We start from the raw sequence: 144,179 nt of genomic DNA on the forward strand, positions 1-144,179 counted from the left end.
TCTCTCTGTTCTATCTAACAACAGCAATGGCAGTAACAAGGGCAACAAAATGCAGAAAAATGGCCTCCAGGAGCAGTGGATTCATAGTGGAGGCAACAAACAAACAAAAGAAGTTCATACCTATTCACCTTCAGTGATGAGCCTGAAATCTTCAAATGTTAATGAGTCACTGTGGGCAGTTATTTTTTTTTAATAGACCTTTTATTAAAAATACTTTTATTTATTATTGGATAGAGACAGAAATTGAGGGCAGGGAGATAGGGAAGAAGACAAGACACTTGCAGCACTGCTTCACCACTCCTGAAGCTTTTCCCCCTGTAATGTGTGCGCTTAGCTATTAGGTAGGTGCATCACTGTCTGGACCCTGGCAGTTACTTTTAAAGTTAGAAATTATGTTTCTGCAAAACAGCAGAGGATGCAAAGGCTGAGGGTTATTACACAAAGCTTTATTTTTCTTTCTTCTTATTGCTTTGAATGGAAAATACATTGCATTATCCAATAATTAGAGGCTTCTTTCACCATTTATTGACTATTAAAGTGCAAGAAAGAGAGGTAAACTTATACAGGGTAAGATCTCTAGCCAAAAGCAGCTTATTCTCGACAAGGGACGTGGCAGATGTGCAAGGATAACAAGCATTCAGTGAGTGCTTACTACATACACTTCATATGTATTAAAGTGACATAATTTCACAACCCCGAGGAAATGGTACTATTACTACCCCTTCACACAGTGGAAATCGAGAGGTTAGTTAACTAACTTGCCTAAACCTGCCCAAATCTGTTAAGTGGCAGATTTAAATCTAGGTACAGAACCTCAATCTGGCTGCAACATTGTCGACAGTTTTTGATTGGACTGAGAATTAAGCCAAGATTTAATGGAGGAGGGGGAGGCGGATGCCTTCGCCGGGCCCCGACGGTCACCAGGTGCAGAGGGGGGGCCGGAGAGAAGGGTGTGTCAGGTCACCAACACGCGGACCAGAGAGGCGGCGGGTACCAGCCAGCTGACGACTAAGACCAGCAAGACCCGGCTAAGGGCGATCGCGGGGGGGGGGGGGGAGAGGAAAGGGTGCCCACCCAGATCCTGAAAGTCCTTGAGAACCAGAGGCGCAACAAAACAAACAAAAAAACAACCCTCAAATTATACAGAGTGGCAGGAGGGAATACCTGTTCCCTCCCCTTTTGCTGATCCCGTCTGAGATCGAGGCGGCACCCACCCACATTTCCCTGCGGGATTAACCACCCTTGCTTTCCAGATGGTCAAGATCGCAGCACCGGCTCGCGTGCAGCACGTCCTGGCCCGGGGCTCAGGTCCCCAGTGCAGACGTCGCCAGGTACCTGGCAGTCAGCCCGGACCAGGAACACACTGGCTTTGACCACCTGCTCCGCGGGTAGCAGGAAGTCCTCCTGAACCCCCGCTGGCCACCTCCCGGCTAGTTCTACAGGCCAGCGAAGGTCACAGAAGCCGACTCGCGCGCCCACTAACCGCGGCTCCGCCCCATAGCATTGGAAGCCCCAAGGAATAACAGCCTCAGCGATAGGAGCACGGCATGCCAATCAGTTATAACTCCCGCCCCCGTTTCCAGGGTCGCGCATTGCATTGGCTGCATCATTACCGGCCTCTGATAAGATTCTCTTACTGAATTGGCTTAAAGCATCCCCGCCCTCCTCTCCCTTCATGCGTCAGAAGCTGTTGATTGGTTAACCGCGTTGCCAAGCTCCCGACGCGGTCCCGGCATTGGAGGGCGCGGGCCCGCCCCCGCTGGTTAGGTGAAGGTGAGTGTCTCCTCCAGCCTACGCTGCCAGACCTGAGCGAGTGGCTGCCGGCAGCTGGTCAGGCTTTTTGCGGTCTCTGCTCTCCCGCCATGTCGTCTTCATCCATCTTTGCCGAGGTTCCGCAGGCTCAGCCGGTCCTCGTCTTTAAGCTCACTGCTGACTTCCGGGAGGATCCGGACCCCCGCAAGGTCAACCTGGGAGTGGGAGGTAAGGATGCAGTGCCCGAGTGTCAGCTGCCTGGGGAGTGGAGCGCACGCGGCCCTGGTCCGGCGCTGCCGGGAGGGGGGGGAGGGGGATGGAGAGAGAGATGGAGGTAGAGGGAGAGGGAGACCCAGCCAGCCCGAGCCCCGAGAGGAGGCAGCATGTAGCCTGTCCATTACAGAAATGGGGAGATGACGTTCCTGCAAAAGGGAGATGTGTCAAGGTTCACACGGAACAGGTGTAGTAGCCAGGACACAAGCCCAGCTAACGTGTCATCTTTACATACCTTGCCCCCCCCATACACACACACACACACACACACACACACACACACAGGGAAAATGATGGTTTTTTTTTTGTTGTTGCTGCTATTGTTTTGTTTTTGTTTTTATTAGAAACAGAGAGGGAGAGTGCAATAGAGACGACAATACCTAAGCTTCCTTTATTGTGGTGGGAACCAGGCTTGAACCTGGGTTGCAGCCCGAAAATGATGTTTTAATAGGCAGCAGAATAGAAGATATATTGAAAGATTGCTTTGGATTGAATTGGAATGGGCGCCAGGCCCCTCAAGCTCTTAAATATAGACTATATATACAGTGGTGAACTAATATTAATGTTACTCTATGCATTTTTCATATTTCAGATTTTATTGGTTCTGTTATCTTCATACTATCTTTCAGAGTTTTTGTGAGGACTTCATACATTTAAAAGGCTTAGAACAGAACCTGACAGAAGTTTTTGTGTGATTAGGTGTTACCAATAGGTTTTACTAATTAGGTGTTATTGATTTGACTTTTCAATATGTTGAATAAATTATTTTTAGTCTAAGAAGTGCAGAATAAAGTAATTTATGACATTGGTTTAGAAATAAACGGTTCATGCAGATACCAGCCCACGCTAGAAGATACTGACTCAGAAACAAAGTATGTGGTTCAGATGGCCACCTCTGTTGTGACAGTGCTCCAACCAGGATCCTTATGCCAATTCTGCGCTACCACCCAGCCCCCTTAAGTGAATCTTTATGTGTGAAATGTGATATATTAAAAGTGTTACATAACTATTATTTTGATGATTGGTGGCACCTGTCTTTTGTGGATGGCTGATAGCTAATTAAAGGAGAATGAAAGTTCTTTTTCGAGTGTTTTTTAAATTACATATGTGTGTGTTTGTGTACATATATATATATTATTGAATAGAGACAGAAATTGAGAGGCAAGAGGGAGAGACACCTGCAGGCCTGCTTCACAAGTGGTGAAGCTTCCCCCCTTCAGGTGGGGACCAGGGGCTTGAACCTCTGTTCTTGCACACTGTAACGTGAATGTTTAACCAGTGCGCCACTGCCTGGCCCTGCTTTTTCCATTTTTTGTATGTCATAGCTCAGCTTATACACATCTTGAAGTATACCTTTTGTGAAAGAAGTGAATCACAGGATTTTGAGGAAGATACTTTTTCCCCCTTTTTTGATCTGCCTTCCTCAGTTTATTTTTCATGTGTCACTTAAATGATCCTTGAGAGTGAAATGTACAGCTGTCCATGACACTCTCTGGCTTAAATGATGCTACTTAGAAGAAACTTCAGGCAGGGACAGAGAGATAGCTTACTGGGTAGATTATGTGCCTTGTCACTTGCACAATCCAGACTCAAGCCCTGCCACCATGTGGAAGGTACTATAGCATTGGGAGAAACTCTGGTGCTGTGATTTTTCTCCCTTTCTATATGAGTGGAAAACATTGGCCTAGGAACAGTGAAATTGTGCATGTGTGGGGCCCCAGCTCCAAAAAAGTGAGAGACAGGGAGAAAGAAACATATACAATTATAGGGAAAGGCAGGGAAAACAAACAAACAAACAAAAAAGCCAGTGAGTGGATAACTCACAGTGGACTAAATAATGCTTTTAGTGTAGAAGAAATTTGCAGTAAGCAAGATCAGCAATTAAGAGATAAAATTAGATCAATAGCAGTATCAAGCGCTTGAAGTGGGAGGCATGGTCACATGTCAAAAAAGAGCACAAAGATGTGTTTAAGTGGGGCTTGGAGGTGATTGTACAAACAGTTGTTGGAATCATCAGTTACAGGATGTTTGTTACCAGTAGTCCCATTTCTGTCCTTATTGTTTTAAAGGAAGAGTTGGCCTGACTGCTACTCACTCCTATACTTAGGTTATAAGGTGCAACATTCATCTGTCTCTCTTTCTGGAAATGTCTTGGGAAGATGTGAGGGAAGGAGATTGCTGGGCCGATGGCTGTAATGATCTCAGTGCACTAGTGATAACGACATAGCATTTGCAAGATCTTTTTTAGTTTGTAGCTTGCAAGTCCAGAGCTTTATCCACTTTGTCACCCACCGCCTTACCAACTGTAAACTGATTTTGTATGCACTTTCTCACTCGGCCATGCTCTGGTGTTCTACTTCTTTTACATTCTTCTTGGCTGTCAGGTAGTAGGCAAAGTGAACTTTAATTTCCCATGCTGCTCTGTTTTGATTGCGAGGCCCTAGAACTCCTTCTGTTCACAGTTGCAGGCTTTCACTTGGATGGAATTTAAGACTCCATCATTCCACCTCTTTCCCATTTCAGCTTACCGCACAGATGATTGCCAGCCCTGGGTGCTTCCTGTAGTGAGGAGAGTGGAGCAGAAGCTTGCCAGTGACAATAACCTAAACCATGAGTACCTGCCGATCCTGGGCCTCTCAGAGTTCCGAACATGTGCTTCTCGCCTTGCTCTTGGGGATGACAGCCCAGCTCTCCAGCAGAAACGGGTAAGTTTTGGGTGAGGGTTTATTTTTCTCATTTAGAAACTGTGAAAGTAAAATAGAAGTTGGAAACTCGATTTCTTTTAAAGTATTAGGTATCTTGTTTATTAAACTGTCAATGAATATGGATTTAAGTCATGTGACCTTAGGAACTCGATGCAAATAGTGTGACCATCCTGTCTATGAGACTTGCTTCTTGGATAAACTTTTTTTTTTATTATTTATTTTTATTTTTTAATTTTTTTAAGAAAGGATTAATTAACAAAACCATAGGGTAGGAGGGGTACAACTCTAAACAATTCCCACCACCCAATTTCCATATCCCACCCCCTCCCCTGATAGCTTTCCCATTCTCTAGCCCTCTGGGAGCATGGACCCAGGGTCATTGAGGGTTGCAGAAGGTAGAAGGTCTGGTTTCTGTAATTGCTTCCCCGCTGAACATGGACGTTGACTGGTCGGTCCATACTCCCAGTCTGCCTCTCTCTTTCCCTAGTAGGGTGTGTCTCTGGGGAAGCTCAGCTTCTTGGATAAACTTTTATTTTGCCTAGTAAATCATCAGATTCCAGCTGCTGGGTTTGGTGCAGCCATTGGAAATGCCAAACCCAGGTAGTCTAATGATCAAGAGGTCAGTTTCTGGACCCAGTTCTGCCAATACTTTGGCTATCGCCTGGGCATTTCCCTCTTTGGCTCTTGCATCTCATCTACATGTTAGAAAGTGACTGCTCTGTAGTTAATTGCTACACAAGGAATTCACGCATAAGGGATGATTAAGGGTTCTCTGAACCCCTGAAGTGCAATGCAGAATTTTTTGTGCTTGTATATTTCTAGGAAGGCAGGTCATAGTTTCTGACAGCATCACTGAAGGACTCTGTGGCCCCCCAAAAGTTAAATCACTACTATCACTTCTGAAGTCTAGTTGAGTCTGAAGTTCCTGCCAATTCTAAAATTCTCTTTATTTTTCTAGCCTTGATCTCAACTTTTTTCATTTAAGTCTTTCCTGATATGTATTCTGTATGTAACTAAAGATAAATGGAAGAAGAATTACATTTGGAAATAGACATAGGCGGGAATTGGGTGGTAGCGCAGCGGGTTAAGCGCATGTGGCGCAAAGCGCAAGGACCTACATAAGGATCCCGGTTCGAGTCCCTGGCTCTCTACCTGCAAGGGAGTCACTTCACAGGTGGTGAAGCAGATATGCAGGTGTCTATCTTTCTCTCCCCCTCTCTGTCTTACCCTCCTCTCTCCATTTCTCTCTGTCCTATCCAACAGTGGTGACATCAACAGCAATAACTACAACAATAATAAAAAACAACAAGGGCAACAAAAGAGAAAATAAATAAATAAAAAAAAAAAAGAAATAGATATAGGCTTTCTGTCTCAGCAAGTGGTGTGGTAGAGATTATCAGAATTGTAGGGATTCAGAAAGGGAGAGAGACTTACTGGTCGGGCCTGGAGTCATCTTGAGCTGAACTTTGGGGTATAAGACTAGGGCACTGGCTGCACATTACTGCCACCTGGGAAGTTAAAAACAACAAAAACAAAAACTGCTGATAGCTAGGCCCCATGCCAGACCAGCTGAATCAGAATTTTGGAGGGTGCCACCTATCCCCACCCTTGCTCCCTCCCACTACTCCAATTCCCTTTCCTCCATGGACATTATTTTATAAGCTCCCCATGTGATTCTGAAGCACAGCTTGAGTTAAGAACAACAAAGTACAGAGAAAGGAAAAGTGAGATAATTGTCCAAACAGTATTAGTCCAGGCACAAAGGCAGGAGGCAAGCAGATCTAGGCTGTAATGAAACGTCCTCGATAAGTTAGCACTGAGGACATTTTGTGCAGATCAGATAGGCTGGCTTTGGCAGCCAGAATCGGGGAAGCCAACTGAAAGTTTGAGCATAGGGGTTACCCAATCAAGTTGTTTGAAGAAGACAAACCTGGCTGGGTGAGTAGGAAGAGCTCAGATTTTTGCAACAGTGCAGCTTGTGCAACTATTGCCCTTCTGGGCCAGTGACCCGAGACAGCCTTCATTCATGGAAGGGACCACATCTTGGAGTCAGCACTTGTTCCCAGATGCCTTCATAAGCAGAAAGTCAATCAAGTGAAGGATGCTCATAGTTACATTCTTTTGTATGTCAGAAAGCAAGGAGGCTCAGTCTTAGGACTTAGGTCAGTGATGTTAGGCAAGTAATTAATTAGAGCTTTGTCTCGGTAGGTATGAGACTATTTCACTTGCCTTAAATTGAAGGAATGCACATAGAAAGGATAGAGTTTAAAGATTATGTGTGGCATTGGACCATTGCTCTGAAGAATCCAGTGTTTCCAACAGGAGAGTCCTGATGACCTTTAAAAATGGGTACTGGGAGTCGAGCCGTAGCACAGCGGGTTAAGGGAACGTGGTGCAAAGCTCAAGGACCGGCCTAAGGATCCCGGTTCGAGCCCCCAGCTCCCCACCTGCAGGGGAGTCGCTTCTCTGTCTTCTCCTCCTCTCTCCATTTCTCTCTGTCTATCCAACAGTGGTGACATCAACAGCAATAACTACAACAACAATAAAAAACAAGGGCAACAAAAGGGGAAATAAATATATATATAAATAAATAAAAATGGGTACTGAGGGGCTTGGGAGGTAGCACACCAGGTTAAGTGCACATAGTGCGACATACAAGGATACCAGTTCGAGCCCCTGGCTCTCCACCTACAGGTGGTGAAGCCTTTTCTCTCTCAATTTCTCTCTGTCCTATCCAGTAACAATAATAACAACAACAATGGAAAAAAAAATGGTGGCCAGAGCAGTGGATTTGTAGTGTAGGCACCGATCCCCAGCAATAACTCTGGAGGTGAGAAAAAAAAAAGTGGGTACTTGGTCAGAGTGATAGATAGCTCAGTGTTAAGAGAACTGGACTGGCATGCCTGAACCCCCAGAGATCCTAGGTTCAGTCACCATATGACAGAGTTGAGAGGTGCTTTGACTTCTCTTTCACACACACATGAAAATAAAATAATATTAAAAAAGAAAGTGGGGAACATTGGGGACAATTGCAGGCTATCTTTTGAGACACAGTTGATAATTAGGATTCTGTTGCTGGCAAATGAAAACAGAAATTCCATGTGGGGAGCTTCTTTCTTTAAGATGGTATATATTTCTTTTTTTTTTAATATTTATTTATTTATTCGCTTTTGTTGCCCTTGTTTTATTGTTGTAGTTATTATTGTTGTTATTGATGTCGTTCATGGTTGGATAGGACAGAGAGAAATGGAGAGAGGAGGGGAAGACAGAGGGGGAGAGAAAGATAGACACCTGCAGACCTGCTTCACCGCCTCGCCTGTGAAGCGACTTCCCTGCTGGTGGGGAGTCGGGGGCTCGAACCGGCATCCTTACGCCATCCTTGCGCATTGCGCCATGTGCGCTTAACCCGCTGTGCTACCACCCGATTCCTGGTATACGTTTCTTATACAATTAACTGTTTGACAGATGCTTGCTCTTCTGCTTGCTGCTCTCTGTTTAGATCACTTAATTCTGTAAGACAGGGTTGCTGCTTGGGGAACATAGCCTTTCCTTTTAGTCTCACTGATTCTGTGCTATGTGTTTGATTATATAACAATGTTAAGTGGCAGTTCATTTAAATAGCAGTGTGTAAATGTCTGAAGAGTCCTTCTTCCTCCCCCCCTTTCTCCCTCCCTCCCTTTATGAATGCTTTACATCATATTAGACATCTATGTCCTAGGTACCAGTTGGTACTGAATTTTGAGTCTTCTTTCTGTAGAGGTCTTTACCATTGCTAGACTACTGTCTTGACTCAGTCCAGTTCTTGCAATATCTTTTGTCTCTATTCTCTTCCTCATTCTAGGGAAACTGCATAGCGCAGCTAGCATGACTACCTTTAGCAACAAAAAGTGCCAACTGCTCCTCACTCCTCCACACACAGTTTGACTGTTATCTACAGGCCAGAAGCCAGGCTTTGAGCTGCATACGCAGCACGTTTTGTAGCCAACCTTCACCCTGTTCTTCCAGTGACTCATGTCTCCTTGACCCCTGTGGTCCTGCCATTCTAAGAAGCTGTTGTTTATTCTAGACACCAGGCACTGTCATGACTCCAAGCCTTTGCTTCACTGTTCGCTCTGCTTGAACCTCCCCTCCCCTACTTCACACATCTGGGTCCTAAAGGTCTGATCAAAGGTCACTTTAGTGCTGAATCTTTAATTCTATCTGGCAGAGTTCCATGACTTCTTTGTTATCATAGGACTTTGTCCACAGCTTGGTAATAATTGTACTTTCTATGTTTACTATATAATTTTTATTTATTTATTTTTTCACCAGAGCACTGCTCATCTCTGGCATATGGTGGTGCAGGATCAAACCTAGGACTTTGGAGACTCAGGCATGAGAATCTGTTTACATAACCATTAAGCTGTTTACCCCCACCCATGTATAATTTTCTAAGTCTTTTTTTCCCTTCTATAAGGTTATAAATTCCCCTGGGCAGGAAGCATGGCTTTTTGGCTTAGCTCCCACATGTTCAGCATTTAACCCCTAGTCTAGTATCTCAGAGATCCTCAAATACTTAGATTTACTCATTCATTCAGTTGGTAGATGAGTGCTCACTATTAGGACTAGGCGTTGTTTAAGGTGGTGGAACTCAGTGATGACCAAAACATGCAAAAATCCTTTGCCTGGTTTACTGTTTTGTGTAGAGAACTAGATGTGGTATATTTAAAGATGATAAATGCTATGCTGGCAAAATAGCTCACTTGGATAGTATGCTGCTTTGCCATGTGTGCAACCCAGGTTCAAGCCCTACCCCTGCTGCATTGGAAGAAGCTTTGGGGCTGTTGGTTTCATTCCCCCTACCCTCCCATCTCTGTCTTTAAAAAAAGATGATAAATGCTATAAAAGTTGAGCAGGATGTAGACAGAGTATATTGGGAATTCTGGGAGAGGGAGAGAGAGTGGATAGTTTTAACTAGGGTAGCCATAATAGAAATGACACTTGAGCCAACACTTGAAAGAGATGAAGTGTGACTTCTTTGTCTTTGTCTTCATCTTCTCTTTTGTGTTTGGTCTTTGGTGTCAGGGACTGATCCCATACTTAGTGTTAAAAATATAAGGCATAGGGAGCCAGGCAGTAGTGGAGCAGATTAAACACAAATGGCACGAAGTGCAAGGACCAGTTCAAGGATCCTGGTTCAAGCCCTCAGCTCCCCACCTGTAGGGGGCATCACTTCACAAGCAGTGAAGCAGGTCTGTAGGTGTCTATCGTTCTCTCCAACCCTGTCTTCCCCTCCTCTCTCCAGTTCTCTCTGTCCTATCTAACAATGACATCAATAGCTACAACAATAAAAAAAGGGCAAAAAAGGGAATAAAAATATTAATATATATATATGGAAATAGGGTGCAACTTGGGTTGTCAGGTGTATTGCAGCAAAGCAAAAGACACTGGACAAAGGAAAGATGGGGGCAAGGGAGAGGGTGCCAGGTACCCAGGACATAGTGGTGAAGAGCGACATGGGTTAGTGACAGGACTGATGTGCAGACACCTATCACGTGGAGGCAAGAAACCGTACTTGGGTATCAACTGTCCTGTAAATAATTATCTCCCCAATAAAATGAAAAATGTTGAGTGTAGGAAGGGTAAGGTATGGTGACACCCATCTTGTTGGAGATATGGAACTGTACAACAACCATGTAAATCAACATTTTGTCAATAAAGTGATTTTTAAAAATTGAGCATAGGAAATAAAAAAAAATCACGCCTTTGAATATATTCACCCATATCTGTATGCACCTGTCATGTTTCTACGATAACTTCAAACTAAGTTCATGGGAATAACATGGTAAATCCATGAAACATAAATGCCTGCTTGGGTTATATCACCTTGATAGGAATATATCTAAAGAATCCATGTAGGGCACAATGTGGGATGAAACCTGTACAACAGTGGAAAGGGGCCGTGCTCAGAGGAGATGCCAGAGCACCAAGTCTGACCTCAGGGTTTATTTTCACCCCAATCTGCTGCTTTTATTTCTCTCTATTTTGTTCAAGTTCTCATTTTCCTGAGTGTCAGCTTTGCTTCTGTTTCACATTTCAGATAGTTTTCTCTCCCTGGTGCTTAGATCTCTAAATACAAATCAACCAGTGGGGAATAATGGTGATGATAATTGGTGTCATTGCCTTCCCACTGACTTAAAAGGGATTTCTGTTACTTATTTATTATTCATCATGAAAGTAAGTTTGGAGTTGAATGAAATTTTTTCCCCAGTTACCTTGTAGAGATCCATTGTTGACTGATCATTTAGATCAGGAATGACTAGGCTTTTCTTATCTGTTTTAACAGTCATTTGATTTTCCTTATCAGCATGAGCAATTAGATTTTTTAAATTATCTTCATTTATTTATTGGGTAGAGACAGCCAGAAATCGAGATGGAAGGGGGAGATAGAGAGGCAAAGAGACAGAGCAGAGACACCTGCAGCAAAGCTTTTCCCCCTGTAGGTGGGGATCAGGAGCTTGAACCTGGGTCTTTGTGCATTGTAACATGTGCGCTCAACCAGGTGTGCCATTAGCATGAACAATTTTATAATGTCTTTATTAATAATCATTTATTGCTTGATGATGTTCCCGGAGCAGGGGCATATTTATTTTTGTTTTTTGGAATTGTAACTATTTCTTAATGTTTATTGAGCACTTCCTTTTAAAATTTTTGTTTATTTTTTGGATGGAGGATAAAAAAGGGAGATAGAGAGGGAAAGACACCTATAGCACTGCTCCACCACCTGTGACACTTTCTCTCTGCAGTTGAGGACCGGGGCTTGAACCCAGGTACACAGACATGATACCATGCACTCTACTTGGTGGAGCCATGGGTGACCCTGATGTTTTAGAAGTTTAGCATCAATTTTTATGGACAAACTAAGGTCTTCCTATTCTTTTGCCTTTGTCATGTCTGAGGAAGCTTCTGAAGCAGTGTTGCAGGTATCCATCTTCCCTGCCCCTCTCAATTTCTGTCTATAAAAAGTCTTCATGTATAATCTCATCAGAGCCTCACACAGCTCCCCATCAGGTGAGCACTGAGATATTGGCTTATGACAAGGATCCTCGGGCATCTGGGGCCTCAAACATGCAAGTCCTGTGCTCTGATACTGAGTTGTCTCCTTGACCCCAGTGCTAATGTCAACAAAGCAAAAATTTCTTGCAAGTATTTCTTCAGGAAATTTTATTTTTATCTTTTTATTATGAGTGTTTTAAAATAAAAGATACACAAGACAGCATAACAAATAGACCCCACATAGCCATTACCTGACTTCAATTATTTATAGATGACCATCTTTTATGCCCCCTGCCAAACTTGAATTATCTTACAGCAATTCCTAGCAGTCATATTTTTAAAGTATTTACAAATAATGTATGAGTATATTCTCCTCATTGGGGAAAAAAAAAACCTCTATAGGGGACTGGCAGGTTGTTCACACATAGAGCCACGTGTTACCATGTGCATGGACTCAGGTTCAAGCCCCAGACCACCTCATGAGAATGCCTCCATGAGACTGCAGCAGTGTCTGCTCTGTCTCTCCCTCTTTTTAACTTTCTACTATAGGAGAGAAAAGATGGCCACTGGGAATGAGAGTCATGCAGGTACTGAGTCTCAGCAGTAACCACAGTGGGGAAAAAAATGGACTTACACAGTAGACCAAGAGTCCCCTTAACCCATTATTCTACAATCCCAGAGGTTGTCACTGTTGTCAGTGGGATGCGTGACCGTCCTTTTATTTGGATAGTTTTCTCGTGATCTTTTCTTTATTTCTCCTTAATCTTTTAGATACGTGAAACAGCATAGAATTTACTACATTTCTCTGCTAAGTTATGCTAAAGCCAAATTAGAAGCAAGGATGGAACAGGTGAGCAGGATAAAGTGATAGAAGCTGAGTGAGAGGGTGAGGATTCAGCCAACTCTGTCACATTCTAGTTGTGCATCTTATGGCAATGCACTTCCTCAACCAATTTCATTAGCACTCGCTCACTAGGTGGTGGGGCGGGGGGTGCAGCACAATAGCGGCGCTGTGTGAGACTGATGAGATTGTACATGAAGGCTTTTTTTGTTTTAATATAGAGAAAGAAGTTGAGAGGGGCAGGGGAGATAGATACCCACAATATTGCTTCAGAAGCTTTCTCCTCTGTAGGTGAAAACCTGGGGCTTGAATTCAGATCCCTATGCACTGTAAAATGTGCATTCTCAATCAGGTAAACCATTGTCCAGGCCATGAAGGCTTTTTGTAAGAGGTAGACATATTATTGCCTGTGTGAGATCATTTTGGAATGAGAGAAGGCCAAGAAGAAATTTAAGCTTTATTTTATTTTACTTAATTTTATTTATAAAAAGGAAACACTGACAAAACCATAGGATAAGAGAGGTACAGTTCCACACAATTCTCACCACCAGAACTCCGTATCCCATCCCCTCTTCTGAAAGCTTTCCTACTCTTTAACCCTTTCGGAGTATGGACCCAAGGTCATTGTGGGATGCAGAAGGTGGAAGGTCTGGCTTCTGTAATTGCTTCCCCACTGAACTTGGGTGTTGACAGGTTGATCCATACTCCCAGCCTGCCTCTCTCTTTCCCTGGTGGGGCGGGGTTCTGGGGAAGCGGAGCTCCAGGACACATTGGTGTGGTTGTCTATCCAAGGAAGTCTGGTTCAGCATCATGCTAGTATCTGGAACCTGGTGGTTGAAAAAAGAGTTAACATACAAAGCTAAACAAATTGTTGACTCATCATGAAACTAAAGGCTGGAGTAGTACAGATGAAGAGTTTTGGGGGGGGTCTTCATTTTGTAGATAGCTAGTAGGCATATTTTAGTTATATTCCAAAAGGCCTGTGGCTATACTAGTTTTTGTCTTTGTTCCCCCCCCCCCCCCAGCCTGAAATCTGATATGTAGGGGGATCCAAGTTATTGTCTGGGGAGATGATGTCATGGCTGGTTAAAGGACCAGAAAGCTGGGTCAGGGAAGAGAGTAGCTCCTAAATATGGGAAAGGTGTATAAATATTGTTGACTGTAAACCCCATCGATTTGATGTCATCTGGGGCTCATATTCAGCTTAGGAGCCTATGTGACCTCTGCATCCCTGTAGATCTGAGCTCACATTCTGTGGTCATGAGTAGGAATGTTCCAAGCTGCCCCAATATCAGGACCCATCTTCCTCAGGTGTAGCATAGAGTATGTTGTCCAACCTCCCTTTGGAGGATGAGACATTCTCTGCCTTTATCAGAAAGTTATATTCTTATGTTGCCTTTTTTGTGTGTGTGAGAACACATTTCTTTTTTTTATTAGTGATTTAATAATGATTAACAAGACCTATAGGATAAGACAGGTACAATTCCATATGATTTCCACCACCTGAGTTCCATATCCCATCTCCTCCTTTGGAAGCTCCCCTATTCTTTATCCCTTTGTGGGTATGGACCAAAATTCCTCATGGGGTGGAGAAGGTAGAAGGAAGGTCAGTGAAAGGTGGCACTGGTTGCATTAATTTGGTTGAGATTGGCAGATGCAGTAGCAGTATGTATCAAGAGAAGCATGAAGAAATATAAGGAAAGCCCCTAAAGGTTCCAGGACTGGGAAAAATATGGATTTTAAAGAGAATGAGGAAGGTTCCTTGCTATCTTAGAGTTTCAGAAGGCAGCAGATAGTTACTATTGTAACCAAGTTATTTGGGAGCTTGGTTTATTTTGAAAATCCCATGATTAGAATTTACTGTACCATAGGAGGTCTCGCCATGATTTATGTCATTTAAAGTTATTTACAAATAGCTTTATCTTAGATACTGACAGGATTGGTTGCTTCTGGTCTCCCTGGTCTATTATAAGTGACTTAATATTTCAAAAAAAGTTATGATTAGGGAGCCGGGGAAGCCGGGGAGTAGTGCAGCAGGCTAAGCGCATGTGGTGCAAAGTTGCAAGGACCTGCATAAGGATCCTGGTTCGAGTGCCTGGCTCCCCACCTGCAGGGGAGTCGCTTTACAGGTGGTGAAGCAGGTCTGCAGGTGTCTTTCTTTCCCCCTCTCAGTCTTCCCCTCCTCTCTCCATTCTGTCCTAACAAACAACGACAACAATAATAATAACTACAACAACAATAAAAAGACAATAAGGGCAACAAAACGGAAGGAAAAAAAGTTATGATTAGAAATGCATTAACTGTGGCCAGGTGGTGGTGCACCTGGTTGAGCACACATTCCAGTGTGCAAGAACCTAGGTTCGAGCCCCTTGTCTCCACCTGCAGAGGGAAAGCTTCAGGAGTGGTGAAGCAGGGCTACAGGTCTCTCTCTGTCTCTCTCCCTCTCTGTCACCCCCTTCCCTCTAAACTTCTGGCTGTGCCTATCCAATAAATAAATACAGATAATTAGAAAAAAGAAATGCCTTAATAATTTAAGTCCTGTGTTAGAATTTAATCAGCTTACAAACTTGAAACATTAAGTACTTAGATTAATGGAATGTATACTCAGAATTGAAATCTATGCCTTTGAAGAGCTCAAGACAATCTATTTTCCCCTCTCATATTGGGTAAAAAGTGATTTATAAAACTATAAGGTAGTAGGATTATATATTAACACCATTCCTGCCACCAAAGATCTGTGTCCCTGCTCCCACCCTCCACTCCCCCCAACAGTGGAGCTGAAAATCTGCTCTTTCATCCCCTCCCCCAAGAGTTTTTTACTTTGGTGCAATACTGCAAACCCAGTCAAATTCAGTTTTATGTTTCCCTTTCTGTTCTTTCTCAACTTCTGTTTATGAGTAGGATCATCCCATATTCACCTTTTTCTTTCTGGCTTGTTTCACTTAACTTGATTCCTTCAAGCGTCATCCAAGATGAGGTGGAAAAGGAATTCATCATACTTGATAGCTGAGTAGTATTCCATTGTGTATACATACCACAACTTTCTTAGCCACTTATCTGTTGTTGGACACCTGGGTTGCTTCCAGGTTTTGGTTATTATAAATTGTGCTACGATGAACATAGGTATATCTTTTTTTATGGATGTGCTTGACTCCTTAGGATATATCCCTAGGAGAGGAATTACTGAGTCACAAGGAAGGTCCATTTCTAGCCTTGTGAGGGTTCTTCAGACTTCTCTCCACAGGGGTTAGACCAATTTACATTCCCACCAGCAGTGCAGGGGAGGGTTCCTCTGTCCCCACAACCTCTCCAACCTTTGCTGTTGTTGTCATTTCTCATGTATGACATTCTCACAGGGATGTAGTGGTATCTCATTTGGTATCTTTATTTGCATTTCTCTGACAGTCAGTCACTTGGAGCATTGTTTCATATGGTTGTTGGCCTTCTGTATCTTTTCTGTAGTGAATGTTCTGTTCATATCTTCTCCCCACTTTCAAATTGGGTCATTTGCTAAGTTTGGTGAGCTCTTTATATATTTTGGTTGTTAGCCTCTTGTCTAATGTATGGCATATAAAGATCTTTTCCCATTCTGTAAGGAGTCTCTTTGCTTGAGTGATGGGTTTTTTGTTTGTTTGTTTTGTTTTTTGCTGTGTAGAAGATTTTCAATGTGATATAGTCCCATTACTTTACTTTTGCTTTTGTATTCCTTACAACTAAGTCTATATCATCAAAGATGCCTATGAAATTTAGATGGAAAAAAGTTCCACCAATATTTTTTCCTCTTAAGTATTTGAGAGTTTCTGGTCTAACATCCAGGTCGTTGATCCATTTGGAGTTTACTTTTGTTTCTGGTGAGATATAGTGATTCAGTTTCATTCTTCTGCATGGAGAACATATTTCTGAAGATTAATAAGCCTGTGTTAAAGCAATGAGGAAGAGTGTTGTGAATTAATATTGATGACAAACTATACACAATTTACAGGCTTCTGCTGGGCAGTTTTCATAGTGGGATGGGTGCCAAAGCAATGTGTTTATTTGTCTTCCTGAGTATATTATAAGATGGCCTTGGGGTGTCTTCTAGCTCTGTGTTCAGAAGGAAGGCTCTTTCTTGAGAGTCAGACTTTCTGGGTTAAAGATCTTCTCAGTAGCTGGTAATTTTGTGCCACGCTTCACTTCTCTTAACCTCAAAGCTAGATATATTTTATAATGGTACCTTTTTCATATGGTGGTTAGGTTTTGGTGAACTGAATGCATTTAAAGGACTTAGCACAGAATGACACAAAATTATTGCTAATTAGTATTTCTCCTAATGTTATCTGACTTCAACATGATCAACCAATGTCCCTGCTTCTTGTCTTTCAGGTAGGAGGTGTGCAGTCTTTGGGGGGAACTGGAGCACTTCGAATTGGAGCTGAGTTCCTAGCGCGGTGGTACAATGGAACCAACAACAAGAACACGCCTGTCTATGTGTCCTCACCCACCTGGGGTGAGTCCTGTAGCTGTAGCATGAGGAGAGACAGAAGTTGGGGGGAATTATGCTTGTGACTCAATCATATTCATTGAAAATGTGACCCAGCTGACATTTGGGTGTGGTTTGAGCAGTGGATGATGGTAGTATATGAGTAACATGATACTCAAGTTCAGATTAAAATACTTTTCCCCAAGACACTTGGTAGACTTGTATTTTAACATATGTTGGAACTTCAGAGGAGGCCTAAAATGTAAATCCAGGAAATCCCATTGTAGTAGGATATACGTTTAGCTTGAATAAAACTGGATAACCTGGTCTTCCTTACAGTCATTCTTCTAAATCTTAATCCCTTTACCTTGGTGTTGCCAGTGAACATTTAACCTGTGAAGGCCCTGGAAACTGATCTGTGTGTCCTTTTCAGCCATGCCTCCCTACACTGGTTAAAGATTTAATGTTTCACCCCTTTGCTTGCAGAGAATCATAATGGCGTATTTGCTGCCGCTGGATTTACAGACATTCGTTCCTATCACTACTGGGATGCAGCGAAGAGAGGACTTGACCTCGAGGGTTTCTTGAATGATCTGGAGGTGGGTAGCAAGAAGAAAAATCAAATGGAATCCCAAAGTGGCAGAAGGAGCAGGGAAGTCTCTAGATCAGTCGACTAGTGGGTCTGAAATATCTTTCCTAAGCCAGATGGTGCTTTTTCTAAAATAGGATGTAAGTGTGTTGCCCCTCACACTGTCTTCCTACTTTCTGGCCAGCATCAGAGCTGCTGTAACTTTCTTTTCCTTAGAATGCTCCGGAGTTCTCCATTTTTGTGCTCCACGCCTGTGCACACAACCCAACAGGGACTGACCCAACTCCTGAGCAGTGGAAGAAGATTGCCTCTGTCATGAAGGTAACTGCCTTTCCAGAACATCTCTTAAAAAACTACGTATCTTATCTAGTGTACTCAGAAGCAATACCTGCTTACTGAAGAATGCAGAACCTCCCAGACTCCCCCCCCAAAAAAATAAAAAAGAATATTAACCATAGATCTTGTTATCCAAAGAAGACCACTGTGGCCATTTTGGTACTTAGAGTATCAGTTGATTGGCCTTAGTTTTTGTTTTTTTTTTAATTAGTATTATTATTTTTCATGTGTATTATATATGTTTGTAGCACTCCTTTTTTAATTTATTAGTGAAAGAAAGATACAGAGAGAGACAGAAATAGACCAGAGCACTGTTCAGCACTTATGGTTGTCCTGGGGATTGAATCTGGAACCTCAGAGCCTCAGGCATGAAAGTCTTTTTGCATAGCCATTATATTATCTCCATAGCCCTGTAGCATTGTTTTTCATGCATGGTTGTATTGCATTAAGGGCTGATTAAATAAATCAATGGACATTTAGATCTCAGGCCTATTGTTTTTATAACATTTATGTAATAAATTTCATTTTTGTTACTTTTTTTTTTAGATATATTTTGTTATAAGAGAGAATGATTAAGTTGGGGGGCACAAAAGCATTGCTTATTAGCTCTGGCATAAGGTGGTACCAGGAAGGAACGAACCTGTAGCCTATGGAGCTATAGGTATTTAAGCTGGTATTCAAACAAACTAAGCTATCTCTCTGGCTTTCCTTTTTGTTATTTCTTTTGTATAACTTTCTAGATAGAAATTTTTACCTCAGAGTGTGTGTGTGTATTCCAGAAACTTATTTTAAAAAGTTTTTATTGGGACCGTGATGGCAAACCTGGTAGAGTATACATGTTACAGTGTGCAAGGACCCAGGTTCCCTGGTCTTCATCTGTAGGGGGAAATCTTTATGAGTGATGAAGCAATACTACAGGTTTCTCTCTTTCTCTGTCCCTCTCTTCTTCTTCCATTTCAGTTTCTCTTTCTGTTCCATCAAATAAAAGAAAGAAAGAAAATACAAAGGAAAAAAAATGGCTATTGGAAGCAATAGACTCATCATGCAGGCACCAAGCCCCAGTAATAACCCTGGTGGAAATAAAAGGGGAAAAAAAAAAAAACAGACTTAATTGCAATTGCTATGTTTGTGTATTGGTATCTAGCTGAGTAGAGAAAAGTATTTAAAATGGTGGCTGGAGGCAGAATGAAGAGAAGTAGGAGAGTTGGACTATGTTAGAAACTCTCCCAGGGCCAGTGGGGGAGGAAGGCTCCAGAAGAATGTCCTGTCCTGACTCACTTTCCTTCCTTGCAGCGCCGTTTCCTGTTCCCCTTCTTTGACTCAGCCTATCAGGGCTTTGCATCTGGAGACCTGGAGAAAGATGCCTGGGCCATTCGCTATTTTGTGTCTGAAGGATTTGAGCTCTTCTGTGCCCAGTCCTTCTCCAAGAACTTCGGACTCTACAGTGAGTGCTCCCTGAGCTACAACCAACTCTCCCCACCTCACTGGGACCCCTGAGGGCTGGTTCTCATCCCATGTTCCTCTCTTTAGATGAGCGAGTGGGGAACCTGACCGTGGTTGCCAAAGAATCTGACAGCATCCTGCGAGTCCTTTCTCAGCTGGAGAAGATCGTGCGAATCACTTGGTCCAACCCCCCAGCTCAGGGGGCACGGATTGTGGCCTCTACCCTTTCTAATCCCGAACTCTTTAAAGAATGGTAGGTAAGGGGCCTAGAGGGGCCTAGTCTGAAGAGCGAGGGTAGAGAGCAGCCATTGTCCTGATATACTTAACGGACTTTGCCTTTCATGCTGGCAGAGGCAGGCAAAGTTCCTTTCACCTCTTTGACTCTCAGCCCTAAAGTAGGGCTGGCAGCTGCTCGAGTGGAACACATCATGTGTGCGATACACCACACTGGAAACAGGACACACCCCACAAGTAGCAATTCCTCCTCCTCTCCTACACCCAGGCTTCTGCTTCTTACAGTGAAAGCACAGGAAGGAATTCTTTTTTTTTTTTTTTCTTCAAGGTTATCACTGGGGCTTGGTGCCTACACTATGAATCCACTGCTCCTGGAGGCCATTTTCCCCATTTTGTTGCCGTTGTTGTTGCAACTGTTATTGTTGCCATTGCTGCTGTTGTTGGATAGGACAGGGAGAAATCGAGAGAGATGGGGAAGACAGAGAAGGGGAGAGAAAGATAGACACCTGGAAGACCTGCTTCACTACCTGTGAAGTGACTCCCCTGTAGGTGGGGAGCTGGGGGCTCAAACTGGGATCCTTACGCCTTATACTGCTCCTTGTGTTTCATGCCATGCACACTTAAACTGCTGTGCTACTGCCCAGTCCCGAAGAAGGAATCTTGACAGAATAGAATAGTCATTCAAGTTCCAGTGACAGATATTTTTACATCATTCTCCATTCTATTTACATATATTTTATTTTGAAACTAAGGTTTTTTTTTTTTTGTTTTTTTTTTTGGTGCCAGAGATGGAACCCAGGGCATCATGCATTCAGTTATTCCAAACAGAATAGTCTTCATATATTTGCTAAGTTTGCTATTGCTGTTTATTTAGGCCAGACAGATATGTTATCTTGTCTTTGTTAGCAGCTCAGTGAAGCTTGAGGTAAAATAGTATGTAGTATTATAGCCAACATACTCAAGGCTGGCACTGAACTCCACCCATCAGTTAAATATAGTCCTTTTTTCATGATTCTTGTCTGTTTTATTTACCCATCCAGTCATCCATATACAGTAATAGGCAGGTTATGGTGTTATTTTTCATTTTACTAATTGCATGACAGTTTTTAAACCTGCACATTCTCTCCTGTCTGGACTGGCACTAACATCACTCTTCATTCAGGACAAAGAATGTGAAGACAATGGCTGACCGGATTCTGACCATGAGGTCTGAACTCAGGGCGCGATTAGAATCCCTTAAGACCCCTGGAACCTGGAACCACATCACTGAGCAGATTGGAATGTTCAGCTTCACTGGACTGAACCGTAAGTCGCCTCCCCACCTGGCCAACATGACCCCCAGTCACTGTTCTTATACTTGGCTTCATAAACTAGTGCCCAAGTGGTCAGCCATGACTGGACCAGGACAAGTTAGGTTTCCCCAATGTGCCCCACCCATCACCTGGACTTCTTGAGTCTCAGAAGGCATTGCTGTGGTCTGCCCTGTTAATCTAAAATGAGGATTTTGATGTTTTTATGGGCTGGGAATGGCTGAGTCCCAGTTGCGATTTGTAGTTTGGAACCTTGATTTGTGAAGTGTCTCAATAAATTCTCAGGTTCCGTTGGACTTTCCTTAGTCCCAAGTATAAATCTTATATATGGTTGCTGAGTGACCTTATTTAAAAAATATTTCTTTCTTTTTTTATCTTTTTAAAAAATATTTATTCCCCTTTGTTGCCCTTGTTGTTTTATTGTAGTTATTGTTGTTATTGATATCTTTGTTGTTGGATGGGACAGAGAGAAATGGAGAGAGGAGGGGAAGACAGAGAGGGGGAAGAGAAAGACAGACACCTGCAGACCTGCTTCACCGCTTGTGAAGTGACTCCCCTGCAGGTGGGGAGCTGGGGGCTCGAACCGGTGATCCTTATACTAGTTATTGCTCTTTGTACCACCTGTGCTTAAGCTGCTGTGCTACCACCACCCGACTCCCGTTTATCTCTTTATTTGATAAGACAGAAGAAATTGAGAGGTTAGTGGGATATAGGGAGAGAGACAGAGAAACACCTGTAGCCCTGCTTCACCACTAGTGAAGCTTCCCCCAGCAGTGTTGGAATAAGGGAGCTGAGAAGTACCAGGCCATAGAGGTCTCAGCAGTTCTTAGCCTGTTGGTTTAAGCACATGTTTATCCAGCACCTGTCGATTATGAGGCCTTGTACAAAGTATTATGAAATTGATATGTCAAGAGAAGGTTCCTGCCTATTGGTCAAGGCTAAGTAAACACAGGTTAAGGAAGAAAGAAAGCGCTTCATAACTTGTTTTTTTTTTTTTTTTTGGTCAATGGGATGATTGATCAAATTGGATTCTTTTCTTTGATAGAGATAAGTATCCTGGTGAATCTAATATGTAAGGTTAGGTTGGGAGGTAAGTGGTCCCTGATTAAAATTTCCATGAAGAAAAAGCATGTTAAACTTTCCTGGCATCAGAATGTTGGCTAATAAGAGTATTTCCCAGAATCTACTTAGCCATATTTTTCTATATGTCAATGGCACAAAATAGCTTCTTTTGTCTGCTTCTGTGGGAATTGTGTGGAATTGTACCCCTCTTATCCTATGGTCTTATCAATATTTCCTTTTTATAAATAAATTAAAAAAAATCAATTTGAAGTTGTTGTGAAGTCTCTTAGCTTGTATTTCTTTTTTTTTATATATATATTTATTTTATTTATTTATTCCCTTTTGTTGCCCTTGTTGTCTTATTGTTGTAGTTATTATTGTTGTTGTCGTCGTTGTTGGATAGGACAGAGAGAAATGGAGAGAGGAGGGGAAGACAGAAAGGTGGAGAGAAAGATAGACACCTACAGACCTGCTTCACCGCCTGTGAAGCGACTCCCCTGCAGGTGGGGAGCCGGGGTTCGAACCGGGATCCTTATGCCGGTCCTTGTGCTTTGCGCCACCTGCGCTTAACCCGCTGCGCTACAGCCCGACTCCCAGCTTGTATTTCTTAAAGGATTCCTGCTATTCTGACTATTACCCTTTTCTGGTTTTCAACAGCCAAGCAAGTTGAATATCTGATCAATGAAAAGCATATCTATCTGCTGCCAAGTGGCCGGATCAACATGTGTGGCTTAACCACCAAAAATTTAGATTACGTGGCCACCTCCATCCATGAAGCTGTCACCAAAGTCCAGTGAAGAAGCACCCCTGCTCTCAAACCAGCACCACCAAAGTCGTTCCTGCCACATGTGTCCCCTGCCTGCACAAAGCTAGTTGTATACATCATGGATTAGCAACTATTGAAGGACTGGGAAGGCTTCCCTGGGTAGGTGGCCTCTGCTGAAATTGGCCCCACATGAAGAGAACACCCCTTCAAAAGAAATGGGGGCCTGGGATTAGAGGAGTGGTTTTGGATCCCAGAGCAAATCAAGGTTTTTATTTAAGAAGAATAAAAAGGTACTTTAATCATGAGATGTAGATATCTTGGACACTCCCCTCCATCCCTACTAGCAGCTGGAATATTGCTTGATTCCATTCAAAGTCTAACCCCCAAAATCAAGTTGCCTGAAGAGCCAAGTGTCACTGTGGGTGTTGGCTGTATCATTAAAAATTGTGATTTCCAGCCAGAGTGTCTAGCCCTCTCTGTACAGTTGTGTCCCTCACCCTACGCTGTAGCTCTTTAGCTTTAGCACGAGTGATGTAAGGAGGATATTTACAACACACACACACACACACCAGCATTTGTCCTTGGAATGTGTACTGCATTTTGATATTTTCAGGTCCATTCTTTTGTGTTCCATGTCACCAAAACAGACAAGAACAAAATAAAGTGTTAGTCAAGACCTGGGGAACTGATTTCGTGATGCACTAATATGTGGTCACCCACAGTTTGGCATGAATGCTATCAGGGGATTTACTAGTTGGTCAATAAGAATCAAGAATGTATTCTTGCAAGATGCCTCCCTTTAGTGAGTGTGCTTCTGCTGTGTTGCTTTTGTGGGTTTGTCCTTCAGTTATATAAGCTGCCTTCCCATATAACAAGAGTCTGGATTCAGAGAAGGGTTGACATCATGCAGGGTGATCCTAGAACACACCAGTCTTTCCCATTGTAGTCTATTAAAAATAATTAGAGCCTCTTTAGATCACATTTTCCAGAACCCCAGGGTCTTTCCACCACTCGTGAAGCTTCCCCCACCTCCCCTCTGGTGGGGACCAAGAGCTGGAATCTGATTCCTCACACATGGTAGTTACCATTTTACCAGTTGCACCACAACCCATCCCCTTCAAATGAGTTTTGTAGAATTTGGTAGGGTTGAATCTTCTTTAAAATATAAAGATCACTACCTAGTTTTGAAATATTAAAAAGTACCTTTGAAAATACCATCTCAAAAGGATCTGGCCCTTTGAGGACTAGAGTCTTGGGGACTGGTTGGGGTCCTAGAAGTCAGCCCGTTCTAGCTTTTCTTCTCCCCCAGCCCAAGTTGTCCTTTCTGTATCGTCTCTGACTGGACATTTCTGCCTGGGGTGGGAGGAGGGGTAGTTTTTTCAGTATGTGGTGAGGTATTCCACTCTACTGATGGAGCACACGCATTTCAAAAGATCACTTTGGGACCAGGAGCCAGCTCATCCTGGGGCCTTGGCACCTTACCCAGATGGACACTGTCATCTCCTTACGTGTGCCAGGGGAGCTCCATGGAGCAGCTCTGTGGTGTCTCTTCCTTTTTTCTCTCATCCATGGCTCTCCTCTCTCTCTTTAAAAATCTTGGGGGGAGGGGCTGGGTGGTGGCTTGCCCAGTAACACATGTTCCAGTGTGCAAGGACCTGGGTTCAAGTCCCAAGTCCCCGCTTGCAGGGGGAGATCGGGGGAGATCGTCACAAGGAGTGAAGCATTGCTGCTCTTTCTCTCTCCCTATCTCCCCTTTCCCTCTCATTTTATGTCTCTATACAAATAAATGAAAAATATTAAGGGGCAGGGGATGGTCTGAAGGCACTTAGAGTTGATATTGTTAAAACCCAAGGCCCCAGTGTTATTCTTTGGAGAAAAAAATCTTTACCCTGGTTCAGCATTTGATCCTCATCTCGCCTGCTCCTCGGTGCCCCTCCTCCCTTGAAACTATAACTAGTGGCGCTTCTGGTTGAGTGCAAGTATTGGTTGAGTGCTCTAGGACCCGGGTTAGAGGGTTAGAGCCTTCCGTTCCCCACCTTAAGGGGGGACACTTCACAAGTGGTGGAGCAGATCTGCAGATGCCTGTCTTTCACTTTCTCTCTTTCTGTCCTATCAAATAAAAATAGAAAGAACCCCTGATGGAAAAAGAAAAAAGAAACTGTAAGTACTAAGCCTACTGATACTTCTGATAAACTTTCACATACTTGAGTAGTTGTTACTCCTTTTGCTTTTCCCTGTGAAACCCCTCCCCCATATCCTTTGTTTTTCCTCACAGGATGTGGTTTCCAGATCTCTTCAGCTGCCCTGCAGAGAGTTCTGTGTGTGAGAGAGATAGTTTGAAATATTAAAATGATTTTGCGGGTCTCCAGGGTGCAATCCTGCCTGACAAAGTCTTTCTCTCATTAAGAAGTATGTAAGTTAAGGATCCCAGTTCGAGCCCTCAGCTCCCTACCTGCAGGGGAGTCGCTTCACAAGCGGAGAAGCAGGTCTGCAGGTGTCTATCTTTCTCTCCCCCTCTCTGTCTTCCCCTCCTCTCTCCATTTCACTGTCCTGACAATGACTATATAAATAACAACAACAATAATAACTACAACAGTAATAATAAAGCAACAAAAGGGAAAATAAATAGATAAATTTTAAAAAAGAATATAAGTTAAGGTAGTCAGGTGGTAGTGCAGTGGGTTAAGTGCACGTGGCACAAAGTGAAAGGACCAGTGTTAAGGATCTCATTTCGAGCTCCCGGCTCCCCACATGCAGGGGAGTCACTTTGCAATCAGTGAAGCCGGTCTGCAGGTGTCTATCTTTCTCTCCCCCTCTGTCTTCCCCTCCTCTCTCCATTTCTCTCTGTCCTACCCACCAATGATGACATCAGTAACAACAACAATAAAAACTACAACAAGGGCAACAAAAGGGAAAACAAGTAAATATTAAAAAAAGAATATATTAAATTGCTTTCTCTAGGGTAGTAGGACTAGTGAAAAGATAGCTAAAATTCTTCCTTAAACCAAAGTATTCTCACTAAATGCTAAAACGTTTCTATTGCTAAAAATCAAACAACCTAAACCTCAATCTTGATGGAATTTGGGCCTCTTAATTCTATTCTTAGAAAAGGGGTGGGAAGTAATACTGTGGTAAAGTGCACATTTTACTATGTGCAAGGACTCGAGTTCAAGCCCTAAGTCCCCAGCTCCCCAGCTGCAGAGGGGAGGTTTCATGAGAGGTGAAGCAGTCTGTAGATCTCTCTCTCTCTCTCTCTCTCTCTCTATATATATATATATATACACACACACACACACACACACATATTCCCCCTTTGCTCTAAATTTCGGCTGTATCAAGTAAAAGGAAAAAATTTACGATGAAAGGTGGCGAACCAGAGCATGCCTCTGGCATATGGTGTGCCAAGGATTGAACTTGGGACTCCATGCCTTAGAGTTCAAAGCTTGGAATTGTAGCTCTTTAGCACCTTTCAAGAAGATTTGCAGAAGTAAGCTAGTGTGGCCAGCACATTGTCTCAGTGATGGACAGTACCTGGGTCTGACCCCAAGACTATGAACTTGGGTACATACCTTGTGTAACACACGGGTCCAACAATGGCTCTTTCCCCTCCCTCCCTCCCTTCTCTTTCTTTTACCAGAGTGCTGCACAGCTCGAGCTGTTGGTGGTGCCAGAGATGAAACAATCAAACATGGAACCTCTCACATGCAAGTCCTTATGCTACTGATGTCCTGTCTGTCTGGTGCCAAGCCTTTCTCACCCCTATCTTAGTGTTTCTGGTCTTCAGGCACACTTCAGCTTCTCATTGGAATTTTATTTTCTATTTCCCCATTCATTTCTACAAAATCTTGCCTATCTGGCCATTCAGAGCAGAGCACCAGCACTTTTCTGTTACCTATTAAAGCCTCTCACTTTTTCAGGCAGCTGGGACTCAGGTAAGATAATTATTAGACCTGCATCATCCAACCTGCATCTCAATGAAACCACTTTAGAACTTGGGAGATCCCAGGAGTGAGGAAAATAGCCACTTTCCAGGAAAAAGCATTTTTTTTTTATTTAAAAATTATTTACAGTTCTCTAAGCTTTCATAAATGCTTTGTTTTAAAATTACTTCTCTATTTTTTTTTTAACCTGAAGAAAATCTTGGGATAAAGGGACTACAAAGACGCATGGTGACAGGCTCTGTGGGGACTTTGCAGAGATGTGGTGCAGCAGCAGTGGCCTGAGCCCCGAGGCCTGCAGGGGAATGAAAAGAAGACAAGCCAGGCAGGCACCCCTAGACCAGAGACTGCATGATGGCAATTCTTGCTAGAAGCTCATGTCTTTAGGTCTGAGGCATCTAGCACACAGGCTGACACTTTGCCAATTCCTTCTGGGCAAAGAGCAGGTGTTGGGGGTGGGTGGTTGCGGTAGAGTTGTCTACGAGAAGTCATGCACTGCTGAGCCTCAGGCAGAGTCAGGTAGGGGTGTGAAGTCAATGAAAGCCTGCTGGAAGACCTCTCCAGCTGGAAAGTGTTCACATGCTGTGGCCCTCCTGCCTGCAGCAGCTGCTCAAATTTGGTGGGGAAGAAGTGGGGGTGAAGCTTTGTGGGGTAGAGGCTGGACAATACTGTGTCAAAAATTTCAGAGGATTTCCAGTTCTTGGTGGGTACCTGTTTTTCCCCACTGGCTTGACAAAACATTTGAGAAAACCACTTGTTTCTAATAGTCTAATAATCTCAAAGGGCCTAGTATTCACTTTACTCTGCATTGTAGAAGCCTTGGGTTGAATGTTCCACTAAAATAGTGGTTTTCAACACTTTGTAGTTCTATGACCTTTGAAAATCCTATGACAGCACTAGCTCTCTGACAAACAAAAGAACATACACTAGATTCTGACTGTTAGGGGCAGAGACCCTCAAGTCCATCCATCAGTGGACTTCCCCTGGGGTTATAGACTCTAAGTTAAAAACTCCTGAGTTAAAGGTGAGCAGTTTCCTTTGAGATGCAAATTACCCAGGGGAATTATTAATCCCCCCAATTCCCATTTGATTATAGGGGCATGGGGATAATGACTTTGGAGGAAGGGGAGGGAGGCCTCGATGGTTGGGAATAATCTGGAGATTCAGCCGGCAGCATTAGATCACTGATTCCACATAAAGAGAATCCAAGGGGTGGGAGATGGACTAGAAGGGAAGATTATTGTCCTGAAGACAACTTTTTCTTCCACATTTTCCCAAAAGCTGGCTGTTAGGTTTTTGAATCAATGATTTTATCGACGTAGGTGCAGTCATGCTACCACCTAGTGGCCATCGTTGGAATTGCACCTGGCCTAGTATCCAGGCGGAAAAAAAAATTCAAAGATCTAATAAATTCTTGGAATAACGTTCATTTAGTTGACTTGCTGGGATGGAGTAATGGATGAATGGGGTGGTGGTGGTGGTGGATGGGGAAGAGTGATTCTTCATTGTTCCCACCTAATGCACATTGAAGTCGCTTGGCAGCTTGCATCCTTCTTGGCTGACCTGGGCACTCTTTGGTTTGTCATGGCTTAAACTTGCTTTAACAGCTTATAATTCTTATACATACATACATATATATATATCTGCTTTAAATAAAACTTAAAACCTGAAGTTCTGTCTCTGGCTCCCAATTAGGTCTCACTGCTCTTTTCCTCTCCCAGAGCAGATTTATTGATCGACCACTGACTGACTGACTGCTGGTCTGGAGCCAAAACAGATGTGTCCCTGGGAAAAACAGTGACTTGAGATTCCATTTCACATTCCTTCCATTCCAGCTGAGATATAATTCCCAGGCTGTTGGAACCCTTATCTAACAGGAAACTGGTCACTGACAGTTTTCTATACTATGATGTCACATGACTTCACGGTGGGGTCCCAGTGTTCTACAGTTCAGGAGTTCTTGGTGCAGTTCCTCAACTAACCTCTCTCTACTTTCTGGTCCATCTTCCTCTGTGCCTGTCTGTCAGTGGCTCCTTCTGAGCTTAAGCTAAGCATGAAATATGGCATCAGGAATCCCAAAGAACAGAAAGGGCACCAGGAGTCCCAGAGTGGTACTGTCAGCTGTGCTATGGGCAAGACCATTTCTAGTATGGTCCACTGGAGACACCTCTTTCCGTTCTGGCCACAGCAAGGCTCTGAGTCCAACTGGAGGCAACGAGGGAAAAATCTGCCAAACTGACAGCAACGGGTGAAGAGGTGGAAAGGAAAGCAGAACACGCTGTCACCTGTGGGAGGCTTTAGGGGAGGCAGATGATGGGATGGTGGGTTCTCCCCCAGAGCTCTGGAATCTCACACCCAGCCAGCACTGCCTGACTGTCATGTGATCAGGGGCGTTAAGTTGGAGTTCTCCTCAGACACTTGCTCTGCATCTGGTGACCTCTTCCTTTTCCGACCACCTGAAAAACACACTTTGTAAGGATCGGTGTGTCAGGATGGGAGAACTTTCATGTTCTCTTGGTGATGCAAACATTTTTTAATACAAAAGCAGAAATGGAGAGAGTAGCTCTCAATAGTGTGTCAGGAAGTAATCTGCACTGTACCCTGGTACTCATACCCCATATTTATATCCTGAAGAACTAGGATTCACCTTTCACCTGAGATGACATCTCCAAGATGCCAAAAAAAAAAAAAAAAAAAAAAAAAAACCCCACAACACAAACAACCACCACCACCAGGGTAGTGCCAAATGTAATGGAAATTTCCTAGGGGATATCAGGAAAGTCAGTACAATCCCCTGGGACCATGCCTTCCCTGCCCCTGCTGGCTCCAGCTCAGGCCAGACAGCCTCTGAGATAGGACAGATTGCATAGGTTTTGATGTCTCCCGAGTCAAAGTTTTAGTGAGTGTGGCTGGAGTCATTCCCAGGGACCTTCATCCTCTACCACTGAAGAAATCTCCTTCTGCAGGTGGAGTGATGACATAATTGTCTTCAATGATGGTATCACACTCTGGTCCTGTCTCTTGTTTTGAGGAAGGAGTTTTTTTTTTCTCACTTTGTTCTTTCTGCCTTCCATGGAGGATACTGCTTTCTCTTCTGGTCAGCAAGGCAGGTCGGACCTGCTCCATTTCCCACCTGAGCCAATCTCCTCTCTAAAACCTAGTGGTTCCCCACTCCCAGGAGTTCATCCAAGTATTGATGTTGAACTTAGGACACCTGAGCAGCACAGCAGAGGTCCTGGGCTCAGGCGAGCCTCTAGCACCAACTTTCCCAGTAACTGGGACTATAGGTTCACGTCCTGCACCCTGCTGCTTTCCTGGCTATTGAGCCGCCTGACACAAGTTCTTGAAAGGACAGATGGCAAATATGATAGGCTTTGCTGGTCATCTGATCCTACTAAAACTCTCAACTCTGCCATCGTATCTATCAGTTTTTTTAAAAACATTTATTTATTTATTCCCTTTTGTTGCCCTTGTTTTTCATTGCTGTAGTGATTATTGTTGTCGTCATTGTTGGATAGGACAGAGAGAAATTGAGAGAGGAGGGGAAGACAGAGGAGGAGAGAAAGACAGATACCTGCAGACCTGCTTCACTGCTTGGGTGGGGAGCTGGGGGCTCAAACTGGGATCCTTATGCAGTTTTTTTTTTTAAGTTTGTATTTGTTAATGAGAAAGATAGAAGGAGAGAGAGAAAGAACCAGACATCACTCTGGTACATGTGCTGCCAGGGAATCGAACTTGGGACCTCATGCTTGAGAGTCCAATGCTTTCTCTACTATTCCCTTTCCCAGACCATGTATTGTAGCTATGGTTAACAATGGGTCTAGCCAGCTTGGGGGGAGGTAGTGGTGCACCATGTATAAGGACCCAGATTCAAGCACTCAGTCCCCACCTGCAGGGGGGAAGCTTCCCAAGTGGTAAAGCAGGGCTATAGGTCTCTCTCTTTCTCCTCATATTTCCTCTCCACATCCTCTATTAATTTCTCTCTATCCTGTCAAATAAAAGGAAAAAAAATACAATCACAGGCAGGGGTGGGGGCAGGGTATCAGTATTTGATCTGTGAACATGACCTGTCAACTGCTATTCTAGACAACCGCCAACTGAGTGGGACAGATCCCCACTATGGAGGGTGCAGCACCAGCCTAAGCCCTGTTGTGGGCTTCTATGATTATTATAGTTCATTAGAATTCTCAAGAGGAGTCAGTAGTTCTTCCTCCAGGTTTAAGATTCAGGTTATCCTACCAGACAGTGGCTTTTGTCTATGTGAAGAGTTACTCTATGCGCAAGGACCTGAATAAGGACCTGGGTTCAAGCCCCTGCTTCCCACCTGCAGCTAGGACGCTTCACAAGTGGTGAAGCAGGTCTGCAGGTGTCTATCTTTCTCTCTCTTTCTCTACCTCCTCCTCCCCTCTCAATTTCTCTCTGTCCTATAAAATAAAAAGGAAAAAATTGGCTGTCAGAAGCAGTGGATTCATAGTGCTGGCATCCAACCCTGGAGGTGGGAAAAAAAAAAGTTACTCACTCAAGGTTCTCAGTAGTTTCTTGCCCATGGTTTCCTCAAGGTCACTGCTGCAGGGGCTGTTCTCTGTATCCAGGTTGATGTTACAACACTCACTGTCTGATGCTGAGAGAATGTAAAAAAGAATGAACTCAGGTCTGTCCAACCTATACACCCACTGATCTAGGGGGCCATATACTCCTCAGCAGGTGAAAGTTCAAGATCAGAGAGAAGGCAGTGGTAGCCACTACCAGGCAGAGAAGCTTATGAAGCCCTTGGCCTTAAAAAGTTAGTCAGGTGGCATTTCACAACCAGAAAAAGAACAGAGAAACAGAGAACTGGAGCAGGAGTCTAACTGTCCAAACACTAGCAGGAGAGATCAAGATGCCATCTCTTCTGTCTCTGCATGATAAAAAGCACACTTGAGAACAGGTGAGGTGCCTCCTTCCTCCATTTGCACAGACTCAGAAAATCACAAGTTCTCACAACAATATAGACTATGTTCTAGTCTTTCTCTAACAAACCCAGTGTGGAGGGATTCAGAATTCGAATTTCAGCTTAAGGATGAGGCCAGGGCCATTACTACCAATAGAGTAAGGAGACAAAGTGGTGTGGTGGGGACTGCACAGGCCCAAAGCCATGAGGCTGAGCCCACTTTGAATACAGTGTGTGCACTTGGGCAAGTCACTGTCTTTCACCAGTCACCTGGGTCCTCCCGTCAGGTGTCAGGTGAGGAGGGATGGATGAGATGCTCCCCAAAGGTTACCTCATCTCTTTCAGTCTTATTCCTTTGACATAGATTCTTGCTACATACTTAGCTACTAGACTCATTGTGTGGGGGAGAAAAAGAACATCAGTTTTAATTTCAGTCCTGAGGATGATGATTATATTTCAGTCTGTCTTAGTCCCAGGTGCGGACATATTGTATCAGTGACTCATAAGTTCAGTGCAAACCTGTCAGGCCACTGCTCTGGACTTCAGGGGTCTCAGACTATAGGGTGGAACAGATTGGGGATGTTTGTGTTGGAGGGGAGGGTAGCCATCAGCCTGAGGGTAAGCATAAGAGATTGTTTAAAGTCTGGAGAAATATATCTTAGTGAGACAAGCACAGAAGGTTCATGGAACTGGTGGGAATCTGGAGCTTGGATTAACAACACCATCAAGTAGGAAGCATGCCATGTCTCAGAGGAAGCCAATATGATCTCAGATCTCAGGACAAGTCCAACAGATTTCTTCTGGTCTCTAGGGCCCACTGGAAGGGAGCCATGGGTTCCTCCTGGACCATCCCAGTGCCTAGTGGTCTTCTGGCTAGTCCCAGCCCCGCCATCCCCTGACCTGCTCTGGTGGGAACAGCTGCAGGAGACAGAGAGAGCTGCTGTGTGTCCTGATCTTCAAAGTCCGTCATCTCCTCCTGAGTGAAGGCCATCTCCTCCATCCTCAAGTAAACGACCTCGCTGGGGCTTCTCAGCCCATCAGAGCGGCTGCCTGGGGGGGTGGGGGCTGGGGGATGGGGAGGCAAGCATGTCACCCCTGCTCTGGAGGAGACCTGGGACTCTGAGAGGCACAAGATGGCAGCTCCAGGCAGTGCAGAGAAAGCAGGCAGGGCCACCCCCTCCCCAAGGCATCCCAGCTCACATGGAAGGCTGTTCCTGGTGTTCAGGAGGGCAACAACAGGGTCATCCTTGGGTGTCTGGGGGGTGCCCCGCGTTGTGGGGGCCTTAGTGGAGTCTCCGTCAGTGAAGGCTTCCATGTCAGGGGACTGGGGGGAGCTGTCCATGTGGCAGGCAGTGAGCGCATTCTGGTACTGTTGGCGAGTGATCTGGAAGGAAGAAATGGAGGGGAAGAGCTCAGGAGGAGCTGGGCAGAGCTCTTCTTGGGTGTGGTCCACCTTCCCCAGTTCAGAAGCAGCAGACAAGGGTGTTTGGAACCCCTACCTCTGCAACACAGCACCTATGAACTGAGAGCCTTACTCAAGCTGTACCCACAGCCTAGCAATTGGAAAACAAGGGCAGGGCCCTTTGTTTGCCACCGGAGTTCCCTCTGCCATTTTTATTGACCCACAAGAGCCAAGCCTTCTGAATCCCAGGGCAGAAGGGAGGGCATCATCAGTTTGCAGCAAGGTTCCCCATGGAGAATGCATGTACTTAGAGGTTTAAAATGCACTTATACTATTACAAAGGTCTTCTTTGTTCAGAGCTGTTCAGTGGAGACTTGGGAAGAAAGGTCCACTGCCCCAAGTCTCCCTGTCACCAAGCTGGAGGCCAAGCATAAGACAGCCTGGACATTTCAGATTTGGAGTTGGCCATTACCAGATGTGGAATCATGGTGCCAGGTGGGCAAAGTCCCCCACAGAGATCTCCCAGCTTCTCTTCCTTAGGAGGAGAGTCAAACCAGTGACTTCCCTGATGCACCAAACTTCCCCCATAAGTGAAAACTCAGCCAGGCCCAATTGGAAACAATTCTAAGCAGGACTAAATGACTTTTTTTTTTTTTAATAGGAAGAAGGGCTCTCTGGCACCTGATCTCTGGAGCTGGGAATCCTGGTTTCCGGTGGTCACTGGCTAACTTTTGCACCACAGAGGATTGTGATGCTATGGAATCAGAGAACAGCTTTGAGGGGGCTGGGTAGTGGCGCACCTGTTTGAGTGAACATGTTACAATGTGCAAGGACCGGGGTTCAAGCCCCCAGTCCCCACCTGCAGGGGGAAAGCTTTGCGAGTGGTGAAGCAAACAAACACACACAAAAAATAAAAAGAGAACAACTTTGAAGGAAAATGAGAACACCATATGGCACAACACCCAGTGCAAGTACCATGGTCTGCTAAAATATTCCTGTGTCTTTATTGCAGGTAGCTAGAAAACTGGTCAAACTACATCTGTGCTCATTTTACCTTCTCTTTGCCTGAGGGGCAGGTACTACATGTTGGGACAGTAAAGAAATAGGAGAGAAGGGAGTCAGGCAGTAGTGCAGCAGGTTAAGCACACGTGGTGCCAAGCACAAGGACCGGCATAAAGACCCCAGTTCGAGCCCCCAGCTCCCCAACTGCAGGGGAGTCGCTTCACAAGAGGTGAAGTAGGTCTGCAGTTGTCTTTCTCTCCCCCTCTCTGTCTTCCCTTCCTCTCTCCATTTCTCTCTGTCCTATCTAACAACGACGACATCAATAACAACAACAATAATAACTATAAAACAATAAAAAACAAGGACAACAAAAGGGAAAATAAATTTAAAAAAAGAAATAGGAGAGGAGATGGCTAAGATTTACATGTGGGAACAGAGAAGCTTGATGTTGGTTTGGTATCTCTTGCAAGGGCCCCTTCTACAGTGACAACTTGTCAACTGTTGACAGTGCGATTGACTCCATTTTTCTAGTGGTAGGTTCCTATGGTCCTTTAGTTTTCCCCCTAAATATCTTAGAATCATCAATGCTAACAGGAGCTTTCTGACATGAACCCTTACTCTGAGAAATATTTAGTGCTTAGCAACCATTCAGGGTCTCCACAAAAAGAAATATATCTTTCCCTCAAGTTGGGAGCCCACTACTCTGTTGAACCTTACCACATTATCCTTTCTTCTTTCCTTAACAAACTTCAGGAGATTTTGCATGAGGACCAAGTCAATTCTAAGAATAACTGATTCATGGGGGCCAGGTAGTAGTGCAGCAGGTTAAGCGCACATGGCATGAAGCGCAAGGACTGGCCTAAGGATCCTGGTTTGAGCCCCCGGCTTCCCACCTGCGGGGGGGGGGGTGTCGCTTTACAGGCAGTGAAGCAGGTGTCTATCTTTCTCTCCCCCCTCTCTCCCCCTCCTCTCTCCATTTCTCTCTGTCCTATCCAACAACAACAATAATAACCACAACAACAATAAAAAAAGGGGGGCAACAAAGGGGAGAAAATAGCCTCCAGGAGCAGTGGATTTGTGGTGCAGGCACCAAGCCCCAGCAACAACCCTGGAGGCAAAAAAAAGAATAACTGATTCACCATAAAGATACCAGTGAAGAATGTAATTTTTTTTTCCCCCTTCAGGACTTATACAGACAACACAAGATTAACACTGGAGCTCAGTGCCTGCATAATGACTTCACCACTCCTGGTGTCCATACTCCCTTTCCTTCTTCCCTTCCTTCCTTCTTTCCTTCCCCTTCCTTCCTTCCTTCCTTCCTTCCTTCCTTCCTTCCTTCCTTCCTTCCTTCCTTCCTAACAGGGACAGAAAAGGGATGGAGGGGATAAGAAGAGAGAGAAGGAGAGACACCTGCAGAACTGCTCCACTACTTATGAAAGTCTCCTACTGAAGGTGGGACCAGTGTCTTGAACTGAGGTCCTCAAGTGTGATAACTGTGTGCTTTCTACTAGGTGCACTGCATTTCAGCCCCTGATAACACAAGTTTCTAATCAGTCAGCTGATCTATAGGTGGGCAAATACAGTACTCTTCTTAGCAGTTCAAATCAGAGGCTCTCCACCTTCAGCACCAGAATTACCTGGAAGGCTTGTTAAAACAAGATCTCTAGGGTCAGTGAAATAGCTTGCTTGGATAATGTGCTGCTTTGCCATGTACACAACACAGATCTGAGCCTAGTCCCCACATAGAAGCTTTGGCACTGTGGTCTCTAACTCTGCCTTTCTGTCTTTGTCTAATAACAACAAAAACAACAACAGAAAAAGAAGACTACAGAGGCCAGGTGGTGGCGTAGCGGGTTAATTAAGCACACATTGTATGAAGCTCAAGGACTGGCACAAGGATCCAGGTTCTACCCCCTGGATCCCCACGTGCAAGGGGTTTGTTTCACAAGCAGTGAAGTAGGTCTGCAGGTGTCTTTCTCTTCCCCTGTCTTCCATTCCTCTCTCAAATTCTCTGTCCTAGCCAATAAAGTGGAAAAATGGCCTCCAGGAGCAGTGGATTTGTAGTGCTGGCACCTAGCCCCAGTGACAACTCTGGAGGCAAGAAAGAAAAAACAAACAAACAAAAAAAGACTGCTAAACACTCTCAGTGTTTCTAATTTGCTAGGTGTGTGAGCCTGGGAATCTTCATTTCTAGCAAGTTCACACATGATGATGCTAGTTTAAGAGGCCACATTTTGAGAACCACTGACTTAAAACCTGATTAGAATCAGACACAGTCCTGCTTAGGCTAGTGTTTTCTCTTTCTTTCCTTTCCCCCTTTTCCTTTCTTTCCATTCCCCTCCCTCCCACCTCCAACCTCCCTCTTTCTCTCCCTTCCTTCCTCCCATATTAAATTATGATAGAGACAGAGAGAAATAGGGTGAATGAGGGACAGAAGAAGAGAGACACCTATAGCCTGCTCCACCACTCATGAAGCTTCTCCTTCCCCTGCAGGCAGAGACCATGGCCTCAAACCTTGCACATGATAACGTGTGTGCTTTACTGGTTGCACCTGGCCTCCTGTATTTTCTGCCTTTAAGGGATTTTAAAGGATAAAGAAGCAAAGTTAACTGGATTTACTATACTTCAGGTCAAAATTGTATGCCCATAGCTGGATGGTTTTACTCATATGTGGAATATAAATGATAAAAGCAAATGAACTTGCCAAACAACCATAGAAATAACCCTTAGGGGCTGTGAAAAATATGGTTGTTGCCAAAGAGAAAAGGGATGAGGAAAATGAGTGGTGGGGTGGGGCAAATGGATTGTGCTATGGCAGTGGACCTTTGGTGATGGGTGCAGGGTCTGATTCACATATATAGGGGTGAAGCTGTACTCTGAAATTTTACAGTATTGTAAATCTGTGATTATAAAGTGAAACTGATTAAAAATGACACATCCTAAACTATGTAGCATGGGATGAAGGCGTCTCAGTTTAGCACAGCTGATCTTTGCAGCCTCCTCTGGTCATCTCCATCAGGAACAACATAATGGACCCCTCTGTGGGCCCCCATAGGACCTTGCCCTCAATATGGATCAACAATGGTAAAGAATGTTTCATTTTCTGAAGGGAGGTTGGATAGCATACTCTACCTATCACCTAAGGATGATGGGTCCTGAAATTAATGCAGCCTGGAAAGCTTTTTTTTTTTTTTTTGCCTCCAGGGTTACTGCTGGGGCTCAGTGTCTGCACCATGAATCCACTGCTCCTGAAGGCCATTTTTCCCCCTTTCGTTGCCCTTGTTGTAGCCTTGTTGTGGCTATTATTATTGTTATTGTTGATGTCATTCATTGTTGGTTAGGACAGAGAGAAATGGAGAGAGGAGGGGAAGATAGAGAGGGGGAGAGAAAGATAGACACCTGCAGACCTCCTTCACCAGCCTGTGAAGTGACTCCCCTGTAGGTGGGGAGCTGGGGGCTCGAACTGGGATTCTTATGCCGGTCCTTGCGCTTGACACCATGTGTACTTAACCTGCTGCACTACCATCCGACCCCGCCTGGAATGTTCTTACCCGTGACTACAGAATGCCAGCTCAGACCTACAGGGATGCAGAGATTACATAGGCTCCTCTGCTAACTATGGGCTCTCGATCAAATCAATGGGGTTTACAGTCAACAATATTTATATACTTTTCCCATATTTGGGAGCTACTCTCATCGCTGGCCCCTGATCCAGCTTTCTAGTCCTTTTTCCAACTATGACACCATCTCCCCAGACAATAACTTAGGTCATATGCACTTTACCTGTCAGGCTTAGGCAAAAACTAGTGAAGTCATGGGCCCCTTGGAATATTCCTAAAATAGACTTACTAGCTTTGTCTAAAACAGGGACCCCAAATCTTCATCTGTAATATTCTTGTCTTTAGGTTCCTGAATACTCAACAACTTGTTCTGCTTTATATCTGTAATATATTTTCAGCCACGGAGTTCCAGATGCTATCATGATGCCAACCTGACTTCACTGGGCCAACGACCTCACCAATGTGTCCTGGAGCCCCACCTCCCCAGATCCCTGCTACATTAGGGAGAGAGACAGACAGGCTGGGAATATGGATCAACCTATCAATGCCCATGTTCAGCATGGAAGCAATTACAGAAGCCAGACCTTCCACTTTCTGCACCCCACAATGATCCTGGGTCCATACTCCCAGAGGGATAAAGAATAGGAAAGCTATCAGGGGAGGGGATGGGATATGGAGTTCTGGTGGTGGGAACTGTACCCCTCTTATCCTATGATCTTGTCAATATTTCCATTTTATAAATAAAAAATTAAAAAATAAAAGAAATTTCCCTAAAACATGTCTACTTTGGGGTCCGCCCTCAGCCTAAAACTTTATTTGTGGTCACACACACACACACACACACACACACACACACACACACACACTCAAAATCAAGCATGCATTATAATCTGGAACCACCAGCTGACTGTGATGACTGTGATGAATCCCATGCTGATGACTCAGGGACAGGATATGCTTTGGATAAAGGATCAAAGTAGCATGCTACTCAGCAGCAAATGCTGGAGAGGTTGTGGGGTTAAAGGAAACTCCCTGCACTGCTTGTGGAAATGTCAATTGGTCCAACCTCTGTGGAGAACAGTCTGGAGAATTCTCAGAAGGCTAGAAATGGACCTACCCTATGATCCTGCAATTCTATCCTAAGGAACCCAACAAACCAATCCAAAAAGATCTTTGTACAAATATGTTCTTAGCAGCACAATTTGTAATAGCCAAAACCTGGAAGCAACCCAGGTGTCCAACAACAGATGAGTGGCTGAACAAGTTGTGGCATATATATATATTACTCAGCTATTAAAAATGGATTGACTTTACTGTTTTCAGCTGATCCTGGATGGAGCTTGAAGAAATCATGTTAAGTGAAATAAGTCAGAAACAGAAGGATGAATATGGGATGATCTCACTGTCAGGCAGAAGTTGAAAAACAAGAAAAGAAAACACAAGTAGAACCTGAACTAGAATTGGCATGTTGCACCAAAGTAAAAGATTCTGGGGTGAGTGTGTGTGTGGGAAAATACAGGTCCAAAGAGGATGACAGACAACCTAGCGGGGTTTGTATTATGTGGAAAACTGGGAAATGTTATGCATGTACAAACTATTGTATTTACTGTCGAATGTAAAACATTAATTCCCCAATAAGTAAATTTGAAAAGAAAGTAGCATGCTACTTACTCATGCCTCCAGGGATAGCTGGTCTTAACACTGGTAGCACATGAGAACCATCTGGGGTTTTTAAAAAAAATCCTTGATGTAATGTTTGGGAAATAGCTCAACTGACAGAGCCCTGGGCTTTAATGCCCAGGGTTCCTGGTTCAATCCCTGGCGCTACATGTGCTGAAGTGCTCTTTTTCTTGCATGCAATAAATAAAAGATATTTACAAAAAAATCTTGACACCAGGGAAATACTCTTGAGCAATTAAACATGGATCTCTGAGATGAGGAGGGAAGCCCAGACATCAGTTTTTTAAAGCCCTCAGGTAATCCCAATGCAAGCCAAGGGTGAGAACCATGGTTCTGGATTCTTGCAAATCCTTCCTTGTGATCAATTGCCATTGTTTTCACTCCTCCTCTTGATAACTGCTTTTGCTGATATAAGGCTTTCACAATGGACTCCCAGCTTACATAAAAGATTGAAATAAGAAACCTCTATAGGGGGTCAGGCGGTGGTGCACCCAGTTGAGTACACACAGAATCATGCAGAAGGATCCAGGTTCAAGCCTCTGCTCCCCACCTGCAGGAGGGGGGGATACTTCATGAGCGGTAACTCAGGTCTGCAGGTGTCTATCTTTCTCCCTCTTTATCTCCTTCTCTCCCCTCAATTTCTTTTGTCAAATAAAGTAGAAAAAAGGAAAAAAGGGCTGCCAGGAGCAGTGGATTCATTGTTCTGGCACTGAGCCTCAGTGATAATCCTGCTGGCAATAAAAAGAAAGAGGAAGAGGAACAGGAGGAGGGGGGAGGGGGAAAAAGAAACCTCTAGAACAAGGATTAAAAAAAACTGTCAAGGGGCTGGGCAGTAGTGCAGTGGGTTAAGTGCACATGGCACAAAGCTCAAGGACCGTCATAAAGATCCCAGTTCAAGCCCCTGGTTCCCCACCTGCAGGGGGGTGGCCTCACAAAGTGATGAAGGAGGTTTGCAGATGTCTATCTTTCTCTCCCCCCTCTCCATTTCTTTCGGTCCTATCTAGTAACAGTAATGGCAACAATAACAACAGCATCACAATGGGAAAAATGGCCTCCAGGAACAGTGGATTCCTAGTGCAGGCACCAAGCCCCAGCAATAACCCTGGAAGCAAAAAAAAAAAAAAAAAGAAAAGAAAAAGAAAAAAGAATTAGAGGTAGTTGTAAAAAAAAAAAACTGTCAAAACTGGGGTCAAGTAGTGGCACACCGGGTTAATCGCACATAGTACAAAGCGCAAGGACCTATGCAAGGATCCCAGTTTGAGCCCTGGCTCTCCACTTGCGGGGGGGGGGGGGGAGTTGCTTCACAAGTGGTCAAACAGGTCTGTAGGTGTCTATCTTCCCCTCCCCTCTCAACTTCTCTATCCAATAAAATGGGAAAAAGATGGCCGCCAGGAGCAGTGGATTTGTAGTGCAGGCACCAAGCCCCAGTGATAACCCTGGAGGTAAAAAAAGAAAAAAAAAGTCAAAACTAAAGATGAAGTCAATATGTAGTCTTTCATTTCCTGATGTCTTCCTGAATCATATAAAAATTCATTTTATGAATCCTTGAAAACATTATTGCTGGGGGTCTTGGAGACAGCTCACCCAGCAGAACATGCACTTTATCATATACAAAGCCCTGCGCATCGGCCCTGACACCATATGAGAGCAACACAACATTAGGAGAAGCTCCACGGAAAATGGAGCAGTGCTGTGGTGCCTCTCTCAGGAGAGAAATTGCTGGGGCATAGGGTAGGTCCATTTCTATTGTACTATAAATCATTATCCCCTCAATAAAATGATTTGAAAAAAACATTAAAGAAACAGTTACACATAGCTACTGGCTATTTTACTACACAGTGAAAACTTAGCAGATCAACCTGAGCCACTCTGCACAGTCTTGGAAATCCAGCTTTGCACAGCCCATCATATTCCCATGACATATCAGTGTAGAACCACTGGGCTAACTTATCTCTTCATGGTGCCTTGAATGCAAGGTGCCAAGCTTCTTTGTTTTCCATACCCCTGTTTAATGGTGTCCATCATTTCCTAACTCTTAAAGGTATGGTCCATTCTCTAGTTAATATAGTCTGGAAAGGAGATGCCACACAATTTTATAATCAACTAGATGCTAGCCTGTACTGGTCACTGTAATTTAGCTTAAGTTTTTTTTTTTTTTCTAATTATGTTTGAATCTACTAAAGAGGCAGAGGATGCATGTTCACACTCAACACATACACATGACTGGCACAGCAAGGGAATCGGATCACTTTGCCATAGTAGACCAAAGTATTTCTTAGCAAAATCTTGAGTTAAAATAGTCTTCTCTCTTACTTTGGCTGGTGAAGAACTCGTGTCCTCTGACTAAAAAAAAAAAAAAAAAAAAAAAAAACAAAAGGAGATCAATTTATCTTGAAGGTAGAAAAGTAGAAAAGGTGTTTGAACAGTAGATAGAGACTGTCCAGAAGTTAGCCTTTCAGCCAGAGTGAAGTATGGTCTCTCCTAAAATGTCACAGTGTTCATCCCTCAAAGCATAATCCTGCAATTTAGGGATTCTGCCACCACACGGTGATGGGCTTCTTGGGAACAGTTACACAATTCATATTAGAAAACCATTCTAAGTTAGAGATATTTACAGGACACATTTCTAAAAAATTCATAAGAATTCTTGGGCTGTTGAAATATTTCACTTGAGTAGTGGGTGCACCACAAGCTTTGCTCTCACTGCATTAAAGGAAACTTCAGTGCTGTGGTCTTTTCTACTCTCTTTGTCTCTCTGCTTTCTCTGTCTCAGTCAGTCAATCAATCAATCACTCAATCACTCAGTCAGTCAACTCTGAGGCTCAGGAGGTGAGGCAGTGGTCAAGGCTTTGGATTTAAGAAACATGAGGTCCAACATCACAGGTGCCAAAGTGATGTTTTGCGTCTCTCTCATTAATAAATCAATCTTAAGAAAGAAAAAAAGAACAGTATAGTCTGATATATCAGCCACCAGCCACATGAAATGTAGCTAGTCCACAGCTGGGAAAATAGCTCACTGGGATAGTGTGTTGCTTTGCCTTGTGCATGACTCAGGTTTGAGTTTGGCCTCTACTAGCCTCTACCCATTGAAGTACTGTGTACATTCAGTACTGTGGTCTCTCTCTGCTTCTCTGTCTCTATCTAAAAAAATTCACAAAGATTAGTATCTTCCTCACTTTTTAACACATTTAATCACAGCTTCACTATCTTTCACAGATAATCATCTGAAATACTTTTCTACCTATGCTTATATCTACTTTGAAATCATTTCGCTCCTGAACTTCAACTGTTCTGGAACTTTGTTTTGTTGGACATGAAAAGTCCTTGAAAACTCTTCTGTAGTCAGTCCCCCCCCCCCACTTTATTTGGGGGGGGGCACAATCTATAGCTTCTTAAAAACCTCTCCCTGGACAAGAACGTGATGACGAAAGACATTCCTTCTTTGCTGGATCTACTGCGAGAATGAAGACCATTCTCAGCAACCAGACCATCGACATTCTGGAGAATGTCAACATCTTTCTGAAGGGGCACCCGGTCATCATGAAGGGCCCCAGAGGCACCCTGCGGAGGGACTTCAACCACATCAATGTAGAGCTCAGTCTCCTTGGAAAGAAAAAGAAGCAGCTCCGAGTTGACAAATGGTGGGGAAATAGAAAGGAACTGGCTACTGTTCGCACTATCTGCAGCCATGTACAGAAAATGATCAAGGCTGTTACACTTGGGTTTCCGATACAAAATGAGGTCTGTGTATGCTCACTTCCCTAGCAACATTATTCAGAAGGATGGGTCTCTTGTTGAAATCAAAAATTTCTTGGGTGAAAAACACATATGCAGGGTTTGAATGAGATCAGGTGTTGTTTGCTCCATATCTCAAGCCCAGAAAGATGAATTAATTCTTGAAGGAAATGGCATCAAACTTGTATCAAATTCAGCTGCATTGATTCACCCAGCTACAACTGTTAAATACAAAGCTATCCGGAAATTTTTGGATGGTATCTATGTTTCTGAAAAAGGAACAGTTCAGCAGGCTGATGAATAATCTCTAAATTGTCCGGTCACACGAGCAGCAAAATAATGGAATGACTCATCAGACCTACTTGTGATCTCTTGAAAGATGCAATAAAACCCACTACCGGTTTGGAACTTTTCCTAAATGAATAAATAAATAAATCACCTCTCCATGTTCGAAGGGAGGTAGATGGGAAAAGAGTCTAAAAGACCAGCCGAATCATTAGTCCTAATCAGTCTATCAAAGCAAGAGAGAATTTCCAATTTTAGCCTAAGATAGCACCTTAATTTTCATTCAAAAGCAAAATAAGAAAGCCAGGGAGTCGGGCGGTAGTGCAGCGGGTTAAGCACAAGTGGTGCAAAGCACAAGGACCAGTGTAAGGATCTCGGTTCAAGCCCTCGGCTCCCCACCTGCAGGGGAGTTACTTCACAAGTGGTGAAGCAGGTCTGCAGATGTCTATCTTTCTCTCTCCCCCTCTGTCTTCCCCTCCTCTCTCCATTTCTTTCTATCCTATCCAACAACAATGACATCAATAACAACAACAATAAAACAACAAGGGCAACAAAAAGGGAATGAATAAATAAATAAATGAATAAATATTAAAAAAAAGAAAACCAAAGCTCAAATAAAACATTTGTATTAAAACAATAGCTTGAACTTAAAGATCTCATAGAACAACCATGATGACTGAGACTAGAGCTGTAAGAGTAAAGAAGGTTTGTTTTTGTTTTTTAAATAAAGTTTTAATAGGTTTCTCTCCTCTATTCATCTTCTACTTTTGGCAGTCTCCTCAATTTCAAAGGCCATGTTTCCCTGTGCTGCTTAGCTGCCTAGGTTGCAGCAGCATCCTCAGGCCTGAGTAAAAGGACAACACCTGTGCTTGGAAACTGAGCTGGAACTTAGGGTTCCCCACACATCCACTATCTCACATCAGGAAAGAGACTCCCTTCCATGTTTTTTTTTTTTTTTAATCCTTGTAACCTGTTCCTTTTCCTGTTTTAGGGCAGCTATGTGAGATTATCTGTATGTTTTAGGAAAACCCTTACAAGCATAATGTTAGGTAGTCACTTTAATACACTGCCCTTTAAGGAGTTGCCAGTCCCTAAGTTGAGAGTGCTCTCCAATTGATACCTCTAGTGATGGTTCAGAAAACTCTGGATTAACCACATTTGTTCATTAAGTATGACTCCTTAAATCCTCATACTGATTTTCTGAACTTATGATACAAATAGTGTTACAGACTGGGCCCCCTTCTATAAAAATATTATTTATATATTTATTATTGGATAGAGACAGATAAATTGAGAGGGGTGGGGAAGATAGAGGGAGAGAGTCACCTGCAGACTTGCTTTACCACTTGTGAAGCTTTCTCCCTTGCAGGTGGGGGCCAGGGACTTGAACCTGGGTCCTTGCACACTGTAGTGTGTGCGTTTAACCAGGTGCCCCACTTCCTGGCCCTCCTACTTCTAAGGACAGTTAGCAGCAAGGTTTCTGAGATGGATGCAGTTGGGAAGATGGGCTGATGTTTTCTGAGGTTTAATCTTACTGTCACATTAGACTTGTCAAGTGTCCACAGTCACACCTGTAAGCACTGCTGCATGAGCGTCTGCCTTCAATTATCCTTGGACCCTTCAACTCTGAATTCCCACAGCTGTCTCCTAAGGGCAGGGACTTCAGGGCAAGGACTTCGAGACAGACTCAGGTGGGTCTGTCACTTGTCATCCTTGTGATACCTCAAGTCCCAACATCTTTATTTGTAAGATGGAAATGACAGCTGTGCTTGCCTCACTGGATGGTGTAAGGCTCAGTGCGTAATTCAGCCTGGCAAAGCACACTGCACAGACAGCCCAGTCGTTGTCCCAGCCACCCACCCACAGATCCTCTCTGGTAACTTTCCATGGTGATGTTTGTCAGCTAGTGTTAGTTATAGCTGAAAGTGTTTGCAAGGTTCTGGAACAGAAAGAGCCACCCAAGCACACACTGCTCTCAATTAATCACGAGTGTGTAGATAGGAGGAAAGCACCACCCCCACACACACTTTTATGATTTCCATGTACCTCTGGGGCCCCAGTCTGTAAATGGGATAGCAGTTATCAGGTGAACTCTTTGGGGTTTGGCTGGATTTGCATAAGAGTGGCTGTCTCTTGATCACAGACCTGAGCGCGCAATGGTTTGCAGCATGCCGGCCAACCAAACAAATCAAACCTATGCAAGCAGGAGGAAGGAGTTTGAAAAACATTTCTCTGCAATACCAGGTTCAGTGGGAGGCATGAGGAAATAGCTCCCCTCCTCCTAGTCACAAGGCACTAAGGAGCACGGCTGCCTCCCCCCACCACTGCAAAGCCCTTCTCTTGAACAACAATGGCAAGGTGGAGTCAGAGGACTGTAGAGGATTTTCACGCAGTATAGGCTGAACTGTTTCAGACTTTGAAATATTAAGATGTGAAGATATGCTGTCATAATTTCTTTTATACATTTGGTTTAATAACTACTTCCAAATTTATCTTGAAAAAAAAAAAGGAAGAACAAAATCAACCAGAGGCTGGTAGAGGATTAAAAAAAAATATCTTCATTTATTTATTGGATAGAAACAGCCAGAAATTGAGAGGGGGCGTGGAGACAGAGAGGGAGGGAAATGGAGAGACACCTGTAGACCTGCTTCACCACTCGCAAAGCTTTTCCCCTGCAGGTGGGGATCGGGGCCTCGAACCCAGGTTCTTGAGCACCGTAACATGTGCACTCAACCAGGTGCGACACCACCCGGCCCCTCTATTTCTTTTTTATTAAATACATAATCTTGCCGTCAGAGAGGTGAGGTGGTGTAGTGGATAAAGAGTTGGACTCTCAAGCATGAGATCCCCCAAGTTTGATCATGTGCCAGAGAGATGCTCTACTTCTCTCTTTCCTCCTCTCCCTCTTTTCCTTCTCTTCCTTCTCCTCCTCCCCTCTCTTTCTCTCCTAATAGAGAAATATTTTAAAAATACATAAGCTTACAAATACATTTTTCAAAATGAAAAAAAAAAGGCTTTTGGCAACTTGTCTCAATCAAACAAATTCCCTATTTCTTTTTTTCCCCTCCAGGGTCGGTGCCTACACCATAAATCCTCTGCTCCTGGAGGCCACTTTTTCCCTTTTGTTACCCTGGTTGTTTTACCATTGTTATGGTTATTATTATCATTGTTGTTGATGTTGTTGTTGTTGGACAGGACAGAGAGAAATGGAGAGAAGAGGGGAAGACAGAGAGGGGGAGAGAAAGATAGACACCTGCAGACCTGCTTCACCAGCCTGTGAAGTGACTCCCCTGCAGGTGGGGAGCCAGGGGCTCGAACTGGGATCCTTCTGTCGGTCCTTGCGCTTGGCACCACGTGCACTTAACCCACTGCACTACTACCCAACCCCCAAATTCCCTATTTCTTAGTGCCTCAATTTCCCCACAGGGAATCTAAAACAAGTTAGCAGATAGCACCCAGTAATATAGCTGACTGAAGATAGGGAAGAATTGCTAGTCAGCATCCTCTTGGGCCATGGGGGAAAAGGGTGCCCATCTTTGAGCTGTGACAACCGAAGCCAATTCTGAAGGCCAAGTGAGAGCTGGCCCTCCAGGGGACTTACCTTCACAAACTGCACATCACTGAGAATGTGGACCGAGTAGTCAGGTGTGTAGAGGTTGTTGTTGCTGCTGCACAGTTGGGTGTTGCTTCCCCCAAAATCACTGCGCTCACGATTTGGAGACTCAGAACGGTTTAACCCGCTGCAGCGAGAAGGGGACCTGTTTACTGCAGGTGGAGAGGGGAAGAAGAAGGAGAGAGGAGAGGGAAAAGGGGGGAGGGGAGAGAGAGAAAGAGAGGTGTTTACTGAGGCCCCACAGGATTCTGAGGCTGTGACAACTCTGGATCAGAGAGACTACAGCCCACACCTCCCCACCCAGACCCCAGAACCTAGATGCTCCCTTAATTCCTATGAGGAGCAAATACCAAAAACAGGAACTCATGGCTCCACTCTGCTCAGGTGCCAGAGAGAAGCTGCAGCAGGGGTGGACCATCATCCTTTTGGGTTTTTGTCTTTGGATTCACTGAACATGATGAAGACGATTGATTCTGTGAGCATGATGTGTCCAAACATGAAACACTTTATTATGGTAACTTAATTTACATAAATCCCAATTCACACATCTTCCAGTAAGGCCAAGCAAGACCTTAGATTTGTTTTCAAAACCACCTGTGATGGCACAATAACCAGTCCTCACTGTGCTCAGGTATTTTTGTAGTGATGCCCCCGACTCAGGCCAGTCCAAGAACTGGCAGGTCCCAGGACAACAGTACAAGAGGGACCCACAAACCAAGTGGGTATATAACTAACTCACGATAATGATGTTAAAGTAAGTTCCTATATCTTTGTCCTTGACAAATACACTTTTATAACAACCTGGAGAGGTCTGTCTGGATCTTTTTTTAGATTTAATTAAAAAATTTTTTTTGGTTCTTTTGTTTATCTGTTTAAGATTTATTTATTTGTGAATAAAAGGGAGGATGAGAGACAGAATCAGAGCATCAGTCTGGCACATGTCTCAGTGCCTGACAATACTATGTGTTTTTTTTTTGTTGTTGTTGTTTTTTGCCTCCAGGGTTATCACTGGGCCTCGGTGCCTGCACTACAAATCCACTGCTCCTGGAGGCCATTTCCCCCTCCCCCATTTTTGTTGCCTTTGTTGTTATTATTGTCATTGCTGTTGTTGTTGCTGGATAGGACAGAGAGAAATCAAGAGAGGAGGGGAAGACAGAGAGGGGGAGAGAAAGACACCTGCAGACCTGCTTCACCGCTTGTGAAGTTACCCCCCTGTAGATGGGGAGCCAGGGGCTCGAAGCAGGATCCTTAAGGCCAGTCTGTGTGCTTTGCACCATGTGCGCTTAACCTGCTGTGTTACCACCTGGCCCCCGACAATACAATATGTTTAATCTACTATGCCATTTCCTGGGCACAGTAGTTTTGTGCCAGAGAGCTGGGTTGCATGGGAAAAGGCAGCCTTTGGATTAGGGCTACTGCCCACACTCTCCCCACCCCTCTACTCCTCGCTGGTTAGGTGGTTGAGAGTTCAAAAGCAACTGTGACCTCCTCACCTCAGAGACAGAGAGAGACAGAGAGAGAGAGAGAGAGAGAGAGAGAGGGCTGAAAAAGACTACAGGACGTTATCTAAAGAACAGGTGTGTTGGAGTGGGCAGGAGTTAGCACACTACGTAGAACACACACAAAGACCTGGGTTCAAGGCCCTGGTACCACATGAGAGCATCACACATGGAAAAATCTTCACTGTTTGTGAAGTGAGGTCATGATAACTGTCTCTCTTCTGCCTGACAGTAAAAAAAAAAAAAAAAAAAAAAGTGTGTCCAGGATTGACAGAATCACCCAGACACAAAAAATCCTGGCAGAGAAAAGAGGAAAACAAAAAAGTAGGGATAGATAGAGTTCACCTGGCTAGTGTGCTTAGTGTGCTTGCTTTGTCATACATATGACACAGGTTCAAGCCCAGATTCCACCACACTGGAGGAAGTTTCAGTGCTGCTGTGTCTTTCCTTCTCTCCCTTTGCCTCTCCCTCTATCTGAAAATGTTGACCCAGAGTAGTAAGACCCTAGCAGTGTAAAAACAAATAAGCAAATAGAGTAGGTGGACAGATGCATGTCTCCCCTGCATTGAAAGAGAGGGCTGGTATAACCCACAGTCATGCTGATAAAGGCCCTTGCACCACACAGGAGTGCCATGGCCCCTAGGGAAGCTGCACAAATGGTGGAGCAGTACAACAGTGTCTCCCACCACACACTGAAAACAAAAGGGATGAAAAATCTGTCCCATGAATAGTGGTATTAGATATGCAATACCCCAGCACCATGTTTAAAAATAAAATAAAGGGGATCGGGCAGCAGCACAGCAGATCTTTTTTTTTTTTTTTTCATTTTTGAGAAGTACTTCTGGAGAAGTTCAATTATGATAAGACCATGTCACTTGGTTTTGCAATGAGCTGTGTGAACTGCCCTTCCCTGGATCAACAGTTCTGAAGGTGTCCCAACATTAGTTCTGCCAGGGAATAAACTCCCAGAGAAAGGCCACAAAGCTCCACTCTGCCCCTTCCTCTTGCCTACTGACCACACTCAGCATTTCACCCCCAAGATGAGATTAAGCAGGACAGTGCCTATCGGTGGCTAATATAAAAGATTCTACTCCTTGCTCTTGGGAAGTGAATTTTGTCTCTTGAAGTAATGGTGCTATCAATCAACATATTTGATTGGCATCTACCAGTGCTTCCTGGAGGGTTGTTCATGTGTTTAGTTGTCAAGCTGTTATCGTTGTCTGGCAATCCAAGTTACAGAAAGATTAAAATAATAATAGGTTGAATTATATTCTCATTACAGCCATAATAATCACTGCTTTGATAGGATTACAGAATGAAAGATTTCATTTCCAGTCTTACCCTTCTATACAAATGTCACACATATACCCTGTTATTTAAACAGAAACCTGGGGAAACAGGTGTTTGTTTACGTGGTAGAGTACACACATTACCATGTCTGAGGACTTGGGTTCAAGCCTCTAGTCCCTTCCTGCATGTGTGTGTGTGGGGGTGGGTGGGGGTGTGGCTTCATTATCCGTACTACAGATGTCTCTCCTTTCTCTCTCGCTCTCTCTCTCTCACCCTCTATACAAAATGGCTGTTAGGAATGGTAGAGTTGTACAGCACTGAGTCTCAGTAATAACCCTGGTGGCAAGAAAAAAAAAAAAAAAAAAAGAAACTTGAAAACACCCTTCCCTCTTGTCACTGTCAATCTCTAAGATCAGGTCTTTTATCACTTTGAACAAAATAGGTCCAACCGCCTATATTTCTTTTCTTTTCTTTCTTTCTTTTTTTTTGTTTGCCTCCAGGGTTTTCGCTAGGGCTCGGTGCCTACACTACACATCCACTGCTCCTGGCAGCCGTTTTTTTCCTTTTGTTGCCCTTGTTGTTTATCGTTGTTATTGTTGTTATTATTATTGTTACTGCTGTCATTGTTGCTGGATAGGACCGAGAGAAATCAAGAGAGGATGGGACGACAGATAAGGGGAGATAAAGACAGACACATACAGACCTGTTTCACTGTTGTGAAGCGATCCCCCGTAGGTGGGGAGCCAGGGGCTCGAACCAGGATCCTCAGACTGGTCCTTCCTTGAGCTTTGTGCCATGTGCACTTAACCCATTGTGCTACTGCCTGGCCCCCTCTGCCTATATTTCTATCATTGTTCAAATCTAACTCACTAGTGTTCTCACCTGATACAAGATTATAAATGGTCACCTCACATAGAATCTTTACGTCAGCTGCCAGGACATATTTTACAAACTCAAATCAGGTCCAAGTAGAACATGTATCTTACCAAACATAAGACCCTGGGTTCAAGCCCTTGCACCACACAGGAGTGCCATGGCCCCTAGGGAAGCTGCACGAATGGTAGAAAATGTCTCCCACTACACACTGAAAACAAAAGGAATGAAAAATCTGTCCCATGAATAGTGATATTAGATATGCAATGCCCCAGCTCCATGTTTAAAAATAAAATAAAGGGGGTCAAGCAGTAGCACAGCAGGTTAAGTGCACATGGCACAAAGTGAAAGGACTGGTGTGAGGATCCCGGTTCGAGCCCCCAGCTCCCCACCTGCAGGAGGGTCTCTTCACAGGCAGTGAAGCAGGTCTGCAGGTGTCTATCTTTCTTCCACCTCTCTGTCTTCCCCTCCTCTTTCCATTTCTCTCTGTCCTATCTAACAACAATAGCAATAACAACAACAATAACAATAACAACAAGGGAAACAAGGGCAACAAAAATGGGAAAAAAATGGCTTCAAGGAGTAGTAGATTCGTAGTGAAAGCACTAAGACCCAGCAATACCCTGGAGGCAAAAAATAAAATAAAATAAAATAAAATAAAAACACAAATCAGTTTCCTACTGAATCTAAATTAAAACCCACACTCCTTATTGTAACTTCTTTTTTACTTTTCCTTTCTATTATATTTGACAGGACAGAGAGTAATTGAGATGGGGTGGGAGAGATAAAGAAGGAGAGAGAAAAAGAGATATCTGCAGACTTGCTTCACCACTTGTTAGGCTTCCCCCTGTAGGTGAGGAGCAGGGGTTTGAACTCATCATGCTGTGACTTCTAAAACCCTCATAACTATGGGGGTAGATAGCATAATGGTTATGTAAAGAGACTTTCATACTTGAGGTTCCAAAGTCCCAGGTTTAATCCCCTGCACCACCATAAGCCAGAGCTGAGCAGTGCTCTTGTAAAAATAAAATAAAATAAAATAAAATAAAATCAGAGATAAACCCCTCACGACCTTACCAGTTTTTTCTGTCTGCTCTCACTTCAAGGACTGCCATCCTCCCCACTGTCTTCTCTACTCTAGCCTGTTGGCAGCTTTGATGATATTCGAACACACAAGTGTCCTGTCTCCCACCTCAGTACATGCCATTTCCTCTGCCCCACCCCATCTGCATACCTCCATCTGCATACTATCAGTAATTAGGTATCAACTGAAATGCTGCCTTCTTGGAAGACCTTGTCAGGCTGCCCTAGGAAGAGTCCTTCTTGCTTTCCTCTATCATTGTCCCCTGTTCATTCCTCTAAGACTCCTTTTACAGGTTTTAATCAATTATAGACTTGTAGCTATTTGTTAACACTTATTCAATTCTAAAATTCAGGAGTGCAGAAATCTTATCTTTCTTGGCCATCACAGTATATGGCACCTACCATATGCCCAACTAGAGTATATGATCAATAAAAACACATAGGATAAACCAGCACTTAAGGCCCCCTTAAGAGAGTTATTTAGGATAGAGACAGAGAGAAGTTGAGAAGGATGGGGGAAGACACCTGGACTACCATTTCAGTGCTTATGAAGCTTGCCCCCTACAGGTGGGGACTGGGAGCTTGAACCCAGGTCACCCAGGCCCTCCTTAAGGAAGTTTTTATTTAAAATCTAAATTTTGTTTTAAAGTTCTTAAATCATCCCATATTTGAATTAGAAAGTTTTTTTTTCCTCCCAGAATTATTGCTGGGCCTCAGTGCATACTCTCAGTGGCCTTTTTTTCAAATTAAAAATAAATTTGATTATGACAGAGACAGAAATATATCGGGGGGAGATGGGTGAGAGAAAAAGAAACACCTGTAGTCTGCTCCACCCCTTGTGAAGCTTCTCCCCTGCAGGTGGGCACCAGGAGCTCAAACCTGGGTCCTTATGCACTAGGTAACTTGCGCACTTTACCAGTTGTGCCACCTCCTGGCCCCAAGCAAGCCTTTCTTCTGCAACCTGAAGCCACTCTGGGGGGGGGGGGGGGAAGCTGACATCTCCAAGAAGTTAGGAATGGGAGGACATACCCTAAATGCATTTGAGCAGAGTTAAATATTGTGCTGTAGGAGACCAAGGGCACCAAGAACGCCCAGGCCTTGGGCCCAGTAACTTGAGGAAGAGACTGCATGGAAGATCATCTAGATTCTGTATGTCTGCCTAATAAAAGTATATGAAACAGGTTGGTGAGGAGTCAAGTCTCTAGGGCTGCGTGATGGAGGACCAACCGTCCTACAGAGTGACCAAGTCAATAGAGACAGGGATGGTGATACTGCCATGGAGAACAGAGTGAAGCAAAGTGATTGTAAATGGGAACAATACCAAGCAGAAAGCTATGCCTTTCAAGCCTGGTCCAGATCCCTTGAAAACTGACTGATGGGTTCCAGCTTGGCTTGACCCACCTGAGGCTGTTTGAAGATGGTGTCAAGTTAAGTCAGCATCGGGTCCTTAAGGAGTCACTGGGGAGGACGACAGCCAGACCTACAGGAGAGTGACTTCTCTGCAGGAAAGCAGCTTCTTTGAGAGTCTAATCTGGAAAGACACACCTTGACCTGAGGGGCTTTGACCTCAATGTAGTCTGGAACACGGGGAGAGTGTGAGCAAGGCCTGTGGGTACAGCCCATCCTTATCACTTATGTCACAGTTCAAGATAGTTTCTGAACAACTGAACAACTTTTGCCTGAATCACTTCCACTCCCATTGGAAGAGGAGCCAATGACTGCATCCCTGTTATTCCCAGAGTTTTATTTACATATATATATATGCTTTGCCCCAGAGATTTTATCTTCACTGACTCCCAGTGCTGGCTTGTCACTCTACTGTCACAGCATGTCAAACACAAGTGACAGGGGCCAGATGTTGGCACACCCGGTTAAGAGCACATGTTATCAAGTTTGAGTCCCTCCTCCCCACCTGCAGGGGGTCTGCTTCCTAAGAGGTGAAGTAGGTCTGCAGGTGTCTATCCTCCTCTCCCTCTATTTCCCTGTCATCTCTCATTTTCTATCTGCCCTATCAAAAACAAAAAAAATCAGCAACAACAAAAACCATAAGTGATATCACTGTGGTGCTAGAATATGAAATGAGGCTTTCTGTCAAGTAAAAATAATGCTATTGAAGTTTATTTATAAAATTCCCAAAGATTCCTAAAACTAAAAGATACAACTATTCTGTCATATAAATCTTAGGCCTGCAAAAAATATATATACATATAAAACAGTAATAGGAATTCTCATTTTATGACAAAGAAAGCCCAGTCATCTGACTGTTGTGCAAGATCAATGTTTTTCTGTCCCAGAGCCTGACATTCCTCAGTAGGTAGAATGCTGATGACTCAGCATTTTGGTAATTATACACATACACTCTGAGATTTCTGAGCAAGGGAAATAAATGCTTTAGAGAGAGAGAGAGAGAGAGAGAAGAAATCAGTAACAGGCGAGTGACCCAGCAACACGGCAAACTAATTCAAGTTGTCTAATTCCCCTTGGCATTTCCTAAAAGCAAAGAGGCACAGTTTGGGGGAATGAATTGGGAAAGGAAATCTTAAGTATAGTGCAAAAAAGGTCTGAGAAGAGTCAGAAGGAACAGTGACACATCAAACAGACCACAGAACCCTTTAACAGGAGACAGGCCAAGCAGCCAACAGACCCCTTGCTTGTCCCTTCATTTTATTTTTCATTGCCATTAGGGTTATCCCTAGGGTTTGATGCCTGCACAATGAATCCACTGCTCCCACTGACCATATTTGCCCCTCCTCTCCTGTCCCCTTCCTTTCTTATTTATTTATTAATTTTTATAGAAAAATTGAGAGGGAAAAGGGGAGAGAGAGAGGGAGAAAGGCAGAGAGACATCTGTAGCACTGTTTCACCACACCACACATGAACTTCCCCCCTTGCAGGTGGGGCCTGGGGGCTTGAACCTGGGTCCCTGCTCATAATATGTGTGCTTGCTCAACACAACCCCTTTGTTCTTGTTCTTAATCTCACAAGCTCTAGCTGGCCCAGGAGAGAACAGCTGGTGGGGAACAGGGTTTTCTGCTCTAGACCCCCAAGTGCCATAAGCAAACTCATTCCTTGCAGCCTTTGCTTGATCAGTCTGCAAAGGACATCTGTCCCAGATGGCAAGTTGGAGTTAGGAGGCTCAAGAAGACACTGGGGTAAAATGGGGCAGTAGCACAGCGGGTTAAGCACATGTGGCGCAAAGCACAAGGACCAGCGTAAGGATCCTGGTCGAGCCCCTGGCTCCCCACCTGCAGGGGAGTCGCTTTACAGGCAGTGAAGCAGGTCTGCAGGTGTCTTATCTTTCTCTCCCCTTCTCTATCTTCCCCTCCTCTCTCCATTTTTCTCTGTCCCATCCAACAATGACAACATCAATAACAACAACAGTAATAACTACAACAATAAAACAACAAGGGTAACAAAAGGGAATAAATAAATTTTAAAAAATTTTAAAAATGGGGCAGGTGGGTGAGAGAAGGATGGGAGACGATTTTACACTACAACTGAGGCTGGATGGAATCTCTTACTCTAAACCTTCAGTGTAGGGAACCTCAATACCTCTACAGAGGCATGAGATTCTTGCATTACTTCCATCACCTAGCTCCTAGTGGGCAGGATCCCAGACATGGAAAAATGCCCCACTCCCCTTGAAGTCTGGGGTTTGAGAGGGAAGTCAGGTTCAGTGGCTGTCAGCCATATGTTTTGTAGCATCTCTGAGGTTCAAGGCAGAAAGCCCACTTTGGTCATGGTCACTGTGCCACAGGTCTTCAATGTCCTTCAAATTGCTCAAGGAGTTAAGCTCCATAGGCTTATGAGGATACAAGCTAGGGTTATTAAAAATTCATTATTTGTGGTCATATTCAACATCAGTCAACCAAATGCCAAAAGCTCTCTCTGAGAAAGCTACAATGTGAATTCTGCAAATCAGCCCAAGTTAGAAGTCCAGATGAACTCGCTCACATTACTTGGTGCTTTAATGACTCCCAAATGTTTATGACACAAGAGCCTGCCTAAAGGAATATTTCCACTTACCACAGTTCAAAAAGGAAAAATGACTATTTTTAGGGGTGCCCCAAACATTGTGAAAGAAGGTTTCCTCCCTCTTGATTCCAGAGCACATTGCAGAGGGACAAGGGGACACTGAAAAGCTCCCTTGCTCCACAGTTCCCTCTGTCTTTCTGCTTCTCAGATTTTGAAGAATTGTCATGGGGAACTCAAAACCATGTCTGTCAGTGGGAGAAGAAAGAAGGAAGGAATCTGGGGAGAGGGAATCATAACTGTAGCAGGGCCGAATACTCTCAGTGGGTAGATCAGAAGTTCCACATTTAAATGAAAACATTTGCAACAGCAAACTCATTACACCACACTCTGGAGATAATCCACAAACCACTCTGCTCACCACTCTGCTCTCCTTGTTTCAACCTGAGGTTCTCAGAAGGAATGTCTATAGATAATGGTGGCAAGCTTTGGCACAGAGACTACTGGCCTCAAGCCAATGTGAACAGACTGCTTCCCAATGCAAACAAGTCACTGGCCTCTAGGGGGTACAAAACATTTACATTCAGAGGGGTAGCAAGGTTAATGGGTAACAGGAGGGCAAGACCTAAGAAACTTGGTTCCTTTAAAGTATAATTTTTCTCCTAACTTATGGAAACATGTGCACATATGCCCTATTTCATGAGCCATGGTCTATATCTAGGTTCTGTAGCTTTGTTTGGAAGTGCACCACCCGAAATGGAATTAAGGAGGCCCATGAGCTAGGAATGGTCTCACCAGAGTATTGGAGCTGAAGGGTTGACATCCCGTCTGGTGTCTCTGGACATAGTCTGAAGTGAAACATGTCGAGGTAGTACTGGTTGCGTTGATTTGGTTGAGCTCAGCAGATGCAGTATCAAATGGTATGGATCAAGAGAAGCATGAAGGAAAATGAGCCTTGTCCCAGAGGTTCCAGGACTGAGAGATATATGGGTTTTAAAGAGAATGAGGAACATTCCTAGCTGTCTTAGCATTTAAGAAGGCAATAGATTATTATTACAACAACCAAGTTATTTTGGAATTTGGTTTACTTTGAAAATCCCACAGATAGGATTTACTGTACTATACAAGACCATTTGCCATTTAATGCCATTCATAAATAACTATATCTTATATACTGACAAGACTGGTTGTTTCTGGTCTCCCTGATATAAGGTGATAGTTTGCAATGTCTCAGTAAGTGCAGCAAGCAAGTAAACAAGACACCATAAGGTACTTAATCAAATAGTTTGTACTTAAACATATATACCCTCCTCACCTACTTCCTATTTCACTTCCCTCAATCACTCTAAGTCCAACCATGTCAGATAAAGTAAGGACTACAAAAGCTGGATAAGGACAAAAGACTGGCACACTTTAATGATGGCCCTTTTGGTCACTACCAGGTCACCCCATCATCTGGGGCCCTAGTCAGAATCCTGGGATTTCCACATGGATATGACAGGCCTAAACCTCTAATAGATCCCTCTCTCCACCATCACTGGTCATCTCCATCAGGGACATCATAAACCCTCTTGTGGGCCTCTACAGGACCTTGCCCTTAGTGTGGAACAACAATGATAGGGACTGCCCCACTCTCCAAAAGGAGGCTGGATCAACATACTCTGCCATCTGAGAAAGATGAGTCCTGCAATGAGTGCAGCCTAGAGTGTTCCTAGCATGGAATGTGAGCTTAGACCAAGATTACACAGGCTCCTGTGCTGAATATGGGCCCCAGATCAGATTGATGGGGTTTACAGTTAAAGGTATTTATATACTTTTCCCATATTTAGAAGCTACTATCTTCCCTGATTCAGCTTTCTAGTCCTATTTACGTTTTGTGCCACGTGCGCTTAACCCACTGCACTACCGCCCAACTCCCTCTAGTCCTACTTACAACTCTGACACTATCTTCCCATTTAGCCCACCTGCATGTTGGCTGTTGGGCTCAGGCAAAAATTAGTAATCATGGGCCCCTTGGAATATACCTAAAATAGACTTCCTAGCTTTCCTAGATTTTTCCAAAATGGATACCCCAAATCTCAACCACTTTATTCTTACCTTTAGGTTCCTGATCATTAAACAATTTGTTCTACTTTGTATCTTAATGCTTTTCAGCAGCCAAGTTGCAGTTGCTATCACAACACCAACCTGACTTCCCTGGGCAAACGATTTCACCATTGTATCCGGGAGCCCCACCTCTCCAGAACCCTGCGCCACTAGGCAAAGATAAAAACAGGCTGGGAGTATGGGTCGACCTGCCAATATCCATGTCCACCAGAGAAGCAATTATAGAAGCCAGGTACTGCACTTCATAATGATCCTGAGTTCATACTCCCAGATGGATAAAGAATAGTAAAGCTGGGGGTAGCACACCAGGTTAAGCACACATAGTACAAAGCACAGAGCCTGGTGCAAGGATGCTGGTTTGAGTCCCTAGCTCCCCACCTGCAGGGGGGTCGCTTCTTTGCCCCTCTCTGTCTTCTCCTCCTCTCTCAATTTCTCTATATCCTATCCAGCAACAACAACAGCAACAACAATGGAAAAAAGATGGCCTCTAGGAGTAGTGGATTCGTAGTGCAGGTACCAAGCCCCAGTGATAACCCTAGAGACAAATAAATAAATAAATAAGGAAAGCTTCCAGTGGAGGGAATGGGATGCAGAAATCTGGTGGTGGGAATTGTGTTGAATTGTACCCCTCTTATTGAATGAACTTGTCAGTTATAATTTAATAATAATAAAAAGTTACAGTCTGGGGGTATGGATCAACTGGTCAATGCCTATATCCAGTAGAGAAGCAATTACAGAAGACAGACCTCCCACCTTCTGAACCCCATAATGATCAAGGGTCCGTGCTCCCTGAGGGATAAAGAATAGGAAAGCTTCCAATGGAGAGGATGGGATACAGAACTCTGGTGGTGGGAATTGTATGGAGTTGTAACACTTTTATCCTATAATATGATTAATAATTATTAAGTCATTAATTACAAAATTAAAATTTTATCTGTCTGGCACTGGGTTATCATGCCATCTTTCATAATAAATGCTGAACTACAATTAACTTTTTTTTTTAACTGGGTACAATTAACTAGATTGTCCAGTTAACAGGAAAATATATCCTGGAGTTGATCCTTTTGGTTGAAAATCTTTTTTAAAATTGTGCCTCTTCCCTCTCTGCTGAGATTTCACAGCATGTTGTTCCATTTCCCAAGATTGCCTGCATGTGAAGGCTTTTGATGATCCATGGCATGGCCGTTTCTAATTTTGCTGGCATGCAAGGCAGACCAGTCAGCTGGTGAGGCCACCAGATCAGCATTTCACATTGATCCTCTTGTCTGGCAGTCACCACAAAGGCGAGAGTCCTCACTAAGCGAGGAACATTTCATTTTTTGGTGGGATATTACCATGCAAGGGAGAGAATTTTGGTGAAATTTGCTTTGTACAGATAAACAGGGGAACCAGATGGATTTTTTTAAATGAAAAAATATGATTTAGAAGAAAGCAGGTGTCAATTTAAATACTTCTAAAGTTGCAAACTTGATCTCAGGACAAAGCCTTTAGTGTTGAGGGTTCGTCATACCAACAGTGAAACACAACTGGATTCTTGATGGCAAAGGATAATTGGGTCCTCAGGGTCCTTACCATATAGCTCTGGAATATGGAAGGCACATGTAAAGGTCACAAGGGGTTGGATTGTGCTCCTACTTCAGGACAATTTGACAAATACCTTCCTGGTTTGGTCATTACTTGCTCCATGAATATGAAACCGACTTTTGTAAGTGGTGAAAAAACAAAAAAAACAAATAGTTAATTGATTCTTTAAATTTACTACATTCTATCCAATATCTATCACTGCATAGTTCAGAGAACTCATTTAACGTGACTGAAAAGAAATCCTGTAACTTTCATGTAATTAAGAAGAGAGGATATTGTCATTAATCGGTGGAAATAATGAATTGAAACCCATGAACTTGCAGAAAAAATATTGATAGAATGATTTAACTGTCCCTAAGATTTTGTGAAAAATATGGTGGCTATGGTGGTATCACAGAACATAGGTGGTGAATACAGTGTGGAACTATAGCCTTACAGTTTTTTAATTAAATTTTTTGATTAATAGTGAGTCACAAGATTGTAAGATTACAGGCTATAGTTCCACACTGCATGCACCCCTAAAGTTCTGTGTACCCACTGTCCCACCTCACAAAGATACCACCATAGTTCTCATGAGTCTTACAAAAAGTTTGCTTGCTTCTGTTTTGTTTGAATCCTTTTTTTGCAAGTTCATGTATACCAATCTCTAGATTCCACAAATGAGTGAAACCATCTGGTAGTTGTCTTTCATCTCTTTACTAATTTCGCTAAGCATAATCACTTCCAGTTGCATCTATTTTGTTCCCAAGGACACACAATCATCTTTTTTTGATTGCAGAGTAGTATTCTATGGAATAAATATTCCATAACTTCTTCAGCCAGTCATCTGTTGGTAGATTTAGGCTGCTTCCACTCCTTGGCTATTGTGAATAATGCAGCTATGAACACGGGGGTGCATATGTCCCTTCAAATTAGTATTTGAGGTGGCACAAAGCACAAGGACCAGTGCAAGGATCCCTGTTTAAGCCCCCGGCTCCCCACCTGCAGGGGAGTCACTTCACAAGTGGTGAAGCAGGTCTGCAGGTGTCTATCTTTCTCTCCCCCTCTGTCTTCCCCTCTCCTCTCCATTTCTCTCTGTCCTATCCAACAACAAAGATATCAATAACAACAATAATAATAACTACAACAATAAAACAACAAGGGCAACAAAATGAGAATAAATAAATAAACAAATTAGTATTTGAGTATCCTTTGGATAAATGCCTAAGAGTGATATTGTATTACTAGTCATAATCATTTTTATTTAAGAACTCTCCATACAGTCTTCCAAATGGGCTGTACCACTCTGCATTCCCACCAGCAGTGTAGCAGAGCTCCTTTTTCTCCACAACCTCTCTAACACTTGTCATTTCCTGATCTGTTGCTGTAAGTCATTTACTCAGGTGTGAGAGATATCTTATTTGTTTGTTTGTTTATTTATTTATTTACCTCCAGCTTGGTGCCAGCACTATGAATCCACTGCTGCTGGAGCCTTTTTTTTTTTTCCTCCAGGGTTATTGCTGGGCTCGGTGCCTGCACTGCTCCTGGAGGCCATTTTTTCCCCCTTTTGTTTCCCTTGTTGTTGTAGCCTCGTTGTGGTTATTATTATTACCATTGTTGATGTTGTTCATTGTTGGATAGGACAGAGAGAAATGGAGAGAGGAGAGGAAGACAGAGAAGGGGAGAGAAAGACAGACACCTGCAGACCTGCTTCACCGCCTGTGAAGCGACTCCCCTGCAGGTGGGGAGCTGGGGGCTCAAACCGGGGTCCTTACTCTGGTCCCTGCGCTTTGCGCCACATGCGCTTAATCCACTGCGCCACTGCCCGACCCCCACTGGAGGCCATTTTTTACATACTATTGGATAGGAGAGAAAGAAAATGAAAGAGGAGGGGTAGATAGGGGGAGAGAAAGATATACACCTGCTGACCTGCTTCATCACTTGACAAGTGACCCCCCCAGTAACTGGCAGGCTCAAACTGGGGTCCTTGCACGGGCCCTTGTGCACTTAACCCAGTGTGCTACTGCCCAGCCCCCTCTTAGAGCAGTTTTAAGTTGTGTTTCTCTAATGATAAATAAGATCATTTTTTCATATGTCTGTGGGCCATGTGTATCTCTTCTTTAGAGAATTTTAAAAATTCTTTGGCCTACTTTTTGTAATCTTATAATTTATAAAGCATTATTAAATCACTAATAAAAATTTTAAAAAGAGGTTAAATCCAATGAAGACATTCTGAAAGATTTACATCTAGCATCCTTGATACGAGCAGAGTCACTGAGTGAGTGTGGATATTACACAGTAATATTACAAGGAAGGTGAGGATGGGTTAGGGGTCTGCTAAAGGGAGAGACTCTCTAGGACCAACAGAGGATACATAGTTAAGTTAAAGGCAGTATTCAATGTTACTGTTTCTTCTTACTTTTTGCCTGCTGCAATTCTCTTTCCTCTGTTCTGCAGTCGGATTGATGATGAGGAAGAACTCATCCCAGCCTTCACCCAACATTTCTCCAAGCACATACATAATTTAGCTTCCTGGGAGCTAAATTCAAAAGTGTTATCACTGAACCAGCAATGACAGTGCTGTGGATGCAGATGAGTGTTATCTGTGCTATGCCATAGTCACAGAGTGTCTGTTGGGAGTGACTAGTTCTCAGGTGGGACACTGACAGAGACCAGAGGCCTCTTGCAAACCCCAAACTCATTCAAGACATGAGACACTCATGCATGTTTACCTGGGGAGCCTGCCAGAGAGTCCCCTCTGCTGATGGCGAAGGTACGGGACACAGAGACGGGCACTAGAGAATCAAGGATTTGGGAGTTGCAAAGGGAAAGATAAACACAAAAGGAGAGAGACAAAGAGCAAAGTGGGTGAGACAGTCTGTTCCTCAAAATCTTCACAGCATCACATATTCTTTGTAAATACGGAAACTGAATCTTTTTACAAAATTACTTTCCGGACAGAGAAAATACGACAGTCTTTGCTGAATGTCTTCTGTACAATGATCTTGGAGGGAATCAGAGCTGCCGGTGAAAAGAGCAGGCAGTGCCCCGCATGTGGTGAGCACAGAAGCCCAGTCTTCCCATGAGACTCTCAGCTGCCACCTGTGCCCTGTTCATTTGTGAGAGGTGCCCACAGGCATGGTCCTGCTAGGGATATCCTTTGAGAAATGGATTTCCTAGTAGCTTTGTCTATGGTCACAATGCTGGGGAGGAACTGTGTATTGCTGAGTGATCTGAATACAGCATGGTGGCTTTTCTACTAACTTAATATGCATCAGCTTGATGAAGTAACTCAGTCACTTCCTATCAAGTACAGTGTTTCACTCTCTTTCAGAATCCTTTTACTTCTCTTCTCCCATAGAGTTGGAAATGGTGCTACCACTTAGGGGTAAATGGAGTGAAGTGTATACTAAACTCCAGCCTTCCTCTTGTCTTTTTTTTTTTTTCCTTTTTGTTACCAGGGATGAATCTATCTTTTTTTTTTTTTCTTTTCCTTTTCTTTTTTATTTGATAGGACAGATAAAAATTGAGAGGGAAGGAGAAGGCAGAGGGAGAGAGAAGGAGAGACACCTGTAGACTTGTTTTACCACTTATGAAGCTTCCCCCTGCAAGTAGGGAACAGAGGACTTAAACCTGGGTTCTTGCACATGGTAATGTATGTGCTCAACAGGGTGCACCGCCACCTGGCTTCCCCTCCTCGTTTGGGCCCTGGCCAAGCAGTGTTTCTACATAGAAACACATCTTAGTCTCTCCTTCACTGGATCACTCTAAGAGTGCCTTCCCAAGAACTACATACGATCAGTCTACAGGTGACAGCACACTGAAGTAGTGTGGTTCTGCAGTCATATCTGTCCCACCATGATTTTTACTTCAACGTGGAGGGAAATGGTGAAGGAGCTTAATACCTATTTGACAATCAGTTACTGTGACACAAGATGTCAAAGAATATTTGAATGGGCTCTTTATGTCACAAGACATACCAGAATATAAGAAACTCTATAGTCTATTAAGATTTTATTGATTTATTAATGAGAAAGATAGGAGAGAGAAAGAGCCAGACATCACTCTGGTACAGGTGCTGCCAGGGATTGAACTCGGGACCGCATGCTTGAGAGTTCAATGCTTTACCCACTGCGCCACCTCCTGGACCACAAGAAACTCTATAGTCTTAAGAAGAATCCTAGTAGCTCCTGGGCTACTTAGATGTGTACCCTGATAAGCATATAGGATGCTTGCTCTCAAACTATCCACAGGCCTCTGTGGGCATCTATTCTGGCTTTCCTGAGCTTGGGCCTGAGATTCCCAGAGAGCTAGTCTCACCAAGGTCCTCCTGGTCTTCCTGGTAATAAGAACCAAGATAAAGCAGACAGTGCTGAGTTTCCTTTGCTCTGAACAGGGAGACTAGAGTGACTAATTTACAACCTCAAGTTCAATTTTGAAGCACATGTTCCAGGGCCAGTGTTTTGGCAAATGCTTCAGCCCATTTACTATGCTCAAAGGTTGATAAAGCTTCAGGTTGATTTCAAGGACAGAAGTTCTTTGCTAGACCAAGATCCTATAGGAATTTAGTGCCCTGTGGTTTAGCTCTAGGCTCTCCTTTGGCTAACAGGCCAAGGTTCCTGGCCTCTGAAAGATGCTGAATGATTTAATCCGAGGCTAGGAGTAAATCTGGGACAGCACTTGAGTGTGGTGGCCTTTACAGTTATTTTACTCTTTACACAACTGGGAGGGGCTAGGGATGCATGAAAAAATGTCTCTAGCCCTAGCCCTACTGGTTAGTTCGCTTTCTTCTTCCTTTTGAAGACTGAGAGAGATTCCTTTAAATTAATCAATTTTGAGGAGAGGTCAGTGTTGCAAATTTCCTCCTGTCTCAGTGATAAAATGGGAGAATTTTAATAGAAAAGAACTAGAGATAGGAAGGAAAGAGAAAAACCACATAGCATCTTGCTATTATTTAATTCTTTTTATAGAAAGGTCATATAAATTTGGTGGGGTTGGGGAGTCCTGTGTATCTCTTCCCTTACCCCCACAAAGTCCCCACATCTTTTGGTACCCTGGAAGAGCCAGAACAGGGTCTACATTTATAAGTAACATTTAGAATCACAGGAGTTTCTCTAGCTTGAGCAACCCCTAATGTGATGGGTAGTGGAAATCTCTTTTTAGAGAATCAAGGTTTATTGGGGTGTGTATTCCATCCCTCACTTCTTATTCCGAGGACTGATGCTGTCTTCATTAACCATGACTGAGATGTTTGACTTATATAAGTATCATAATGTACCTTGATTTTGATTTGTGCTGCCACCCTTTGGGTGTGGGCTGGTATTTCAACCTCACTTCAGCCCTCTGCTGGGATAGGGTGTGAAATGACACCGTAAGTTGATTCACCATTTCTTAACAGAATGCATTCTGGAACATGATGATCTAAAGTCTACATTTCATTATGCCATTTGAACTATCATGTTATCAGGCTATAATTAAGGTAAGTCACTAGCTCCCTGTGTGAACTGAAGAAGTAATTTCGGTAGTTTCTCTGTGCTAAAATGACTTCTACCTTTCATATACCTGCCAGGGATGGAAGCTCAAGCTTTGTGATTGTCTGACAAGTCCAAGAATAAAGCATTATATACAATTATTTGGGTGATGAAAGAAATCCTCCGATAAGGCATTAAAAGGGTCACAGCAAAAAAAACAAAACAAACAAAAAAAATCAGCTAAAAGCAATGCAAAATTCAGACCAGTGAATCAGAGAGAAATTCTTTCTAGATCACACTTATTTCACAGTAAATGCCAACCCTCTAAACACGAATGCAACAGCTCTTCACAGGGTTAAGCAAGAAGGCAAAACACAGAAGGGAGAAAGCAAACCAGCCAGCAGCCCTGTACCAGCCCCACCCACACACATGCATGGCCAGCTGGCAAACCTCTCCATGAGGAGAGGTGAACAAGGGAAGAGAAGCAAGTAAGCAGCTCATTGCACCAGACGGAGACTTACATCTCAAGATCCTGCAGTCACTTGTGACTAATGCAACAGACTTAAGAATCATATATTCAGGTTGTCAAGTAAAGAAAGGTCAGTGGGTGAATTATCATAGCACCGACGATAAGGCTGAACCTCCACCAAAGCACACAGATGGCCTGCCTGAATTCTCTGGCAGGAGACAGTAAATAAATGCTGTCTCCCCATACAGCTTCCCCTCCTACATTCACCACTTGCACAAGAGCAGAGAAGCAGCAGAACACATTTCAGACACACCAAAACATAGCCCCCAGGGTCTGTGGGTACCTGGCAGGAGCAGTGCTCCTGGCAGAGTATTACAAAGAGGATGCCAACATTTGTGTTAGCCCCAGCCAACAAAGTGCTTGGTCCAGATCCCCGGTGTGGGCTGACGCAGGACTATGACAGGGAGGACGAGGATGGGGGTTGAGGAATACATACGAAAGACAGAGGATCCTGCCAGACTTCCAACCTTCCGCACATCGTTATCTAAGGACAGGAAGACACAGTATATTTTTAGAAGCAATTCAGAGAACACACTTTCTTCTGCACTTTTCCATCCAACCAACCCCCTAGTAGCAGTCCTGCGAAACTTAAGCAGTCAAATGAAAGTGTAAAAAGGGAAAAAACAAAAAACAAAAACCAAAAAATAACCTTGTCTTTTCAAGAAGTATTACCACCCAGGGGCAGCAACATAGTTTACCTGGGAGTGTGCCTGCTTGCCAAGCTTGTGACCCTACTTTGAGCCCATGCTCCACTGCATTGGGGGACACTTTGGTGCTTTGGTCTCTTCCCTCTCTATTTCTTCCCATCTGAAAATATCCCAGAGCAGTGGAGAAAGCAAAAGAGAAAGAGAAAAGGGAGGAAGAAAGAGAAAAGAAAGGAGAAGGAAAGACTATTATCCACTTCAAAATTTGATGTTAGTCTACCAAAAAGTACCATAAACAAATTCTCCACATAGTACATTAAGTACATGTACTAATTTTTTGAAGATTTTATTTATTTATTTATGAGAAAGATAGGAGGAGAAAGAGAGAGAGAACAAACCAGACATCACTCTGATACATGTGCTGCCTGGAATTGAACTCAGAACCTCATGCTTGAGAATCCAATGCTTATCTACTATACCATCTCCCGGACCAATGTACTAATTCTTATTATCACTTTTACTGAGGAGGAACTGAAAGTCTAGGAAGTTAAATGGCTTGTTCAGGGTCCTTAACAGGAATTAAGACCTGACCCCAGATTTTCTTTCTTTACATCATTCTATTGTTTCCACAGTAGGCTACGACTTGAGAACTGGAATACCTGAGCAAGCAGTGGTCATGATGGCTGGGACACCATAGTAGGTGAAGGCGCCATTCTCGAACCGAAGGCCTTCCTTCCCGACCTCCACCTCCACTTTACCCTGGAGAAAGAAAGAAGGGTACTATGTTTGTGCACCAGCTCTTCCATTTCTGTCATTCACTACATCTTATTTAAGCATCTCTGCCTGAATGGCAGGGAGACTGAACTTCTTACCACAGGAGAATGCTCATTCTTCCTAGACTTACATTTCAGAAACAGCACTCCTAACTTCAGAAGGCCATTTGCAGTTAAATTGTTGCTTCGTGTGTAAAGCAGCACCAGTGCTATATAACCTGGCTGCATACTGTCATGATCCTCCATGGTGCAGGGCCAGGCACCTGCTAGCCCAGGGCCCTGTGTTTGTCTCACTGATTTAGTAGAAGATTAGAGATGTCCAAACTTGGTTGGAAGAAAACTGGATGCTCCACCAAACGTGTTTAATTAATCACCAATAACAATGATAGTGATCATGCAACAAGTGGTGTGGAGTGTGTACAGGCCTGATTCTGTACTCTGTGCACTGCAAGGGTTTTCATTTGATTAGCCTCATACTCTCAGGGGGAGTCCAAGAGATCCAGTAACTTGGCCAAGGTTAGTAAAAAAATGGCACTGTAGGAATTTAAAGGCCAGGACTTTCAAAATTCTAAACTGACACTCTTGCCACTACATTTTACTGCCTTTTGGTTTTATTTGAAAACAGTTATATTTGTATTAGTTATAAAGCAACAGGTTGTCTGTTTATATTATGACATACTCTCATTATGTTAAATGAACAGTGGAACAAGACCTTTCCTAATTTTCTTTTTTAAATAGTTTATTTAATTTTAATTAGAGAGAGGGAGAGGGAGAGGGAGAGGGAGAGGGAGAGAGAGAGAGAGAGAGAGAGAGAGAGAGATTGAAAGGGAGAGACACCAGAGCACTACGTAGCTCTGGCTTAAGGTGGTACTGGGGACTGAACTTTGGATCTTGAAGTCTGAGGTATGAGTCTGTTATATAAACATTATGCCATCTCTTTTAAAAAAATCTTTTCATTTGTTTATTATTGGATGGAGACAGATAAATTGAGAGACGGTGTGGGATATCGGGAGGGAAAGAGACAGACAGATACTTGAAACCCTGCTTCAACACTTGTGAAGCTCCCCCATAGGTGGGGACCAGGGGCCTGAACCCACGTCTTTGAGCACTGTAATGTGTGTGCTTAACAAGGTGCATGTACCACCACTTGGCTCATAAGTTATGCTATCTCCCCAGCCCCTTTCTTGATTTTCAGCAGTAGAGAATGTCTGGAGAAGAGAGGTCATTTTGAGGCTATTTGTAAGGATGGAGTGAGACATGCTACAGAGTCAGAGCAGAGAGGATACAGGTGGACTGTATCAAAAATAGGCCTTAATTAAGACTTTAAGACAGTCACTGTATTTAAGACTTTTAAGATTTTCTTGAGGAAAGCCCAGGTGGTATTTCACTTGGTAGAGCACGCATGTGGCTATGTATTAAGATCCGGGTTCAAGTCCCTAGTCCTCACCTGCAGGGCAGAGGCTTCATGAGCAGTGGAACAGTGTTGCAAGCATCTCTCCTTTCTGTTTGTATCTCTCTCCCTTTCTCCCCCCACCTCTATTTCAGTCTCTCAACCTCTATCAAAACAAAAAAGAAAGGGAGAGGGAGAAATGGCTGTCGGTACCAAGTCCCCACAAAAACTCTTGTGGCAAAAGAAAAAAAAAAAAGGCAGGGGAGAGAGCATAATGGTTATGCAAAAAGATTTTTATGCCTGAGGTTCCAACATTGCAGTTCAATCCTCCATGCCACCATAAATCAGAACTGAGCAGTGCTTTCGAAAAAAGAAAAGAAGGAGAGAGGGAGGGAGGGAGGGAGGGAGGGAGGGAGGGAGAGAGAGAGAGAGAGAGAGAGAAAGAGAGAGAAAGAGAGAGAAAGAGAGAGAGATAGAGAGACACGCTTTTGGAAAGCAATGCAGAAAGCTGAGTGGTCCCAGGAGGTGGTGCAGTGGATAAAGCACTGGATTCTCAACCATGAAGTCCTAAATTTAATCCCTGGCAGCACATGTACCAGAGTAATGTCTGGTTCTTTCTCTTCTCATAAGTAAATAAATAAATTTTAAAAAGAAAAGAAAAGTTACAGCTGATGGTGGGGCCAGATCAGGCTGCTTGGCAGTGCCATAGCTGGAAGAACAAGCCAAACTCTTATTTACAGATATAATCTAGGCACTAGATTATAATCTAGGCACAAGAGCAGAATGTGATAATAATTGTGACTGTGTTTGTGTAAGTACCAGGATGATGCTTCACCTCTCTCATTCAGTCTTTTTTCCCTTCCTGGCCTTATTAGGAGATGGTTCAAGGGACTGAGAAGGCTGAAACATGACAGAGAGAATGGATGCTTTCCATGCACTTCAGAGAACAGAGCAAGGAGCAGTGGGTGGCAGTCAAGGGTGACAAGATTTCAGTTTGGCAGTGAGGAAGGTGTTAAATGAGGAGTGTATATAAAGTTAGGAGGAGGCTGTAGACAGTTCCATTTCTGGGGATGCCCAAACAGATAACAAGGTGCTGTTAGGGATTCTGCAGGGCAGAAGTTTTGGAAGTTCAGCAGCAGAATCCCTCTGCTGGAGAAGCACCTGCCACACTTCACCACAAACAGCACTCAAGTCAGACTAAATGCTGTCAAGACCCTACCAGCATCAGGACACCAGGCAATCATACCCAGCCTCTTCTGTGAGTTGTGGACAAATGCCCACCCATCTGGTTTCATGCCCAAGGTAGCTAGTCAACAGTTGGGACCCAGCATCAAGGGTGTATGAACATTCCTCTTGCTTAGTAATGCCCACATCCTGCCCTTAGATGGCCCCTGGCTTTCCCACCCACCTGCAGAAGCAGCACAAAGTAGTCCACAGGGCGGCTGCGCTGGTAGAGGTAGTGTTCAGGGGCCTTCTTGTTCTTCTCATCAAACTTTAGCTCCTGGATCACGTTGGGATGTTTCAGGAGCCGAAGCAAGATCTTCTCCGAAAGGTACAGAGACTTAAAGGGCTCCACTTCTAGAGTAGAGTGGGAGGCAGGAGGAATCGGCAGCTGGGAGGAGTCAGGGTGGGTGCAACCAAGATATGTCTCTAGAGTTACCTCTATTCATGCTCCTGGCCACTGGGCTGGCAGGGCTCCCGCAACTCCCTTGGGTGGAGTGGGGATCTTAAAAGCAGTGTGTGTTTCAGGCCTTCCCCATGTCCTCTGGGGATGTGTGTCCCTGCATTGGCACCTCAGGAGAAAGAGGTCGGCATTTTGTGAATATTAATTTTGTTATTAGTGTCTTCTTTTAAAAAAATGGGCATGAAGTTAAACAAGAAAATAAATCTTGGCATTAAGAAAAATATGGTGGGACCTGGAGGTCATTCATCAAATGAAATAAACTAGACACAGAAGGGCAAATACTATATGATAACACTTAAGGACAGATCTAAAGTAGTCAAACTCACAGATATAGAGAGTAGAATGGTGGCTACCTGGGGCTAGTGGCAGGAGGATATGAGAGTAGATTAGTCACAGGGCATAGCATTCCAGCTAGGGAAGATGAGTAAGTCCTAGAGATCCACTGCATAGCTGAATATCTATCACTAACTACATAGGACTGTACACTTAAAAATTGGGTAAGAGGGTAAAATTTATGTCAGATCATCAAATAATTACAATAGGAATAATAATAAATAAAGTAAGGGAAAATTTTGAAGACAATGGGCATATTTATGGTATACACAATAGTGACAGTATCACAGGTATGTTTATATTCATAGTTACTACTCACCCACACTCATAAATTTATACTATATACTGCCTGTTAATCAGACCTTGATAAGTGGTTAAAAAAAATTCAGATATGGAAAATAAGCCAAGTGAACAGCAAAGACACTGATTCCAAAATCAAGTGAAAATATAGAGAATTTCATTTGACCTATTTATATGACTAAATGAAGTGAAATTCATGAAATTCCAGATTACTAGACAGTTAATTTTTTATAAGATTGTAAATTAGTAGGAGTGTATATGAATACCCTTCCTGCCACCAAAGGTCTATGTCCCCACCCCCACCCCCTATAGTGAAGCTAAAAATCTACCCTCCCCCCACCACCCAGAGTTTTTTTTACTTTGGTGAGATACTCCAAACTCAGCCACATTCTACTCTGTTTTTTCCAGTTAATTTTCTAAGTGATAATCTCTGAGTAACATGAGTAACATGAAGCATCATTGTCATGTTCTCATATAAATAGACATTCTATAGTAATGGCCAGTCCGTCTCCACCAAGAGAAGGGAAGAAGGGAAAGTGTGGCAGGGGTTCTTTATCTTTCCTTGAGTTGAGTTGTTAAGAGTTGTATTCACTTCCTCCCTAGAAAAGCAGGGAGGCTGAAAATAACTCTATGTGGCATCCTGATGTCTTACCCGAGGGGACTTTCTCTCCTGGTAGAGTGGTACTCAGTAATAGCTGCATATTGGAGTTAAGTTGCAAGATATTACAGCCAACTGGCTCCTGTATTCCACCAGCCAGACCCCACTTTTCCTACACTGCAGTCTCTAGAGATAAGTCAGGCAGAGTCGTACCTGTAGCCATAAAGCGGTGAGTGGCCAGCAGAAGCTGAGGTGAGATCTTCACCCTCATCTCTGAGTCAGAGAGCTTAAACAAGGAGAAGTCATGCCGCTTCCTCTCACGGTGTGGGACCCTTTGCTTTTTCCGATTGTCAGCTGTGGGATCACAGGCGATAATACATCACACTTATCTCAGAATCAGAATCGCTGCTAATTTGGGAAGCTTTCCCAGAGATAGAGCCTTTGGGATTGCATGAATCTCTGTAAAGCACTAACTTATGGGTGGCATTACATAGCATCTCTTTCCCAGTGGATGGAAGGACATTGGTAGGGAAAGTATAATCACTATAGTGCCTCTGTTATTTACCCTTCAGAGGTATAGAGTTGTAACAGGAAAATGGTGGCCTGGGGTCCCCAAGATCAGGTGTCTCTGGCTCCTACTCAGGAGATGTAAAACTCTAAGTATTAGAGTGTGACTATACATGAGGTTAACGCTAGTCTGTAACATGCATCTCATACAATGACAAGGAGACTGCAATCAGAAACTATTTGGGAAATGCTTACAAAATGGCATTAAAGCACAAGGAACTTGCATTTTCAGTATCAAGCTATCTGGCAGGGTCAGAGTTTCTTGCTTCTATCTCTCTCCTGTCCTCAGAGCGAGGTTCACCTGGTCTCTTCTTGCTTATCTGTAACCATGCTATGGAGGGTTGGGTGGTAGTATACCTGGTTAAATGAACATGCTACCATACACAAGGACCTGAGTTCAAGCTTCTTCTTTCCATGTGCAGGGGGAAAGCTTCATGGATGATGAAGCAGGTCTACAGGTATCTCTCCTTTCTCCCTTCTTATCCCCCCACCAATTTCCCTCTGTCCTATCAAATAAATAAATAAATAAATGGAAAAATTCTTTAAAAATAATAAAATAAAATAAGAAACCATGCCTGAGGGACACCCCAGGCATGATGCTCAGACGAGAAGGGGGTCACTTTGTCTTCCCATTCACCATGCTTCTCCCTCCTTAAACCCTTCATCATGAGAAAATAGGATAAAACAAAGGACAGAAAAATAGGAACAGTCCTATAATTGAGAATGGTGGGATCTCTGGGGATCTAAGAGGTTAAGAAAAGACCTGGAACCTCAGGAAGCCTGTGATTTACTGATTGAGAAAATTTGCTTCATCTAATTTAATTTTTCTTCCGCTTTTTCTTAAGCCCCCCCCCATATGTATGGAAAAGAAGCATGTTTTCTTCTTTTAAAAAATTTTTATTAGTGATTTAATAATGATTAACAAGATTGTAAGATAGTAGGGGTATGATTCCATATAGTCCCCACCCAGAGTACCATGTCCTATCTCCTCCATTGGAAACTTCCCTATTATCCCTCTCTGGAAGTATGGACCAAAAGTCTTCATGGGGTGCACAGTGGCAGGTCTGGCTTCTGTAATTGCTTCTCCACTGCACATGGACATTGGCAGATGGATCCATACCCCCAACTTTGTTTTTATCTTTCCATAGTAGGGTAGGGCTCTGGAGAGGAGAGACTTTGGGACACATTGTTGAGGTCACCTGCCTGGGAAAGTCAGGATGGAATCATAGTAGCATCTGCAACTTGGTGGCTGAAAGGTGGTAAGATATAAAGTAGGACAAACTGTTTAATAAAGAGTAACCCAAAGGTAGGAATAGAGCAGATGAAACTAGGGGTGTTTGTGTGGGATAAAGCTAGAGGTCTTTTTTTAGGTATGTTCCAAGGGGCCCATGACTTTAGTAATTTTAACTAACATGGAGGTGGATTAAAAAGAATGCCTGGGAAGATGTCTCAGAATAGAGAATAGCTGGATTAGGGCAGAGAGTATCTTCCAAACATGAGGAAAGTATATAAATACCATTAACTGTTTACCCCATCTATCTGACCTAGGGCCCATATCTATTCATATTTAGCACAGGAGCCTGTGTAACCCTGTCAGTCTGAGCTCAGAGTCCGTGGTCACAGCTGGGAACATTCTAGGATGTACTCATTTCAGGACCAGTCTTCCTTGGCTGGCAGATCAGGATGACCCAGCTTCCCTTCAGAGAGTGGGAAGTCCCTACCAAAAGGCATGTTTTCTTTGGCCATTTCTCTTTTTCTCTCCTTAGCTTTGAACAAAATTTTGAAACTTCTAGTTTATCTCACTTGTTCCAAGGAAATTAATGTCTTCTTCAAACTTAACCTGGAGAAAAGCAGAGCTGGAAGGAAACTTTTCGTGTAGGCTAAGCAGATATAATGGAAATTAAAATGGAAAGAAGCTCAGGGGAAAAGAACCAGGGCCTGATAATTTGGCTTCCTGGGACTCTCATTTTGAACTTGCTTTTGCCACACTGTTTGGGTTTCCTCTAAAAGAAGTAGTCTTGCCTTCAATTCCGGGCCTTTGCAGTTATCTGGCTCTAACTTAAAAAAATTTTTTTTCCTCTAAGTCACAATTGTGGTGAGATCCAGACCCAGGCACTTTGTGATTCAAGGTCAAGTAAGAAGAAAGGCATTATTATTGGTTCCTCCACCTTCTCAGGGTCATATGGTAACAACTTATTTCTAAGGATAGAAAATCTCTTACTCTCTGGTTTAGACAGAGGGCCACTCATAAAGAGGGCAGGAAATCCATCAATTATTCTGCTCTCACTAGTGAGAAACTTTCTGAAATGTATAATATGTTTGCCTAAATACTCTCTCACTTTTTCTGCATCTGAATGCCACTTAGCATTTTATCAGCAGAGAATCATTCCCCTGATCTTCTCTGTGTCTTTGATTTTAGTAGTGTTTGGAGCACTGAGGCTTTATATAAGGAGATTATTCATTTGGACCATCAGTCACTAGCAAATACCTTATGTTAGTGTTTTTGCCAGTCAACTGAGCCACTCAGGAATTCTATATCAAGACTTACTGGTCTGAGGTGGAGAAGGGAAAAAGGAACAGGACAGGATAAGACCTCTCTGAATTCAACTCCTATTTTTTTTTTCTAACCAGGGATTAAAAGCTTGCACTAGTGGACACTTGACACCCTCCCTCTCCAGCTAGAGGAGAGAGAGCAAAGACAGACACCATAGTAACTGCTTGTGAAGCTTCACCTGTGTATGGAGCACCCACGTGGTACATGGGGGCTTGAAACCAGGTTCTTGCACATAGTAAATGTATTCTGTACTGGGTGAGTGACCTCCGAGCCCCTCCTGCTGTGCTTGGTCCAAGCCTGTCCACTTGGTAGGTCTGATTACTTCTTTTTAAAAAAATTTTTTTTAATATTTATTTATTCCCTTTTGTTGCTCTTGCTTTTTTATTGTTTTAGTTATTATTGTTATTGATGTCATCATTGCTGGATAGGACAGAGAGAAATAGAGAGAGGAGGGGAAGACACAGAGGAGGAGAAAAAGACACCTGCAGACCTGCTTCACCACCTGTGAAGCGACTCCCCTGCAGGTGGGGAGCCAGGGGCTCGAACCGGCATCCTTAGGCAGGTCCTTGCGCTTTGCGCCACATGCGCTTAACCTGCTGCGCCCGACTCCCAGTCTGATCACATCTTAGTTGAAAAAGGAGATTCTCAGGGCCAGGTGGTGGTGCACCTGGTTAAGTGCACATGTTACAATGCACAAGGACCTGGGTTCAAGCCCCGGCCCCCACCTCAGGAGGAAAGCTTTGAGAGTGGTGAAGCAGGGCTGCAAGTGTCTCTCTGTCTTTCTCCCTCTCTATTTCCCCCGTTCTCTCTCAATTTCTGGCTATCTATCCAACAAAAAATAAAGATAATAAAAAAATTTTAAAAAGAGTTGAAAGGGAAACTTTTAAAAAAGGAGATTCTCTCTTTTTTTTTAATATTCACTATTTTATGTTAAGTTTTTTAATTTTTTTTTGCTTTGTTTTAATATGAAGCTTCTTTTTTAAAAGCTGCTTCTAGCAAACCCAGGACAGGTTGCCTGGAAAGAGATATCTGAAGGGAGAAGAAGGGATTTGTGTCTCACAAAATGAAATTTGGAGAAGCAAATGCTTCCTGGCCTAGAGACTCCCACGGATTTAGATAATACTCCCAATCCAGACACATAGCATGCTTTTGTAATATTTGAAAGCAAAGTAACAAAAACTGTCACTATCTATACAGAGGAGTCTATATTGTTCCTGAGGGAGAGTGAAAAGGAGGGTGAGGAGACTAAAAAAAAAAAAAAAAAAAAAAAAACCCAGGAGTCAGGGGTGGGGGAGGGAGAAGAAAGAAGAAAGTGAAACCAGGGCAGCAGGGCCAGAAAGGTATTAAATGAGAAGAAGAGCCATCCAATCGGGACGGTCAAGATTCAAAACTTAGGTCACAGTGGGCAATCTCAAGACAGTCTCCACTGCATTCTGCTATTTTACCATGAGTGGAAATCCGCGAGGTAGATCACTGGTCACACCCATTAGGTAATGTCATCATAAGCCCCTTTGTGGGCTTCTTAGGACCATACCCTCACTGTGAACTAGCAACGGTAGGGATTGCCCCACTATGCAAAAGGCAGGGTCATCCTACCCTGCCACTCTAGGAAGACTGGTTCTGTCGTAAGTGCAGCCTAGAATGTTCCCAGCTGTGACCGTGGACTGTGAGCTCAGTCTGACAAGGACTTGGAGGTTGTACTAAATATGAATAGATATAGGCCCTGGGTTTGATCAATGTAGTAAACAGTTAATTGCATTTATGTATTTTTAATTAATTGTATTTATGTATTTTATGTATGTTTGTGAGCAACTCTCTATCCTAGCCCTGCTTTCTAGTTCTAGTCTCAATTCTGGCACCATCTTCCTAGACAATATTTCTTTATTTTTTTTTCCATTTTTTTTTTGCCTCCAGGGCTATTGCTGGGGCTCAGTGCCTGCACCATGAACCCACTGCTCCTGGAGGCCACTTTCCCCCCTTTTGTTGCCCTTGTTATTGTAGCCTTGTTGTGGTTATTATTGTTATTGTTGATGTCGTTCATTGTTGGATAGGACAGAGAGAAATGGAGAGGGGAGGGGAAGACAGAGGGGGAGAGAAAGACAAACACCTGCAGACCTGCTTCACCACCTGTGAAGCGACTCCCCTGCAGGTGGGGAGCCGGGGTCTCGAACCGGGATCCTTATGCCAGTCCTTGTGCTTGGCGCCATGTACGCTTAACCCACTGCGCTACCACCCGACCCCCCCCAGACAATATTTCTACTCTACCCCCATGTCAGCTGCCAAGCAAAGATTAGTAAGACACAGGCTCCTAGGAACATACCCAAAATAGATTTCCTAGCTTCTTCCTACCCTAAGGGCCCTACTTTCTTTTTTTTTTTTTTTTTTTAATTTTTTTTTTTTTATATTTATTTAATTTATTCCCTTTTGTTGCCCTTGTTGTTTTATTGTTGTAGTTATTATTGTTGTTGTCGTTGGATAGGACAGAGAGAAATGGAGAGAGGAGGGGAAGACAGAGAGGAGGAGAGAAAGACAGACACCTGCAGACCTGCTTCACCGCCTGTGAAGCAACTCCCCTGCAGGTGGGGAGCCGGGGTTCGAACCGGGATCCTTATGCCGGTCCTTGTGCTTTGCGCCACCTGCGCTTAACCCGCTGCGCTACAGCCCGACTCCCAGGGCCCTACTTTCATCCGCTCTATTCCTATTTTATGGTTTCTATTTATTAAACATTTTGTCCTGCCTCATAACTTACTGTATTTCAGCCACCAAGTTCCAGATGATACTATGATTCTATCCTGACTTCCCTCTGCAGATGACCTCATCAATGCTCTCTAGAACCTCACCTCTTCAGAGCCCTACCCACACAGGCTGGGGTGGGGGTGTGTGGAATGACCTGTCAATGTCCAGGTCCAGTGCAGATACAATTACAGAAGCCAGAACTTCCTTCCACCTTCTTCACTCCATAAAGATTTTTGGTCCATACTCCCAGAGAGGTAAATGATGGGAAATAAGCCAGATGGTTCTGCACCCCTATTCTACCATGATCCGAAGTACTTGTCACCAGGAATATTGTTCTTATACCAGCAACAAAAAGGAAGTGAATCTGGAAAACCCCAGAGAAATCCAGGCAATGTTTCTCTTATCTGAGAGAGGAGAGGAAAAAAGGAAAGACACCTGGAATGAGTAATAGGTACAGGGGTGACTTAGAAAGGAAGTGAAGGGGGGTGGGGCTGTAGCGCAGCAGACAGAGGAGTGCACTTGGTGCAAAGCGCAAGGACAGGCATAAGGATCCCGGTTTGAGCCCCGGCTCCCCACCTGTAGGGAAGTCGCTTCACAGGCAGTGAAGCAGGTCTGCAGCTATCTGTCTTTCTCTCCCCCTCTCTGTCTTCCCCTCCTCTCTCCATTTCTCTCTGTCCTACCCAACAACAGACGACGTCAACAATGACAATAATAACCACAACAAGGCTACAACAACAAGGGCAACAAAAGCGGAGGAAAATGGCCTCCAGGAGCAGTGGAGTCATGGTGCAGGCACTGAGTCCCAGCAATAACCTTGGAGGCAAAAAATAAATAAATAAAAAGGAAATGAAGGCAGGACCAATAAAAAATTGGAAAAGGGGGGCCAAGAAGTGGCGCAGCGGGTTAAGCACGCTTGGTGCAAAGTGCAAGGACCAGCGTAAGGATCCCAGTTCGAGCGCCTGGCTCCCCACCTACAGGGGTCGCTTTGCATGCCGTGAGGCAGGTCTTCAGTTGTCTTTCTCTCCCTCTCTCTGTCTTCCTCTCTATCCGTTTCTGTCTGTCCTGTCCAACAACAACGACATCAATAACAACAATAATAATAACAAGAATGACGATAAACAAAGCCACCAAAATGGGGAAAAATGGCCTCTAGGAGCAGTGGATTCGTAGTGCAGACACTGAGCTCCAGAAATAACGGAGGCAAAAAAAAAAAAATAGAGAAAAACTATATATACTTAGATATAAATAGATAATTATAGAATCAGCCTGTATTTGTGACCCTGGGAGAACTACTGTAGTTTACAATGGAAGAGATGGGGACACAGAACTTTGGTGGTGGGAATTGTATGGAATTATGCCCCTGTTATCTTACAATTTTGTAAATCAATATTAAATTACTAATAAAAGTACATTTAAAAAAAGAAATCCATGAGGTAGTGGGGTTTTAGTTTAGATGGAAGAAGGGACAAAAGGAACAGCAGAGGGGGATAAAGGAGGGCGGAGTGGCCTCTAGCCACCACTGGAGGTATACTTTGTTTCCTCTAGTTTCTTTTCCATACAATAGTGTGGAAGTCTCCTTGTCATAATTAAGTTTCAGATCCTGGTGGCTGTCTCCTGATAGACATTTATTGTTAGCATGTTCTCAGGGCTTATTCAAGCCCAAGTGTTTTGCCTGAGCATCCAGGAACAGACACATAGCAGGGCATGGGTCGTAGCCTGCCATTCTTCCACCTGTATATCAAACCAAACCAGTTCTAGACTCTCAGAGAAATAGGATGACTATGAACAATAGTCAAGGCCCCACACTTACTGTAGAGGTCAGTTTCATCCAGGATCTCTGACTTGATGATCTCCTCTATGATGTCCTCTAGAGTGACAATGCCCATCACCTCATAGAAGGGGTCCCCTTCTCCCTCATTATTCACTCGCTGGACAATGGCCAAATGAGATTTCCCTAGAGAACAAACAAAGTCAGAATTGAGTATCTGGGAAGTGTTTCCAGAGTCCTTTCCACATTGGAAAATTACACAAAGCTACTCTCTTACCAATTTTGGAACAGAACCCCATCCTAGGACCTCATTATAACATAAAGTTTGCATTTGCCTGATTTTTTTTTTAAAGGATATATGTAGAACCTAACATGCCCAAAGCAAGTTAACTTTTTTTTTTCACTTCAAACTTTAACCTTAGAGTAAGTATATTTAAGTTGAAGGAGGACAGATAGTCTAAATAAAAAAGAAATAGTCAGACATTAGAAGTTGTTCTCTGCCCAGCTTCCTCTATTCTCTGGGTCCCAACTATTCCTGTTGAGATTTGTGCAAATGACCTTGTATATATCAAAGAACCTCTCTAAATCTTATTCTTTTCATGTAAAAATTAAAGAATAGTCTCAGTATGGTGAGTTTGAAACATAGGCCCCACATGTTTTGGTAAGTTTTACACTTCTTCTTCTTCTAGCGTTTGCCCTTCTTCCGTAGCCAGTCAACAGCGTCAGGTTGAAAGCTGTCAGGAGCTGCTTGTTGCTGGCTTTGAAAGTGACTGGCATCCATGTGGATTCAGTCGGCTAGGAAGGATCGTCAGTTTCCCCAATGAATGGGTACTCACGGGATGCACCACGAAAAGGTCGAACCAATGAGAGGTATATATAAAAGGCAGTAGCCTTGAAATTCCCTTTTTATGCAGTTGTTTGTTAAGTGCTTTTAGTATGAGTTGCTTGTAGTATGAGGTGGAAAATTCCTTGCCCCTTCCCCCTTGAATAAGCAGGACCTAATCAGTGAAGGCCACCCATTGTTCGAAGGACACTGCCTGGGGACAAGCCTTATCAGGACCTTTGAACAGACTTTGTGGTGTGCTGCCTACCGGATGGGTGGTCATAGCCGATGGCAGGAGGATGTGGCGACCCTGCCTGGTTGAATTCTATTGGTTGTGTGATCTTACTATATTTGAAACTAGCCCGCGCTTTGCTTTGAATGGATCATGCTTTTGCTAAGTTTGAAATGATTGGATCTTGTGTTTGCTATAGCCTGTTATTGGATGTAGGTTGATAAGGTGATGTGCTCCCCCTCCCTGAGTGTAGTCTGAATTCCTATAAATTGTATGGTTTGAGCCCTGTTCGGGGTCGAGCTTGGTAGACTAACACCAGTCACCATCTCGGCCCGGATTGCAATTTGTCAATAAACATCTTTGCTTCCTTACAGTGGATGGTGGTTTGATTTATGCTCGCTAACAGTATAGTCTGTGATCTATTCTGTTTCCCCTTCAGCCAACAGAGGGTGGGCAAGTGTCTGCTCTGTAGCAGTCTCCTTCTACCTTGGTTTGTATTTCTGTTCACAGATCTATTTCCTGGTCCTGCTCTGAGAAACAAAGATTTTATGGCTCTTTTTCTTGGTTGAGACATTTAAGGAATAAAAAAATTAGAGTACTGATTTTGATGTCATTCTTGACAAAAAGGGAAAAAAAGGAGGCGGGGTTTCATGTTTTATTGTGCTACCATTTAAACTTTTGCTTGGGGGGTGGCTGATAGAGGCACATCTGGTTGAGTGAACATGTTACCATGCACCAGGACCTGGGTCCAAGTCCCCAATTTTGGTTCCCACCTGCAGGGAGGAAGAGTCATGAGCAGTGAAACAGTGTTACAACTGTCTCTCTTTCCTCTCCTCTCTCCCTCTTTCTCTCCCCCCTTCCATCTCAGTTTCTCTGTCTCTATCCAAATAAATGAATAAATAAATAAATACAGTTTCATGCATCTAAGTAGTCTAGGTGTTAAAATATTGGTGTTTTGCCATTATCTCTATCCCTTTATCCCTTCACCCCCCTCTTCCAAGGCTATTCTTCGCACTAATCAAGACACTCAATTGCTGGAAGTTTTGTTTTGCTCATTTTTTTTTTTTTGCTCTTCACTGGGTTATCGTTGGGGCTCAGTGCCTGCATTACAAGTCTACTGCTTCTGGTAGCCATTTTTTAAATTTTTATTATCTTTATTGTATGGAGACAGCTAGAAATCAAGAGGGAAAGGGGTGATAGAGAGGGGGAGAGAGAGAGAGAGAGAGAGAGACTTGCAGCACTACTTCACCACTTGCAAAACTTCCCACCTGCAGTTGGGGACCGGGGCCTTGAACCTGGGACCCTGCACGTTGTAATATGTGTGCTCAACCAGGTGCACCACTGCCTGGCCCCCCTTTTTTCCATTGTTGTTATTGCTGCTATTATTGTTTCATTTGCTGCTGTTGTTAGATAGGATAGAAATTGAGAGAGGAGGCTAAGAGAGAGGGAGAGAGAAGGACATCTGTAGGTCTGCTTCACTGCTTGCAAAGTGACCCCCCTGCAGGTGGGGAGCTGGGGGTTTGAACTGGGATCCTTGTGCCAGTCCTTATGCTTTGCACTATGTGTGCTTAACCCAGTTCGCTACCACCTGGCCCTGTTTTGCTCATTTTTAATAGTCATTTGCTACTATGACATTCTATTCTACAATGGGGAAAAGAGAAAATAGGTGTTGTTGACTGAATGAATGAATGAATTACTCTGGGTCTATGTGGCCAGGTCAACATGTGTGAAATGAAAAGACAAAGGGGGGGTTAAATTGTTATGTGGAAAACTGAGAAATGTGAACAGGGGGAGATGGCATAATGGTTATGCAAAGAGACTCTTATTCCTGAGGCTCCAAAGTCTCAGGTTCATGGTGAATTCACCTTCTTTATCCCATCTTGGGTGGAGTTCAAAGATACCATGTTAAGATAAGGCAGAAACAAAATGATGAGTATGGGATGATCTCACTCATAAACAGAAGTTGAAAAATAAGATCAGAAGGGAAAACTTTAAGCAGAACTTGGACTGGAGTTGGTGAGGGGGCCACAAGTTAACAGGGAGCAGAGTTAGGCCACAGGGAGTGGAAACGGTGAGCAAGGGTTAAAACTTGTCACAGATGGGAGGGAAAGAATCTGAGAAAAAAGAGCTTTGACCTGTGTGACACAGTAAGTTCACATCTTTAAAAAATTTTGTAACTTTCTTTTTTGCCTCCAGGGTATCGCTGGGACTTGGTGCCTGCACCACAAATCCAGTGTTCCTAGAGGCCATTTTACCATTTTGTTGCCCTTGTTATTGTTGTCATTGCTGTTGTTGTATAGGACAGAGAGAGACGGAAAGAGGAAGGCAAGACAGAGAGGGACAGAGAAAGACAGACATCTGCAGACCTGCTTCACTTCCCATGAAGCGACCCCCCCCCCCACAGGTGGGGAGCTGAGGGCTCGAACCAGAATCCTTACACCCTTCCTTGCGCTTTGCGCCTTGTGCACTTAGCCTGCTGCACTACTGCCCAACCCCCATTAAAAATTTTTTTTATTGCCATCAAGGTTATCATTAGGGCTTGGTGCCAACACAAAAAATACACTACTCCTAACATCCAACCCACCCCCCCATTTTCTTCCTTCCTTCCCTTATTTCTACCTATCTTTCTTTTATTTTGTTAAGACAGAGGGAATTTGAGAACAGAGAGGAGATACAGATGGAGAGAGACAGAAAGACAACTCTAGCTCGACTTCACCACTTACGAAGTTTTCCCTCTGCAAGTAGGAACTGGGGCCTTAAACTTGGATCCTTGTGAATGATATTATGTGTGCTTAATTGGATGTGCCACCACTTGGTCCTGTAAGTTTACATCTTTATTAGAGACATTACCAACTTGGGAATTAAATGTACTCCTATGTTTTCTCCTACTAGTTGTACAGTTTTCACTCTAGCATTTATGTTTTATCCATTTTTGGTTTGTGTTTTGTGTGTAGTGTGAGGTAGACATTTAACTTCATTTGTTTACTTATGATATTCAGTTATCACTCATTAGTTATAGGATTCTCACTCTGTTCCAGGTACTATTTTTTTTTTTTTATAAAAAGGAAACACTGACAAAACTATAGGATAAGAGGGGTACAACTCCACACAATTCCCACCACCAGAACTCTGTATCCCATCCTCTCCCTGGTAGCTTTCCTATTATTTAACCCTCTCAGAGTATGTACCCAAGATCATTGTGGGATGCAGAAGGTGGAAGGTCTGGCTTCTGTAATTGCTTCCCTGCTGAATATGGGCGTTGACAGGTCGATCCATACTCCCAGCCTGTCTCTCTCTTTCCCTAGTAGGGTGGGGCTCTGGGGAAGTGGAACTCCAGGACACATTTGTGGGGTTGTCTGTCCAGGGAATTCTGGTTGACAACATGGTAGCATCTGGAACCTGGTGGCTGAAAAGAGAGTTAACATTCAAAGCGAAACATCCAGGTACTATTCTATATTCTGGGGAAACAGAGATGGGAATATAACTCTGGTCCCTTGAAGAGCTTATTTCCATTATAGCAAAGGGTCACATAAAAACAGAAGAGAACAACATGGTGAAATACTGTGAGTAAGATGCTTATCACTGTGCTTGGTCCCCAGAGCTTTACAGCAAATGGTGGCTACAGTAATAATTACAGGAGCTGCTTTTTTTTTTTTTTTTTTTTTTTTTTTACCTCCAGGGTTATTGCTGGGCTCGGTGCCTGCACCATGAGTCCACCGCTCCTGGAGGCCATTTTTTCCCCTTTTTTGTTGCCCTAGTTGTTGCAGCCTTGTTGCAGTTATTATTGCCATTGTTGACGTTGCTTTGTTGTTGGATAGGACAGAGAGAAATGGAGAGAGGAGGGGAAGACAGAGAGAGGGGAGAGAAGATAGACACCTGAAGACCTGCTTCACCACCCGTGAAGCGACTCCTCTGCAGGTGGGGAGCCGGGGGCTCGAACCGGGATCCTGACGCCGGTCCCTGCGCTTTGCACCACCGCCTGACTCCCAAGGAGCTGCTTTTATTATGATAAATGCCAGTAGAGAAGTCTGTACAAAGTGCTGTGACAAAAAGGAGTGAATAAGTTTTCTGTCTTAAGTTTAGCTTCAGTCAGGGTTATCCCAATATTCCTGTGGCCCAGGAGCAGGGTGGATAATGGGAGATAGGGCTCAAAATTTCTTTTTCTTTTTCTTTTCTTTTTAAAAATTTCTTTATTGGGGGATTAATGTTTTATAGTCGACAGTAAATACAATAGTTTTCCACATAACAATACAACCCCTACTGAGCTCAAAATTCTTTGAGAGAAGAAAAGACCTCTGGTAGGTGTGTCACAGGAACAGTGGTTTTTCTTTTTCTCTCTGAGTTTCAGTTTGAACAGTATTCTGAGATTGCTGCATCCTGTTCTAGTCTGAACTCAAGAAAAACTGATTTCCTTCATTTGTTTGTAGATTTTTGGAGCAGGGAGATAGCATAATGGTTATGCAAAGACACTCTCATGCCTGAGGCTCCACAGACCAGGTTCCCAGATTCAATCCTTGCCCCACACCACCATAATCCAGAGTTGAGCAGTAAAAAAAAAAAAAAAAAAGCCAGGCGGTGGCACACCTGGTTAAGTGCACACATTACAGTGCGCAAGGATCCCAAGTTCAAGCCCCTAGTCCCCACCTGCAGGGAGAAAGCTTCACAAGTGGTGACACAGGGCTGCAGGTGTCTCTCTGTCTTTTTCCCTCTCTACCTTCCTTTTCCCTCTCAATTTCTGACTGTCTCTATCCAATAAATAAATAAAGATAATAAAAATTTAAAACTAAAATCTAGATTCCTACCAACATTTGAAGGACTCTTAAAGGCTGATTGTGAATTATAAGATATTTCTAAATAGGTTGCATAAATATGATGTCCTGAATACTATGCAATTAGGACATAAAACCTTAAGCTGACCTTATAAAGTATAGATCATTGATGAATTTTCACCTGAAAGTTATGTCACTCAGTAAAAAAGAAGTAAAATACTAATCAATTTAATCTTGTCATATGAACTAATCTCTCAGGGGCAGGAAGTGTGCCTGAACTGTACATATTCTAGGCTCCACATTATAAAAATTGCCCAATTGTAGAAAACAATTTTTAAAAAAATCATTTTTCAGGTTTTCCCACTATACCAGTTGTCTTGTCATCTACTAATATGTTAGCAGAAAAGTGAGAACACGTGCCACAAATTTAAGAACAATGTGTCAGGAAAAAAATAATTAAACACCTACTGGCAAATCACATAATCTAATTTAAGCTCCAAATACTTTGGTCCAGTTTGGTAGGATAAAATAGTTTCGAAGGATTATTTTAGAACCACTGATGCAGAGTTTAAATTTAAGCACATTATACTTTTAAAAACAGACTTTGGTGATGACACTTTTAATGTCATCTGCTATATAAACTACAGATTTTTATTCAGTCTTATGTTGATGCTTGCTTCAGGCATTTATTTAGAGGAAGCCCTTTCTTGGTGTATGTTACTTATGACATGAGGAAGAGACAAGCTTTAGTCGTGCATGAGCACATGCATCATTGGCAATAAGAGGAGCAAATTGTTGTGAATGCTATAGTAGAATTATCAAGAACTTCGAAATGCAGGCAAAAAGAGAGACTGATTCAGATCCAGACAAGGACTGATCTGGAAGGACTTGGTGAAGAGTTAGAACTTGAAGGGCCAGTGGAGACAGGTGGGAGTTGAAGCAGTGTCAACAAAGAGCTAGGCAGTAGATGTGGAGGAAACTGAAGAAGTGGAGATACCTTATGCATCTGGAATATAGAATGAAGAGGGGAAGTAGCAGGGCATGCAGTTAGGAAAACAGGAAAGAGCTACATTTTTCATTCTTGTTGGCACCAAACATGAATCTGGATTCTATGCACCCTAGGGAGCTGTGGAGAGTTTCAGTGCAGAGTGATTGGATGATCAAGTCAGTATGGAAGCTAAAAGTACGAAGTGAGATTTATCATTAACATTAGCTTCTATGCAAATGGCTACACAGCTGGGAAACTGGACAACACAATGATCAATCACTTCATTTTAGCTATTTTCATGATTGCCAGTAATTGCTCTCGCTGCACTGATATGGAACAATATTCATTGTAAATTTGGGAAAGAATGAATAGCACAGAAGTCCCTTTGTCTTTTTCTTTTTTTTTTTTTTTTATTTCTTTACTGAGGGATTAATGGTTTACAGTCAACAGTAAAATGCAATAGTTTGTGCATGCATTACATTTCCACATAACAATACAACTCCCACTAGGTCCTCCTCTGCCATCATGTTCCAGGAACTGAACCCTCCCCCTGACCCTGGAGCACAATCAAGTGCCTTCCCCCATTTCTGGTTTCTCAGTGATGTAATGGTTGGCGATCTTGGAGTAGGAGTAGGATCTATCTTTTTTTTTAAGACACTCTAAACACTAGAAACCAAGGAGAAAAACAGAAATTATCAATCTTTTTAAAAAAGCATCACCATTAAAAAACTGAAAGAATTTAAAGAATAATAAAAATATTGCAAATCATGCAGCTGATAGGGAATTTGTATCTAGAATATATATATAAATTTAGGACTTATACAACCTAACTCAGCTAAAAGTGGAAAAAGTATATGAATCATTCACAAAAGAGATACAGCTGGTAATTAGGCACATGGGATATAGCTCAACATCTTCATTACTAGGGGACTGCAAATCAAGTCAAAACTCTAGTGATACCTATAAAACTTTAGACCTAGTAGCATGGCTATACTCAAATGCTGATGAAGATGTAGATAATCAGATCCTTCCAATGTTGGTGGGATTGTAGAATAATTCACTTGCTCTGGAAAACACATTGGTAATTTTTCAAAATATTAAACATAAATTGTCATGTGATTCAGTAATTCTGTCCCTGGGCATATACTCAGAATAAATTAAAACATGTATGTCCACACAAAAACCTATATACAGACACATGGAAAATGTTACTTTGAAAGGGATTAAAAAAGATAGAGTATTGGGTCTGAGCCTTGCTCCTGCCTATGGTGAACTCTAAAATACAAAGAAGAGCCTTTCTTTTCTTGAAAAGAAAAGAAAACAAAACAAAACAAAAAACAAACAAAAAAAGAGAAAGAAAGAAAGGACTTGGAGCCCAGACAAACCTCCACAATAAAGGACAACAAGAACAACAGCTCAGGTAAAGGGGGCCCTCTGTGCCAGCTTGCCCAGTACCTGTGGCCTCACTCTGTTCCCTGTTGCCTTGTGGTCCCCTTGTAACACACCAGCTTCCCATCGACCTGTCCAGGACCCCCATGGCTTCATTAGTTCTCTGACAACCAGCAGTTCTACTCTATGCCACACACTGAGATACAACAAATCACAATTAGAAGAAACCTACAAGACACAGACCTTAAATCAAGAGAGCTGGGACAAGCTGAACCAAAATTCTAACACTCCAATCATATTGTAAATTTGTGCCTAAAACTTTGCAAGAATGGGAATGGCAAAATAAAATCAATAAACCAAATTCAATAGATAGGTATAAACCTCCCAAAGAGAATTTCAAAGCTATGTTCCTAAAGATGCACACTGAAATAAAAAGTATGGAAGGAATTTTCAACAAAGCTAAAGAGAGCTTGAAAAATAAACATAATAGAAATCAGAGGAATACAGAATATATTAACTGACATACAGAACACAGTAGAGGGGTTCACCTGATGAAAAAGAAGCTATAGGTCAAAATGGTGAGCAGGAGGAAAGGGTAGGGGAAGACATTTAAAAACACACACACACACACACACACACACACACACACACACACACACACACGCAGGGTTGGGTAGAAGTGCCCCTGTAGAGCAGACACATTACCATTTGCAACGAACTGGATTCAAGCCCCTTGTCCCCACCCACAGGGGGAAGCTTCATGAGTGGTGAAGCAGTGCTGCAGAACTCTCTTTCTCTCTCCCTCCCTTTCTACCTCCCCCCCCCCCAATTTCTCTCTACCTCTATTTAAAAAAGGCTGGACTCCTCATGCAGTCACCTAGCCCCAGCAATAACCCTGGTGGCTATAAAAATTTTTAAGGAAGGAAAGGGACAGGATGATGGGACGTTGGGATCCTGATGTTTCTCCTAGATGTCAGTCAAAGGGAGATGAGAGGCTGTTCCTATGTGTTAAAGATTATAACTATTAACCCCCACCAGTAAAATAAATGAAATTAGAAAAACACTCAACAACAAGAAAAGATGAGCTAAAACAAATGAAGAGAAAATAGAAAGGTATAAGGCATCATCAAGAGAAACAATATTCACTATTGGGGGGGGCAGAAGGAGAAGAAAGAATGGGACAAAATTCTTTTTTTTTAAAATTTATTTATAAAAAGGAAACATTGATAAAATCATAGGATAAGAGGGGTACAGCAGGAGGCAGAGCTACGAGCAGCAGATTGTTTCCTCTCCTCTCCTCTCCTCTCCTCTCCTCTCCTCTCCCAGATCAACTAGGAATACCAAAGGAGACCACCCAGGACCGAAACAAGACAGGACTAGAATGACCACAGGAACCCAGTAAATCACCCAGTAAATGTGAGTACAAACACATGTGGCTGGTGACAGAGAGGAGAGAGGAGCCTAAGGAGAGATTAAGTGACTGCTAACAGTTCAGCAGTTTATCAGTGGAGACACCACCTCCAGTCTGCTCCACCAACAAGGGGACAGTTTAAGGGAGGAGAGGACTCCCCAGAGACTCACCAAGTACAACTCTGAGTCTCCATTGCTACTACCCTCAGAATCTGGAACAGCAACAGGGAGGGACACCAGGGGACAGAGATCTAACCGGGAAACTCAGGAGAAGACCTATACCTCCATGGCATAGCTAAGGGGCTGTGAAAGTCTCTTTGCATAACCACTGGATTATCTCTGCCACACCCTGCTTTATCTCTTGGTCAGGAGTCAGTGATTAAGCTAAGAAGCCTATTGATAGTTTAAAAGCCCTCAGGCTCCCATAGCCTACAGGGAAGGAAAAAAAAAGAGGCTTTGAAACCACTAAGCTCCAACTCAGGGATTGAAACAACTGTTAACTTCCACCACTGTGAGCCCTTTAATTAACTTACTTAGACACAAGTCAATCCAGGCAATAGTGATCAATAATTTGAAAAGTACTGATAAAGGGAACTAATAACATAATATATAAAATGGTTAAAACAACAAGAAAAAATATTGGAGACTCGAACCAGGACAAGAGTCCAGCTAAAAGTCCTCCAGAGGGCGAAGCACAAAACAACGAGTTCAACATCCAAACATTAGCTAAGGAAATAATAACAGGAGTGAGTAAAGAATTTGAAAAAATTATAATCAGAAATGCAGGAACAACAATGAGAATATGGAAGAAAATACTAATTATCTCATGGTTATTAGAGAACTGAAAGCTGAAATTGCTGAGCTAAGAATGCAACTAGCTGAACAAACTAAAACAGTATCAGAGCAAGGCAACAAAAGAGATGAACTCCAGAAAACAGTAGAGGGAAGAGAGAATAGAATCTATGAGGCTGAAGACAGAATTAGCAAGATTGAGGATGAATTAGAGACAACTAAAAAAGAAGTAAGAGATCTCAAAAAGAGATTAAGAGATGCTGAAAACAACAACAGAGTCTTATGGGATGACTTCAAAAGAAACAATATACGCATTTTTGGCATACCAGAGGAAGAAAGAGAAGGAGAGGAAGAAAGCATTTTCCAGGCCATAATAGCTGAAAATTTCTCTAGTCTAGACAACATCAAAGACATAAAGATTCAAGAAGCCCAGAGGTTCCCAAACAGAATTAACCCAGACCTAAAGACACTAAGACATATCATACTTAGAATGGAAAGGAATAAGGATAAAGAAAGGATCCTCAAGGCTGCAAGAGAAAAACAAAGAGTCACCTACAAAGGAAAACCCATAAGATTAGCAGCAGACTTCTCCATACAAACAGTACAGGCCAGAAGAGAATGGCAAGATATCTATCGAGTGCTCAATGAGAAAGGCTTTCAGCCAAGAATACTATATCCTGTTAGACTGTCATTCAGACTAGAGGGAGGCATCAAAACCTTCTCAGACAAGCAACAGTTGAAGGAAGCAACCATCACCAAGCCTGCCCTGAAAGAAGTTCTGAAAGGTCTCCTATAAACAACTAGACCACCACAAATAGGACATATATCAAAACACTCTAAAACTCTACAAGAATGGCGTTAAAATATCTTCAATCTTTGATATCAATAAATGTCAATGGCCTGAATTCACCTATTAAAAGACACAGAGTAGGAAGATGGATCAGAAAACACAACCCAACAATATGCTGTCTACAGGAAACCCACCTAACTCAACAAGACAAACACAGACTTAAAGTGAAAGGATGGAAAACTATCATACAAGCCAATGGCCCACAAAAAAGGGCAGGAACAGCTATTCTCATATCTGACATGATAGACTTTAAAATAGATAAGATTAAAAAAGATAGGAAAGAAATAACAATAAATGGGTTTTTTTTAGTCAGTTCTAATTAAAATTTTTTATTATCTTTATTTGTTTATTGGACAGAGACATCCAGAAATTGAGAATGGAGGGGCGATAGGCAGAGAGGCAGAGAGATACCTGCAACACTGCTTCACCACTTGCAAAGCTTTCCCCCTGTAGGTGGGGACCAGGGGCTTGAACCTGGGTCCTTGTGTATTGTGACATATGCTCTCAACCAGGTGCACCACCACCCAGTCCCCTATCATTTCTAATTTAATAGGAAAAAAGTTATTGGAAAAAAAATGCTAAATGTTATGTGCAATTTTAGAAACTCCATGGTATAATAAATTGTGCATTGTATCACGAAACAAAAAAAAGAGAGGGGTACAACTTCACACAATTCCCACCACCAGACCTCTGTATTCCAACCCCTCCCCTGATAGCTTTCCTACTCTTTAACTCTCTGGGAGTATGGACCCAAGATCATTGTGGGATGCAGAAGGTGGAAGGTCTGGCTTCTGTAATTGCTTCTCCGATGAACATGGGCGTTGACAGGTCAATCCATACTCCCAGCCTGTCTCTCTCTTTCCCTAGTGGGGAAGGGCTCTGGGGAAGCGGAGCTCCAAGGCACATTGGTGGGGTTGTCTGTGCAGGGGGACAAAATTCTTATTTGAAAAAATATCAGCTGGGAGTCGGGTGGCAGCACAGTAGGTTAAGTGCATGTGGCTCAAAGCACAAGGACCGGTGTAAGGATCCCGGTTCAAGCCCCCGGCTCCCCACCTGCAGGGGAGTTGCTTCACAGGTGGTGAAGCAGGTCTGCAGGTGTCTATCTTTCTCTCCCACTCTCTGTCTTCCCTCCTCTCTCCATTTCTCTCTGTCCTATCCAACAATGACAACATCAATAATAACTACAACAATAAAACAACAAGGACAACAAAAGGGAATAAATAAATAAATATAAAAAAATTAAAAAAAGAAAAAATATCAGCTGAGATTTTTTTCAAAACTGAAAGAGGTAATATCCTCAGATCTCAGAAGTTCTAATAGCACTAAGAAAAATAAATTCAAACCTAAGCTTACCACAGCACATAATTAAAATGGCAAAAATCATAAACATAGATTATCAAAAGCATGTAAAGACAAACTTACCTGTAAGGACTTCCCATAGGACTATTAGCTAATTTCTCAACAGAAGCTATACAGGATAGGAAGGAATGACAGGAAATAGTCAACAATCAGAACGGAAAAGGCCCCCATCTTAGAAGCTAGGTTATTGGTCAGATCTGAAGGAGTAACGAAGGGCTTAGCATGGGATCACCATGCAAATAAGAAGTTTCACAAGTTGTGAAACAGTGCTGTGGGGGTCCCTTCTTCTGTCTTGTACTCCCTCTCCTTCACTCTTTCACCTTCTATCTGGAAAAAAAAAGTTAACCAGAAGCAGTGGAATTGTGGAGGCTGAAAGTCTCAGCAATGCCAAGGAAAAATACTCAAAACACTCATATAAAATGAAAACACTGAATATTTTCATATAATGGAAATACAGAAACAAAGCAAGGAAATAAGCAACATCAAATGAAGACAAGCCTTTGATTTTGAACTGCAGAACTGAGTATTAAACTTTTATTAGTGATTTAATATTGATTTATAAGATAGCAAGCATACAACTCCACACCATTCCCACCACCAGAGTTCTGAATGCCCAGTCCCTCCATAGTAAGCTACAACAGTTCTCCCAAGGTTGCAGATATGGGTTAACTATGATTTCTACAACTATCTGCCTATATTTGTATATATTTGCCTATTTTTGTTCTTTTTTATTCTTTTTATAATATTTATTTACTTTTTTGTTGCCCTTGTTTTTTTTTTTTTATTGTTGTAGTTATTTATGTCATCGTTGTTAGATAGGACAGAGAGAAATGGAGAGAGGAGGGGAAAGAAGAGAGGGGGAGAGAAAGACACCTGTAGACCTGCTTCACCGCTTGTGAAGCAACTCCCCTGTAGGTGGGGAGCCAGGGGCTCGAACCGGGATCCTTATGCTGGTCCTTGCACTTTGCGCCACATGCACTTAACCCGCAGTGCTTCCGCCCGACTCCCAACGATTTTTTCTTTTCTTTCTTTATTCCCTTTTGTTGCCTTATTGTTGTATTGTTGTAGTTATTATTGTTGTTATTGATGTTGTCGTTGTTCAATAGGACAGACAGAAATGGAGAGAGGAGGGGGAAGACAGGGAGGGGCAGAGAAAGACAGACACCTGCAGACCTGCTTCACTGCTTGTGAAGTAGTTGGGAAGCCACGGGCTCCAACCGGGATCCTTACGCCAGTCTTTGAGCTTTGTGCCATACCAGCTTAACCTGCTGCGCTACCGCCCAGCCCCCATGGATCAACATTCTTTATAAGGTGCAGCAGGTGGGAGTCTGGCTTCTGTAATTGCTTCTTTGCTGTACATGAGCATTGGTAGGTTGATCCATACCCCCAGCCTGTCAAAGCATTAAACTTTAAGATCAATAATGTTAAAGGTTCATTGTATCTCATTACGACTTACACTAAAAGTGACAGGTATTAGTAGCAAGGTTTGAAAAAAAGTGACTCTTATTACATTGTTGGTGAGAATGTAAACTGGTACAGTGCTTTTGGGAGACCATATGGAGAATCCTTAAAGAAATAAAAATGGAAACACCTTATGATCCAGTAACATCACTCTTAGGCATTTATTTAAAGGACATAAAAACACTAATTAGAAGGGACATGTGTACCTCTAAATTTATAGTTGCTTTATCCACAATTTCCAAGGAGTGGATACAACCTAAATACCCACTGACTGGGATATATAGTTCATAGAATACTACTCTGTAATAAAAAACGATATTGTGTCTTTAGGGGACAAAACAGATGGAACTGAAGATTACGTTTAGCAAAAGAAGTAGAAATGAAAGACAACTACCAGATGGTTTCACTCATATGTGGAATATAGACAACTGAAATACATGAATTGCAAAATAAAAAAAAAAGATTTTGTGAAAACTATGGTGGTTATACTAGAAGGGTGGGGACACAGAATTTTGGTGGAGAGTGCAGTGCTGAACTATACCCTGTAATCTTATACACCACTATTAGTCGCAAGTTTAAAAATGGCTTCAAAATAAAAACCAATGATTTAAATAAAAAAGGGACATAAATTAAAGGCAAGATATAAGCAGCAATCTCATATTTTCTGCTGCTTTATGAGGTAGTTTTCCATGTCCCATCACCATAGAGTTGTATCACTGAACAACAGATGGACACTCTGGGCTAAGCTGAAAGACAGTGAGTTTCATGCTAAGATACTTTCTATGCCAATGTTTTTTATTACATTTATCCAAGTCCACTGGGTCTTAAAGCTGACTGTATATCAGAGTCATCTGAAAAGCTTTGAATAAATTTAGAGAGTGAGTACCATACTCAAGATTCTGACTTCTTCAGTTTGGGGTGAGGGCAATAGCATCAAATGTTTAAAATGTCCCCCAGATAAGTCTAATGTTCAGCAAAGGCTGAGAATTGCCATTTTGATCTATAGGCATGGTCCACAAAGTGTGGTCTCCAGAGCCAGAGCAATGATATCACTTGAGGATCTATTTGAAATGCAAAATCTCATGAACTACTGCAGGTCTAGTCATCAGAACCTCAGGGAATGTAGCCAGGTGATCTGTGCCTTAGCTGGCTTTACAGTTAGTTCTGCAGCCTAGTTTGAAAACCACTGCTCTGTGGGTAAGTGCTATGGGGTTTGGGAAGATATTTCTTGAAGCTTTGGAATGAGCCACTTCTGAGATAAGCTTGAGGAACTCTAGTATTTATGAAGCTCTTAGTGTGTGTGCGTGTGTATGTGTATGTGTGTGTGTGTGTGTGTCTGAGGTCTATTTTCCAAATACTGAAAAATCAAACTAGCTTTTTCCGTAGTACCAAGAATCTGAAGGGAAGATCTTGGATCAGTTGTTGGTAGAACTACATCTCCTCACCACTAGCATTAAACATACCCAAAGGTAAAAGGGCAAGTAGGTCTTCAGACACTAATTTTAAAGCAGTGGTTCTCAGCTAGGGCTGATTTTGTTCCCAGGGGGCACTTGGCATTTTCTGGAAACAGTTTTGGCTGTCACAACTTGGGGTGAATGTAGCAGGCAGAGGTCAGGGATGTGGTTTACATCTTCTATTAATCACAGGACAGTCCCACACAAGTAGTGCCAAAGCCAGAAACCCTGTGTGAAAAGACAGTGAGGGAAGTAGCAGCAACAATACACTTGTCTTTCGGATTTGAAGACGTTAAAATATTGTCTATGGGGGAGTCGGACGGTAGCGCAGCGGGTTAAGTGCATGTGGCGCAAAGCGCAAGGACTGGCGTAAGGATCCTGGTTCGAGGCCCCAGCCCCCCACCTACAGGGGCGTCACTTCACAGGTGGTGAAGCAGGTCTGCAGGTGTCTTATCTTTCTCTTCCCCTCTTTGTCTTCCCCTCCTCTCTCGATTTCTCTCTATCCTATCCAATGACAGCAACAACAAGCATAACCACAACAATGATAAAAAAAAAAAGGGCAACAAAAAGGGGAAAAAATGGTCTCCAGGAGCAGTGTATTCGTGGTGCAGGCACCGAGCCCTGGCAATAACCCTGGAGGCAAATATATACATATACATATACATATACATATACATATACATATACATATACATATACATATACATATACATATACATATACATATATATATAAGGGCTGGGTGGTAGCACAGCAGGTTAAGTGCACATAATGTAAAGCTCAAGTACTGGCTCAAGGATTCCAGTTGGAGCCCCTGGCTCCCCACCTGCAGGGGGGTCACCTCACAAGTGGTGAAACAGGTCTGCAGGTATATATCTGTCTTCCCCATATCTCTTCATTTCTCTCTGTCCTATTCAACTATAATGACATAAATAATAACAACAACAATAATAATAATCACAACAATGACGATGAAAAAAAAGGAGGAGGGGGAATGGCCTCCAGGAGCAGTGGGATTCATTCAACAGTAACCCTGGAGGTAAAAAAAAAAAAAAAAAAGGCAGCCAGGAGCAGTGGATTTATCATACAGGCATCAAGCCCCAGTGATAACTCTGGAGGGAATATATATATATATATATATATATATATATATATATATATATATATATATATATTGTTTAAGGGTCTCTAATAAATAGGGTTTCATCTCCTCTCGATGCTTGAGGAGAGAAACTCCCAAGAACCTTGTTAGCATACCTGCTATGGCTTTAAAAAAAAGCCAAACAATTGATTGACTCTTCTCTCTCTCAAAAATAGCTACAGCATTAGGTAAGGCAACTGTCTCCAAGATAAAATATAGAAACCAGGAAGAAAATATACTGCTTGGAAAAGAACACTAAGGAAAGAAGATATCATTTCATGGTTTTATGGTTTCTGCCTCATTTATGACCTTCACCTTGTAAAATGCAGATGCATTTCTATGTTCTTCTCCCTGGGGTTTCTGCAGCATCATTTATTCATTTAATAGATAATACTGAATGCTTCTTCATTCTTTTGTTTGTCTTTGTAACTCCATTGTCAGAGAAATAACATTGACTATCATTTGGACACATTCAAAATGCAGGTCAGGTCTTTAGACCCCAATTACTGAATTAATATAAGGTATTATATTAGGTGTGACTGATACAACTGTCTTAATGAGATCTCAGGTAATTTTTTTAATGTAAAAGAGAGATGGGGTAAATAGTGTAATGTTTATGCAAAGAGGCCTTCATGTTTGAAGCTCCAATGTCCTCATCACTTTGACCGCCGTTAGCCAGAATTGAGCAGTGCTCTGGTAAAAAATGAAAATAAATAGTACTATGCTCAAGGACTGGGCTTGAGCCTCATTCCCAACCTACAGAGGGGACACTTCACAAGCGGTGAAGCAGGTCTGCAGGTGTCTAGCTCTGCCCCTCTCCTCTCAATTTCTCTCTGTCCTACCAAATAAAATGGGGGGGATGTGCACCAGAAGTGATGGATTTGTAGTGCTGGTACCTAGCTCACAATAACTCTACCAGCAAAAAAAAAAAAGAAGAAGAAGAAGAAAGAAAGAGAGAAAAAGAAAAGAAAAGAAAAGAAAAAAGAAAAGGAAATGAAAAAGAAAATAATTTATTTAGGCCAGAGTTCATATCCTTAAAGACTCACTGTCCTCACTTTTCCCCCCTCTTCAGTATAGTCACTGGCACTATTAACCCTCTAGTTACCCTGCGTTAATCCAAGAATAAACTTTTTAATATATTTTTTACTTATTTCCCCTTTTGTTGCCATTGTTTTTTATTGTTGTTGTCATCATTATTGTTGTTATTGATGACGTTGTTGTTGGATAGGACAGAGAGAGATGGAGAGAGGAGGGGAAGACAGAAAGAGGGAGAGAAAGACAGACACCTGTAGACCTCTTCACCGCCTGTGAAGCGACGCCCCTGCAGATGGGGAGCCAGGGGCTCGAACCGGGATCCTTATGCTGGTCCTTGAGCTTTGTGTCAGGTGCACTTAACCCGCTGTGCTACCGCCCGACCCCCAGGAATAAACTTTTCTCTTCGTTCTTTTTGTTCCTACTTAAGAGAAAAAGCTCCATATTTTTCCAGTTCATTGTTTCTCCCATCATTCTTTACCAAATACAGTATTTACTGAATGCCTGCTAAGTGCCAAGCTTTCTTCTAAGCACTTGAAAGGCAGTAATGTACAAAACAGATAAAATCATTTTCCTTTTGTAGTTTGCATTTTACTCTCTCTCTCCCTCTCTATTTCCCCCAACCCTCTCAAGTTCTCTCTGCCCTATTAAGAAAAAAAAAAAAAAAGAGGAATAAAAAAGCCTATTGGGAGTGGTGCATGCATTGTGAAGGCACCAGTCTCCATTGATAACCCTGGTGGCAACACACATACACAACAGAGGTCCATTCCTGAACCCTGTGCACTCCAGCATTTATAGGTCACATCAATTTGACATTCATGAAACAAGCATTTCAGTGCCCCATAGAGTCTGGCCCTTATCCAAATGCTGAGCATCTTTCAGTGATTATGATATTGTAGGAAAAAGTAAAGGATACTGACAAGGAGCAACCAGGTCTCATAACAGTGTCTCCCTTACAATGGCAACTGTTTACATCTTACTTTCCCTGCTCACATACTGTGGATAATTACACTACATAAATATCCGAGGCAATCTACCCTTTCAGCTTTTCACCAGTAATCCATCCTACCTACCAAGATCAACTTAACTACCCCCAAATACAGAATTTATGAGGTTATTCTCTATCTCTTAAAAAGTTATCTGTATCTATTTATTGGGTAGAAACAGCCAGAAATCGAGAGGGAAGGGGGAGATAGACAGGGAGGGAGAGAGAGAGAAGCTTTTCCCCTAAAGCTGAGGATGGGGGTTTGAGCCTGGGACCTTACACAGATTCAAACCTGTGCACTCATCCACTCAGACCCTATTCTCCATCTTTTTTTCTTTTTTGCCTCCGGGGTTATTGCTGGGGCTCGGTGCCTGCACTATGAATCCACTGCTCCTAGAGGCTATTTTTTTTCCTGTTGTTGCCCTTGTTGTTTATTGTTATTATTATTGTCTTTGTTGTTGGATAGGACAGAGAGAAATAGAGAGAGGAGGGGAAGACAGAGGGGGAGAGAAAGATAGACACCTGCAGACCTGCTTCACTGCTTGTGAAGTGAACCCCCTGCAGGTGGGGAGCCAGGGGCTTGAACCAGGATCCTTACACAGGGTCCTTGTGCTATGTGCCATGTGCGCTTAACCCGCTGTGCTACTGCCCACCCACCCCCATTCTCCATCAGCTGGTTATATGTGCCAGCTGCCACAAATAATCATTTCTGAACAGTCTAACTACCACTAAAAGCCTCCATAGCTTTTTGGTATATACCTTGCATTCTTTTCCCTATTATGTCAAAATGTATTGTGTTTACTCTCCTTTCAGAAACAAACTGACACAAGACAACTCAGCTAATGTATGGTAGAATCAAAGTCTGAACTTGAAAGATGAAAAAGGACACACACACACACACACACACACACACACACACACACACCTTCCCTCATTAGGGTTTATAGAAAGCTTGAAGACACAAGACTAGAAACTTTAACCACAGGCTTCTTAAACACAGAAGCAGTCTTGGAGGTTGTCTCTAGGACCAGTTTGTTTTTATCCAGGTTCAACATAAACATAACCAGTCTCCTGTGCTTGAGAATCACCCTGGTTGGGCTAGGTGATAGCACAACTGCTTTGAGCGCACAAATTACAATGCACAAGGACCCAGGATCAAGCCCCCAATCCCTACTTGTAGGAGGGAAGCTTTATGAGCAGTGAATTTGTGTTGCAGGTGACTCTCTTTTCCTCTCCCTTTCTCTGTCATCCTTCACCTTCAACTTCTCTCTGTCCTATGAAAATAAATAGAAAATAAATATTTTTCAAAGAAGAAAACAAATATCATCCTGGCTATGGGGAGATAGTATAATGATTATGCAAAAAGGCTTTCATACTTGAGACTCTAAAGTGCCTGCCAGGTCAATCCCCAGCACCACTATAAGCCAAAGCTTAACAATGATCTGAGGAAAAAAAAAATTCCCCTGGCAGGCTGGCAAGATAGCTGGATAACTGGATAGTGAACTTGCTTTGTCAGCAAAGACCAAGGACCCATGCAAGGATCCCAGTTCAAGCACCTGGCTCCCCACCTGCAGGGGGGTGGTTGCTTCACAAAAGGTGAAGCAGATTTGCAGGTGTCTGTTTTCTCTCCCTCTCTATCTTCCCCTCCCCTCTCAAGTTCTCTCTGCCTTCTCCAAAAATAATAAATAATAAATAATGGTCACAGGAGCAGTAAATTCATGCTGTAAACACCGGTCTCTAGTGATAACCCTGGAGGCAATAATAACAACAACAACAACAACAACAACAATAACATCAATGAAAACAAACCTTTGGATTCTTACTGAAGAGGAAGAGGTTGTCAGAGGAGAGGAGATTCAGAAGTGTTGGGCAAGGAGGAGCTCACCTCACTCTGGTGCAGAAAGCATGGTATTTTGGTGCTATGCAGGGCATGGTAGCATACATTTGAAGAATTGTAAAACTATACTCCTCAAACACACAGTTCTGTAAGCCAACCTTACCTCAATAAGAAATAAAGGGCCAAAATATCACCATGGTGACCCTGACTTGGCAAGCATTGGCAGATGGTGTAACTTTCAGGCCACAGATGTGAGGAACACATGCTGAAAGGCAAACAGGGCTAGACTTCATCATCTAGCAGGCCATTTAGTTCTGCACCAACCCAGGCTTATGATTAAAAGCTGGTCCCTGGAAGAAGATTTTAAAACACATCCTTTGATAATCCTTTATGTATGAAGGAGAAATTTAAAATCTTCCTAAATATACAGAAACTGAAGCAATTCACTACCAACAATCCTGCCTCACAAGAATTACTGAAAGTAATTCTGCATGAAAAGCAGCAAAGGAATTCCTACTCTAAATGAAGTCATCAGCGATATAAATAAAATAAAACCAGTAATACAAACAACAGGAAAAGAAGAAAGCAAATACATAGGAAAAGGGAAGGCAAGATGAACAGTGATATGACTAATGTTGGTGAACCAAGGCCAACTAGCAAAGACCTAGGTATTAGACCAGAAACTCTAAAGTCCCAATCTCTGCTTCAGCTTGGTTGGAACCTGAATGAAAAATATTGGGTGGAATGAGCCATGAAGAGAGGAATGAATACTGGATGACCTCACATACAGGTGGAACTCGGGAGACAGAGTCAACAGAGAAGAACACAGGGTAAATCTTGGCCTGGAGGTGGTGTGCAGCACCAAAGCAGAGGACTCTGGGGAAGGCATGGAAGGGCGGGGGGTAAGGGGGATTTGGAGCCTTATGTTGGGAGTGAGAGTATTTTGTAGACACCCATCACGTGGAACTGGGTAACTGTACCTATGTGTAGACAAATTTGCTATAAACCATTAACTCTCCAGTAAAATGGGAAACAACCCTGCCCTTTGGAAGCTTTTATTTATTTATTATTATTATTTTTTTATTGGTGGGATAATCCTAGTGTTCCTCCAGTGTTCTCCATAGGATTTCTTATCTAAACAGGGCAGCCTCCTGACAACACAACATCCATTCCACTTCTAGGTTTTGCTATGGTCATTACCACACCTCCTGGCTCCTAAGTGCAAAGGCAACCTCTGGTCTTTCTAACATCACTGCAAATGGGGGTTGTTAGGACTGATACTTAGATGAGGAAACTGATGCTCAGAAAAGAAAAGGTGATTTTTCCCCAGGCCAAGGATCATATGGTTATATAGGTAAAACGCACACTTTGGCATGCATTAGGTCCTGGGTTCAAGCCCCAAGCACCACATCCACATAGGAGTGTCATGCACATGGGAAGTTTCACAAGTAGTGGAGCAGTGTTGTAGTATTTTTCCTTTCTTTCTGTCTCTCTCCCTCTGCCATTTCCTATTTGGTATTAAGAGAAAAGAAAAAAAGAGTCCACTGGGAGCAGTGAAATTATCATGCAGGTGCAAAAAAGCCCTGAAAGCAAAATAAAATAAAGTAAGAAGTACCTAATTGAGCCAGGGCATAACTCCAGGTCTGTTTATTTCTGCAGCCTATGATCTTCCCATTTGAGGGACTGCACATTTGAGGCTAAATATTAGGTTTCTTGGTGTAATGTGTTCAGGGAAATGGGGACTATTCTGGAAATGCCCAAAGCCTTCAGGAATATATGTACACCATCTCCCTAGTGAGTTCAAGGGAGGAAAAGGACTTTGAATGGGAAAGGGGGAAGGAGGAGTCATGTCCCCATGCTTCTGTGGCCTGGTCCATTCATTCCCACTTTTAGTGGGAATATTTCTGATATTTCATTTTAGTAGATTTCTTGGAGCTTTGAGGAGTATCACTGATTTGGCTGCAGTATTTATGTATGTGGTCTTTTTAAATTTTGTTTGAACTAAGGAAGAATGATGAGGATGGAAACCTACTACTAATTGTTGACAGGGTAAAATAAATGTAAGAAAATTGCCACAACTCAGTCTTGGTCCCCTGGGCCCCATTCAATATAAACAGCTCTCACTGTTATTTTCTTATTAGATATAGTGACTTTTACATGGTGAAAAACACTTGTCATACCAAACTAGATACAACTCAGTTAACTAGATATGTGAGGTCGGAAGTAAATGAAGAAGTGCCTTAAGTAATAAATAAGCACTATCTTTAGGCTTTGTAGTGAACCTACAGAGAGGTAGCATTATGCCCATTTTAAGAAAGGAGATGCACCTCATGCAGAGTGGGAGAGTGACTAGTCACAGGCACACAACTAGTAAAAGTAGTGGGTGGGAACTGAGCCCATACATCTCCACCTCTGCATTCTTGTGACTCAGTAGTCCGAGGTGGCAGGTCTCAGATGGAGCTTCTGTTTTCTTCTCTGTCACTAACACTGAGCAGGACACTCATGTCTCCAGACCCCAGGGGCTGCATATACAAAATGAAGATAAATATCACTGACTTTACATGCCAGGTGAACATACAATGAGAAAGATTTTTGTAAAGGTAAAGGCTTTGCAATTATACGAGGATATATATATATATATATATATATATATATATATATATATTTTTTTTTTTTTTTAAAGAAAAAGCCAGGGTCTGGGCGGTGGTGCACCAGATTAAACGGACATAGTACAAAGCACAAGGACCTGCATAAGGACTTGGGTTTGAGAACCCTAGCTCCCCACCTGCAGGGGGAGGTCACTCCACCAATTGGTAAAGACGAGTCTATTTTTTTATGACTTGTCCATTCTAGACTTTGGTTTTCTCCACCTTAAAATGAAAGAATAGGATTAGGTGATCTCCAGTGTTTCTTTTCTTGCCTCTGAAAGTCTGTGCTTCTATAAGTTGAAACAGCCTAAGTTATAAAAAAGTATGCTTCTTCGTGATAACAGATAACATCCTAGAATTTTAACAGTGCCTACTGTTAACAGACACTTGTGTTTATAGAGAGCTGTGAACTTCTAATGTTACTATCATAATTTTAAAATTTATTTTTATTTATTTTTATTTTGCCTCCAGGGTTATCGCTGGGGCTCAGTGCCTGCACTATGTATGAATCCACTGCTCGTGGAGGCCATGTTTCCCATTTTGTTGCCCTTGTTGTTGTTAGTACTATTGTTGTCAAAGCTGTTGTTGTTGTTGGATAGGACAGAGAGAGAAATCAAGAGAGGATGGGAAGACAGAAAGGGGTAGAGAAAGATAGACACCTAAAGACCTGCTTCAGCACTTGCAAAGCAACCCCCTGCAGGTGGGGAGCTGGGGGCTCGAACTGGAATCCTTGCGCCTGCCCTTGGCTTTGCACCATGTGCGCTTAACCTGCTACGCTACTGCCCAGCCCCTGTTCCTATCTTAATTTTAAAGAACTCGATTAGAGTGAGATAAGAGAAAGCTAGGTTGACATATGTTAGATGGTTTTTATCTATACAGTCGAATCAAATCATTGTCTATCAAATTAGGAAGAAAACCACAGAAATAGTATCTTACCAGAGCTGCAGCAAACACCTTGATTTGGGAGAACAAAAGTGTCCCTTTCTCTAGTTAAACGGAAAAAAAAAAAAAAGATGCGCTTTATAGTCACTGCCCTGACTATATTCATATTTCATCTGAATGAGTAATCACCATTTTATCACAAAAAATTTCCTATGCCACTAAAAGACAATTATAAAAAAGTCAACTATGTCATCCAGAGCACCATGGTAACCAGCATCACCAGGGCATAAAAAAGAGTTGTTAGTCACTAGGATCTAGGCGGGCTGGCAGTTTGGTTTGCTAAGCAACACTGCAAAAATAGCAGAGTAACAACCCATTATCTGGAGGTCTGACTTTGCACAGCTTTGAATCTGGTCCCAAAAGAAATTAGCTCAGGTTTGCACACCAGTCCTACATACTAGGCTCCCAATGAAAACCTCATTCATTACTTAGTTAACAAATATTTATTGGAGCTTATTGTATACTAGGCAAAAGATTCCCATCACATGTATTTACTTGGTTTCTCAAGTCAACAGAAGCTCTGAAATAGACAGAGAAAGAAAGGGTCGTTTTGTGATGAGCACAGTGGGGGAAGGGATTTATTTGAGGCTGATTCAGAGAGTTAGCAGTTGATAGCCAGAGGACAGAGAAAAATAAAAGAGCAGCCTTATACTACAGCATCAAATAACAATATCCTCATGACCATGATCCTGCATCATCAAAGAAAGATTAAGTTCCATTTAGAATCTTTTGTTAAGGAAGAGAAGACTGTATGTATATGAAACATTTTAGAAATAACACCACCCCAAATGGTTAAGATATACAGCTCTGGCATTTGGAGGGAACAATAATTATGTCTGACAAATGCCTTATTCCTCCTAGTTCCTCACTTGGCTGGAAGCAAAGCTGCATTATAAGCATTGTTTCACCAGCATTCAGATGTAGTGTCAGCTCCCTTTCTGCCTTTATTTTTCTAGCTCAAGCTCCAGGCTCAGCTGGGAGACACCTTCCTTTGATAGCTGCTGTCACAGTCCTTCTCCTTTTACACCCTAGAGGAGTTTCCTCAGACCCTTCCTTAGAATTACCTTTCCTTCCCCTCTCCACACAAATATACTGTCTAGACGCCCTTCTGTGGATCCCACAGGACCTTCATGTTCTCTTTCCATGCTCTTGGAGGGGAAGGTCTTCTCCATTTTTATAGCCTTATCTATCTGCTAGGGTTCTAGTAACCTAGCACTCAGAATGTCACTGATTTGAAGTGCCCAGACAGCACTGATAATCACTATGGACAGCGGGAGGTGGTGGTTTCCCTAATGAATGGTACATAACACATGAGCACCTTCATAGAACCCACACAGGCCCAGCCCACTGTCTTCAGAGTCTATGATGCTGGCTCCCTATTCCTAGAAAGTTCTTCCTCTAGGAAAGTCCTTCTCACCACCCTTTAGGATTCAGCTGAAATATCACTTGGGTAAGGGAGATTCTCATTCTTTCTCTCTCTCACACACAACCTTTCTCTTTTTTCTTTCTTTCTTTCTTTCTCTCTTTCTTCTTGTCTTTCTTTCTTTTTTTTTTCTTTCTTTCTTTCATCCTTCTACCTCTCTTTCTCTGTCACTGGGACATCACACATACAAGATTCCAATTTTCTAGAAAGATTTGATTTTATATATATTTATTTTCCCTTTTGTTGCCTTTGTTGTTTTATTGTTGTAGTTATTACTGTTGTCATCGTTGTTGAATAGGACAAAGAGAAATGGAGAGAGGAGGGGAAGACAGAGAGGGGGAGAGAAAGATAGACACCTGCAAACCTGCTTCACCGCCTGTGAAGGGACTCCCCTGCAGGTGGGGAGCCGGGGGCTCGAACCAGGATCCTTATGCCAGTTCTTGCGCTTTGCACCATGTGCACTTAACCTGCTGCGCTACTGCCCGACTCCCTGTTTTTTTGTTTGTTTGTTTGTTTTCCCTGAAAGAGAGACACAGAAGGAGAGACAATCCACTCCTACCCCAACTCTGCCACAGGACTCCCTGTGGTGCTGGAACTCAAGACTGGGCACATGGACTGGGCACATGGAACTCAAGACTGGGCACAGCCCTACCCAGTAAGCTATCTTTCTGCTCCTAGGAGGGAGGATTTTGTCTTTTTCCATAGGAAAAAGACACTCTTACACTTTTTTTTCCCCAATTATCTGTCACTATTTGTAATTATTTATTGACTAGTATCTATCTACATACTCAACTGTAAGGACCAAGAAGGCAGAAAGTCTGGCGCGTGCACACACACACACACACACACACACACACACACACACACACACCCCTTCAATGAGAAAACACAAAGCAGAGCTTGGAGTAGAGTTGGTGTATTGCACCAAAGTAAAAGACTCTATGGTGTGGGGAGGGCTCAGGTCCTGGAACATGATGGCAGAGGAGGACCTGGTGGGGGTTAAACTGTGGAAAACTGAGAAATGCTACACATGTACAAACTATTGTATTTTACAGTAGACTATAAACCATTAACCCCCCACTAAAGAAATTAAAAATTATATCTTCAAAAAAAGAGGAGGGAGGAAGGAATTTAGAAGAATCTCAAATTGCAAAGGACCATACAGCAGAAATTACAAAGAGAATTAAGAGTCATTACTGAAGATTCAAGGTACCTAAATTTGGGCCCAGAGGTCAACCTGGGCACAGAGCACTAGAAAAGGCACAGACCCGGTCCTCTGAGATACTTGAGTGGTTTAAGAGTCAGAACAACAACCACGTTTTGTTTGTTTTACAAATGGAGTTTCAGTGGGCTACCATATCCTTCAAATAAAAAGAGAATTCACAATGAGTAATAAAAAAAAGAAATGAAATTTACCAGTAGCCTGTGGGGTTTAGATTAGATAAAAAGATAGTGACAATGAAAGGAAAACTAAATTTAAAAATATTTTAGTGTCCCTGATTCAAATACTACCTAGTGCATCTTCTGAAAAAAAAATTAAAGAATAACATCACAACAATACACATGAAAATTTCTAAAGACAGACCAACAATTTTAGTACCTTATTTGGTTAGTTTAATTTCTTTTCCTGGTTCTCTTTTGTTCTGATGTTTTGTTCCTCCTCACTGTTCCATGATGAACTGTGTTCTTCACTCACTGCTTATTCTAATTATTGTCAGAAGATAAACATCTAATTCTAAAAATGTACAAATCATTCTCTGCACTGGGTAACACATTTTAAGCAATGAAATGATGACAATCTTATCAAAAACAAATTTGAAAACAACTTTTTCCTGTATGAAAGACATGGGTAGCAGCACTGTCTTAGCAGCTGCTTACAGAAATCAGTAATGGAATGACTGTTCTAAAGTAACCACACCAGCAGTTGGAGTAGTGAGCAAAAACATTCTGTGTAATTACAAGGTCAAGCTGCTCCAGGAGCACTGGCTAGATGGAATGTACTAAAGGCAAAAGATCATATACAGTAGGACCAAAGACTGCAGAGGATACATTTTGTTTCCCCAATGGCTGGTCAGTATTATGTCTAGCTCGTGGGCCTAAGACAATACCTGACCCAAAAGCAGGAGTTGAATAAATGAATGAGCAAGTGAGTGCATGAATGAGCAGCAAACAGGTTCCAAAGCAACAACTGGCCATTGCACAACCATATTAATCTCAGATAACAACTCAACAATGATGTGGATTGTGCTAGCTCTTGTTTAGGAAAATGGTGTTACTAACCCAGCAGAACTGAACTGCTGAATTTAATAGCAGAGCTGCAGCACCTACAGATCTATGATTACAGAGTAAAACTTTATTCCTTACTGCTGCTGCCTCTACAGGGTTGGCTTTCTCCTAAAAGCCACAAGAATTAGAATAGTATTTGAGAAGTTAAGCTCAATAAATCTCCAATGCTCCATTTTATAGACTTGATTCCCAACATTAAAGAAGTTAATTTCAGAGCTAATGTTTATTTGACATTTATTATGAATCACTAAATGAACACCATAATGTAACATTGTCTTAATCTTTCAAACAACCTTATGAGTAAGCCCATTATCTTCATTTTACAATTAACAAAATAGACCATTAAATAACATGTCCAATGCCAGGATGTAACCGGTCCATCTGGCACCAAAGCTTATACTCTTATTCACTATCCACTTTAACTTGTCTCTTTAGAAAGAAAACTCTATGCAGTGACTCTGGTGGTGGTATTCTCCAGTGTGTCTACACAACAGGTACACAGTAACTATTTCTTGAAAAGAAAATCAACGTTTAACCTAACTGGAAGAAATCATGGACAAAATGTAGATACAAGAAATATTTGGGGCATGATTTTGGCTTTGTTTTTCTCTTTCAGACTCTAGTCCAAATATCTGGCAAACTTTGGTGATTGTTATGGATCAAATGTTGTCTGCCTCACTTCCAAATTAATATGTTGAAGCAAGCCCTAGCCCTAGTGGTCTCTAAGAAAGTAATTAAGGTAAGAGCATAAAGGTGGGTCCTTAATGCAATTGGTGTCTTTATAAGACGAGGAGGAGGACAGCATGTTCTCTCTCTCTCTTTCTCTTACTCCTCCCTAAAGCGCCAAGAAACAAGGAAAGGTCATGTAAAAACCTAGCAAGAAGATGGCTGTATGTAACCAGGAAATGAGCTCTTATAAGAAACTGAGTCAGGGGGTCAGGTGGTAGTGCACCTGGTTAGGCGCACACACTGTAGTGCACAAGGACCAAGGTTCAAGCCCCTGGTCCCCATGTGCAGAGGGAAGGCTTCATGAGTGGTGAAGTAGGACTGCAGATGTCTTACTGTCTCTGTCCCTCTCAATTTCTGTCTGTCTTTATCCAATAATAAGTTAATAATAATAAAAAAGAAACTGAGTTGGCTAGAGACTTGATCTTGATCTCTTACTCTCCAAGCTGAGAAAACAAGTTTCCCTAAGCAGACTACAGCAGAATAGAGGGGCAGTGGGGCCACTAACTGGGGGTACAAGACCTAGGAAGAGCATGAGAGGTTGTAGTCAATGAAACAACACTGATTGGTACTTAGAAACTCAACTCATTCAAACAGAGAAATACAGTAGAAATTAGTTAATTAAACCATTTACTCAATAAATATTTATTTCTCCCCTAGCCCAGGGGGACACTGCTTTTTCTGAGAATATAAAGCAAGCAAGATTCATTTTTTGCCCCAAGGGAGACTTAGTCCAGTGAGGAGAAATGTTGTTCCCTTTCATAAAGACATCATACTAGATGGAAAGGCAGTTTTTATTTTCCCAGTTCTAAAGACCTCTTGGGTCTTTGTGCCTTTAGCCATAGCTGCAGAGTTGTTTTAAAGATTCATTAGATATGAAAAAGTAGACAAACAGATTTTGTAAAATGTAATATACATCTTAGCAATTGTAACTGCAAGTCACATTTCTTTTTCTTCTTTTCTTAACGTACACTTACACTCATAGCAGCAGTACTTGCAATAGCCCAGACATGGAAACAAATCAGACACCCAACAGTAGATGAGGGGTTAAGAAAAATCACATATCTAACCTGCAGAAACTAGAAGTAAATCAGTCATAGGCAGCAAGTCAAGTTGAAAGGCAGCTTTGCATCCTGTGGGTGGCATGAATTCTGGGAGTATGGAATAAGACTGGTGTGTGTGGCAGGGAAGAATAGGTTCCTATAGACCTAGTTTAAATGACAATTCAGTTAGTTATTAGTTATGGAAAGTTGAGCAAATCATGTAATTTAGTTGAGTTTTATAGTTTCTTCATCTAGAAAATACCTACCCAGGAGGACTGTTCAGAGCATATAAAGGGCTTGGCATTGTGCCTGGCAGAAGTTGTTGCTCAATTAGTGGCAACTTGTTCCTTTTAATATCATTTTCCTCTCCTGCTTCCCCACGGGCTTGTTTAGGTGGTTAAATTACATGAGATGCAAATAAGTGAGGGAAGTATACTGAAGGGATATTATGATTTTCTAAGTTCTTTTTAAAGGAAAACAAAAGAAATTCAACTTGACTTTTCTAATTGAGACTACAAACACAATTCACAGAAAATGACTAGTTTATTTCAAGACTTAAGAGTCAAAGAACACCCACCTTGATGATTATTCCATTTATCATTCTACCAACCACTGTCAGTAATAGTTTTCTAAAGGCAATTCTGAAACTTTGACGTCCACAGGCATCATGCAAAGGCTTGTTAAAATGCTGATTTTCACTTGTGGATTTTGAGTGAAGCATGAAGTGTCACAGTTCTAAAGAGCTCTCAGGTGAGGCCCACGCTGCTGGTTTATAGAAGACACTTTGAGGAGGGAAATAGGTTATCTTCCTTGGAATGCAATGACCTACTTCTCTTTTGGGATCTATCAGCTTACAAACTACTAATAGAACCCTAACGAGCCTTTTTCAGACCAGATTTAGAAAGTCTGTAACAAGACTCATTTCAGATCAGTGTTGACTTTCTTTCTTTCTTCCTTTTTTTTTTTTTTTTTGCAGCCTTAAATGTGCAAAGTAACTTGCAAGGTGCTGTGAATATAAAACTTGGTAAAACGTGGTGCAAAGTGCAAGGACTGGCATTAAGGATCCCGGTTCAAGCCCCTGGCTCCCCACCTGCAGGGAAGTCGCTTCAGAGGCGGTAAAGCAGGTCTGCAGGTGTCTATCTTTCTCTCCTCCTCTCTCCATTTCTCTCTGTCCTATCCAACAACGATGACAACAGTAGTTAACTACAACAATAAAACAACAAGGGCAACAAAAAGGAATAAATAAATATTTAAAAAATATTTTTAAAATATTTTTTAAAAACTTGGTAAAACACAATTCCTGTTTCTGAAGACTGTCCTTATTATGCTAGTACCCTGTGGCCTTGTACGCTATTAGTTAACTTCCTGAGCACAGGCTTATTGTCTTGCTTTTTGTCTAACCTGTGAAAGGTGCTCAGCCTATATGAAGACATGAATGAGTCTATAGGGGGTCTCATTAAAAATGACTTCTGACAGTGCATGATAGCAAGAAAGTACCTTAATGGCACTCTATGTCAACTATCATATGGAAGAGGAAGTTAAGTACAGTGAGACTAACTGCAAAGCTCCTAATGTAGCCCGAATGGTGTCCTTAGAAGAGGTTAGAACACACAGAGAGACTCCAAAGATATACACACAGATGAAGGGGTGCTTGTGTGAGGACACAACATGAAGTTAGCTATCTGCAAGCCAAACAAGAGAGGTCTCAGAGAAACCAAACCTTCTGGCATCTTGGCCTTGGCCTTTTAGCTTCCAGACCTGTGAGAAAACAAACTTCAGTCTTTCAAACTACTTGGCTTGTTAAAGCAGTCCAAGCAAAATACATATTTTCATCACATTTGTGTCCAGATCCAAGACTCCATTCTGTTTGGTACAGAAAATATATGTCTAACTCTAAAAGTAGATAAACCCCAGTGTGCAATGGGAATGAGTCATGCAAGGAGACATGGTAGAAGACAGACGTGTGACAGTGGCCCAGATTAGGCTAAAATAACTGCAATACAGATCCGTCTCCCAATACTTCTCAGAATAGCAACACAAAGACTAGAACTGTTCTCTCCCCAAATCTGAGATGAAAGCAGCATGCACACTTTTCCCCCTTCTCAGGCTATGTTTTTATGTTTAACATGATTTCACTTTTCTGAAAATATCATGGCAAGAGGAAGGCCCCAGATTTCTCTCTGCATGTAAAGTCCTAGAGAGTGTCTGTGATGACAAGGCAATGACTAGACTAAATTTTTACAAACAAAATTAAAAACAGTCAAATGGAAATCTTGCTAGCTGTTAAAGCTATCTTTGAAGACTGACTCAAAAGTCAGGGAACTGACTTTTTTTTTTTTTTTTTAACATGCCAACTCTTACGTGTCTCCTTCAAAGTAGTCGTCTGGAATGGTTCTACACTTACTCTAGCCATATCATTAGTCTCAAATTATTTCTAGAATTGCTATCAGGGCTTGTAAGGTATAGTCTTCTGGAAGTTATTCAAAGGTAAGTTTGATTTTCAGAAATAACCAAAGGGTCTAAATCAACACTGCATTGACACTGATTAACTAGGGAGAGTAGCCAAGCTATGCAATGCTCAAAAGATCAAACCTAAAAGTAACCAGACTGACTTTCCTTAAGTGAATTGTACTCAACCCCAGGAGACAATTTCCAAAGACAACTTCCAGACAAGTAGCAAATATGCCACAGACATGACATGAGTGGTGCTGATTTCTCTGAAGGGAACCTTACACATTTGACTATGAAAGTGCTTCCCTTTGCTAGATTATTTACTAGATTATTTCCTCAGCTCCATTCATGTGCCACATAAATGGATAATAGAAAGTGAAATGGGGGGGTGATATCTAAACTGTCTGTCATTTACTCCTATGATTCAGAGGAAAGAATGAGGACCAAGAGAAGCTGGAGAGACCTCAATTTCTGCTCCTAGTAAGACTTTGCCAGTTGCTGGAGCTGTCCAGCAGTAACTACAATAGTTCGCCTGGAACAGTAAGCTTCCTGCTAGAAAGGAGTTTAAAGCAAAGGCTACTTATTATTGAAAACTGTAGGGGTTCCTCCGGTATTGCTTAGGGACACTATGCTATGACCTCGAACATGCACAGTACTGTACAACATACACGGTATTTGACAACTGGTAAGCTTTGGAAAAAAGATATAACAGGACAGGAAACTTGTGAATCAAGTACTAGGGAAGAGGCTGGGGCTCACTTGGCTGCCAGAGAGGAACAGAACAGTGAGATGAAAAGAGCCTGGGGCCCTCCCGCAAGTTTTTATCAGGGGTGAAAAGTTGACATGGGGAATCCTGAAGCCTCATATGTTTGCCAAAGAGTAATAATACTTCTGAAGGAGGGAAGTAAGGGAGAAGAGAAACCACTGCTCACCTTTCTTAAACTCCTCTAGCACCGTGTCCAGGCGGGTGTCGTTGAAGACGCAGTGTAGGGGCCGGTTGTAGAAGCGAGTGACCGTGAGAAGCGGCGTGCAGTCGTCGGGGTCCACGAAGGCCAAGTCCTTGACAAACAGGATGTCCACAATGTTGTGCCGCTGGTCGCCCTCGTACACCGGGATGCGCGTGTAGCCACTGCGCAGGATCTCAGAGACTGTGGCGAAGTCGAGCACTGCGTCCGAGTGCAGCATGAAGCAGTCCCCCAGCGGGGTCAGCACCTCCTCCACCACCTTGGTGCGCAGCTCCAGCGCGCCCTGGATGATGTTGAGCTCCTCCTTCACCAGGTCGTTGTAGGGGTCTGCGGCTCGCAGCGTCTCCAGCAGCTTTTCTCTGGTGTAGAAGGTGCTGATCTCCTGGCGTAGAGCCCAGTCCAGCAGGCGGCCCAAGGGGTAGCAGACGGGGAAGGCTGCCGCCATCAGAAGTCGGGTCAGGCACACACTATGGGAGGCGATGGCCAGCCCGTGCCGCGAGCACACCGAGTAGGGGCAGATTTCAGCGCCCAGGAACACGGCGCCGGTGCACACGAGCGCCGGCAGCCAAGGGAAGTGAACCCCCGCCTCGCCGTAGTCCTCCCCCGCGCCTCCGACGCCCGGAGGCAGAGAGGCATACAGCCAGCCGGCCAGGGCCGCGTTGGCGCCGGCCTGGCCCAGGAGCAGGGTGCAGAGCAGATGGGTCCCCCGGCCGCGCACGGCCTGCACACGGCGTGCCTGCTCCTGCTCGGCGGCCGAGCCGCTGTTCCGCAGCACCCGTAACTCTACCGGGTCCAGCGAGAGCAGACTCAGGCGCAGGCCGCTGAACAGGGCAGACAGGGCGAGCAGCAAGAGCGCCCCGAGAGCCCGCAGCCACGCGGGGGGCAGCAGGTCCCCGCCCGGGCCATAGAGGCGCGGGCGGACGCGCAGCAGGAAGCCGCCGGCGGCGCCGTGGTGGTGCCAGGCGCGCCCATCCCAGGCGCACAGTGAGAAGAGCTTCCCGCCGCCGCCCGCGCCGCCCCGCTCCGCCTCGCCCTTGCGCAGCTCCCGCACCCGCACCTGGACCAGAGCCGAGCCCGCCACGCCTCCGGGGCGCAGGGGCCCCAGGACCTCCACGTCCGACGCCCAGTCGCTCTGCTCGCGGCAGCGCTGCGACCCCGGGGGGCGCGTGGGGACAGCGCTGGGGGCCACGCCGCCACCGCCCGGAGGCTCCTCGATAAACACCAGCCGCGGGGCCCAGTCTCCGGTGCCGTTCTCGCCCGGGGGAGAAACCGTGGGTGCCGGCACCGGTGCTGCGGACGCCGGCTGGAAATAGACGCGCAGGAGGAAGCTGGTGCCTTCCGCCGCGCGCAGGGTGCCCCCCTCCAGGGACACGCGGCCTCCAGCGGTGTCCTCGGGACGCAGACCCAGCAGCCAGGCGGTGGCGGCCGGGGGCCGAGGGGACAGCGAGAAGAAGAGCAGGAGTACAGCGCCCCGGCTGCAGCAGTCCCAGAGCCTGACACCCGCCGCTGCCGCCGCCATCCTGCACCCGGCCCGGCTGCACGTGATGCTGCAGAAAGCTAAGCGGGAGCCAGGGGGGAGGAGGAGCCGGAGCTGGGAACCCGGCCCCGGGCAGGTCACCACGTGTACGCCCCCTGCACGCGTGGGCCGGAGAACGCGGGGCTTCAGACCCAGCGCCTGTAGGCACTGCCCGCTGGAGGCCCGAGATGGTCACGCACCACTGTACTGTGCTTGCGGAGCCCCACACAGTTGGGTGAATCTGAACTGCAGCCTGGGGAAAGCTTGGTGTGGAGCAAGGCCTCCAGCAGTAGAGCGCCCCTGTGCGAACTCCTACCCGGCAGTAATCCCCAACTGGCTCTATGGCTTCCCCATTGGTGGAGGAAATTTCTCAGAGTTGAGCCTCTCCTTTCTGCATCTTGTAGACCCCCTTCTGGTCAAAGAATATTCTGGCAGAATTTCTTGAATCTGAAAACTTTTTGGTTTCAACTACAGCTGACCTTTTATGTTTAAACCATTTCCAAAATTAAATGGAACTCCTTGTTAAGAGTCTAGTGTTCATCAATAAGAAACACTTGAACTAGATGTGTAAGGTAGAATACTATGCAGCAAGAAAAAAGTATGACAACGATCCAGGTGTTTGTGTTTAAAAAATAAGTCTCCAAACTAATAGAAACAGAGAGATAGCCAGGTGCTGAGGGCTAGTGAGATAGCTCACAGGAGGAGGCTGGGGTGACTACTTTGCCATGTGTGGAGACACAGATCCCTGCCTGCTCCCACTGCACTGGGGGAAGCTTAGTTTCTGTGGCATACTTAAATATATATATATATATATATATATATATATATATATATATATATATATCTTAAAAGGAGGCTGTAGCACAGCGGGTTAAGCACACATGGCCCGAAGTACTAGGACCAGCCTAAGGACTCCGGTTCGAGCCCTGGCTCCCCACCTGAAGCAGGTGGTGGGGTCGCTTCAAATGCGGTGAAGCTGGTCTGTAGGTGTCTATGTTTCTCTTCCCTCTGTATCTTTCCCTGCTCTCTCAATTTCTCTCTGTCTTACCCAACAACAACAGCAATGACAACAATAACAAAATGGGGAAAATGGCCTCCAGGAGCAGTGGATTCATAGTGTAGGCACTGAACCCCAACAGTAACCCTGGAGGAGAAAAAAAAGTAGGCCTGCAGCAGTGAAACCCCAAATATGGCATGTATATTATATAATATACAACATATTGAACATATTACCATGTGCGAGGACTCAGGTTCAAGCCTCTTGTCCCCCACCTACAGAGGAAAAGCTTAAAGAGTGGTGAAATGAGGGCTGGGCCGTGGTACACCAGATTAAGCACACCCAGTATGAAGTATAAGGACCCACGCAAGTATCCGGGTTCCAGCCCCCGCTTTACACGTGGTGAAGCAGGTCTACAGGTGTGTCTGTCTTTCTCCTTGTCTTCCCCTCCTCTCTCATTTTCTCTCTGTCATAAAAAAAAAAAAAAGGCCACAGTAGCAGTGGATTCGTGGTGTAGGCACCTAGCCCCAGCTATAACCCTGGAGGCAAAATAAATGAATAAATAAAAAGTGGTGAAGCAAGTCTGCAAGTGTCTCTCTCCCTCCTCTATGTCCCCTTCCCTCTTGATTTCTGTCTATATCAAATAAATAAATAAATAAATAAATAATTTAAAAATCCCATCTTCCCAATCTTATCCTTGGTTATTATTGTCATATTCTCCCCTACAGTTTTCATTTTCTGTAATACCATATAGATGCATTAATAGTGCTGTAGTCTGTTGGATCTGATTCACCTCCCTTGTAATGCATTTGAGCCATCCATGTAGTTGTGCTTTTCAACAGTTCATTTCTCAGTCTTCATTATATGAATCATCAGTTTGTTTAGTCATTCACCAATTAAAGAACACTTGGATTTTTTTCAGTGTTTGACAATTATGAATAAGCCAGCTACAAATGTTTGTGGTTTTGTATGAACATATATGTTTATTTCTCTTAAGGAGATTTAACACAGTCAGGTATTACTTTTTAAAATTTATTTGTATTAATGATTTCATAATGGTTTACAAGATCTTAGGGCTTCAGGGATACAGTTCCACACTGCACCCACCACCATAGTTCTGTCCCCCTCCTGCTTCTCTTGTTGCCTCCCCCCATAACCACCATAATTTTTACAAAGCCTTAGAGACAGTTTTGCTACTTTTTAAAAATAAGTTCATTAAATTCTTTTGTGGTCTTTTAAAAATATCTTATTTTTTATTTGATTTTCCAGAGATAAACTGAGGGGTGGGGAAGGTAGACACCTGCAACTCCGCTTCACCCCTCATGAACCTTCCCTCTACAGGTGAGGACTGGGGCCTCTTGAACTGGGGTCTTTGTGCTTAGTAACATGTATACTCAACCAGTGCTCTACCATTGTGCCCCCCCATTCTTTATAGTGCACATATGACTAGGAGTGCAAGCATTCAGTATTTGTTTTTCAGAGAAATGCAGGTCACTTGGTAACAGACATACATTATAGTAATAGTCCTTAAACACAAAAAACTAAACTTTCTGACTTCTTCCCACCTCCCCCATACTTTTCTTAATGCAGAGCCAGGGAGTGGGAGGTAGAACAATTGTTATGCAAAAGACTTTCATGCCTGAAGCTCTGTGGTTTCAGGTTCAATCCCAGGCAACATAAACCAGAGCTGAAAAGTGCTACAATGAAACTAAAAAACAAAACGGGAGAGGAAAAAAAAAAAAAAAACTCAAGGAAGAAAATGGTCAGTATAAGCTCACGTGGTGGGGGGCTTGAACCCAGGTTCTTGTGCACTGTCATGTGCAGTGTGCCACTTCCCTGTTCCAGATAACAGACTGCTTTTAAAAATATGAAGTGGGCGGTTGGGCTGTAGCACAGCGGGTTAAGCGCAAGGGAAGGAGAAAGTATCTGGATTTGAGCCCCAAGCCCCCCACCTGCAGGGGGTCACTTCCCAAGTGGTGAAGCAGGTCTGTAGGTGTCTATCTTTCTCTCCTCTGTCGTTCTCTCCTCTCTCGATTTTTCTCTGTCCTACCCAACAACAACAGCTGTGACAACAATAACAACTACAACAAGCACAACAACAAGAGTGACAAAATAGGGAAAATAGCCTCTAGGAACAGTGGATTCATGGAGCATGCACCGAGCCCCAGAAATAACCCTGGAGGCAAAAAAAAATATATATATATATATATATATATATATATATATATACATATGTGTATATGTATATATATATATACATACACACACACACACACACACATATATATATATTGGAAACAACCTGCCATGCCTTAAAATACACTAGGTTCTGTCCTCTGCAAGCTTCTTGCATGGGTTGCTTGAGAAAGAGGGAAGAGAGCAAGGAGATAGTTCACATGGTAGAACATATACCATACCAAGCACAGGCCATAGATTAGAGCTCCAGCACCACATGGGAGCATTACAGAACTGGAGAATCTCTATAGACAGTGGAGAAGTATTGTAATACTTTTTCCCTTATCTCTCTTTATAAGAAAAAAAGAAAAAGGGAAGGAGTTATGCATAATGGTTATGCAAAGAGACTCTCATGCCTGAGGCTCTAAAGTCCCAGGTTCAGTCCCCTGCACTACTATAAGCCAGAGCTGAGCAGTGCTCTGGTAAAAAAAAAAAAAAAAAAAAAAAGGAAAAAAAGAGAAAAAGAAAAAGTTGTCCTGGAACTGGTGGAATCATGCATATATGTAAAGGGGGGAGGACATTTAAGATGAAGAAAGAAAACTGAAACATTCATTGGAAGGATGAGGAGGGAGAGGTGAAGTCAGGCTATGATTGTCTTAAGTTCTGTCAAGAAAACTTATTCCTCGAAAACACCTAGAATTGCCAAAACCATCCTAAGGAAAAGAAACAGAAATGGAGGCATCACACTCCCAGACCTTAAACTATATTATAAAGCCATCATCATCAAAACAGCATGGTACTGGAACAAAAATAGGCACACAGACCAGTGGAACAGAATTGAAAGCCCAGAAGTAAATCCCAACACCTATGGGCATCTAATCTTTGATAAGGGGGCCCAAAGGATTAAATGGAAGAAGGAGGCTCTCTTCAATAAATGGTGCTGGGAAAACTGGGTTGAAACATGCAGAAGAATGAAATTGAACCACTTTATCTCACCAGAAACAAAAATCAACTCCAAATGGATCAAAGACCTAGATGTCAGACCAGAAACAATCAAATACTTAGAGGAAAACATTGGTAAAACACTTTCCCACATACACCTCAAGGACATCTTTGATGAATCAAACCCAATTGCAAGGAAGACCAAAGCAGAAACAAACCAATGGGACTACATCAAATTGAAAAGCTTCTGCACATCCAAAGAAACTATTAAACAAACAGAGAGACCCCTCACAGAATGGGAGAAGATCTTCACATGCCAGACATCAGACAAGAAACTAATCACCAAAATATATAAAGAGCTCAGCAAACTTAGCCGCAAAAAAGCAAATGACCCCATCCAAAAATGGGCAGAGGAAATGAACAAAACATTCACCACAGAGGAGATCCAAAAGGCTAACAAACATATGAAAAACTGCTCTAGGTCACTGATTGTCAGAGAAATGCAAATTAAGACAACACTAAGATACCACCTCACTCCTGTAAGAATGGCATACATCAAAAAGGACAGCAGCAACAAATGCTGGAGAGGATGTGGGGACAGAGGAACCCTTTTACATTGCTGGTGGGAATGTAAATTGGTACAGCCTCTGTGGAGAGCAGTCTGGAAAACTCTCAGAAGGCTAGACATGGACCTTCCATATGACCCAATAATTCCTCTCCTGGGGTTATGCCCCAAGGACTCCATAACACCCAACCAAAAAGAGGTGTGTACTCCTATGTTCATAGCAGCACAATTCATAATAGCTAAAACCTGGAAGCAACCCAGGTGCCCAACAACAGATGAATGGCTGAGAAAGCTGTGGTATATATACACAATGGAATACTATGCAGCTATCAAGAACAATGAACCCACCTTCTCTGACCCATCTTGGACAGAGCTAGAAGGAATTATGTTAAGTGAACTAAGTCAGAAAGATAAAGATGAGTATGGGATGATCCCACTCATCAACAGAAGCTGACTTAGAAGATCTGAAAGGGAAACTAAAAGCAGGACCTGATCAAATTGTAAGTAGGGCACCAAAGTAAAAACCCAGTGGTGAGGGGTAGACATGTAGCTTCCTGGGCCAGTGGGGGGTGGGAATGGGCAGGAGGGATGGGTCACGGTCCTTTGGTGATGGGAATGGTGTTTATGTACACTCCTAGCAAAATGTAGACATATAAATCAGTAGTTAATTAATATGAGAGGGGGAAATCAATTGTATGTCTCAAAGGTTCTCAAAAGACAAACTGAATCTTTTTAATAGATAGGCTACGTATTTGATATGCGGACTCTCTCAAAAGCCTAGACCAAGTAGATTAGAAGCTTCCAACAGCACAGCTATATACAAGATACTGGGTACTGTACAGCAAACCATAACAAAGGGACTTTTCAAAGTTAACCCAATTAACAAATAATGTGATGATAATATTAACTATTGATTGTCTTTTTGAACCCTAAGACAGCAGGAACCTCACATCTTCACTATAGAGCCCCTACTTCCCCCAGTCCTGGCACCCTTGGATAGGGCCCACTTTCCCGTATGCATCTCCCAATCCATACAAAATAATATTGCATCCGCCGATCACAACCTAACCAAAGCAACGATTGCCATCTCAACATGCTTCACCTCAGAGTGTATCCAGAGACTTCACGTGTGGAATGACAACCCTTCAGCTTCATTACTCGGGTGAGACCTTTCCTTTTATAGTACACTCTAATTTCATCTCAGGTAGTTCACTTTCTAACAAAGTCCCATAACCTAGACATACACCAGTTTCTGTGAGAGAGAGCGTATGTGCACACGTATCCATAAACTACTGCAAAATATATACCTGAAAGCAGGATTACACTAGAGTTTGCAGTGAGTACCTCCCTAACACTTCCTCTCCACTATTCCAAACTTGGGATCCATGATTGCTCAACAAATTGTTTGGCTTTGTATGTTAACTCTCTTTTCAATCACCAGGTTCCAGATGCCACCAGGATGCTGGCTAGGCTTCCCTGGATTGAAGACCCCACCAATGTGTCCTGGAGCTCAGCTTCCCCAGAGACACACCTTACTAGGGAAAGAGAGAGGCAGACTGGGAGTACGGACCGACCAGTCAACGCCCATGTTCAGCGGGGAAGCAATTACAGAAGCCAGACCCTCTACCTTCTGCAACCCTCAACGACCCTGGGTCCATGCTCCCAGAGGGCTAGAGAATGGGAAGGCTATCATGGGAGAGGGTGGGTTATGGGGATTGGGTGGTGGGAATTGTGTGGAGTTGTACCCCTCCTACCTTATGCTTTTGTTCACTAATCCTTTCTTAAATAAAAAATTAAAAAAAAAAAAAAACTTATTCCTCCCGATACTTTTATTTCTTTTCGCTCTCAATATCTGCTCCTCAGCACAACAGACCTTTTAGGCCACATAATTTTGTATTTATTACATGACTACATAGCACCTTTTTCAAGCTCAAGGGTTACAAATAAATTGCATATTTTTAATTTCATATTCACAATAGGCTTGTGATGTCAATACAATTATACTCATTTTACAGATCAAATGAAATGAATGGTACAACTTATTTGGATTCTACACAGTGGAACAAAATAAAACTTAAAAAAAAAAGTTAGGAATTTAAAAAAAAGCCTAAATTTAAGATTATTGAGTTTTACATGCTCATTAAAACTAAAATGTTAGTGCATAAATAAAAATAAACTACAACTCCACTAACCAGAGCTAAACGCTGATACTGTATTGGCATACTTTATATAGATAACTGAAAGATATAATATACATATATATTCATATATATATATATATGTTTCATAATTAAATACACTCTATACATACAATTCTATTCTGGTTTTGTTAAAATATCTAGAGTTTCCTTAATGTAATAAGATGTTCATACACATTGTTTTTGAGGAATGGTACCTTCCTATATATATTTTTTTCCCCTAGAGAGCTGCTCACCTCTGGCTTATAGTGGTGTGGGGATTGAACCTGAGACTTTGGAGAATCAACCATGAGAATCTCTCTTCTTTTTCCCATTATCTATTTATTTGTCTATTTGTTATTTTTTAAATTTAAAGTGACTTAGTATTGAGTGACAAAACTGTAAGATAACAGGAGTATAATTCTTCCCACTACCAGAGTTCTATATCCCCATTCCCTCCATTGGAAGCTATAGTAGTTTTTCCACGGTCACAGATATGGGTTGACTATTATTTCTATAACTGTCAATATTTGTATATATTGTTCATTATTTCCCATAGTCCCATTGTCTCTTCCTTCCTAAGTCACACCTACACCTATTATTACTTCTGAATGTTCTTCCTTTTTTCCTTTTCTCTCTCCAGGTCCTGTTGTAGTTGGGAGTTCAGAGTCCTCTGGTCATCTCTTCCCCTATCATTTCTTCCCCTCTGGGAGTATAGATCAATATTCTTTTTGGGGTGCATAAGGTGGGAGTTCTGGCTTCTGTAATTGCTTCTCTACTGGACATGAGCATTAACAGGTCAATCCATAGCTCCAGTCTGTTTCTACCTTTCCCAGGTGGGGTAGGGCTCTGGAGAGATGAGGTCCCAGGATACACTAGTGAAGTTGACCATGAGACTCTTTTTGCATAACCATTAAGCTATTTTCCCTGCCCCTGATACTATTACATTATTGGATTCATATGATTATTTGCATATGAGAAAGACAGTGAAAGAAAAGGAATGGGAGAAGGAACGCGAGAGGGAGGGAGGGAGGGAGGGAAAGAGAGACTGTAAAAATTATTCTATTTCCAACTGTATCAGCTCTTCTTTTTTTAATTTTTATTTATAAAAAGGAAACACTGACAAAACCATAGGATAAGAGGGGTATAACTACACACAATTCCCACCACCAGAACTCTGTATCCCATGTCCTCCCAATAGCTTTCCTATTCTTTATCCTTCTGGGAGTATGGACCCAAGGTCATTGTGGGATGCAGAAGGTGGGAGGTATGACTTCTGTAATTGCTTCCCCGCTGAACATAGGCATTGACAGGTTGATCCATACTCCCAGCCTGCCTCTCTCTTTCCCTAGTAGGGTGGAGCTCTGGAGAAGCAGGACTCCAGGACACATTGGTGGGGTTGTTTGTCCAGGGAAGTCTGGATGGCATCACTGTTGCATCTGGAACCTGGTGGTTGAAAAGAGAGTTAACATATAAAGCCAAACAAATTGTTGACTAATGCAGTTCTACTCTTATCCCTCATGCTGCCAGCTTCTACCTTTGCTGCCCTCTCCCTGTGTGCACCATAGCCACTGTGTCTTCATTCTCTCTGATCAGTTGAGTAACACAAGACTCCGAAATTCTGCTCAACACCACTGATGGGGGGGGGGTGCAGGGGGTGTGGATTTTAAAAAGTCCGTTGTGAGTGGTAAAATAATGCAGGCACAAAGTCCCAGCAAAGTGTTCTGGTCTCCAAAGTCAGAAGCCTCATTGCTGCCCCAAATCACATGGGGTATTGTCATTTTACTTGCAGTCAACTCAGGTAGAAAAGTCCTTCTTAAGGGGATGGGGAGCTAGATAGCATAATGGTTATGTAAACTGACTTTTTTTTTGCCTCAGTGGGGGCTCAGTGCCTGCACTACAAATCCATTGCTCCTGGAGGATGTTTTTTCCCCTTTGTTGTCCTTGTCATTTATCGTTGTTGTTATTATTGTTGTTGTTATTGCAGTTGTGGTTGGTTTAGATAGGACAGAGAGAAATCGAGAGAGGAGGAGAGAAAGATAGATACCTGCCGACCTGCTTCACCACTTGTGAAGTGACCCCTCCTGCAGGTGGGGAGCCGGGGGCTTGAACCTGTATCCTTAAGCCAGTCCTTGAGCTTTGCGCCCTGTGCGCTTAACCCACTGCACTACTGCCCGGCCCCCATAAACAGACTGTTAAGCCTGAGGCTCCAAGGTCCAATGTTCAATCCTTCACACCACCATAAGCCAGCTGGCTTATCAGTGCTCTGGTAAAAAAAGAAGAAAAAGAGAAAAGTCCTTCTTAGAATGAGGTACTCTCCACCTCCCTGAGTTGAAGAACATTCATCGTGGAAACTAAGGAATAGTGGGCATGCAGTTACTTTTTAGACTTATTAAAACTATCGTCAATTATGAGATCAGATGATCTCAGTCTATGAGAGGAAAAAGGAGTTATCAGCCAAAGCAAAGCCTCAGAACAGCTCCCCACCCCGGTTCCATGGCTGCCAGTTCTTAGCAACATCGCCCCACCACATATTCGTCGGGATGCGGCATCATCTAAGTTCATTTCCCACGTCTACGCTCGACCGGACCTGCCAATATACGTGGATATCTTCGCCCACCCTGTCCAACGCTTGACGTCTCGTCACCCAATCTGGTCCCCTATGCCTACACTGAACTTCTCTGTTCCAGACTCTTGGAAACAGAGTTGGCAGTCAGCTGAGGTAAAGAACAAACACCTCATCACAGACCCCTGCAAGCGTCAACCCAGCTTTGACCTAGCATGTTATGATTGGGCCCCTCCTCAGGCCATGGCCGGTGCGCCGCCGCTATATTCCATCGCTGGGGAGCCAGAGACGACCCAAACTGCCCCTGCGGCTACAGACAGACTATGACCCACATAGTCAACGACTGCCACCTCTCCAGATTCAAAGGAGGTCTCGAAACTTTACATCAGGCTCAACCTGACGCTGTTGACTGGCTACGGAAGAAGGGCAAACTCTAGAAGAAGAAGGGGAGACAGCATAATGATTATGCAAAGTGTTTACATGCCTCAGGCTCTGAAGTCCCAGGTACACTGCCTCCATACCACTGTAAGTCAGAGCTAAACAGTGTTATAAGAGGGACAAAAATAATAATAAAGGAACAGCACCCCAAGCCTGGAAGGTGGGCCCCGGGGCCCTGACCTAACCCTAACCCTTACCCTGGTGGGCCCGGGGGTGGCTGTCTTTACCACCCTTCATTGGAATTAGCAGGAAAACCTGTGGCCAGAAGCCAGCTGGACTAGGGCCTGGACCTAAGACACTCACCACTGCAATTTGAAGAAAAACCTGTGGCCAGAGCCAGAGAGATCCCCTAAGTGGTAGAGAGTTGGCCTAGCAAGCTAGAGCTCCACAAGTCCAAAAATGATGCAGGTCAAGGAATAAAGAGTGAAGGATGCCTGCATCCAACCTGAGAGCCCTCCAGATTTTCAGGTTGTCTCGGCTGGCTCCCGTGCTCCAGAGGGTCTTCTGAGGATGCAGCTGCTTCTGATGGAGAGGTCACATGGGAGAGGCCTAGTGGCAGGCTGCTTCTGGTCACCATAGCCACAATCTGAGGGGTTACAGGAGGCAGGTGCGACAACTGTACTTATTCTCTGATGTCTTGTTCATCTCTAAATCAAAGTATGGATGTTCAAATGCATTCACATCCTTATAGTACCTCCACTGCAGAAAGCCAACAATCCATCTGAATGACAGTATCCCTGGGATTCATTGGCTCGAGGAAGTGCCACCCACCACTACCATATGCAAAACATGCCTCTCAGCTCGATCAGCTCTGCAGTTCTACTCTTTTTTTTGTTTGTTTGTTTGTATTTTATTTTATTTATAAAAAAGAAACACTGACAAAACCATAGGATAAGAGGAGTACAACTCCACACAATTCCCACCACCAGAACTCCGTATCCCATCCCCTCCCCTGATAGCTTTCCTATTCTTTATCGCTTTACAAGCATTAGACTTAAGAATGTAAATCTGCTTTTTGGGGCCCATATTCTCATTTGTAAAATGAAAGTCAGCTTTCAGGATCCTACCCTTTCAAATTTCCATGAGTAAAAGGCAAATATACACTGGCGAAGATAATCTAGAAAGACTGAGCATATTTCCTTTACTGAACAGGTTTGGAAAAGTACTGGGTTTCCAGAGCTCTGCTGTAACTGAAAAGATTCTTGGGGACAGGCTCAGCCAGTGTGATCCTAGGAGGGAAGAACTGCCAAAAATAGCTCTCCAGAATCTCAGTGTTGTCTGCCTTCCTAGCTTACAAAATGGGCACTTCCTGGCACATAAAATGGGCAGCTATTTACAATTCAGTCAGTTGGGGAACATGATCTTTGTGGCTAATCTCGTGATTATGCTGTTTCAGAATATATATATATATATATATATATATATATATATATATATATATATGCTTTTGTTTAATCCATTGTTTATTTTAAATAATAGATTCCAATAAATATTTGTTAATGAAAGTGCAGGAGCCTGCACTAGATATTAAGAGACAATTACAGGGCTAGGTGGTGGTGCCTCAGGTTGAGCACACATATTACAATGTGCAAGGACCTGAGTTTGAGCCTCCCCAGTCTCCACTTGCAGGGGGAAAGCTTTGCAAGTGGTGAAGCAGTGCTTCGGGTGTCTCTCTCCCCCTCTATCATCCCTTTTCCTCTTGACTTCTGGTTGCCTCTATCTCATAAATAAATAAAGATAATAAACACTTTTGAAAAATGAGACAATTACAGTCCTTACCATCATGAGCTATGATTCTACAGAAAATGACAGACACCAGTCAGAGTTTTACCTACTTAGTAATTTGCTAACTCCTCCAAGGAAAGAGATGTTTAAAGCATTATTCACATATAAACCTGAATTTATCCAGAGAGGAAGGTCTTAGAGCACTATAGTCCAAAACACAGCTTAATAAAAATAAAAGAGGGAGTTGGGTGGTAGCACAGCAGGTTAAGCACACGTGGCACAAAGCACAAGGACTGGCAAGGATCCTGTTTCGAGCCCCTGGCTCCCCACCTGCAGGGGAGTCGCTTCACAGGCGGTGAAGCAGGTCTGCAGTTGTCTATCATTCTCTCCCCCTCTCTGTCTTCCCCTTCTCTCTCCATTTCTCTCTGTCCTATCTAACAATGGCAACATCAATAACAATAATAACTACAACAACAATGAAAAACAAGGATAACAAAAGAGAAAATAAAATAAAATATTAAAAATTAAAAAGAACCCTGACAGCAAATAAATTTATGAAATTTAAAAAAATAAAAATAAAAGAACTAATGTGGTCTGGGAGGTGGCATTGGACTTTCAAGCATGTGATCATGAGTTCAAATTCCGGCAGCACATATACCAGAGTGATGCTCTGGTTCTCTTTCTCGCTTTCCTATCTCTCTCATTAATATGTAAATAAATATAAATCTTTTAAAAATAGAAGAACTAATATATTAGAAAGAAGAAAATAGCATGACTGTATTTTTAAAAAAAAACAATGAGAATGTATTAGAAATATTCCCACTTTACATAATGCAGTGTAACTACAGAGAGAGAAAATATCTTGGGGATTAAGGTTACCCAGTCAGTAGCAGAAACACTGCCATTATGCTCCACTATTTTATCCTCACTACTCTATAGCTGTGTTGATTTTGCTACAGGAACAGGATTAAGTTAATCATCTTCCTCGGGGGTTGGACAGTGGCACAGTGGGTTAAGTGCAGGTGGCACAAAGTGCAAGGACCAGCTTAAGGATCCCCGTTCGAGCTCTTGGCTCCCCACCTGCAGGGGAATCGCTTCACAGGCGGTGAAGCAGGTCTGCAGGTGTCTATCTCTCCCCCTCTTTGTCTTCCCCTCCTCTCTCCATTTCTCTCTGTCCTATCCAACAACAAACAACATCAACAATGGCAATAGTAATAACCACAAAGAGGCTACAATAAGGGCAACAAAAGGGGGGGAAATGGCCTCCAGGAGCGGTGGACTCATGGTGCAGGCACTGAGCCCAGCAATAACCCTGGAGGAAAAAAAAAATCAACTTCCTCAGTTCCTTGGCTGTAAAGATTTCCTCTATTTCATCCTAACCCCTAGCTCAACCCCTTCCCCCAGGGAAACAATTTCAAATATTTTAGTATGTCTTTAATATGTATTATCCTTGCAAGATTTATCACATTGCTTTTTTATGTTTTGTTTTTATTTGTTTTATTTTATTTTTTATACCAGAGTTCTGCTCAGCTCTGGCTGATGGTGGTGCAGGGGATTAAACCTGGGACTTTGGAGCCTCAGACATGGGAGTCTCTTTGCATAATCATTATGCTATCTACCGGACTCCCCCCTTGTGTGTTTCCATACAGGCTTGTACTTTTTTTTTTTTTTTACCTCCAGGTTTATTGCTGGGACTCAGTGCCTGCACCACAAATTCACTGCTCCTGGAGGCTATTTTTTCCCTTTTGTTGCCCTTGTTTTATCATTGTTGTGGTTATTATTATTATAGTTGTTACTGATGTCGTTGCTGGATAGGACAGAGAGAAATGGCGACAGGAGGGGAAGACAGAGGGGGAGAGAAAGATAGACACCTGCAGACCTGCTTCACTTCCTGTGAAGTAACTCCCCTACAGGTGGGGAGCCAGGGGCTCAAACCAGGATCCTTACACCAGTCCTTCTGCTTGGCGCCATGTATGCTTAGCCCACTGTGCTACCACCCAACCCCCTAATTATACCTTGTTGAGCTGCGCCATGGAGAAGAGAGAAAGGAGATCCGGAGCAAAGAGGGAACATGAATCTTTATTTGCGCTGGCACCTTAGAATTGGGTGAGAGAGAAGCAGCTTGGGCCATGTGGAGGTAGCAAAAATGGCCGCCTCAGGCAGCAACCTTCCCTGCGTCTAACCACGGAAGTGAAGGGCTGGCAAAGAGAGAGAGGTGCTGAAGAAGAAGGGCTTTTATGGGAGTAGCTCTTGCCAGAATGGGAAGGGGGAGGACTAACCATAGCACTCCAGGGTAGGATAATAACTCTCCTGAGAATGGGAAGGGGGAGGAGTAACCAAAGCACTTTAACTATTGTGGGGAATTGACAATGCCCTGAGGGCACAACATGGTGGAACAAGCGCTCTGAGAATGTCCCAACTCTCGTGGGAACTAGCAATAGCCTGAGGGGACAACATGGCAGATGTGACTGCATCTGCACAATTTCCCAGCAGTACCTTTTAAAGCTATACAATTCAGTGATTTTCAGTATATACATGGAAGTTTTTCATTCTTGTCATGATTCTTAAATATTTTCACTAATTTTAGAATCACAAATCCCAGAATATTTTCACTATCCATCAAAGAAACCATGCACAAATCAGCAATCACCTCCACATTTTGTTCTAGCTTCTAGCAGCTTTTTTTTCTGTGTATGTGATTTTAATTTTCATAAAATGTGTTCTAGAATTCAGTTTATTCCTTAGATTTTTCACTTAACAATATGTGTGTAAGATCTCTCCTTATAGAGGCCGTGGGGACAGAGGAACCCTTCTGCACTGCTGGTGGGAATGTAAATTGGTCCAGCCTCTCTGGAGAGCAGTCTGGAGAACTCACACAAGGCTAGACATGGACCTTCCATATGACCCAATAATTCCTCTCCTGGGGATATACCCCAAGGATTCCATAATGCCCAATCAAAAAGATATATGTACTCCTATGTTCATAGCAGCACAATTCATAATAGCTAAAACCTGGAAGCAACCCAGGTGCCCAAAAACAGATGAGTGGCTGAGAAAGCTGTGGTATATATACACAATGGAATACTATGCAGCTATTAAGAACAATGAACCCACCTTCTCCGACCCATCTTGGATGGAGCTAGAAGGAATTATGTTAAGTGAGCTAAGTCAGAAAGATAAAAATGAGTATGGATGATCCCACTCAACAGAAGTTGAGAAAGAAGAACAGAAAGGGAAACTAAAAGCAGGATCTGACTAAATCTAGAGTAGGGCACCAAAGTAAAAACCCTGTGGTGAGGGGGAGGGTGGACATTCGGCTTCCTGGGGCAGCGGGGGGGGGGGGGGGTGGTGGGAGTGGGGGGGGGTGGTGGTGGTGGTGGTGGAATGGGACACAGTCTTTTGGTGGTGGGAAACATGTTTATGTACACTCCTATTAAAGTGTAGTCATATAAATCACTAATTGATATGAGAGGGGAAATTGATTGTATTCTAGAACTTTTAAAAACACAGACAGAGTCTTTTTAATACATAGACTGAGTCTTTGATATGTGTACTCTCTCAAAAGCCTAGACCAGGTAGAACAGAAGCAACTGGTGGCACAGCTATATATACAAGATGCTGGGTATTATACAGCAAACCCTAACAAAGGGACTTTTCAAAGTTAACCCAATTACCAAATAATATGATGATAACAATAACTATCCATTGTCTTCTTGAACCCTAAGACAGCAGGAACCTCACATTTCCACTATAGAGCCTATATTTACCCCAGGCCTGGAACCTTAGGGTGGGGCCCACTTTCCTGCATGATTCTCTCAATTCATATCAAATAATATTGCATCCAACAATCGCAACCTAATCAATGCAACGAGTGCCACCCCAGCATGCTTCACTTCAGAACAGTCTGAAGTGAAGTGTCCAGAGACATCAGGTGTGGAATGACAACCCTTCAGCTTCATTACTCAGGTCAGACCTTTCCTTTCATAGTATTCTCTAATCCCATTCCATGTGGTTCACTTCCTAACAAAGTCCCAAAACCTAGATATATCTCAGGTACCCTGAGATAGAGCATATGTTCACACGTATCCGTAAACTAGGGCAAAATATATACCTGAAAGCAGAAGTACACAAGAGTCTGCAGTAAGTACCCCCCCAAATTTCATCTGCACTATTCTAGCCTTTAGGTCCATAATTGTCCAACAATTTTTTTGGCTTTGTATGTTAACTCTCTTTTCAGCCATCAGGTTCCAGAGGCCAGCAGGATACTGACCAGACTTCTCTGGACTGACGACCCCACCAATATGTCCTGGAGCTCTGCTTCCCCAGAGACCCACCGTTCTAGGGAAAGAGAGAGGCAGACTGGGAGTATGGACCGACCAGTCAACACCCATATTCAGCGGGGAAGCAATTACAGAAGCCAGATCTTCCACCTTCTGCAACCCACAACGTCCATACTCCCAGAGGGACAGAGAATGGGAAAGGTATCAAGGGAAGGGATGGGATATGGAGATCCAGTGGTGGTAATTGTGTGGAGTTGTACCCCTCCTATCCTACGGTTTTGTTAATGTCTCCTTTCTTAAATAAATAATTTAAAAAAATCTCTCCTTATTGTTAATGATATATATTTGGATCCACTGACTCCTGTGACTCTAATAAAAGCTATAGATATTTCCACTTGAAGGTGTACATGTTCTTAAGGATATAAAAAGGGGGTTTGTGGAAGCCCCAAAGTTATCATGCCATAGTCCTTCTAGTAGTGATCCTTCATATAAAGGTTTTATTTTATATTATGATAAGCAAGTGGTAAAGAGAGACATTTTGAGAATTGAGAACATATCATGTTTGTGTGTGTGTGTGTGTGTGTGTGTGTGGTGTTAGATATATAAGCATAAAAGTAAAATGTACTTTAGATGAAGGGGTTCCTTCTCTATTTCTAGACTTAGATCCTAGTAAAACAATCAAACAAACAAACATGTAGAATGTGTCCCTCAACAATTCCCTTCTAGCTACATCCTGTCCACAAACATGGTAACGAAATTTTCAGATAACCTCCAAAAAGAATAAAATGCAATACCAGGAAAGCAGAGTAAATCATACAAAACATTAGCAATATAGCATAGAGAATGACACTCATCTTAGAAAAGTTTCAAGTGCAAGTGTCTGGGTAAAAGCAACTGGGAAAAAAAATCATGAGGAGGGTAACAACTGGAAAATAGTAGTGGCCACAAGAGACCCAAGAGTGATGATAAATGGCAATTTAGATGCATGTCTCTTATAATGTTCAAAAAATTTATAATACTAAAGAGTCATCTTTAAAGTATGCCCTTATTCAACTTTTGCAGTCCTTGCTTTGATGAGGTTAGCATTTGAGTGAGTGAGAGGATTGTAATAGGAAGCAGGTAAGGAAGGTATCTAAGTCTAAGTAGACACTATTTTATTATGAACTTTTTACTAACTCACTGCAGACTATTGTGTATTTTTGTTTTCAGGTATATATTTTGCCCTAATTTATGTATACATGTGAACATGTGCTCTCTCTTTAAAAAAAATTTTTTTTATTTATAAAAAGGAAACATTTAGTAAACCATAGGACAAGAGGGGTACAACGTCATACAATTCCCACCACCAGAACTCTGTATCCCAGCCCCTCCCGATAGCTTTCCTATTCTTGAACCCTCTGGGAGTATGGACCTAAGGTCATTGTGGGATGCAGAAGGTGGAAGGTCTGGCTTCTGTAATTGCTTCCCCACGGAGCATGGGTGTTGACAAGTCAATCCATACTCCCAGCCTGTCTCTCTCTTTCCCTAGTGGGGAAGGGCTCTGGGGAAGCAGAGCTCCAGGACACATTGGTGGGGTTGTCTGTCCAGGGAAATCTGGTCGGCATCCTGCTAGCATCTGGAACCTAGTGGCTGAAAAGAGAGTTAACATACAAAGTCAAACAAATTGTTGACCAATCATGGACTTAAAGGCTGGAATAGTGCAGGTGAAGAGTTGGGGGGGGGGTCTCTGTTTTGTAGATACTTTGTAGGCATATTTAAGTTATGTTCCAAAGGACCTATGGCTATACTAGTGTTTTGTTTGTTTGTTTTTTGCCTGAGCCTGAAATCTGATATGCAGGTGGATCCTAATTATTGTCTGGGTAGATGATGTCATGCTGGCAGAAGGACCAGAAAGCTGGATCAGGGAAGAGAATAGCTCCCAAATATGGGAAAGGTGTATAAATATTATTGATTGTAAACCCCATTGATTTGATGTGATCTGGGACCCATATTCAACTTAGGAGCCTATGTGACCTTGCATCCCTGTAGATCTGAGCTCACACTCTGTGGTCATATGTAGGAACGTTCCAAGCTGTCCCAATATCAGGACCCATCTTCCTCAGGTGTAACATACAGTATGTTGTCCAGCCTCCCTTCAGAAGATGGAACATTCTCTACCATTGTTGATCCAAGTTGAGGGCAAGTTTCTATGTGGGCCCACAAAGGGGTCTATTGTGTTGTTCCTGACAGAGATGACAAGTAATAATGGAGAGACAGATTTATTCAAGGTCTAGACCCATCATGTCTGTTTGGGAATCTCAGGACTCCCCAACTAGGGCCCCAGCTGATGGGGTGACCTGATAGTGACTAAAGAGTCATCATTAAAGTATGCCAGTCTCTTGCCCTTATTCAGCTTTTGCAGTACTTGCTTTGATGAGGTTAGCTTTAGACTGAGTGAGAGAACTGTAATAGGAAGTAAGTGAGGGGGGTATATAAGTAGACTATTTCATTATGAACTTCATACTGACTCACTGGAGACCATTGTGCATTTTTGCTTTCAGGTATATATTTTGCCCTAATTTGTGGATACATGTGAACATATGCCCTATTTCATGGGACCTGGTCTATATCTAGGTTTTAGGACTTTGTTAGGAAGTGAACTTCCTGGAATGGAATTAGAAAATCCTATGAAAGGAAAGGTCGCACCCAAGTAATGAAGCTGAAGGGTTGACATTTTATGCCTGGCGTCTCTGGGCACAGTCTGAAATTGCTGAGGTGGTACTTGTTGCATTTATTAGGTTGGGATCGGCGGATGCAATATCATTTGGTATGAATTGAGAGAAACATGCAGGAAAGTGAGCCCTCTCTAGAAGTCCCAGGACTGGGAGAAATATAGGCTTTATAGTGGAAGGGTGAGGTTCCTGCTGTCTTAGGGTTTAAGAAGACAATAGATAGTTATTGTTATAATCACAGTATTTGGCAATTGGGTTAACTTTGAAATATCCCTTTTTTAGAATTTGCTGTATCATACACAACATCATCATAATTTATGTCCTTTGACATTACTTATATATAACTAAGCCACTGGTTGCTTCTGTTCTCCCTGGTCTAAGCTTTTTTTTAAATATATTTTTATTTATTTATTTTTTATTTATTTTTTATTTTTTATTTGAGAAAGGACCAATTAACAAAACCATAGGGTAGGAGGGGTACAACTCCACACAATTCCCACCACCCAATCTCCATATCCCACCCCCTCCCCTGATAGCTTTCCCACTCTCTATCCCTCTGGGAGCATGGACCCAGGGTCATTGTGGGTTGTAGAAGGTGGAAGGTCTGGCTTTTGTAATTGCTTCCCTGCTGAACATGGGCGTTGACTGGTCAGTCCATACTCCCAGTCTACCTCTCTCTTTCCCTAGTAGGGTGTGTCTCTGGGGAAGCGGAGCTCCAGGACACATTGGTGGGGTCTTCAGTCCAGGGAAGCCTGGCCGGCTTCTTGATGACATCTGGAACCTGGTGACTGAAAAGAGAGTCAACATACAAAGCCAAACAAATTGTTGAGCAATCATGGACCCAAAGCTTGGAATAGTGGAGAGGAAGTGTTAGGGAGATAGTCACTGCAAACTCTAGTGTACTTCTGCTTTCAGGTATATATTTTGCAGTAGTTTATGGATACGTGTGAACATATGCTCTCTCTCACAGAAACTGGTGTATATCTAGGTTTTGGGACTTTGTTAGGAAGTGAACTGTTGGTATGCATGAGACCCCTTCTGTTTCATTTGTTTTAAATCCCCCCTGCTTAACACTATTCTATTTACATAACCACTTCATTCTATTTACATAACCACTGTTAACAAGCCCCACCCTCCCTCCAGGGCATTAGTGTTCAGTGATAGAATTCTCGCCTGCTCCACCCCCTCTCCTTGTCACACCCTGATCCTCTCCTTGTCACACTCTGATTTTCACCAGTCACTTTTCTCTCCACCCTCTCTATGTCACATCCTGTTTCCACCCTACTTGGCAAGTATATATAAAGACAGCATTATGAGTTTATGGTACCTTGAGTTTAGCTTAGCTCGGCTTAGATTGTGCTGCGTCCTGCATGAATAAAGAGATACTGCCTACAGTTCAACCATGAGTCCCTGGTCGTCTGTTACCCGCCCGTGAAGCCAGCCCGGCAAAAACGACATAGCCCAGCGAAAACAACAGTGAACCACCTGAGATGGAATTAGAGTATACTATGAAAGGAAAGGTCTCACCCGAGTAATGAAGCTGAAGGGTTGTCATTCCACACGTGAAGTCTCTGGACACAGTCTGAAGGGAAGCATGTTGAGGTGGCAATCATTGCGTTGATTAGGTTGTGATCGGCAGATGCAATATTATTTGATATGGAGAGGCATACGGGAAAGTGGGCCCTATCCAAGGGTTCCAGGACTAGGGGAAGTAGAGGCTCTATAGTGGAGATGTGAGATTCCTGCTGTCTTAGGGTTCAAAAAGACAATCGATAGTTAATGTTATCATCACATTATTTGGTAATTGGGTTAACTTTGAAAAGTCCTTTTATTAGGGTTTGCTGAACAGTACCCAGTATCTTGTATATAGCTGTGCTATTGGTTGCTTCTGATCTACTTGGTCTAGGCTTTTGAGAGAGTCCGCATATCAAATACACAGCCTATATATTAAAAAGACTCAGTTTGTGTTTTGAAAAACTTTGAGACATACAATTGATTTTCCCCCTCTCATATTGATTAACTACTGATTTATATGTCTACATTTTGCTAGGAGTGTACATAAACACCATTCCCACCATCAAAAGACTGTAACCCATCCCTCCCACCCCCCACTGGCCCAGGAAGCTGCATGTCTACCCCTCACCACAGGGTTTTTACTTTGGTGCCCTACTTACAATTTGGTCAGGTCCTGTTTTAGTTTCCCTTTCAGATCTTCTTACTCAACTTCTATTGATGAGTGGGATCATCCCATACTCATCTTTATCTTTCTGACTTAGCTCACTTAACATAATTCCTTCTAGCTCTGTCCAAGATGGGTCAGAGAAGGTGGGTTCATTGTTCTTGATAGCTGCATAGTATTCCATTGTGTATATAAACTTTTAAGAGAGTCAACATATCAAAGACTCAGCCTATGTAATAAAAAGACTCAGTCTGTGACTTAAAAAGTTTGAGACATTCCATCAATTTTCCCCTTTTGTATTAATTAAAAAGTGATTTATCTGACTACAAATTGATAGGAGTGTACAAAAACACCATTCCCACCACCAAAGACTGGGTCCCATCCCATCCCTTCTCCCTACCCCCCACCCCCATGAAGTTGAACATCCACCCTCACTCTCAACCCAGGGTTTTTACTTTGGTGCCCTACTCCAAATTCAGTCAAATCCTGCTTTGAGTTTAAAGTTTATAATGAAATAGTATCTACTTAGACTTAAATACCCTCCTCATCTACTTCCTACGATACTTCCCTCACTCATTCCAAAGCTTACCTTATCAAAGTAAGGACTGCAAAAGCTGAATAAGGGCAAAAGACTGCCACACTTTTTTTTAAAAACAAATTTAAATATTTATTTTCCATTTTGTTGCCCTTTTTTATTGTTGTAGTTGTTGTTGTTATTGATGATGTCATTGTTGGATAGGACAGAGAGAGATGGAAAGAGGTGGGGAAGACAGAGAGGGTAAGAGAAAGACAGAAATCTGCAGACCTGCTTCACTGCCTGTGAAGCGACTCCCCTGCAGGTGGGGAGCCAGGGGCTCAGACTGGGATCCTTAGTTAATCCATGCGCTTAGTGCCACCTGTGCTTAACCCACTGCGATACCGCCCGACCCCCGACTGCCACACTAACAATGACTCTTTAGTCACTATCAGGCAACCCCATCAGCTGGGGCCCTAATCAGGGAGTCCTGAGATTCCCAAACAGACATGATGGGCCTAGACCTCAAATAAATCCCACTCCATTGATATCGGTCATTCCTATCAGGAACAACACAATAGACCCCTTTGTGGGCCCCCATAGGACCTTGCCCTCAACTTGGATCAACAACAGTAGAAAAGGAAGGCTGGACAATATACTCTATGTTACACCTGAGGAAGATGGGTCCTGATATTGGGACAGCTTGGAACGTTCCTACTTATGACCACAGAATGTGAGCTCAGATCTACAGGGATGTGGAGGTCACATAGGCTCCTAAGTTGAATATGGGTCCCAGATCACATCAAATCGATAGGGTTTACAGTAAACAATATTTATACACCTTTCCTATATTTGGGATCTACTCTTTTCCCTGATCCAACTTTTTGGTCCTTATCCAGTCGTGACATCACTTCCCCAGAAAATAATTAAGACCCACCTGCATATCAGATTTCAGGCTCAGGCAAACAAACAAACAAAAAGTAGTATAGCCACAGGCCCTTTGGAATATAACTAAAATATACCTACTAGCTATCTACAAAAAGGAAGGGCCATCAACTCTTCATCTGCACTATTCCAGCCTTCAGATTCATGATTGGTCCACAATTTGTTTGGCTTTGTATGTTAACTCTCTTTTCAACCACCAGGTTCTGGATGCTAGCATGATGCCAACCAGACTTGGACAGACAACCCAACCAATGTGTCCTGGAGCTCTGCTTCCCCAAAGCCCTTCCCTACTAGGGAAAGAGAGAGACAGGCTGGGAGTATGGATCGACCTGTCAATGCCCATGCTCAGTGGGGAAGCAATTACAGAAGCCAGACCTTCCACCTTCTGCATCCCACAATGACCTTGCGTCCATACTCCCAGAGGGTTAAAGAATAGGAAAGCTATCAGGGGAGGGGGTGGGATACAGAGTTCTGGTGGTGGGAATTGTATGAAGTTACACCCCTCTTATCCTGCGGTTTAGTCAATGTTTCCTTTCTATAAATAAAAAATTTTAAAAAAAGGAAAAATGGCTGACAGCAGCAGATTCATAGTACAGACATGGAGCGCCAGTGATAATCCTGGTGGGAATAAAAGAGAGTTAGAAAAATAAAAGCACTACTTCATCATCCATCTGCTTCCCTGGTACTGTCCCTGGAGCTCCCATATAGTGCCAGGAATTGGACTCAGAGCCTTACTCACAGTAAGGTATGCATTTTACCCACTGAGCCCTCTAACTGCCCCTGATAAATAACTATTAAAAATTAGCTAAAGAGGAGTTAAGCAGTAGCACAGCAGGTTAAGCACAGGTGGTACGAAGCGCAAGGAGCAGTGTAAGGATCCTGGTTCAAGCCCCCAGCTCCCCCACCTGCAGGGAGTCACTTCACAAGCAGTGAAGCAGGTCTGCAGGTGTCTATCTTTCTCTCCCCCTCTCTATCTTCCCCTCCTCTCTCCATTTCTCTCAGTCCTATCCAACAAAAACAACAATAATAACTATAACACTAAGACAACAAGGGCAACAAAAGGGAATAAATATTTTTTAAAAAATTTACAATATTGGCTTTTTTTCCTTCATCAAGGAGAGAGTGATAATGACTTTTTTTGTTTGATCCTAGTTAGTTAACACCTGGGATGATGCTTTTAGTTTTGGATACCTCATTAGTGGAAAGTTGGTGATTAGTATTTGGGAATTGTGAGGCAAGAAACAAAAGCAGTTAAAACCATTCATTTGATATGACCTAACTGCAAAAACAACAGTGCAGAGAGATAGAAGATGAATAAACTGTACTTAAGATTGTGCTGCTGATGATTAAAAGAAATCAAAGGTCTCTTCATTTCCATTTCAGAATAGAAACACTGGTTGTCTACGCAGCTATTAAGAACAATGAACCCACTTTCTCTGACCCATCTTGGATGGAGCTAGAAGGAATTATGTTAAGTGAGTTAAGTCAGAAAGATAAAGACGAGTATGGGATGATCCCACTCATAAACAGAAGTTGAGAAAGAAGAACAAAGAGGGAAACTCAAAGCAGGATTTGACTGAATTTGGAGTAGTGCACCAAAGTAAAAACCCTGGTTTGAGGGTGAGGGTAGATGTTCAGTTTCATGGGGTGTGGGCGGGGTGGTGGGTAGAATGGGCCACAGTCTGTTGTGGTGGGAATGGTGTTTATACACTTCTATTAATTTGTAGTCATATAAAATACTATTTAATTAATATGAGAGGGAAAAATTGATTGTCTCTAACTTTTTAATGCATGGACCATAGGCTGAGTCTTTGATAGTTGACTCTTAAAAGCTTAGACCAGGTAGAACAGAAGAAACCGGTGGCACACCTATATACAAGTAATGTCAACGGACATAAATTATGTTGGTGTTGTGTATGATACATAAAATCCTAAAAAAGGGATATTTCAAAGTTAAACCAATTGCCAAATACTACGATTATAGAAATAACTATCTACAGCCTTCTTAAACTCTAAGACGGAAGGAACCTCCCACTTCCTCTATAGAGACTATATTTCCCCAGTCCAGGAACCTCTAGAGTGGGGCTCACTTTCCTGTTTGCTTCTCTCAATTGATACCAAATGATATCGCATTTGCTGATCCCAACCTAATCAAAGCAATGAGTACCACCTCAGCATGCTTCACTTCAGACTGTGCCCAGAGACATCAGAGTGGAATGTTAACCCTTCAGCCTCATTACTTGGGTGAGACCTTTCCTTTCATAGGATTTTCTTTTTTTTTTTTTTTTAATTTTTATTTAAGAAAAGATTAACAAACAAAACCATAAGGTAGGAGGGGTACAATTCCACACAATTCCCACCACCCAATCTCCTTAACCCACCCCCTCCCATGATAGCTTTCCCATTCTCTAGCCTTCTGGGAGCATGGACCCAGGGTCATTGAGGGTTGCAGAAGGTAGAAGGTCAGGCTTCTGTAATTGCTTCCCTGCTGAACATGGGCGTTGCCTGGTCGGTCCATACTCCCAGTCTGCCTCTCTCTTTCTCTAGTAGGGTGTGTCTCTGGGGAAGCTGAGCTCCAGGACACATTGGTGGGGTCTTCAATCCAGGGAAGCCTGGCCAGCATCCTGGTGGCATCTGGAACCTGGTGATTGAAAAGAGAGTTAACATACGAAGCCAAACAAATTGTTGAGCATCATAGGATTTTCTAATTCCATTCCAGGTGGTTCACTTCCTAAAAAAATCCCAAAACCTAGATATAGACCAGGTCCCATGAAATAGGGCATATGTTCACATGTATCCATAAATTAGGGCAAAATATATACCTGAAAGCAAAAATACACAATAGTCTTCAGTGAGTCAGTATGAAGTTCATAATGAAATAATGTCTACTTAGACTTAGATACCCTCCTCACTTACTTCCTATTATACTTCCCTTAGCTACTCCAAAGCTAACCTCATCAAAGCAAGGCCAAGAGACTGGCATACTTTAATGATGACTCTTTAGTCACTATCAGGTCACCCCATCAGCTGGGGCCCTAGTTGGGGAGTCCTGAGATTCCCAAACAGACATGATGGGTCTAGACCTTGGATAAATCTGTCTCTCCATTATTACTGGTCGTCTCTGTAAGGAACAACACAATAGACCCCTTTGTGGGCCCCCATAGAACCTTGCCCTCAATTTGGATCAACAATGGTAGAGAATGTTCCATCTTCTGAAGGGAGGCTGGACAACATACTGTATGTTACACCTGAGGAAGATGGGTCTTGATATTGGGACAGCTTGGAACGTTCCTACTTATGACCACAGAGTGTGAGCTCAGATCTACAGGGATGCAAGGTCACATAGGCTCCTAAGTTGAATATGGGTCCCAGATCACATCAAATCAATGGGGTTTACAATCAATAATATTTATACACCTTTCCCATATTTGGGAGCTACTCTCTTCCCTGATCCAGCTTTCTAGTCCTTCTGCCAGCATGACATCATCTACCCAGACAATAACTTGGATCCAGTGCATATCAGGTTTCAGGCTCAAGCAAAAAAAAAAAAAAAAAAAAAAGAAAGAAAGAAAGAAAAAGAAAAAGAACAACTAGTAGATGTCGGGAAATTGTGAGGAGCCTCACAAAGCATTAAGCCAGTTCCCCCTGCTCCACCCTGTATTCCTGATGCTATAGCATATCTGTATAATCATTGTTTTGCTTGGGAGATCCCCACCCATTCCATTTCTTTGATCTGTCTTCTTTCTCCCCTCTGGACCCTAGCAACAGAGGCTGGGGGGGAGGGGCGCCATTTCCAGCCCCTCCCACCTTTCTCCACCCCTCTCCTAGCCATGTATGGTATTGTCAAGCAACTTCCGTTTCTGTTTTGGCTCTTCTGTGTCCGGACCTGGAGGAGGGTGGGTGTGTAGATGGAGAGGCTGCAGCTGGCCATTTGCCGTTGGCGCCACATGGCTTAACCAGATGTGCTACCGCCTGTCACCACAAGCTTGGTTCCTGGGTCATTTCTCTCTCTCACAACGCTAGCGCAACAAGTATAGTCACGGGCCCATGGAATATAACTAAAATATGCCAACTAGCTATCTACAGGATGGAGACCTCACCCCCCCACCCCCGCCCAACTCTTCATCTGCACTACTTCAGCCTTTAGGTCATGATTAATCAGCAACTTGTTAACTCTCTTTTCAGCCACCAGGTTCCAGATGCTAGCAGGATGTCAAACAGACTTCCCTGGACAAACAACCCCACCAATGTGTCCTGGAGCTCTGCTTCCCCAGAGCCCTTCCCCACTAGGGAAAGAGAGAGACAGGCTGGGAGTATGGATTGACCTGTCAACACCCATGCTCAGTGGGGAAGCAATTACAGAAGCCAGACCTTCCACCTTCTGCATCCCACAATGACCTTAGGTCCATACTCTTAGAGGGATAAATAATAGGAAAGCTATCAAAGGAGGGGATGTGATACAGAGTTCTGTTGGTGGGGAATGTGTGGAGTTGTACCCCTCTTATCCTATGTTTTTTGTTTCCTTTTATAAATAAAATTTTTTTAAAAAGTGAAATGGGAAAAAAGATAAACAGTGGTTTTTAGAGCTCAGAGGGATTTTGGAGATAAATTTTAATGACTTTCAAATTCTTGGGTACTGCTAAATTTTTGTTAGCTTGGAATCTGTGTCTTGGGCTACACCTTCTATAGAGATAAGTGACCTTCATATATCGACCTGATTTTATTACTTACCTTCTTAAAAATCCTCCAATAAATTAAAAAAGTAAAGTATTTAAAGGGGTGTTCATAGTTCTTCTGACTGTGGTCATTGCCAAATCTTGGCTTTAGCTTCCTCCACTCTCCCATAAACTCACCAGTCTTTAGCCACAATTGAACACCTTGCTATTTTTAGAACTCTCCCAAACCCCTTCAGCCTCATGGTCTTTACATTTGTTGTTTATTCCTCCAGTTCCTTGCATTGCTGATTATTTCTTATCTTTCTTCCTTCCATGACCATGGTATCTAAAGTCTCCACCTCCCACTTTGCCAGCCTGTTATAGAGTTTTGTAATTATTTTTATTGACTTATTAGCTTATTACCTCCCTCCCCCAAACTAGGAAACAAAGACCAGAAGGGCAAGGACCTTTTCCCTTTCATCCCTTCCTTCCTCCCTTCTTTCCTTTCTTCCCCAGTCACTTTATTTTGGGAAGTAGGAATAATACTTTTTAAAAAAAATTTTGTCTCCAGGGTTATTGCTGGGGCTCAGTGCCTGCACGGTGAATCCACTGCTCCTGGAGGCTATTTTTTTCCCTTTTGTTGCCTTTGTTGTTTATCATTGTTGTTATTATTGTTGTTATTGTTGGATAGAACAGAGAGAAATAGAGAAGGGGAAGACGGGAGGGGGGGAGAAAGATACCTGCAGACCTGCTTCACCTCTTGTGAAGCGACCCCCTGCAGGTGGAGAGCCTGAGGCTCCAACCAAGATCCTTACACTGTTCCACATGCACTTAACTATTGTGCTACTGCCCTGGCCCCTGGGAATAATACTTTCAACACAGTTGTTGCATAGGTACAGTTTCTTATCTCCCCATGATAGGTGTCTGTACATCACTTACACCAACAAATGCAGTCTTCCTCCACCATTGTGCACTGGGGTCCCTCTCATAGACAAGCTGTAGTCTACTGCAGCAGAGTCAGAGTCTAAAGAGGGAGATGCAAGCACTTTACCTATGACATTCTAATATTACTAGTGCTTTGCATAGTCAACACATACTGAATTCTTACTATATTCTTGATTCTGTTTAGTATTTTATATTTATTGACTCACTTAATTCTCAAAGCCACCCTATGAGTTAGGATTATTATTTCCTCCTTAAAAATGATGAAACTGAAGTGTAAAGAGGTTAAGTAATACTTGCCCAAGGTTGCAGCCCAGCAAGTGGTACAGTGGCTACAGTATTAGACTTGGGAGAAGAGGTCCCCTAATTCAATTTCAGGCATTGCATGTGCCAAAGTGATGCTCTGACTTTCCTTTTCTCTTGTCAATAAACAAAGCTTTTTTTTTTTAATTGCCCAAGATTAAATAGCAAATATATGGTAGGGTACAGATATAAATTTTGGTGGTCTGATCTGAGGGGGGGGGACGGACGGACGACAAGACATTATCTATAAAACAAAAGCCAGCATCTAGGGTTTCTGGTTACCTGCTCCACATCCTCCCTAAAGAATATGCAATGGGGAGTCAGGCGGTAGCGCAGAGGGTTAAGTGCAGGTGGCACAAAGCGCAAGGACTGGTGTAAAGACTCCCCCTGCAGGGGAGTTGTTTCACAGGTGGTGAAGCAGGTCTGCAGGTGTCTTTCTCTCCCCCTCTCTGTCTTCCCCTCCTCTCTCCATTTCTCTGTCCTATCCAACAACGACATCAACAATAATAACTTCAACAATAAAACAATAAGGGCAACAAAGCGGAATAAATTAATAAATATTAAGAATAAAGAATAGGCAATGAATTAGTTACCTGGATAATTGCGCGCTATTTTTTTTTCCCCCACGAGAAATTCTAATAAGTGAGGATTTGACTCTACATCTGAGAGTATGTTGAGTAGTTCCTTTTGGGGACAATGAGGAAACTATCCAGGGAGAGGGGCTGAAAAAAAATTAAGGTAAAATATGACAGAAAAAAAAGTTTGAGTTTTCTGTGATACAGAAAAGCAAGAAACAAAGCGAGGGTTTAGTTTTTGGGCCAGTAGAAGGAAGGAATTGGGCTGTGTTGAGAGTTGAAGGCATGTGCCTTTCCATGAACTTATTTGTCATAGTCTAAAACAAGATCTATGGCCTGTATTTTGGAGATAATATTGAGAAATACTTGTTTTCTAGGTCAAACATTAAACGAAGTGTGTCTAAGACATCTGTTATGTTGAGCATACCAAAGATTCAATCTTTTATGAAATTGTGAGATCAATGATGTGGGAATCAGTCACAACTACTTTGGATTCTGTGGTTTCAGAATCTGTATACGTATCTCATAGTGGGCACTGGAAACACAGTTGTATCAACAAACATCAAAGGATCGCCAAAACCAAAACAAACAACAAAAACCAAACAAACAAAAAATCAGGAGCAAAGCAGCACTATATCCTCTGTTTTTCTGTCTCTCTCCTGAGTTGTTCTGCTACCTTTGAGGTTACTCTAGGCTGTGCTTTGAATTACTCCTACTGGGTGGGGTGGTCGGTTGAAACCTGCGAGGCAGGACCGCCTGGCAACGTGGCTGTCCATGCGGAAACCTCGCGGGGCCTTCTCGCCAACGTGAGCACATCCACCCTCCCCCACCCCAGGCCGGATGTTCTCGTTCATAAACTTGAGGCACCTTTCCTCAGACACCCAGTGGGCAGTGACTCACGTAACTGCTTGGTTCTCTGTGGCGCTCAGAGCAGGTGGGAAGAAGGAAGGAAGGAAGGGAGGGAGGAAGGAAGGGAGGGAGGGAGGGAGGAAGGAAGGGAGGGAGGAAGGAAGGAAGGAAGGGAGGAAGGGAGGGAAGGAGGAAGGAGCTCAGCTGACTGGAGCCTTGTGAGGAGACGCTGGCGAGGGGCGGCAGCTGAGCCGCCAAGTCTTCAGGTTTGTGGGGGGCGAGTGGGCACCCCCAGGGGCGGGACAAGGGGAGGGGTAGCCACTGGGGAAGCTTCCAAAAAGCCACGAGACACAGTGAAGAGCCCGGGGGTCTGCGGACAGAGGGGGAGCCTGCCAGACCCGGGGGCCCACACCCAAGCCCATCCCAGAGCTGAGTGACCGTGTGCTCTGAGTCCGGGTGGGGAGGCCTGGGCCCCAGGACAGAGCTTTTCAAACTGGTTCATTAGCTGATCTGCAAGACCCTCAGGGCCGGGAGGTAGCGCACCGGGTTAAGCGCACATAGTGCGAAGCTCAGGGATTTGGGTTCGAGCCCCTGGTTCCTTACCTGCAGGGGAGTCGCTTCGCAAGAGGTGAAGCAGGTCTGCAGGTGTCTGTCTTTCTCTCCCCCTCTCTGTCTTCCTCCTTTCTCCATTTCTTTCTGTCCTGTCCAATAACAATAATAAAAACAATGGGAAAAGATGGCCGCCTGGAGCTGTGGATTCATAATGCAGGTACCGAGCCCCAACTCTGGAGGAAAAAAAAAAGCCAAAAAACTCTCAGGCGTGAGGCTCGGATTCAGTTCCCTGCACCACCGTAAGTCACAGCTGAGCAATGCTCTAGTAAAGTAAATCAATTAAAATAATAATAATGAATTTTAGAAATGAAAAAAAAGGCCATGTAACTGATTTTAGCTTTATTGCGCTGGCACTGTTGCATCCCACAACCCCACTCCCAAACACACACTTTGGCAGGACTTCCTGAATGCTCCATCCCATAGCTCCCCTCAGACTCTCCCCCAATTTTACTTTTTCTTTTTCCCTCCAGGGTTATTGCTGGGCTCGGTGCCTGCACCATGAATCCACCGCTCCTGGAGGCCATTTTCCCCCCTTTTGTTGCCCTTATTGTTGTAGCTTCGTTGTGGTTATTATTATTGCCATTGTTGATGTTGTTCGTTGTTGGATAGGACAGAGAGAAATGGAGAGAGGAGGGGAAGACAGAGGGGGGGAGAGAAAGACACTTGCAGACCTGCTTCACCGCCTGTGAGGCGACTCTCCTGTAGGTGGGGAGCCCGGGGCTCGAACCAGGGTCCTTACGTCCGTCCCTGTGCTCTGTGCCACATGTGCTTAACCCACTGCGCCACCGCCCGACCCCCCCCCCCATTTTTACTTTTTCTCTCCC

The 144,179-nt window shown here is 43.1% G+C and overlaps 2 protein-coding genes and 1 pseudogene across 6 annotated transcripts; 2 read left to right on the forward strand and 1 right to left on the reverse strand.

Annotated features, from left to right (window-relative positions):
- Positions 1–1,668: 1,668 nt before the first annotated feature.
- On the forward strand, positions 1,669–23,261 carry GOT1 (glutamic-oxaloacetic transaminase 1). The gene is made up of 9 exons (XM_007534277.3): positions 1,669–1,980; positions 4,549–4,730; positions 16,969–17,092; positions 17,552–17,664; positions 17,871–17,975; positions 19,284–19,434; positions 19,521–19,686; positions 20,830–20,972; positions 22,697–23,261. The coding sequence occupies exons 1-9, from the start codon at positions 1,863–1,865 to the stop codon at positions 22,834–22,836; spliced, it is 1,242 nt and encodes a 413-aa protein (XP_007534339.1). The 5' UTR covers positions 1,669–1,862; the 3' UTR covers positions 22,837–23,261.
- Positions 23,262–26,119: 2,858 nt separating this feature from the next.
- On the reverse strand, positions 26,120–113,420 carry CNNM1 (cyclin and CBS domain divalent metal cation transport mediator 1). 5 transcript variants are annotated; one of them, XM_007534276.3, is made up of 12 exons: positions 111,657–113,412; positions 78,726–78,869; positions 71,272–71,412; positions 69,552–69,721; positions 66,640–66,739; positions 65,773–65,820; positions 62,069–62,131; positions 46,939–47,102; positions 32,874–33,057; positions 32,574–32,723; positions 31,263–31,364; positions 26,120–29,199 (listed from the first exon to the last, which is right to left on the reverse strand). In XM_007534276.3, exons 1-12 carry the CDS (start codon positions 113,206–113,208, stop codon positions 29,120–29,122), a joined length of 2,898 nt encoding a protein of 965 aa, XP_007534338.2. In that variant the 5' UTR covers positions 113,209–113,412; the 3' UTR covers positions 26,120–29,119. The 5 variants fall into 5 exon arrangements, with proteins under 5 accessions (XP_007534338.2, XP_060027493.1, XP_060027492.1 ...); XM_060171510.1 differs by lacking the exon at positions 31,263–31,364 and having other exon boundaries at positions 111,657–113,413; XM_060171509.1 differs by lacking the exon at positions 62,069–62,131.
- On the forward strand, positions 42,734–43,356 carry LOC103123614 (large ribosomal subunit protein uL6-like; annotated as a pseudogene).
- Positions 113,421–144,179: the final 30,759 nt, after the last annotated feature.

Source organism: Erinaceus europaeus, chromosome 14, assembly GCF_950295315.1.
Source record: "Erinaceus europaeus chromosome 14, mEriEur2.1, whole genome shotgun sequence".
NCBI lineage: Eukaryota > Metazoa > Chordata > Mammalia > Eulipotyphla > Erinaceidae > Erinaceus > Erinaceus europaeus.

What these genes read in the sequence shown, in the direction of transcription:
- CNNM1 (XM_007534276.3), bottom strand. Translation starts at nt 113,208, where the DNA reads ATGGCGGCGGCAGCGGCGGGTGTCAGGCTCTGGGACTGCTGCAGCCGG. An exon ending in GTGATGTGCAGTTTGTGAAG is followed by an intron (nt 33,058 to 46,938) that starts GTAAGTCCCCTG and finishes TCTTCCTTCCAG; the next exon opens with ATCACTCGCCAACAGTACCA. An exon ending in CACCAGGAACAGCCTTCCAT is followed by an intron (nt 32,724 to 32,873) that starts GTGAGCTGGGAT and finishes CCACCCCCCCAG; the next exon opens with GCAGCCGCTCTGATGGGCTG.
- GOT1 (XM_007534277.3), top strand. Translation starts at nt 1,863, where the DNA reads ATGTCGTCTTCATCCATCTTTGCCGAGGTTCCGCAGGCTCAGCCGGTC. An exon ending in CCCGAACTCTTTAAAGAATG is followed by an intron (nt 19,687 to 20,829) that starts GTAGGTAAGGGG and finishes CTCTTCATTCAG; the next exon opens with GACAAAGAATGTGAAGACAA. An exon ending in CAGCTTCACTGGACTGAACC is followed by an intron (nt 20,973 to 22,696) that starts GTAAGTCGCCTC and finishes GGTTTTCAACAG; the next exon opens with CCAAGCAAGTTGAATATCTG.